Source organism: Neodiprion pinetum, chromosome 2 (assembly GCF_021155775.2).
Source record: "Neodiprion pinetum isolate iyNeoPine1 chromosome 2, iyNeoPine1.2, whole genome shotgun sequence".
Taxonomy (NCBI): Eukaryota; Metazoa; Arthropoda; class Insecta; order Hymenoptera; family Diprionidae; genus Neodiprion; species Neodiprion pinetum.
The window spans coordinates 21,777,482-21,921,660 of NC_060233.1; the positions used below are offsets into that span (position 1 = coordinate 21,777,482).

The 144,179-nt window shown below is 40.0% G+C and overlaps 7 protein-coding genes across 8 annotated transcripts; 3 read left to right on the forward strand and 4 right to left on the reverse strand.

Annotated features, from left to right (window-relative positions):
- The first annotated feature begins 37,608 nt into the window (after positions 1-37,608).
- On the forward strand, positions 37,609-40,320 carry LOC138190380 (uncharacterized). Its single transcript, XM_069133162.1, has 2 exons — positions 37,609-37,637; positions 38,006-40,320. The coding sequence occupies exon 2, from the start codon at positions 38,158-38,160 to the stop codon at positions 40,318-40,320; it is 2,163 nt and encodes a 720-aa protein (XP_068989263.1). The 5' UTR covers positions 37,609-37,637; positions 38,006-38,157.
- A 55-nt stretch (positions 40,321-40,375) lies between these two features.
- LOC124212086 (uncharacterized) lies at positions 40,376-45,946 on the forward strand. 2 transcript variants are annotated; one of them, XM_046611827.2, is made up of 8 exons: positions 40,376-40,742; positions 41,848-42,070; positions 42,503-43,116; positions 43,176-43,429; positions 44,478-44,637; positions 44,733-44,841; positions 44,980-45,087; positions 45,837-45,946. In XM_046611827.2, coding segments are annotated over exons 3-8 (981 nt in total). In that variant the 5' UTR covers positions 40,376-40,742; positions 41,848-42,070; positions 42,503-42,767; the 3' UTR covers positions 45,838-45,946. The 2 variants fall into 2 exon arrangements, with proteins under 2 accessions (XP_046467783.2, XP_068989501.1); XM_069133400.1 differs by having other exon boundaries at positions 41,897-42,070.
- A 6,761-nt stretch (positions 45,947-52,707) lies between these two features.
- Positions 52,708-53,193, reverse strand: LOC138190381 (octapeptide-repeat protein T2-like). The gene has a single exon (XM_069133163.1). It carries the CDS (start codon positions 53,191-53,193, stop codon positions 52,708-52,710), a length of 486 nt encoding a protein of 161 aa, XP_068989264.1.
- A 1,049-nt stretch (positions 53,194-54,242) lies between these two features.
- On the reverse strand, positions 54,243-58,359 carry LOC124212254 (jerky protein homolog-like). The gene is made up of 5 exons (XM_046612137.1): positions 57,855-58,359; positions 56,469-57,398; positions 55,133-55,247; positions 54,419-54,660; positions 54,243-54,307 (listed from the first exon to the last, which is right to left on the reverse strand). Exons 1-5 carry the CDS (start codon positions 58,357-58,359, stop codon positions 54,243-54,245), a joined length of 1,857 nt encoding a protein of 618 aa, XP_046468093.1.
- A 9,228-nt stretch (positions 58,360-67,587) lies between these two features.
- Positions 67,588-68,613, reverse strand: LOC138190382 (uncharacterized). Its single transcript, XM_069133164.1, has one exon. It carries the CDS (start codon positions 68,611-68,613, stop codon positions 67,588-67,590), a length of 1,026 nt encoding a protein of 341 aa, XP_068989265.1.
- Positions 68,614-83,263: 14,650 nt separating this feature from the next.
- On the forward strand, positions 83,264-84,699 carry LOC124212255 (uncharacterized; the record flags this gene model as incomplete). The annotated part of the gene is made up of 3 exons (XM_046612139.2): positions 83,264-83,434; positions 83,510-83,569; positions 84,076-84,699. Coding segments are annotated over 3 exons (540 nt in total), but the record flags the coding sequence as incomplete, so codon positions are not given.
- Positions 84,700-123,815: 39,116 nt separating this feature from the next.
- On the reverse strand, positions 123,816-124,913 carry LOC138190383 (uncharacterized). Its single transcript, XM_069133165.1, has one exon. It carries the CDS (start codon positions 124,911-124,913, stop codon positions 123,816-123,818), a length of 1,098 nt encoding a protein of 365 aa, XP_068989266.1.
- Between the last annotated feature and the right edge of the window lie 19,266 nt (positions 124,914-144,179).

Genomic DNA, 144,179 nt, shown 5'->3' on the forward strand with positions numbered 1-144,179 from the left:
GTCAAATTTAGTGATTTTGCAGCTTCTTTGCATTTGAATATAAATTTGTCCGTCGGCGTGGATCGTTATACATATAAACTGAAACGCTTTATGAATTGTTACTTTCGGCTTTTATGTCATTATCACCATTCATTGTTATTAGACATTTCAATTACCAAATCATACAGAATATACTTCATCTTCTACCAGTTAAATCATATCAAACCATTTACTTTGAACGACCTTTTTCCCATTTTCATTATTATAAAATTGCCTCAACAATTTAGACAAACCTCACAGACCTGTACAGGACTATAGCAACACGATCCTACAAATTAACGGCTTATCGAAAGGTAGGTCTTTTCTTAGTTTTAATATTTATTCATTGTCGTTACGTGGGAGCTTTATTATTCAATTAATCATTAACTACCACCGCTCAGTACACTTTCACCCCCACGTAACACGCCCATGGAAACCTCTGAAATTACCCTTAATAAAATTAGATAGTTGCTACCCCACATCAAACTGGCCGATAAACCGAAAATCTAGCTACTCAACTACATTGCCAAGGATCTGGCCATATCTATGAGTTTTCGTTCTTGGAGAACGTACGTGTATCTGATGCTCCTGTCAACGACGCGACATGTGCGGGCGCTCAAGACATCGACACAGTTGGAGAAGCCAAGATATGTCGTTCCGGGATTCCAAACTGCAAGAAGAAACGATCCCCAGAAAAATGCCAGTGAACTTGATCATTGTCGAATCAGAGATGTAAAATTCTTTCTCAACTCGCAGTGTTATTACCACAGAAATTTGAATCTTGATACATCCGATGATCAGTACGCCATTCTTTACGATATGTATGTTCAATTTCGAACGGTCTACCACAACAAAGAGGCCGAACCTTCGTTATTGAAGCGTCAATTTATGAACCAAGCTACCCTCATCGTTATCGATTGCTTGAAACAGAATTAATCGTTAAAAACCGGACCGGTGAATATTCGACTGAAATTTGAAGTGAGCGTGGAATTACCCGCAAACACCGCAGCCTATTGCATGATCTCGCACCATAGTAGTGTCAAGCACAACCTGATTAGCGGCACGGTCAAGAAATTGGTATAAGTCAATTTTGGGTTGGGATGTTCAATTATTATTATTATTGTGTGATTAATGAAAATATGTATAAGGTTATTTGCTCAATTTAAAATACGATGATCTATCACTATTATTATGTATAAGCTGTAAACAGAATGTAATTCCTCATATATAAAAAATATCTATTTAAAGCATTCAACCGTTATCATCTGAAAAGTTCACTTACCCACCCACATGATAAATAAAAAAAGTTTTCATCTTGCGACGAGCATTGGAAACATCGCGCAGAGTCGCTCGATGGAATATCGATCGACCGATGATGCGGTGGAGGGGGCGCCACATACGACAAAGCTGCGGCAACTCACCCGGTAACCCCAAACCGCCGGTAAGTTCAGGGATAACAATTTTCTTGGTCAAATGTTCACCATCTGAAAATAAAAAAAATTTGAAATGCCTGCTTATCAGACGGTGAAAAAATTTAATGGCTGCTTATCCGACCAAGCAAAAAATCTCATTATCAAACTGTCTGACGATAAAAAAATCACAACGGCTGCTCATCCGACTAAGCAAAAATCATAACGGCTGCTTATCAGACTAAGCAAAAATCAAAATGGCTGCTCGTCTGACGGCAAAATCGAGCGAAAATACCGGTAATACCATGTATGTCAACAGCAGGTAATGATATCATGGGTAAGGGCGAAAATATAGGTGGCGCCATGTATGTTAACAGCCGGTTACAATATCACGGATAAGGCTTACCATTCTGGTGATAACTCACGGACTGTCGGTAAGGAAGGGAAGAGTCGGTACGTCATGGGTAAGGCTCACCCTCGGAGTGGTAACATATTGACTGTCAGTGAGGAATGGAGGAGTCGGTATGCCGTTATTTTTTGGCTTAGAACTGTCATATCCATACAACTTCTCTTCATGTTCACAAATGCACCCGGTAGAAGTGTTTTCAATAGAGTCCAAAGGAAGATGGCTCCACTCAGCAGAGAATTATAAGAGTTATTTTGCCACATGATTCATTCGGGACTCACCTCGATGACAGGGGATGAACCATAGATACAGATCTAGAGAAGAAGAACTTTCGAAAAGCTGGAGAAGTACTAGCCGGAATATGGAGCAACGTTGTAATTGACGAAAACGATGTTATTGCTAAGTACGTTGAGCCGTACTCCTGTAACGAGCGTTTTTCACCGACGATGCCCTCGTCAGAATGGTGCCATAAGTATCTCCGACAGAGTCAATATTTACTCCGGGTTATTCATACTTTGAATATTCACCATTTTCGCTCAAACACTCATTCCTTTCATGCAAAGTTGGACTGTTCGTATTTGGTTGTATGTTTGGCTTACATTATAACGAAAAATGGTATCAACAACCATTTTATTTTTCTATTTTTCATGATAACAGATAGTTAAGTGCAACGACAGAACGTGCTGTGAAGAAACTCGAAGCTCACTGCGAGTTGTTCTTCCGGACGGCTTCCTACCCATTCCGTTTCCTATTATACAGAGCCTCAACGGTCTGAGTAATCCGAAGCCAGAAGAACACGACGGCAAGAATTTCACGTCCTTTTTATTGAGGCAGTCTTTGAGCCTGACCCCTTTACACGATCACGTCCACGAATAATCGTACGATATATATTGTCCAAGTCTAAGATCTAAACCTGAATTACTTACAGGCAGAACGTGCAAAGAATGTGGCTTGTACTTTTGCTCTAAAAAAGCTGTCACTGTTCATAAAACTTCTATACACAAGAAAAACAAAAAAACGCGCTTTGACCAAGATCGTAGCGAAAGAGTGAGTGAAAAAACCAAGCCAAATAATATACAGGATATCGACATTGATCAGCTTGAAAGCGATTGCCTTGAAGCTGAAAACAGTACAGCTTTTGTCAGCGTGGAAAAAAGTAATGAGAATCTCTGGATTAATGACGACTGGTGACAAAACGATAAAGGCGTTCCTAGAATGCTGGCTATTTTTATTTCGTTTTATGACCATTATCATTTCTACATATTACATATTATGTATTTTTATTACATAAATTATACATATAGGTTCTATGGAAAGTTATTTCGTTCCTAAATAAAAACTGTTATCACCGAAATTTTTGTTACCAATTGCAGTATCTCTAACCATCCAATTTACATTTCCCGATTATATATTCATCAGTATTACCGTGGTTGAGAAAAATCGCGTGATAACGGGCAAGGCTGGAAGGGGGGGGGGGGGGGTGGGCGGGGTTCACCAAAACCTCATGTGTGATCGCAGAGGGGGAGGGGGCGGGTCTAAAATTGATTATGAAGGCATCACGTGAATAACGGATGCCCCCATATTAGCGTGCGCCGGAGCGCGAAATACAGAATATACAGAGAAAGAATGAGTCAAGAGTAGGTATTGGCTATTTTCTATCGAGTTCGGTTGGAGTACCCCGCTGAGGACGAGTTTTCTAGAGATAAGCGACGGTTGTGTGCCCTTGTGATAGGCGATTCTAAAGCACCCCGTTAAAACGCCACCCCCCTCCCCCCCCCTGGGGGAGACCGAGCAGGTCTTCTACCTAGGTTGAGTCACGAAGGCTCTTGTTGTCTCGATAATGAAGGCGCTGACCCGTAGACTGATGTATAAGTCGTCTTTTTGTTCATTTACAACACTTGCCAAAAGAATAATCCGAGATTACGTAAAGACACGGTAGAAACGGAAAACGCGTAAGCTTCAGTAGTTTTTGAGGTGATAATAGTGTGTGCTAGTTCATAACGTGAAAGAAAAGTACGGTAAAAGATCACGCAAAATGCGAGTCAGGTAACTTGGTCTTATGCCTCCGAGCGATGGTTGTCAGTTTTTGTTTTTGTTACGGGAGTTTTTGCCCTTATTTCAGTTATTGACGGTTTTGCGAGAAATCAGTTGATATCAAGGGTGGTTTTAAGTGATTACGAGACGATATGAATAAGAGTAAACGTTAACGGAATAAGTCAGAATCGGAGTTTTTCACGGTAGGTTGAATCGGTACGAAGGAGGTTAAATTTCCACGACAGCTCGGAACGGTAGAATTGAAGTGAAGTTTTGACGACAGCTTGAAACGGTGAAAACAAAGTGACCTTTTTGATGATAAATTAAACGGTGGGAATAAGGTGAAATTTTGACAATGGTTCGAACGGTGGAGGTAGAGTGGAATTTTTTGATACTGTTAGGTCCTCCGAACTTCTTATTCCTTTCCCACAGTCTGAGTTACCTTACGCTCTGTGGTCTACTCTTATCTTCCGCGAGTCAGCAGATTCTTCTGTAACTCGCGGCTAGCTTGCCTTCTACATCCCGCTGAACTGGGCAGATGAATCCTAGCGCTCAAGCGAGACACCTATCCCTCTAAACCAAGACCATACCTTTTTCCCTCGACCGACTTCGTTGCATTGACTACTAATAAACAATCATATACTTGAAATCGTTTACCTTCCCTTGATACCGATCCCGTTCTATTCCATTCACTTCCTGCATTGGGAGTAGTAGCACGCGAGTGTATAGTCGATGTGAACGGACCCTGTAATAGCCAAATAACACCTTGGCTGGGCATGGAGTGAGCTCCGATAACTGCTCATCGGAGCCTACGCAATCAACCCCGTAACATTTTGGTGGCAGCGGTTTTGCCAGTCCACCTATCCGTCAGTGCAGTGCTGCATGTTTTCTACGAAACTGTTCAGTGCTCAAAATTTCTAACGCCGCACCAATCAGTGATAGCCGTGATACGAACAAACTCTGGCCCACAAAGTACTGTGACAGGCATGCAGAACCTATTCAATTCGCCACGGAAACAGGCTCTGCAAAGAGTCCCCAATTTCAATGACTCCGTCACATTTTGGTACTATTGAAATTCATCGATACGCACGACGTCGAATAACTGTGTAGCGAGTGGAAATTCAGTGCTATAGCCAAGTTAGGCTGCACACCGCATCTGAACACATCGCCTTCCGAACCGACAAATATTGAATGGACCCCTCCCGCTCGTTCGGACTCCTGCAACCCTGTTAAGACGAGAATCTGGACCTAAAAGTGGCATCGCCCGCAGACCTGGATTGCCAGACTTATTCATCAGCACGCCACGGAGTACCTCATCCATACCCTCCTCGTGCCGACGCATGACGTGTATCGCCTCTTTAAGTTTCACCTGCGTCCAGCTGCCTACAACCATGCTGTTCTCTGTTTTTGCGTTTACCTTCGCCCTGTAAGTCTATTCTAAGTCTTAATGTTGAGTTGATATTTTTATTCCTGTACTTGCAATACCCTGCTAAAATCAGCATGGCACCAACTAACGAAACCGTTTCAAATTTTTGGTCAGTAAAATATGTCTTGCCGACAATCCCCCCTTTCGACGGCCACAACATGCCCTTTGACTCGTTTGTAGAACAATTACATCACGTAGAGACTCTTAGAAAAGCTTCGGATAAAATGACTTTCGCCAAATTTGCGCAATCAAAGGTTACAGGTCCCGCTTCTCAATATTTGATAGGCATTAACTGTAATGACGTCGAGGACCTCATAACTGCTCTCAGCCGAGCATACCGCCCGGATATCTCCATACGCCAGTTATCTGCTCAATTAGATAGAATGACACAACTACCATATGAGCGCATCATAGATTACTCGTGCAGAATAAGAGCAATAACAGAAGAAATAAGCACAGCGATCATAGCCAAGCACCCACCATACTTAAAAACGCTTCTACTGAATGATCTAAAGAAGGATACCTCTAGATCGTTTATTGGAGGGCTTCGGCCAGAATTGGAGTGGAGAATTGCTACTATCAGACCATTACTGACCTTCGAAACTGCCGTCACCATCGCCAAAGGGGAAGAAGCCGAGCTAATTAACCGTCAGATGCAATTCTCTGCACGATATTTTACCCCCGCTACACCCATGTGCCTGCCGTTGCCCCCCATACTGCTCCTCCGTCTCAGGTGCCCGCCGCAGCCTCCTTTATCCTCCCCCCGTCCCCCCCCCCCCCCTGATGTCATTGCCCACACCTGGTTACGCTCATCAACCAGCGCCTCGTACCGAGCCTAGACCTTACGCCCAAGCACTCGATCCGAACACCTGTTCTGCTGGCAACGTTAATGCTCTGCCCAGCAGTTGTCAATTTTGTAACCACCTGGGTCGCTTCATCACGGAATGTCGATGTCGGCAAAGTCCAAGACATTGTACCAAATGTCACAGAATGGGCCACTTCCACAATGAATGCAACATAAACCAAGAACTACACTGCGACAATTGTAATCGCGGAGGCCACACAGTAGACCGATATAGATCCTCTTCGCGTAATAATCAAGGCAATGACGGCTCAAATAAACATTTAAACGGAAACATCCCCCACGGGGAAAACGCGCCCGCGAGCAATGCAAACAACTAGCGTTCCGATCTTCAAGTCATATCCTCATAACAGCTTCAGCTGACCCTCCACTAATTTCGATCGACACTCCCGAGCTGATAAAAATATCTACATTTATTATTGACACCGGTGCAGACGTCAACTTGGTCGAAGAAAGTTCCGTTAGGCCCCTTGTACGACGAACAACCGACTAACGTTTGACGCTGACTGGTATAACAGACAAAAAGACGCAAACTATCGCAAGAACGGAAATACGTTTGATCAATGAATCCCATACCTTTCACTTGGTCCCTGACTCGTTTCCGATTCCGCACGACGGCATCTCAGGCCAGCTCGTCTTACGAAAAGAGAAAGCAACTATTTCTTTCAACTCAAACTCGGTGATGCTTGGATCCTCAATGCCAATCCACTTCAATAAATTCGATGAACCCTCGTCCGCACCCGAAAAAACGCGCCCAATTACAATACAGGCCCGTACCGTGAAAGCCATCCCACTAATAGTTGCGAACCCAGACACTGAAGAAGTTACCTTAAACGCATCGATTTAGGCAACAATGTTCTATATGGTGAAGCGTTAGTTGATAACCAGAACGGCATCGCTTACTCGCACGCGTTCAATTGTAACGAATCTGCCGTAGAGATAAGACTCCCAACAGTAACCCTAGACGACTTCGACGAGCCACTGAGTACAGTCATGCCCAACGCTACGCCCACTGCACCGAGTAAGCACCACAGCGATGCCTGCGCCAAAACCCTCGTTTCGCACCCAGGCCCTCTCCTCAGCAACTCAATAATTCTTTCTGCCGCCAAGCGTAGATCGCGACCGACCAATAATTCGCCCCTCCTGCCCCATCCAGTCCACTGACCTCGCACAACTGCAATCCGATCCTCCTATCGCTGACGACAGTACACCCTGTCCCGGTGCCGCAACAGTGCTCTTGACTGACAGTAGGTCAGAAAGATTTGACGTCCTGAAAAGCAGCTTACATCTTGACCATTAGAATGACACCGAAAAACAATCTTTATTTAACCTCGTAACAGAATTTAACTATCTCTTTCATCTTCCAGGTGATAAATTAGGCCACACCAATTTATCTCATCACACTATCCCCACGACGGACAATACGGCTATTTATACCAAACAATACCGTTCTCCCAAGATTCACAAAGACGAAATCGGAACCCAAGTTGATAAACTACTCAAGCAAAATCTTATTAAAGATTCCTCATCTCCGTATAATTCCCCGGTGTGGATCGTTCCAAAAAAAACCGGATAGTGACGGCGATAAACGATGGCGTATGGTAATCGACTACAGAAAACTTAACGAAGAAACAGTCGGTGACGCATACCCCATGCCCGATATCACGGAAATCCTTGACCAGCTTGGCTCAGCTAAATACATTTCCACATTCGACCTTGCTTTCTGGTTCCACCGAATTCCCAGGCATCCGGACCACAGTACGAAAACCGCATTTTCGACACCTAGAGGCCATTATGAATTCTCTCGTATGCCCTTCGGACTAAAGAACGCCCCCGCCACGTTTCAAAGGCTTATGGACCAAGTCCTCCTAGGCCTACAAGGCAACGAGATGTTCGTATATTTAGATGACATAGGTATTTACGCTTGAAACTTGCAAGAACATGAAATTAAATTTCGGAAATCAATGAAGCGACTAACCGCTGCTGGTTTAACTCTACAGCCAGACAAGTGCGGATTCGTCCGCAAGGAAGTCGTTTACCTCGGACACCTCAAAACTGAGTCAGGAGTAAAACCTGACCCTGGTACATCAATAGCTGTGAAAGAGTATCCTGACCCCAAAAGTCCCAAAAATGTTAGACAGTTTCTTGGCCTTTTAGGTTACTACCGAAGATTTGTTCCAAATTTTGGAAGAATTGCTAAATGCTTTAACAATTTAACGAAGAAGGATACCCCTTTCGTCTGGACGTCCGAACACAAGTCTGCCTTCGAAACCTTACGCGATTGTTTATGCAAAGAACCAATTTTACAACACCTAGACTTCAACAAACCATTTGCGCACACTACAGACGCGTCAAAATTTGCGATAGGTGCAGTTCTCAGTCAAGATAAAGACGGTGCCGACCTACCCGTAGCATACGCATCCCGAGCCCTCAAGCCCGCTGAATTGAACTACTCGGTACCTGATAGAGAATTCTTAGCCGCCTACTGGATTCTGAATCACTTCCGCCCCTACATCTATGGTCAGAAGTTCACTTTAATAACAGACCACGAGCCACTCAAATGGGTAAAACGCGTCAAGAAGCCTAATTCCCGTCTATTACGATGAAGCTTGGAACTGGCAGAGTACGACTTCGATGCGAAATACAAGTCCGAAAAATCTAATACCAACGCTGATGCTCTATCCAGGAACGCGGCGCCCGACACCGCTCAAATTCTTCCTATAGATGCAAAACGCCCCTGTCCAACGACTGAAGCCTCTAGCGATAAACCAAAAAAACGCACTAAAAAGACTCATCAGTACCCCAGACGCCCTCGACAGACGACAGACGAGTCCACCAACCCAGCTCCGCTGAAACACCCTAAAATCTCACAACCCTGTAAGATGATACAGTCCTCTGATTCCTCTGATTCCTCTGATCTCTCCGACGATGAGTTCAGCGAGACAGAAGCTCCGTTGCTCAAACCCCCCCTCGTTATCCCGGCATCGATCACAATACATCGCCAACCTAAACGCCATCGCGAAACAAATTCTTCAACAAATCCTGGGCCTCATAAAAGGCCATACCTGAGCTATTTTTCAGATTCTTCCCTTAGCTCGGATTACTTACAGACCCCAGAAACTGAATCAGGAACCGATGACTTTTGTCCAGCCACCGATTTACCGGGCCCTTCTTATAGCGATTTTCTCATAGAAAGCGAAACTTTTCCTCTCATGCGTCATAGACGTATCAAAGAAATAAAAGCTGACCTATTTCTGCAAAAGGATAACTTGGCTCATTGCATATCGGCTGACTGCCAAATGTCAAAAGAAATCGCTTTAGAACTGACAGAACGTAGATTCATAAAGCGCGAACAACTTAGAGAATTCGACCCGACTGTGACTGACCTTATTTCTGTGGTACATGGAAACCGAAAAATCTACAACGTAGTTACAAAGCCCAAATACAGTGACAAACCTTTGCCCCACGTTTTTTTTGACACCTTGGTTAACTTTAGGAAAACCTTGCAAGAAGATGGCGTAACATCCGTCTTGATACTATTGATAGGTTGCGGACTCGACAAATTAGAATGGAGCGCGGTACGCAGAATGATCCATTATGTTTTTAAAAATTCGAAAATAAGTATCACCGTTTGCCGCCTCGACCCTCTGCTTCCTGCCACTGCGCGCCCCCGCATTACACCCTCACCCCTTTATACTAACCCCCCTGACCCCGTCCCTTTCACATCTGGATTACCCCCTCAACGCCATCTGCGAAAGAAATCGGAACGTCCAACTAAACCTGCAGCACCTCGTCTGATTCCATCTCCGCCCCCATCCACTGACGTCATCATGCCCCCCCCCCCCCCCCCCCCCCGTGTCGGGCCTCCGCGTCGCGCTAGGAGATACCGCCCTGCTACTTCCAGGCCGACGAACCCTTCTTTACACTCTTGCTCTCCGCCCCCCTCGCCTCTCCCGCCCACCTCTGATAACGACGACAGTTCTGACTTGCTCACAGACACTGAAAACTATACGTGCAGTCAACAATTCGACTCCCATACGGAAATTACTGACCATAACCAGGACCATGAGTGCTCTCATCACTAACGATGATCAAATTAATGACCCTCATGGTTTCGCATATTTTATTGACAACTTGGACGACATAGCAGTATCAGACAATGTCAAAGATACCAATGATGGACTTTTGATGCTCAAAACCAACTTCGCGCACTTCATATCGACAGACTGCGCTTGGATCAAGGGTATACCAGCCCAACTTGCCGGCGAGAATATGGTTGACCCAAAAATAGTAATGAGGCCTCGTCCGCGAAAATTTGATATCATTGAATCTCAGCACAATAGTCCACGTATACACCCTAGTATTGAAAACAAAAAGCTCAAATAAAAGCAACCTATACGATATCTTCAAGCTATTGTCCAAACTCGAAACGGCTTCAGCCGATCCAAACCTGAAGTCTCTTGCCCTCCCGATAACCGATGATAGTTTAGACGCTCTCGATCCCCGCGTTTTGCGAAAACTTCCATCCTATATTTTCGCAGACTTCGAAATTCAAATCATGCTTTGTCGGAACACCACTGTCATCCTAACGAATGTTCACGAAAAGAAATAATCAAAGAATGCCACGAATCGTCAGTCGGCGGTCATCAACGTGTCACTAAAATATATAACCGCATTAGACAAAAGTATTTTTGGCCCCGTATGAAAGAACAAATCCAAGATTCCATAAGAACTTGCGAGAGTTGCCGAAGAAAAAAATTGATCACAGTAAAAACCGAATTGCCAATGATGATAACGGACACGCCTGCCGATGCATTCGACAAAGTGGCATGAGATATTATTGGACCTCTACCCCTTACTCAATTGAACAACAAATATCTCTTGACGATACAATGCAATTTGACAAAATTCCTGGACGCTATCCCTTTACCTGATGCCACCGCCAAAACGATAGGCGCAGCATTCGCAAAAGAATACATTACACGTTACGGTGCTCCTCGAGCAACACTTACAGACCAAGGACAGAATTTTATGAGCACAGGGATCAAACAACTTTGTAAACTTTCCAAAATTAAGCAAATACGAATCACAGCTTCCCGCCCACAGTCTAACGGATCGCTAGAACGCAGTTACCTTGTGCTCACTGAGCACATCAAACACTACACTGATGCTGGTCAAGACTGGGACGATTACATCCGCTTTGCAAATTTTTGTTATAACACCGCGAAGCACGAAGGTACTAACTTCACCCCCCACCAACTAATTTTTGGCTCTCAAGCCAGACTCCCAACAGATGCGAACCCTGCCAGCGCGTTTACTCGTTCCTACGATTCCTTCCTTCTAGACTTAATCGCTAATCTATCCAGCATAAGAAAACACGCCGCGTCCAACCTACAACAAGCAAAGCATCGTTCCAAGACGTATTACGACCGTAATGTCAACAGCCAAAATTTCGGAGCAGGTCAAAAGGTCTACCTACTGAATGAAACCCGATCCAAATTCGACGACCACCATAAAGAAGTGTATACGATTAAACGTATAATTGACAATATTAACGCTGAAATTTGGATTACCCCCCGAAAAACTAAAATCGTCCATTTCAATAAATTGAAATTGGCACACTAAACCGACTAATTGACCTGGATCGACGCTTGAACGAATACGAACTTGACCTGACCAGCTTAGTAGACGCTATCCCCTTCGGGCAAAAAGGTATCGTCTATCCTAAAATTCTATCATCAGAATAAATTATTTCCAGCCTCAAACATATCCCTCACCCGCGATATACAAAACCCTCAATTCCTACGCGCCATGCCATCCACCACCCACACCTAGAAATAATACCATTTCCTGATGACCCGCCTGCTCGCTCTTCGTCGCTGTTCCGGACCCAATCGGAAATTGAAATGGCGGAACTAGGCATACCCAAGCCGCGTAAATTGCTCCCCGAGCAAAGCCTCAACGATAGCTCCGAACCACTCGAAGTCTGGCGCTAAGCCCTCCGCTATTAACAATCATATTCTTTCATTGCCTTATTCTGCCCGTAATAATCTGCAGCCATATTATAATCATCAGCATGTTGCATAAGTTTCGTTTATAATATACACAATATCTATCATGTGTACCACTACATTTATAAGACATCATTCAGAGAAACTTTGTTCAAATGTATACTAACCCACTTAAACGCGCACTAACATCTAGGCACTATATTTTAAGACTGTTCTCTGTAATATTCTGTAAGTGAGTCACTACGTTTCATGGCATTTCACTTGTTTCTGAACATTCTATTCCGTACCCTCACCGAATGTTCTTCCCCAAGGGGGGGGGCATGTCACGTCCTCCAGACTTCTTATTCCTTTTCCACACTCTTAGTTACCTTACACTCTGTGGTCCACTCTTATCGTCCGTGAGTCAGCAGATTCTTCTGTAACTCGCGGCTAGCTTGCCTGCTACATCCCGCAAAACCAGGCAGATCCATCCCAGCGCTCAAGCAAGACGCCTGTCCCTCTAAACCAAGACCATACCTTTTTCTCTTGACCGACTACGTTGCATTGACCACTAATAAACAATCATATACTTCAAATCGTTTACCTTCCCTTAATACCGATTCTTTTCTATTCCATTCCCTTCCTGCATTGGGAGTAGTAGCACGCGAGTGCATAGTCGACGTGTACGGACCCTACAATAGCCAAATAACACCTTGGCTGGGCGTGGAGTAAGCTCCGATTACCGCTCATCGGAGCCTACGCAATCTACATCGTAACAATACCTTGGAATGGCGGGAATGAAGTAAGATTTTTACCGTTGATCAACGGTAGCTGAAGACGGTAGTGAATTCAAGTTTTCACGATAGATGGACGAAGTTAAATTTTTGCGATAGATGAACGATAGCTAAAAACGGTAGTGAAGTCGAGTTTTTGATATGTTAAACGGTAGCTAAAAACGGTAGTAAATTTACATGATGTTAAAGGAATTGAAAGTCGAAATAGAATTTTGAATAAGGTAGGCTAAAATATAGTTTGGAAAATTTTTTCATGACATTAGAGCTTTTAGTTAGTATCTAGTTAGAGCTCAGGTCTGTGGGTCCGTGCGCTTGCGGCGGTGGCATGGACCGGCCGGGAAATTATTGTTCACTTTGCGGGGCCCGACGTGGTGACGCTCGAGAAAATCTAGTGCCCATCCGGCGCGGTACCTGGGGCATTCGGCCTTGGTGTAGCCAGGCTGCTTACACCCGAAGCAAAACTTCCTCCTGAGTGTATCGCATTGCTTCGCGAGATACCTCACTTCGTCGCAATTGCAGCATGCCATGGGGTAGCGTCTAGCTAGTTCCTGCGTTGGCGCCGGTGTTTGCGGTGCAGGTCGTTGCGCGGCGGTCGCCCTTCGGTCTGACGGGCCGGCCTTTGCGACGAACGAGAAGTCCGGTGAAATTGATCGAAGTGGTACCGGCCTTGGGGTACGTTCACTCGTCACCATCGGTTCGTGGAACGTGACCGTGCGCCGTGGTTCCCTTTTGGTCCCTGTGTGTTTGGGGGAGGAAGTCCCCCGCAGGGTCTCGTCTAACAGACTCTCGTCCAGATCGTCAATGACCTTGATCGAGGATATTAAGGAGGATGTCGAGGAGTCCAGGAGCGGGGTAGGTTTGAGAGGAAGGGTAGAATCGGGAGAGGATAAGACGGTAGCGAAGGTGGAGAGGGGCGAGACCAGTGGGATGGTCACGGTGGACTCTGGGTCGGTAGAAGTGCCTTGGCAGCAACAGCAGCACAGCAGACACTTGGAAGGGGTCTCAGCTAGTGTCTCGACCACCGGAGTTGAAGACGGCGGGATCTGCGGGGCCCGTTCATGTGACTCGGGTATTTCCTTCATCGTCCCGCGCGCCGCCTGGACCGATTAGAAGGCACAATAATCTTCTCCGGCCTCTATGTGAGCGAGACGTATCTCGTTGGCGAGGTCCTGATAGATTGCTGGTAGTAGCTGAATTAATCCAGCGAATCGCTCCAGCCGGCGCCAACCACGTCGGACATAGGCGTGGGGTGGCACTTCCTCTCCCATGATCTAGTATGTTAAATTACAATGCCTGAGATTGATAGAGCTTTGGGTCTTTCACATGCACCTTTCCCACTACGTTGTTCCCGTCTACTTGTTGCAGTTCAACCACCACCGTGGAGAGAAAACGAGAGAACTGGTAGGGTCCACTGAATCTTGGTGCCAATTTAGCAGCAACATGTTGAGTAGCAGATGACAGTGTGTTTGTCGTTTTAACACTAGTTCGTCTGTAGCGAAAGTTTGGTCTCGTAGTCAGAGGTCATAATATCGCGCCTGTCTACTAAAGGCGTCGTCGAGGTTTTCCGTGACCCAGTCCCGAAGTAGTTGAATATGTGTCATTTGTTCTGCCCATAATTTTGGGGGTGTAGATTGGAAAACTTTCGAAAACGAAGAAATAGTTAGTCAATTTTTAATTTTTTCGAAAGCTAAAGATTGCGATTCAGTCCAAGTCCACAATTGAGTTTTTCGCAAAAGTCGCGTCAGTGGTTTGATTATCGAAGCAAGGTTCGGAATAAACTTCCGGTACCAAGAAGCCATTCCTAAAAATTGACGTAATTGTTTTACTGTACGCGGGACTGGATAATTCATAGCGTGAGCTATTTTATATGGATCTATTTGTAATCCATATTCGTTAACCAGAAATCCAAGATATTTAACTTGAGAGCAGCAAAATTCGCATTTCTCGGGGTTGACCGTGAGGTTCGCGTGTCGGATAATTCGTACAACGCGTTGTAGCCACTCGAGGTGTTCGTCAAATATTTTTGCGGCGATGATAATATCATCCAAATAGATGAAAGCGTATGGATCCATATCTGGTCCAATTGAGCGATCTGACAACCTTTGGAATGTAGCCGATGCTCCATTTAATCCGTACGGTATCCGCGTGAAATGAAAAAGTCTTTCACCGGGAACAATGAAGGCGGTTTCTTCGCGACTCGCCTGAATTAGAGGAATCTGGAAATACGCCTGACTTAGGTCGATAGTTGAAATATATCGGGCGGATCGGAGTTCATCCAGAATACTGTCCATTCGTGGTAGCGGATGCGCATCCTTTTTGAACGCCTGATTCTTTTGCCGGAAGTCAATACAAACTGGTAGGAGCCATTTGGTTTTTTAACCATTGCAATCGGTCTTGCCGATTTCAGTAGCGAGCATTTTGTCAACTTCCTCATCGATAGCTTCTTGTATTTTTGGCGATACTCGATATACCCGTTGCCTAATCGTGGGATGGTCACCTACGTCCATGCGGTGGGTGTCCAAATTAGTCGTACCTATTTTGTCGGACGCTGAGGCTACCTCTGATTTTAGTAAGTTCCGTAATTTGACGTTTTGCTCGTCGCTCAATGCTACAATTGCGTTACATTGTGCCTCGGGAGTAAATCGGGAGTACGTTTGAAATTCAAAAGTTACAAGAGAATTATCTTCGAATGACCAGTTACGTTCGGTAAAATTTACTATTATATTGTAACGTTCTATGACGTTGCAAAAATAAATGAGGATTCGTGAGCTTATTTAATGCGACAAATCAAAGGCGTAAATGAAATGTTGGGAGAAAGCTTCAATAGAAGGGAACGTGTTTCTAGTTTAAAGTCTGAAAAAAGACTGTTATTACAAATAATGACGCAGCAAGCTTGTTCTTTTTGAAGACATAGGAGGTTTATGAACTTCTTTTATATATGATGACTACTAGTTCATTGAAAGGGGCGAAACGGGTGATCTTACCCTTTGTAACACTACTACACCCCCCCCCCCGAGCAAACGAGTCGTCTCGACTCGGGATAGACAAAACAATTGTAAAAGTAATCTAGTAGTCAATGCTCGAAGGTGAGTTGGAGCTGTGGCTCTAAAAAATTAGAAGACTTCCTTTTTACTATCTGGCATTTACCCACAGTCTCAAGGTGAACCACAAAAAACCTTGAGCAAATAGTTAAGCATCAAATAGAATTTCCAAAATTTCATGTGCCTTGTTTCATAAAGGTAAGTGTTTTTTAGTGTTACGTATCTTAATGAATTTGAAGACATCAAAATCATCCGGATCGACGTCGAAAAGGAAACCCATTCCTCCTTAAGGAAGATAGATCGGTCGAAACAGACACGGACGAGTACGTCGAGGCGGGAAACCGTAACCGAGAAAACTCTGGGACCAGGCAAGGTGAAGGCTGATTCCTTTTGAGAATTGGCACAGAAGATAGGAAAAGAATGGGTGACTGGATCCAAGATATCGTCCAGAAACAGCACACCCTACAGTTTGGGAGGACAAATGTGAGAGGTGGCAGATCAATCCAAATTTGCTAAGCGAATTTGGGAAAAGCATGAATAAGTTGAATTAAATATTCATTTCAGAAAGGAAAGTAACGATCTTATCTGAATCATTTTCATGTGGTTCTTGAAAACCAAGGCCACCAATCATCCTCAGGAATCGAGAAAGGTCGGAAGGAAAAGGCTGTGTGTCAAATAACCTAAAAAAGTGCTCACAAAAACTGACACTTGGGGTTAGTAAAATGTGAAAATCAAGCAATCGCTCATCGACCTCGACAAATAATCGTGGCTCCATTCACATTATAAAAGAAACCAAAGCCTATCCGACACACAATGGGATTAAAAAAAAGAAAACTTCTAGAAGGAAATAGGGAAGAAAACAAATTTCGAATTGATTAGCAACTCGGGAATAACAAAACTATTGTAAGAAAAATTTCATCGAAGAAAGCTATACGTTTGAAAAGATGCCTATTGTAAATACACCTTCAGCTTCCGATTTAATAAACGGGGGTATAATAATCTCCAAATGTTTGTGGGAGAAACCCAAGCAAATGACTAAGCAAGAATTTAAACATCATTTTGAAGAACAATGGAAAAATCTGAAATGTGGCCGTAGTGAGACCATTCGAGAAAAGCATAAAATGGGACAATTATGTATCAATTGTTTGGTTACCCGGTAAGTTTTTTATTTGAAAATTGAAAAATTCTTTCTTTCTTTGTAATCGAATTCTATTTGTGAAAATTCTTAACCTCACCATCTCTTTTCTCTTTATTCGAGTTCTTGTATTTAAGATAAATTTAAATTCTCTGTGTCTCATATGTTTTACCGCTGACATGGATGATTGTTTTAAAAATAAAAAAAACACATTCAACATTCGCGGGAGAAGGTCCAGCATGTCACAAATGCAAGAAACCCTTATTTATAACAAGAACCACCAAAGTATTCAAAGAGTGCGAGAAACTAGAGAAGGCCTTCAAAATTATTGCAGAGAAAATTTTTAAAACATAACTTTTATATTATCTTATGTTTCTCTGTTTATGATGTTCCAATGAAGAGAATTAATTTCACTTTTTGTTTTTTTTTCGCTTAATTAAGTTTATTCCTTATGAAACCAAGTATAGGTTATCCTGCGCACGTCGAGGAAGTGCAAAAATCTCGAAAAACTTGATCGGCTGTGGATTCTGCTTTAATAACCAAGACGGGGGCTGATAATGAAGAAAAGGTTTGTTTCATCAACCAATCTTCATGAACATCATGAATAGTTCTGAGTAACTCTAAAGAAATATTTGATTCTTTCTCACGAGAACGGGAACAGACCCGGGCGAAACAAGTCTCTGGCGAAACTCGCAGATAATTAAATCTACTCTGAACTCAGACGAGCGAATGAGAAGAGAGAATTTTTCCAATAATCAATGAGATTCAAAGTCGCGAAAGTTTTCCGATCTTCGGCGAGCTCCTATGAAACAATTGCTACTAAATATTGATCTCTCCATTACCTTTACAGGTAACGAAGTTGTCTGAAGATGCCTGTCTAACATAACCATTTGAGCGTAATGCTGAAAATGAAAGCAATACCGGTCAGGCTCCTGATACATTAAATCTAAAAGATTAATACCTGCGACGTCTGGATATTCTTCAAGAGGTTCTAGAAGTGTGAAGACCTGGCGGTCGGCTACAAACCTTTTAGTAAATGTTGATTTTCCGTAACCGATATTCCTTTCAATAATAATTGTAACTGGTCGAGTTTCATTCAATTGAATTCCATAAGAAAAATTCTTCTTCCAGTCAATGACCGACTGTAAAGAAGGTTAAGTCGATCATAGTTGACAAGAGTGTACTTCTGAAGATGTAACCTCGGAAGATGTTCCAGGTCTTGGGGAGTTTGTTTCGGGTTGATCTTCTTCAAATGGAGCAAGACGGTCCAGGTGTACTACTTTTGCCTTGGAGTAAAGGTTTTTTTGGATCCTGCAAACGACATCATTGATCCGGTTAACCACTAAGTAAGGGCCTTCCCAGGTTCTTTGTAGTTTCGGACATCGTCCCTTCTGTCTTCAAGGATGAAAGAGCCGGACAGAATCTCCGGAATTAAATTTCCAATTCCTGGCTCGAATATCATAACGAGTTTTTAATTTATCCTGAACCATAGAAATTCTATTTCTAGCAAAGCTGTGAATATCTTCTAAGCGTTGTTCTGAAAGAGAGGCATAATATGTTTGGTGCTGTTTTTGCACAGGAACAAGGCTTTTTTCTGAATCTGACGGAAGTCGAATATTTCTTCCTGTGAGCATGAGGGCTGGCGTCTGTTTTGTCGTCTCATGAATCGCAGGCCTGTAGGATGAGAGGAAAAACGGGATTCAGGAGTACCGGTCTTCTTGATTCTGCTCTACGATGGACGACAAATATTGTAGTAAGGTTAGATTCAGACGCTTTATCATGCCGTCAGATTGAGGATTCAAAGGAGTCGTACGAGTCTTTCTAACCCCTAAGATCAGGGTAACCTCTTTCATTAAGGTTGACTCAAAATTTCGGCCCTGATCAGTATGCAGTTCTAGAGGAACTCCGTGTCTACAGGTGAACCCTCTAACGAACACTTGAGCTACAGTACAGGCTTCTTGATTGGCAAGTAAAACCACTTCGGGCCACTTGGTAAAATAATCGGCAATAACCAGAGCATATTTATTTCCTGAATAGGTTGTTGGAAAAGGTTCGAGAATGTCCATTGCTATTCTCTCAAAAGGAGCTCCTACGTTGTAAACTTGAAGAGAGCTATGTCCTTCAGCTCGAGGCCCTTTCGTTTCCGTGCCGATTCGACATCTTCGGTACCAATTTTCAACGTCCGTGCGGCAACGCGGCCTAAAGTAGAAGTTGCGTATCCTACCTCGAGTTTTGTTCGAGGCGAAGTGTCCGCCTGTAGGAGAATTATGGTGAAGAGCAAGAATCTCTGAAATTCGAGTCCCAGGAACCAAAAGTTGTCACCTGATTTCCTTCAAGTCTGCAGATTCCCATTGACGGTATAGAATTCCGTCAAATAAAAGGATAGAGTCCCATTGAGCCCAAAAAATTTTCAAGTCTGGCTTAGCCGAAGATATATCTTGCCAGTCCGGGCGGATCTCTGTTTTCTGATAGGACTTAATTCGAGTTAGTGTGTTGTCCTCTTGTTGAGATTTTCTTCATTTCTCTAGGTCTTTTACGAGAGAAACCTTCCGTAATGAAGGAGGGGGGTTTCGATTCTTCTCTAGACGTGCACATTGTTTACATTCTGGCATTTCTTTGCAGGTTCTTCGGGAGAGAGCATCAGCGTTTCCGTGTTTTATTCCTGCTCGATGACGAATATCAAAGTCGTACTGTCCGAGCCTCTCTAACCATCTAGCTACCTGAACTTCGGGGGATTTGAACGCAAGTAACCACCTAAGGGAAGCATGATCCGTTCGTATCAAAAATCTCCTGCCGTACAGATAATGATGAAAATAGACCGTCATCTTTACAACAGCTAATAGTTCACTACGAGTGACACAATAATTTCTCTCGGTTTCACTCAGGATCCTATTGAAATAACTAATCACTCTTTCCCGACCTCCCTGAAATTGTGACAGAACCCCACCTATTCCCGAAAGAGAGGCATCTGTATCCAAAATAAATGGAAGTTTGACCTCTGGATAAGCTAAAACCGTCGAAAAAATAAGATTATTCTCTAATTTCTTAAAAACTTCTTCGCATCCCGGGGTACGGTCGAAAGGAATCTTGATTACAGTTAAGTAGTGGAGAGGTTTGGCTATGCTAGCGAAACCTTTCACAAATCTTATGTAATGAGTACATAGACATAAAAGCTTTGTACTTGCTCTTTATTTTTAGGTGTCGGCCAAGAAGAAACCTTCTCGATTCCAGACGGTTCGGTCTTCACACCTTGAGCTGAGACGATGTGTCTAAGGGAGTCTACTTCTCTTTGGAATAAACGGCATTTTTTCAGCCTCATTTTTAGGCCTGCTTGCTTCAGCCTGGTATAAACTTGTTTGAGATTAGGAACTTCTTCCTGAAAGTTCTTGCCAAAGACGATTATATTGTCTAAATAAACTAAGCATATTTTGCCAGTGAGCCCATGAAGAACAGCCTCCATCATTTGTTCAAAGGTAGCCGGGGCATTACTTTAACCAAACGGCATAACCTTGAACTGCCACAATCCTCCTAATCCCGTGACTAAAGCTGTTTTTTCTTTATCTAGAATATCCATTTCGCCCTGCCAGTATCCACTCTGTAGATCTATGGTACTGAACCAAGTGGCTCCAACTATCGGGTCGAGTGTCTCGTCTATTCTGGGTAGAGGGTAAGAATCTTTCTTTGTTATGTCATTCAACTTCCTGTAATCGATACAAAATCGTTTGAATCCGTCTTTCTTGTTAACAAGGACGATTGGTGAGGCCCAGGGGCTAGACCATGGTTCGATTACGTCATTCGCCAGCATGTCTTCCACGAGCTTCTTTACCTCTTCCCGAGCGTTGAGAGCGAGTCGCCGAGAAGCCTGTTTTATTGGTGAATTTTTTCCAACGTCGATCTTTTGCTTGACGGAAGTACATCGGCCTTTATCACCACTATTTTTGGCAAGAGAATCTATGAACTCTAGCAAAAGAGATCTGAACGATTCAATCTGAGCTAGTTTCAACGAAATCGAAGATTTCTCAACAAAGCTCTATAAATGTAAGGGAAAATGGTGTTGAAAATCGCCTTCAGAAAGTTATACTTCTCGATTTCTAGGAGGAGTCCAATAAATTCCATTCCTATTCGCACAAAGAGTGATTTCGCGATTGTTTGAAGTTAGTGAATTTCTTTTGGTCGAGATAACACAGTTATGAGCTGTAAGAAAGTACATTCCCAAAATACCTTCATCCTCTATATCTGCTATGAAAACCTTATGTGGAGAGTCGATACAACCAAAAATGTTAATTTGAACAGTCACCTGTCTTAAAACTGGGAACATCTCTCCAGTGGCTGTTCGCCGGGATAAAGAGGGAACAATCTGGTCATCGGATTCAAAGAGATCCGATCGAACCACGGTCACTTCCGCGCCGGTGTCTATTACTCAGAGACAATCGACGCCATTCACGGTACCGCGAGGGTAAAGACCAGACTGTCTTAGATTTCTAATTGAAGACTGTTTACTCAGTTGGCTTTCACTTTTGACAATTCGCGATGATTTTCGCCCTGGAAAATCATCCGAAACTAATTTTTTGTACCAGTTTCAGCTGAAGAGCTAGATTGAGGATTTCCTTCCCTAATTTCTATTTCTCTCCTCCGCCAATTTTGGGAATTCAAATTCGAGTTCTGTATCATTTCTCTATTATTCTGTTTAGGTAAAAACCATGATTGGCATCATGTCCAATTTTATTACAAAACAAACAAATCCAGACAGTTTGATCTGTCGTAACCGCGCTTTTAATTTCGCGTTCGGTATTTCGATTTTGAAAAGAACCACAATTTTAACGTTTATAGTTATTATTATTATTCTTATTTCTAAAATTCTGAAGCTCAGTCTTTTCCGAGCGCTCATGTTCTCGTCTTTTTGAGGTGTCTTTAGTTACCTTAATCTGACGGAGTTTGCCTGACCGGAAATATTGTTTCGTATGGCCTCCACCTTGAGGGCTTTGGCCGTTGCCTCTCGTAGAGAAGTTAGACCTGATGTTCCAACAGCCATTTAAGTTTCAGGATCACTAATAGCTTTAAGAAAAGCCCGACTCGCTAATAAATTACGGGACGGTTCGTGATCTGGTAAAGCTACTCGAGAAAGTCGTTCAATATCTTGACCAAGTGACGCAAGGTCCTCGACTCGTCCTTGTCTCCTTGTCTGCAATTGAGCTGTATATAATTTTGTCCAATGGTCATTACTGTATCTCAATTTAAGCGCAGAGCTGAGTTTATCATAATCGGAAATTTCTTCCTCTGCCAATGCTGTCAAAACATTTAAAGCAGGAGTCCAAAGACAAGAGGCAAGGCTGTGGGCCTTCTTGGCGGGGTCCCACTGATTATGATTTGCAGTGGTATTAAATTGTCTTCCATACTTATCCCATGAAATTGTCCCATCAAAAACGGGTGGTTTTAGAGAACAAATAGCTTTCTCGAATATTTGAGAAGAAACCCCAGGAATTCTTGAATTATTCAATTGACTCTAAGGAGAATAACGTGGCTGAACGTGAGACGGAGGCTCGGAAAAGCCTACCTCATTTTCTACCCTTGTTCTACAAATTGGGAAATTGTCTATTTATCTAATAAAAGGAACAGATCTTGTGTTGTGAATATCTCGGGAACGTCCTGGATATTGGACTTCCTAAACAGCTGGAAAAGGAACAGGAGAAGGATGCAGAGTAGCAACTTCAGAAACTCGAGGAGTGACGGCCGTTTCTCCAGAGCCGCTCGTCTGTTGAACCGACTGAAGAGCCACAACATTTGTCCGGAACAGTTCATGTAGGCTGGTCCCCGAACGTTCTTGAGCCTCTCTGTCCAGTCTCCGCTGTTCGTGTTGGTCTTTAAGTAGTTGAACCAGTTGTTGTTGGTGACGTTCGGCGGCTTCTTGTTGCTGGTTCATAATTCTTAGTAGGTCAATCTGAGTAAGAGAGACCGCCGAAGGTACTGGAAGAGGGTCCACTGAAGATGCTGATACTGCTTCACGGACTCGCGGATTTTCCGTGATAATAGGGTTATCTCTGCAACTCTTCCTCCGCCGAGAGCGTGTCAAATGACCATTGCTCATGATTAATTCACGCATTGAATTGACTCAAGAAAAACTCAAGATCCCACTTCTGACAGCAGTGCACCGTTCTATTACGTTGCAAAAATAAATAAGGTTTCGCGAGCTTATTTAATGAGACAAATTAACGGCGTAAATAAAATGTTGTGAAAAAGCTTTAATAGCAGGGAACGTGTTCCTAGTTTAAAGTCTGAAATAAGACTGTTTTTACAATAATGTTGGTTGATGCAGCAACCTTATTCTTTTCAAAGACATAAGAGGTTTACAAGCTTCTTTTATCTATGATGACTACTAGATCATTGAAAGGGGCAAGACGGGTGATTTCAATCTTTGTAACAATATCAAATTTGTGAAGAAAATCTGGACCTATTATGCAATCGAAGCTGAGGAAGGGTATAACGCGAGCTTGGATATCACAGATAGTCCGTTCTAGTTCTATCGGCACGATTATTTTACCAGTGACGTCAGCCTTTCGGCCGGCGGCCGTTACGACTACTCCTAAATGAGATTTGTGAATAAGGAAGCCTCGCGGTTCGATCAATACCGAAGTTTTTGAATTCACAAAGGTTCGGGATGAACCGCAGTCAAATAAAGCCGATACCCTTAAGTCACGTATTTTGAGAGCCAAGAATAATAGTGGTTTCCGTGAAGTGGGTAAACCGGACTACAGAATTCAGTTTGCTCGGTAGGTGAAACGGTAGTAGTATTAATTTCTGTAGTACCAATAAGTTCAGTAGTAGTAATAATTTCGGTAGTATTAATAATTTCGGTAGTATTATTCATTTCGGTAGTATTATTAATTTCGGTGGTATTATCAATTTCAGTAGTATTATTAATTTCGGTATATTATTAATTTCGGTAGTATTATTAATTGCGGTAGTATCATTAATTTCGGTAGTATTATTGGTTTCGATAGTATTAATATTTTAGGTAGCTAAAGAACAAGGTCTGACAATCTGTTCGAGCGAAGTATCGGGCTTTATTGTGGGTGTGTGTTCCGAGGTTGCCCTTGCGCGCGGTTTCCCTGATAGTTTTCCGCACACCAGGTACATGTAGCTTTAGTGTACCCTGTCAGCACGCACGTGAAGCTATTCTTTGTACGGGGCGCGGTGCACTGTCGGTGATAATGTCCGTAGCCCAGTCGAATTAGGATTTGACATCTGGAAAATTGCCAGTATCAATTTTCCTTCGGAAATCGTTGGGGCGGGAGGGGTCTCTGGCAGTCTACATTTTGGTTTTCGGGGTCCGCAAGGTGTTGCATTTTCCGCCATCTTGAATTTAAGGGTGAATTTTGTTTCTTGAATAACTTGTTTATTTTCACTTTTACACGAAAAATGTTCGTAACCAAAGTTAATTTGAATAAAATTTCCTACAATTTTGGTCCTCATCAACCTTTTCGTAGGGTCGATATTTTGTTATTTAGACCCAAAAAGAAGAGGTGAAACTTTGTTATTCAATTACCACCTTTATTTTCCATTTTACACGAAAAAAGGTTATTACCAAAGTTGTTTGGAATAAGATTTCCTACAATTTTGGTATTCATCAATTTTTTTGTAGGATCGATATTTTTCTATTCATACCCGAAAAGAGGTGCAAGTGAAATTGTATTATAGACTGATTCATCGGTTTTTCCAGTAATAAAACATCTGCGTGCTAAGAGTTAATAAATTCTTTTCCGATTTAGGATTAAAACCTTGAAGCCCCTTTGAAAATACCCCCTTTGAAATTGCAATAATGCAATTTCACCCGCACTTCTTTTCGGGTCTGAATCGAAAATTATCGATCCTACGAAAAAATGGATAGGGACCAAAATTGTAAGAAATATTATTCCGAACAACTTTGTTAATAACCATTTTTCGGGTAAAATTGAAAATAAAGGTGATAATTAAATAACAGAATTTCACCTCCTCTTTTCGGGTCTGAATGAAAAAATATCGACCCTACGAAAAAATTGATAAGGACCAAAATTGTAGGAAATTTTATTCAAATCAACTTTGGAAATTTTATTCAAATCAACTCCAATAAATCTATTGGTATATTTATTATATAGAAATACGTTAGGATAATATTCGAATATTCGGGACAACACCTGACATTCGTGGCGCTTTGTCTGCGATCTTGTTTTTGACTCAGTGTACAGAAAAAACAACACTCTTGCTTCTCACACACTCACTCGGTATTAGAATACATACGTGTAGGTCAGATTCGGTTTCCTCAATGTCAGTATACATTACAGAGTGTAGATATATGTGTGTACAATATAAATGTATAGTACATACATCAACACGCCTCCTTACATTTGTATTGTACACTTGATCATTTTCATTTTAACTTATACGATATTCATCATTATTCTAAACCTTTCAAATTTTTCCCTACATAAAGCCTTTGTGAATATATCCGCTATGTTTTTATTAGAATCGATCTTACATACTTCGATCAGTCCTTCTTTTACGCTCTCGTGTACATAATGGTAATGAATTTCTATGTACTTCGAATTTTTTGTAAAGTTCCCATAATTTGCAATATTTATCGCGCCAGTGTTATCCTCAAAAATCTTTATCGCTTCAGACATTTTAACATTAAAGAAATTTAACAATTCTTTGACAAACTTTATCTCGCTCACCGCCTCTGAAAGAGCTATATACTCAGCATATGTTGACGCTTTCGTTACACCTTTTTGCTTTCTCGATTTCCAGTCGATCACATTTCCAAACAGTCTAATAACATACCCGGAAGTGGACTTTCTGTCAATAATATCCCCAGCCCAATCCGCATCTACGAAGCAATCAATTATTTCACTATTCTTATTTCTATTATAGTTCAGTTTTAGGTTTTTAGTCAGGTACAAGTATTTCAGTACACGCATTGCATACTTCCAATGTGTTTCGTTATATTCATTCTGATACCTGCTTAAATAATTTACACTGTGTTCAGCATCGGGTCTTGTTTTCGTACTTATGTGAGACAACTCACCTATTAAATTTCTATATTTGATGTGTGGTTCACAATCATTAGCCTTTTCTAATTTCAAATTGGTTTCCATAGGAGTGCTGTATAGTCTGCTGCCTTCTAGCTGATATTTACATGCCAATGACTCAATATACTTTTCCTGACTTAGTTTCATATCACCTCTTTTATAATCGTACACTATGTTTATACCAAGATACTCTTTGACTTCTCCCAAATCCTTCATTTTAAATCTTTCTGACAGCAATACTTTTGTTTTTTTTCAATTTACTCTCGGTTTTACAACAAATCAGTAAATCATCAACATAAACTAACACATACATAATATTTTCACCCACTCCATGACTGTACAAGCAATCATCAATTTCACTCCTTTTAAAGTTTAACTTTGTCAAATACTCATCCAGGCATTCGTACCAAGCTCTTGGACTTTCACGTAGTCCATACAGTGCTTTAATCAGTTTACATATTCTTTTTGTACCATCGTCATAACCTCTAGGTTGACGTACATATATCTCTGAGCTTACTAAGCCGTTAAGGAAAGCAGCAGCTACATCTAATTGTTCAATTATTGATCCATATTGGCAACAAAAGGAAAATAAAATCTTCATAGTTGAGCTTTCGCTACAGGTGCATATATATCGTCAATTACATTTGTTTGTTGATATCCTAATACAACCAATCTTGCTTCATACGAACCATTAGATTTCCTCGTATAAACCCATTTTACATCTAAAATTTTCATATCCTTTTTTTTCGTTTACCAGGACCCATGTTCCATTTTCATCTAGACTTTCTATCTCTTTGTTCATAGCTTCAACCCACGACTCCTTTTCTTCACTATTAACCGCCTCCTCAAATGTGTGAGGTATATCGACTCTACAAGAATTTGCTTGAATGCTATGTGCACTATTTAAAGGATATCTTACCGGAATCTTTCTTCCACGCGCAGGTCTAAGTGGAAGTTGTAATTCTAGCAAGTTATCCTTTTCTGGGCTTTCCACTTTAGTTTTATTCAACTCATTTTCATCCTTTAACATGTCATCATCTGAGTTCTCACCCTCGTTAGTATCATACTTATTATTCAGATCACTATCATCATAGTCAATTCCTATACATTTTACATCCTTTTCAATTACATCGACATTTCTAGCAACTATTATTCTGTTATTGAGTAGGACTCGATAGCCAACATCACTGTAACCTAATAATACACCCATTTCGGCCTTCTTATCAAATTTTGAATCCCTACATTGTTCAGGCCTTTTCACAAAAACTTTACTCCCGTATACCCTCAAGTTCTCTATATTTGGTTTTTTTTTAAAGAATATTTCATACGGTGTTTTTCTTTCGACTGTGTTTGTCAAGGTACGATTTTTTAAGTACGTTGCTGCCATAATGATTTCAGGCCAAAATCTTTTATGTACATTTGCTTCTGTTAACAGACAACGTGCCATATTCATTATTGTCCTGTTAAATCTCTCAGCCGTACCGATTAGTTCATGCACGTACGGTGGGCAATTATTTAGTGTTATTCCCTTTTCTCTTGCATAGCTATAAAATCTGTTATTTAGGTATTCTTTGCCATTATCGCATCTCAAAATTTTTACTCTCTTTCCTGTTATGTTCTCGACTTCATTAATGTATTGAACTAGACAATCAAACACTTCACTCTTGGTTTTAATGCAATACACTTTAGCTACTTTACTGTAGTCATCAATGAAGGAAACAAAATATTTTTCTCCGTACAAACCCGCTGTTTTGAAACTACCACAAACATCAGTGTGGATAATTTCTAATACGTCTTTAGCCTTAGTTCTATTGTTATCAAAAGGTAAACAGTGCATTTTACTCTCAATACAGGTTTTGCATTTCATGTATTCGGATTCCAACTCACAAGGGATACCTGTTACCAATTGTTCTTTACTTAATGTGTTCAGATACCCAAAATTAACATGGCCTAACCTCCTGTGCCATTTCTCTTTTAAACTCATTTTATATGTATTATTGCATTCGATATTGTTAACATTACCCATTTTATTTTTTAATGTACCTTTTAGTTTCAGAATTTTATTCTCTTTGAACCCTACTGCAATTACTTTATTATTACTATCAATAATCTCCGACGTATCACCCTTTGAGACAATTACGTTTTTTTCCATTATTTTTCCATAGCTAATTAAATTTCCATGCATTTTTTCCGCGAGAAATACATTTTTCATATTCACTTCATTTTTTGTTCCATACGCATTAAAATAACACACTACGTTCCCTATCTTCGTTGCTTTTATTGATCTATTATCCCCCAAGAAGATATCAATCGGTTTCTTTAGTTTTATACTCTTTTCAAAATATTTCTCATCGTTGACAATGTGATCGCTACATCCGCTATCTAGTAGCCACAAAATTTCATTGTTACATAACTTTGCGCCCTGCGCCGCATGCGCCGTCGCTACCCATGCGCTTGCGCCCGAATCGTTGCTGTGATGTTGTTGTTGACCTATGTTGGCTCCCTGCCGATGAGAGTTTCCGTGCCCTCTGCCATAGCTTCCTCTTCCTGCTCTGCCTCTGGTCCGACCACGTAGCGAGCCTCTCCAACTGCCGTTGCTTCGTCCAGAGCTGACGCCATATTGTCCCGCATAGCAATCGCGTGCGAAATGCCCAAATTTTCCGCACTTGAAACAACCTTCCCTTTTTTCCTTTTTGGCGGCAAATACATTCGATTTTTTTTCTCCTAGATCATTTTTATTCTTCATTTCTGCTATTTGAATTTTATTCTTCACATAAGCTGCTGTCTGATCTTCTTTCAGTGCATCGATCAAGTCACCGATGTAACTGTACTGACTTGGTAGCGTATTCAACATGTAATTCAATTTTTCTCTTTCATTTACGTTTGCGCCCGCACTTTTCAATTCGTTCATGCATTTTTCAAATTCACTAAAAAATGTCGCCGAGTCTTCATATTGCTCAAGTTTCATTTTTTCTAGTTTATTTCTATAAGCAATTTGTAGCGCCGTAGATTCTTTCAAGTATATTTCATCAAACTTTTTTATAATTCCGTGAGCCGACGTCTCGTCGCACACGAACTCCAACTGCTTGTTTGAAATTGCACTGTAAATATAGTTGAACGCTTTTAGATCGTTTTCGTCCCATTCTTCTTTATCTGTACTTGTTTTTTTTCTTTTTATCACCTCATAACACTTTTTCATTCTTAGGAACACCATTACTCTTTTCTTCCACATGTTATAGTCTTCCCCGTCAAACACTGGTATGGTGGTCCTTTTTTCCTCCATCTTGGATCTTCTCCAACGTTCTCGAATGTTCCTTCGTGTTCGAATTTTCTGCGTTTCACATACGCGCACTTTCTCGTTTTACTTTACTTCAGGCCAAGAAGGAACCAGGCTCTGCTACCATGTTAGAATGGTTGGGAAAAAACGAGACTCCAATAAATCTATTGGTATATTTATTATATAGAAATACGTTAGGTTAATATTCGATTTCCTCAATGTCAGTATACATTACAGAGTGTAGATATATGTGTGTACAATATAAATGTATAGTACATACATCAACACGCCTCCTTACATTTGTATTGTACACTTGATCATTTTCATTTTAACTTATACGATATTCATCATTATTCTAAACCTTTCAAAGTTACAATCATTTTTCGTGTAAAATTGAAAATAAACAAGTTATTCAAGAAACAAAAATTCACCCTCAAATTCAAGATGGCGGAAAATGCAACACCTTGCGGACCCCGAAAACCAAAATGTAGACTGCCAGTGACCCCCTCCCCGGCCCAACGATTTCCGAAGGAAAATTGCTACCGGCAATTTTCAAGATGTCGACCCCTTATTTGATCCAATTCGACTGGGCTACGGGTTGCTGGCAATTGTAACATACAAATCTAGGAGATGTGCGTGCAGTTGTTCACTCGGGAGTCGGTATAAATGGATTGGAATCGGTAGATGGGGCGGTAGAAGTTACGGGAGAGTTAATGTTACTCGGATTTTCACTCTGACTATAATTATTCCAGTTGCCGGTATTATTCCTAGGCGATAATTGGTTATTACGGAAGTCGGGTCTAGAATCAGAATGCTTTCTATTAGCGTTAGGATTCGAGCAATTTTCTTGGCCAGACGTTTGATACGCAGCATTAACGTTATCTGTTGGCTCATCCTCTAGACATAGATTGGCTAACGCGGGTCGCGGTTGACGGAAGTTAGAGCATCGTCCGCGATATGCTAGTTCCGGTAGCAGTGAGTTTTCGCGACTCTGTGGCGCTTGGTATTTGCTATTTGCCGCAAAACTTATCTCCAATCGTCGGGCGATATCCTCTAAATCGTCAAGATCTTCAAGATCTTCCCGTCTTATCAGCACTTGAAAACGCGGTAGCCGGTTTCGATAGCCATAGTCCATCTCCTCATCATGGGAGAGTCCGGGGCTTAGCCGAATGGAAAAAGCACGCATATACGTGAGGTAATCGGCGCCTGTGTAGAAATTGAAACATGGTACAGGTCGGGTTCTCGATAGCTCGCCAGATTACAAATCGGGCCCAGATCCGGCTGAACTGTGGCAGCCCGTTAGGGTCCTGGCTAAATATTCCCGTTTTAGGTACTGTGCCCGATCGAGGACCAATTAGGCTAGCTACTATCGTACCCTACTTGCGTCACAATTTCTGCCAGGACCATGCCCGAAATGCCTATATTCTGTAAGTCGGGGTGTTTTGGATATACATACACACAATTAAAATATTCCATTTTTAGAAACTGGAGTTATTTATTACTTAACAATATCAATATTATCACAATATATATAGAAAATTAACAAGTATCACTTTTTTTTAATATCAAAATACATTATTTCTAAAATCTTTCATAAACTAAAAATCAAAAGAAATAATAAGGTTCGTAAGTATTAGGCTGGTTCTTATTTGGATCATGTCACGCTCACCTCCAAAAAGTAACCACGTTATATACAAAATAAAATCAAGCTAAATACAAAAAAATTTGCGATAAGTTTAACACACCCCACCAAGCAATCGAACTTTTGTAAGAAAAAATTTATTAATTTGAAATTTTTCCAGAAAACGGTTTATCACTTTGAAACTATATATTAGAGAAAAAATTTCATCCGGCTATTTTATAGTAAGGCTTTCGTGAATCTAATATTTATTACGTTATCAGCGATCATTTTTTCCGTGACAAATATTCGATTTATTAAAATTCTACACAAGATCTGTTTGAGAGAGGATTCAACTTCTTGAAAAATAGTGACTAGAAATATTTCGATGATATATAGTTTCGAAGTAATAAACAATTAGCTAAAAAAAATTGCAAATGCATGCATTTTTCCATATACAAATTTTACTGCTTGGCGAGGCGTCTTAGAGTCATCTGAAAATTTTTTGGATTGAACCTGACTTTTTTCCATATAAAATGATTACTTTTTGGCGGTGAGCGCGAAGACATTCAAAAATAACCCGAATGAGAATCAAATCCGCCCAAAAATTATTATACGACTAACAGAGATCGAAAACTAATTTGACTCAATATAAAGGACTAGAAAAATATCAACTATTATAATAACTATGTATTTATTATTTGAACAAATATAAACAGATTTATAAGATAGGTATACTTACGGCACGTCACCATGACGTTACTGTATTTTTCGGCAAAATTATTTTATTTTAATTGTAATTATTTTGCTTTTGTTATATGAAAAGTGCTGTATATGTATATTAATTTTGAGTAAGAATTTCTTCTCTGTATGCACGATGTAAGGAGACTGTAGTGTGTAGATGTTTATGTTTATCATTTTCAATCCTTTGCTTCCGATGAGAAGCCCGTAAGACGGCAATGCCGTCTAATAAATGAGATGCGGGTGTGCAAATCATTAATCTACGAGAGAATTTTGTTGAGAATATGTAAATTTGAACAACTGGTGAATTTGAAAAATTAACGACGGAGCCAGGAATCGAACCTGGAATCTAGCGATGCTTTACCGGAGACTTACTCCACTAGACCACCTAGCCGCCCTGACTCTGTTGTCATTAATTTCTCTCATAACCAGTGAGTTCAAATTTGTTTTCATGTGCCCGATTTGTATGAGTAAGAATTTCTTCTCTGCATGCACGCTAGATTCCAGGTTCGATTCCTGGCTCCGTCGTTAATTTTTCAAATTCACCAGTTGTTCAAATTTACATATTCTCAACAAAATTCTCTCGTAGATTAATGATTTGCACACCCGCATCTCATTTATTAGACGGCATTGCCGTCTTACGGGCTTCTCATCGGAAGCAAAGGATTGAAAAGGGTAAACATAAACATCTACACACTACAGTCTCCTTACATCGTGCATGCAGAGAAGAAATTCTTACTCATACAAATCGGGCACATAAAAACAAATTTGAACTCACTGGTTATGAGAGAAATTAATGACAACAGAGTCAGGGCGGCTAGGTGGTCTAGTGGAGTAAGTCTCCGGTAAAGCATCGCTAGATTTCAGGTTCGATTCCTGGCTCCGTCGTTAATTTTTCAAATTCACCAGTTGTTCAAATTTACATATTGTATATTAATTTTATTGTAATATACAGACTTTCAAAGACCTATAAAATAGATTCGTATAAAAAATTTTCTAAACGAATAGTGTCTTCTTCTGTCTATCAATAGAGGTACTCTCGAAAGGTACTATTTTTCTAATTGTATTATAGTGGGTGATTTTGAAAAATATATTATGAAAATTATGAAATGACCATATACAACACTTTACATGTTTCTTATAATTACAGAGAAATTCTCAGGAAAAAACGCCAGAAGACACTAAAGATATCTGTATACAATCCAGTGAATGCCAGTTACAACCTATACCTAAACCAAAGCCTAGCCAGAGCGCTTCTAGCAATAAAATAGTAGTTTTAGAATCTGAGTTCAATAGCTTGTTGTAAGCGCGCGATACTGGTATAGCTACAGTTGGAGCAATAAAAATAATAGCAACTTTGAGGAAAGAAATTCAGCAGTATATCAAAACAGCCTTGCTCCATGTTCATCATTTCTCATGATCTTGTATATCTATATCACTCATGGGCCATTCCTTCTCGGATCTTTTCCTCCCTCCTGGCTGTTTTTTTTTTCACTCTTTCTATTCGAGCTCCATCCCAGTCGTTAGAATTGGCAATTGCTTGACCCAAGCAATAGAAATAGTACATTACGATACTATTTTTCCTATTAAGTTGCGCAAAGTTCGACCACTACAATTATTTTGAATAATTGAAACGTATAGAACGGTGGCGTTGGGGCGCTGGGATAGGGGGTTCGGGGGGGTGAAGCCCCCCGCCCAAAAAAACAAATTATAGAACTATTATAAATTTCTTAAATTAAGAAAAATCTGATTCATTTATTATTTTCAATTATTATTAATATTTATCGTAACGTGACAATTTACAAAATGACACGGTATATTTTTTCCTTCGCTGCAGCGAGCATTTCAGCTGGCACATCATTAGACACATGCTCACCCTCGCTTTCCGTATCACTTTGTACATTATTCATAGTTATTCAGTCTCACTTTATTTGTTCTTTCTAAAGAGCGGATGCGAAACGACTGATACTTTGACGTTTGTTGTCCGTATTAAAAAAACGGCAAAATACAAAACACAGAACGCACGTTTTGACAGGTCCATTCCAGACGACGAAGATGTAAACAAACCGGCGCGCTCAACTTACATCTTTCAAACGTGCGTTCTGTGTTTTTTATTCTGCCGTTTTCTTAATACGGACAACGAACGTCAAAGTATCGCTCGCAGGTATTCATGCGAAGAGAGTGCCGCAGAGATGGCGCGCGCGTATATTCCTTGGAATCGCTCGTATACTCTTATACATTCCCGCACGCTCACCACAATCCCGCACGCTCGGCTACATCCCGGTTCGCTCAGTTGCATTCCCGCACGCTCTCGTCAACGTGTGGGAAAGTGGTACTGTGCGAACGCAAATGCATGCGCAAAATCGAACTTTGCGCACGATAATAGGAAAAAATATTTTTCCGAAATCTGCTTTCCTTGATTGTCCGTATGATGATCCGCAATAACGTCTGTGAGAATACGATCAAATTTTTCAGATATCTATGTGTTGTATTGTGAATTGTGCTAAAAAGTGGTTCCTTAAGGTATATTTTGTGAACATACCAAACATCACATTAGAAAATTTGGTATCTTTAAAAACCTCTTTCGTCCCTATCTGTTTACAGCTGTAAAATGCATGCAGACGTTTTGATGAGGATGTGGATCAATACAGGTTAAATGATAAGATAATATTTGTGATTAATTATTATATTGTAATAGTAGTCATAAATTACATTAGAAAGTATACGCGTCTACACACTGGGCAGTGCCTTACTCGACTGACCCACTCATACAGTACAATGTATAGTTACGCGCTGAGTCCATGTATATTTTGTGGCGCTTGAAGCTTTGCACTTTCTCACTAACTCTTACATATATTCAACACATTTCGACCAATATATTCTTAAAATATTGTTGTTACACTCTTTGTGACGTGATTTTCACGATTAATGTAGAATAGTAACAAAGCAGCCTGGAAAAATAAACGCTTATTGTAAAGCAGTAATATTTTTTTTTTTTTTTACTTATCAAGAAAATTTACTATTATACAACAACTACTGTGCAAGAGACTTGAAATATATTACAGTATATCTTTTTATCAATGAGAATTTTCAATAGAATTTACACAGTGCTGTCTATACTCAGGATCCTTCAGTTTATTGTCAAAATTTTTGAAATCTTCAAGCGTTTTAAAAGGCAATTCAAAATCAATCCCTGAGAATGCTTTTGGCTTGAAGCTGGTGTCAACAGTAGCTTTACCGTTATTAATTGCTGCACACAAGTTATTGATGGCATTGGTATTTCCATCAAGGTCGGTGCTAAGTCCTCTCAAGGTGGACAATATCAAAAAAGTATCTAAAATTAACAGCCATTGTTTTAGAAGCAGTTGGTGACTGAATTATTTTTGAATACCTTCGGTATAGTTCTTCTTTCCTGTCTTTAGCAGTGTATCAGAAATTTTCGAAAGACTTTGCTCAAAGCTCAAAGACCTGAGTAAGCCATGGACTGCCTTTTCTGGATTTTTGTTTTCAGGAAGCTCTGCAAATTAGGGATACATAGAATTATGGATGGTTTTATCAATCAGTAAAAAATATTTTCCGAACCATGTTCGTTAGCGGAACTGGAAATTCGATTGGTTAATGTGGCTTCAATTGAAAGTAGACTCATACATACTCTGCGTGTTATGAAAGGAACCTGAACCATTCTTCGTCGAGCTTTGCTGTTTATCCAGTTGTAAGTCAATTTCGAGATCTCCTGATTCTTAAAAAATGACCCAAAATCTATTGAATAGGCAATGTGCTCTAATCTGAAGATATAAAAAAAAAAAACTAATCAAAACTCCTTAAATACCTTGTACGATGTAAGCGCCTTCAAGGAATTTTTTTTCGATAGCTGCTGCGTTGTGTACAACAAGATCTGAAGCATCAAATGAGGCTGTGGAAAAACTTGCAAGTTGCATCACAGGTTCTTGTGATTCTTTTGCAGCTGCCATTTATAATGACTTGCATGCTAAAATTGAAAATTATTTATCATTTTAAAGCAATTACCAGAATAATACAAAGAATTGAAACATTGCGATCACAACTGAAATATTTGTATAATCTAAGTCACTTCTGTTTTTGTCAGATTTTAAAGAACCAGAATCTATATCTTTGGATTTGAAAACTTTCTTTTTTTCTTTTTCTTCCTTCTGAAACTGCGTCACAGGTTTTTGTGATTCTTTTGCAGCCGCCATCTTTAATGACTTTGATACTAAAATTTAAAATTATGTATCATTCGAACGCAATTATTAGAATAATACAAAGGATTCAAACAGTGCGATCATAACTGAAATATTTGTATAATCTAAGTTATCTCTGTTTTTGTCTGATCTTGAAGAACCCAAATCCGCACTTTTAGACTTCAAGTTGTTCTTTTGTATAGATGTTCTATTCTTGTTCAAAGTTTTTTTTTTTTTTTCTTGAGTGATCGCCTTGTTCGGCATTCTTCGCTGCTCGAACCACTGTTTTGGTGACTAATTGAATAATCCGCTACAAATATGAAAACAATAGTGTCGAGGTAACACATAAAATAAACATCGCAAACTAAAATACTCACATTCAACTGAATCCTCATACTCAATTTCAAGTACTTCCATTATTTTTCGTAAGCTCTGCTTTTTCAGTTCTTCTGCAATTTTTAAAACTTTTTTCTCTAGTACGGTATCAGATTCTCATGTGTGCGCATAAAGTTGTATTTCCAATGTTTCTAACCTTGTAATAGCATCCTTATATGTATCCCAGACGGGAAAATCGATGTTATTTCCATCCAGTGGTAAAAATTTTTCTAAGGTTTAATTTAACGAATGATCAAGTACATACCGGCATGTCCAACCAATTCTACTGGGTATTCTGGCCAACTTAGCAATGCACTGCTTTCGGTTTTTATTAGTTCTTCCAGTAAAACCTGTTGACGTTTAGACGTATATTGTGGTGTGGAAACTTTGTTAATATTTGGCCCTTGTCAACATCATATCTGACCCAGTGACGTGGAACACGATCAATGTTCAAGAGAGGGGCATCATTTTTTGGGTCTCCAATGAATTTCAGTAATTGCCCACATAACACAGGACGTCCACGGGATATCCCAAACATATCCCAAATGTCCTTAAGATATCCCGGATATCCTCAGGAGGTCCCGAATATTCCGGGAATGTCTTGGACGTCCTCTGGAGCTCCCAGGGATATCTCACAAGATTTCATGAGTTGGTTAGTTTTTTGACACAAATAGGACATCCTTAGAATATCCTGATGATATCTTCTGACGATATCTTTGTAGTGAATTATGTTGCATCAGACTACTACGAGAAAATAATGTGGGAGTATCTCATTTATAAAGCCGGAAAAACTTTGAAAATTATCGACCGCAATGGTATTTTGGTTGAGGCACATCACATGTTGCGCGCTTTGCTGTCTCGTAATATTAAATGTATACAGGATGCGCCGAATATGTGCGCAACACCGTTGTAGCAGATCCGACCTAACCTATATTCCGTTTTCACATCAGTCTTTACGTGCAACTAATAATTTGATCGCATAACATCAAAGATCTATAAATTACATATAATATATAATATATAATATAATATATAACAATAAACAGCAGTAACATCAATAGTAATAGTGACAATAATATAATAACGATAATATAAAGTATAAAAAAAAATTCAAGGTGAATTTAAGTTCTGAAATTCTCAGACAAATTTCGTGTTTCTCTCAAACAAAAAATTTACTATCATATTAAATTTTTCTAAACTCCCTACTTACTGCTGAAATTTCATTCCAGCATTTATATAGCTGTGGTTTGGTATGTTTTTTTTCCAAATAATATAAAAAATTCTCAGATCTCAAAATTTTTCATGTGCTTCAAGTTCTGAATTTGATCGAAAATGTCTACAGGCTTTCATATTATAATATGATTAGTTGTTCAACAAAAGTTCCCCAAATTTGAATTTGATTATAACAACCAATCCTTAATGTTGCTATATTCGAGGTTCCATTTGTGGGAACTTTTCCACGGAAAAACCGGGAATCTCACAGCATAGAAGGCACAGAACAGTTTACGTTGACATGAAATTTCAGAACTTCAGGCACATAAGTTTTCCGAATTCTCGAAGAGAATTTAAAAAAAAATATCAAAATCTTCAACAAATTTCATATAATAACGTTTACCAGTAAAGTGAATAGTGATCCAGAATTTGAAATAAAAACTTGAACTTCATGAATAGCGGTTACGTGTTCCGTTACACTAACAATTTGAGAAAAGATTGGCATAATCGTCGCGAATTTTGTGCTCCGTTTCCAGTCGATACAATATCTCTAAAAACATGCCCAAAGAAAAAACTTTGAAGCCTGTCCGGAAAATATCTGAGCGTCAACTCCGGCGGCAGGTCAATGAGGAAAGTTCACTAGAGTACCTAAACATTTTCCAACGTAATGATGCGAATATGGATGAAATGCGACTGATATCTTCTTCTGATAATAATGCTTCCGTGTTGTCAGAAACATCAGATTTTGCAAGCTGCGCTGAGAAGAATATATTCAGTGAAAATGTAAGAGAATCTTGTTATATCTCTGATAAAAATCATGAAAACGCCACACATCCAGATGAATCCATTGTGGCTGAAGAGCCATATAACGAACCAGAAGTTTGGTATTCATCTGACTCATCGGAGAGCAGCGAGTTAGCTACTGCTGACAATGAGTCAGTATATGTTGAAAAGCCTCCTGTACCTACGTCTGAGGATTACAACCTGCAATCTTTTCTTGCTCAGTGGGCGGTATGCAACAGAATTCCACATGTGGCTATATCGTCGTTATTGAAGAAGCTAAGGCAGCATCCATGTCATTCGCACTTACCATCTGATCCCAGAACTCTACTAAAAACACCAAGGTCTACGATTACAACGGATGTTCACCCAGGAAAATATATTCATCTAGGCCTTGCTCGTGGATTGAATCAATTACTTGTCAAGTATTCAAGTGAAATAGATACCGATATTGAGTTAGCCATTGGTATTGATGGTTTCCCCATATCAAAGTCGTCCAGGGGTTCTCTATGGCCGATTCTGGGATCAATCGTTGGGTTTAATGATGTATTTATGATTGGAGCATATTATGGCAATGAAAAGCCTGGTGTCGCCGGCGACTTCATGCGAGATTTTATACAAGAAGCTAAAGACCTATGTGAAAATGGATTATCGTTTCAGGATACGTTGTACACGTGCAGTATAAAATTCTTTGTATGCGATGCTCCAGCGAAGTCGTTTGTTTTGAATGTCAAAGGATGTACTGGGTATTCTAGTTGCACAAAATGTACAATTAAAGGTACCTATGCCAATGGACGCATCTGCTTTCCAGAATTAACTGCACGGGAAAGAACCGATACAGATTTTAGAAACAAAACGGACGATGATTATCATGCAGGAGATTGTTGCCTTGAAGAAATTCCACGTTTTGACATCATCAAAAATGTACCATTGGACTATATGCATCTAGTCTGCTTGGGAGTTGTGCGAAAGCTTCTTTACTTGTGGTTATTTGGGGACCTAAAATACCGTTTGCCACATCGCAATGTTTTTTCAATTTCAAATGCTTTAGAAAAACTCAAGGGGTTTATCCCTTTAGAATTTGCACGGAAGCCACGGTATCTTGATTTTGTGAAACAGTGGAAAGCCACAGAATATAGACAGCTCTTGTTATATACTGGTCCAATTGTTCTGAAAGATGTATTGCCATATGATGTTTACATGAATTTTTTGACACTTCACGTTGCAATAAGAATTTTGTGCAGCACCAATACAACTTCACTTTTCAACTATGCTCACGACCTACTCAAACATTTCGTTACATCATTTATGATACTTTATGGAAGGCACAGCGCAAGTCACAATATTCACGGCCTCATCCACATTGTACAAGATGTTAAGAATTTGGGTATTTTGGATAGCTTCAGTGCCTTCAAGTTTGAGAATTATATGCAAACTTTAAAGAGACTACTAAGGAAAAGTGATAAACCGTTGCAACAAATTTTTAGGCGCTATGTTGAAATAGAAAACAGCTCAGAAAGTACCACATCAAAAAAACGAAGTTGTAAATTCGAAGTACTCACACAGTCTTCTCATTACGATGGGCCATTGCCAGACGGCTGTGAGAATCCACAATATAAGATTGTTAACTATTCAGACTTTAAATTAAAAGTGGACAGCTTGGCGGACAACTGTTGCGGTTTAGTGAATGGGGAAATAATTTTGGTGAAAAATATTGTGTATGACTCACGTAAAGGCATACTTGTTTTAACAGGAAATGAGTATGAGGAAAAAAACAATTTTTACACTGAACCATGCGACTCTTCATCACTTGATATGGTCAGTTGGAAAACTGTCAGAGTTGAAAACATGGCCTTTAGAAGATGTTCGCCAAAAGTACGTGAGATTGCCATATGGATCCAACAACTTCGCGGTTTTTCCGATGCTACATGTAGAACTTAATTAATTTGAGAACAAAAAATAATGATAATAATGATAATGATAATGATAATGATAATCAAAAGAAGAAAAAGAAGAAGAATTAGAAGAAGGAAATCATCAATCAATATGTTAATAATGAATAATAAAATAAAATGGAATATAAAATGGATGTACCCACGTTAGGTACATACCTGCGCTGAGGGACCTTGTACACATTATCATCGCATACGGCCCTAGCGCGTCATCGTGAGCGCAACACGGCCCCCCCTCATATGCGCAAAAATCATGCGTGGCAGTTAGCCGGCCGGTATTAACCTGTAACTGGTGCAAGAGCTAACGAAACTCGGCACGTGCTCGGCACGTTGTAACAGTCACGGTGTTGACGAGCGATTCAAACTGTTTTGTGAACGAGAAGACACGTGGGCTGTTTCTACCTATGCAGGGTAAGTGCAATAACATTCTAACTCCTATTTTTCTTCTTGTAAGCTACACGATTTGTGCGACATTCTTGATATACACAGAAAAATCACATTAACGAAAATGGAATATGGCGACGCATCAGTGCAAAACATCTAGATGTCTCATATTTCGGGCTATTAAGACGATTCCGTAACCATATTTGGCTAACATAAACGGGCAGGTAGCCGAGGTAGAATCACGCTAAATCTCACGTGAAAATTTACGAGGTATTACGGTCATAGCCATAGTTTGGCTCATTAAGAGTAAGTAACACCGATAGCGTGGTTTCTACTTCGCGCACGCGTGAGTGCCAAGTCACGGGAAATTTTTGCGTAACTCGAATAGAGTGTCGAACCGTGTGAATAGTAGTTTTGTTTCGAAGAATTGAAGTACCTATACGAAAAAAACTTGATACGAGGTGTTGCGAATTGTGTTCCGCATTATTCTGTGTCTTTTTGACCCCTCGAGGGCACACCTTCGTAGAATTACATAAAGTGCACACGAGATCAAAATAACTCCAAGCAATTTTCAAATTCATATACCTCAAAAAGTATGCATTCTTTCGGGTAAAACGTAGAGACACTTCTTGAAGCTAAAAAGTCATGTTTTAACCCAGTTTTATTACTTTTTATGAAAAAAATTATTATTTTTTCTCAATTCATAGTCATTTCAGAGGTTTCGAGATTTTATAATGTTCTACAGATTGTTGTGTTGCCTGTTTCTCTTCTTAAAGTTCTTTGTTCACTGGTTTGTATAGTATTCGCGTAGATAAATTTGAGAACTTGTGAGAACTCCCATTTCAGACTCAAGCATTGCTAGCAGAACGAAGTATCATTTTTTATTTCCAGTTATTGGCAAAGTAGCAAACCACTTGCAGAATTTAAAATCGAAAAGCTTTATTGAATGTGTATATTCAGCATTGAAGACGTATGCACGTTTCAATACACCCATATTAGTATAGTTGTGTAGGTGGTTCTATATTTGTTACAAAAATCATGATCAGGATTTGCTTACAGTGCTGAAATTATCTTGTTGAAAAACTGTAACTATTATTTGAAAATGTTGATTACCTAGAGTATTTCTTTACAGTGTAATTTAAGCAAAGTCATGGCGCAATCCAAAAATTATGTCATTGTAGAGTTTGAGGATGGAATTCAATTGATAGCGAGTAATTGGCTAATTGAACAGACCATGGAAGCTTACTGGCCTAATTTTACAACGATGAATCGATATTACAAGGCTGTGCAAGTATTGGAACCGATTAAAGATTCGTGGAAGTTGTTCAAAGTAAAACGTATACTGGCCAAAACTTGTAAGTTAATTTTTCTTTACACCCGTGGTATAGGCTCAACTATGTACTACGATGACCAGAATTAGTATTCAGTCTACCATCGTTTTCTTTTTGAACGAGTTGGGTACAGATAAAACATTATAGTTTGTCCGTTCGGTTTAGGTGGACATTAACCAATAAGGTTACGAGAAATTAGGAGTAATCTGAAATCCTCAATATCATATTATAAACATTTGTTTGACCGCTTTCGTTACTAGACTGCTATTCTAGACATTAATATTTTGAGCTTTGGATCCATTTCTGATATGACGTCACTTTCTCTCACGTAGCCATCTTCCTTAACTGAATGAACAAGCTGTATTTAAGTCGTGTATTGTGAAAAAGAATTGTAATGTAATTCAGTAATTGCCAATGATGAATTTTTTTACCTCAAATATATTTACAAAATTTTAGATAACTATGAGAAAGGAACAAAAATTTTAAAAGATGCGGAAATATTTTCCGATCTCAATTCGGATGTTGATGATACATGTCTAAAATTGAGACGAAGAACACATGCTCGCTTAGTATATTCTGATAGCGATGATGAGGAGTCGGGTATGGAAAATAACAGTCGATCCAAAATTCCTCCTCTTCCTAAGCCCTATGTGAGTGAACCATTCATTCCACCGCAAAACCGATAAAAAACAGCAAAGCATCAGCTGTTACTTCAAGGAAAATGGGATGTCACGAGCCATTGAACAATAACAACTCAGATTTCGAGGATGCGGAAATCCATTGCCCCAAGCAGACTGGCAAATATCTTAATATCCAAGAGCAATCAGAAGACGATGCTGAATCAGAATGTTCACTTGCTACAAACACACTTGCAACGGCAACTCTTCCACATACTAACAATACAGCGTCAATCAATCCTAAACAACATAACAGTAATCCACAAGTTACACACGCACATAGGGAAATGCCAGCCAAGAAAGTAATACAACCCAAAAATGTTGATCCAGATTTGGAAAGCTGTATGCGGAAGACAAATATGAATGAACCTACTATATCTCTTGACAATGAAGGTAAAAAATGAAATACGTTAAGTAATTCCATATCTTGAGACATCAACTTTTTTTTCCAGATTTCAGAACTTATCAACGCTTTGTCATACGCTCTTTCACTATGCTGAAAGCCAAAATCAATAATGTTATTGATGTTGTGGAGGTGATGAGTAAGAAGCTAGATGGTATAAAATGTACTGATAATATTCCGGATGCGAATCAAGAAGCTGATAACCCCGAACTTGAAGTCATGAATCTTTTCCCAATTTGCCATGTAAAAATGTTGCAAAGAGTAGAAAAAGAATTAACGAACAATGCGATGAAACAAAAATTGGTGAGTATATAGTTTTTTATTCCAAATATACCAAAATAGATTTTCCTTCTGGCATTCAACAATTTACAACTATTGTAATGGCGTTTGCTATAGAAAGCAATTGAAATTTGAAAGAAATTGCTTGTTTTGTTGGTAATATGGTAAAAAAAAGCAATTTTTTTGGCAGATTTTCATGAATTCATACAGCAAGCACCATTCTGTAACAACCAAGGTGTTAGATGGTAAATAAAAATTCTATTTTATTGCTCTATTCAAGAGTAACCCAATAACCTGCAGTAATAGTAATTTAATCAAGCATAGCATTGCCTTAACCAGATGATCTGAAATTTATACACATATTGACTTCAGAAGTTCCACACAAGTAGTCAAAGATGAAATATTTACGCAAGAATATTGTAAAAAAGATTAATATTGACATTAAGTGAGGTCTCCCCTTACTATATCTGTTTCATACATGTCCCGAAGTATAACAGGTGAAGCACAAAGGCACCTCCGATGTAAACTATTAGCTGAGGAGGTTCGTTTGAGCATTTCTGTAGAGGACACTTCGTTAGTATTTACACTATTGAGCACAGAATTTTCTAAAGTGGAATCAAGTTTCATGCACAAGCGATGGAGTAGTTCAATCATTTTGAAATAGACCTTTCACAATCAATTCCAAAGGATATGATTATGTACATTTAAAGCTGCTAAATAATCTTTTGCAGTTCAAAGAATTTCGAGATACCAAAATAACCGTTCAAATACCTTTTTCTGAAATGACAACTTGCAGGTTATTGCTTTCTGATCACTTTCTCTTTGTTGACTTCTCAGCTCTTCTGTTTCCTTTTTAGTAACATTACGTTTACACTCACATTCTTCTCGAGTCTACTCATTTTTCTCATTTGTTATTGAAAAATCAGTTATACCAGATCCCTATAACAGTAAAGACAAATGACTTGTGACTGAAAACGTTAATTCAAAAATATTGTGAATTGTGAGTTTTGATTTAGTGGAAAATTTGGTATTATTCATTTTAATTTGATCAATTGTATTGAACATTTTCCAGATGACAGCATTACTAAAAATCGGTGGAAGTGATTACAAAAACACTACCACTAGATTGATGGAACGGCTTTTCAGCAATTATGTAGCTGAGAAATTTAGCTGGGTCGGGTCAAAAGGAAAAAGAATTTTTTCAACACTTCATTTGTGTCGTGTTATTCTAGGTAAACTGATTCATACCATATTAAATTAATTGTAACATTTATCATGCACGTTGGTAAAATGTCCATAACTTATTTACATTCTAACGTTATTGTAGATGTTGTCGGGAAAGCATCGACCACAAATTTGGTCACAGAAGATATGATTGCGAAAGTCATTAAAGATTGGTTACGGCACGCGAAGGAACGATTGTCACGAGAGAAACCGTGAATATTAGATTTATTTAGTCATGTTTGTTCCTATCAATATGAAACAAACAAATAATTGCATTATGTCGAGCAGAATGTTCTCAGAAATATCTGTTCCAAATTGAATTGTAAATCTCATAATGTATACACTTTCAGGCCCCTATCTTTGCACACAGATGCAGAAGAAAACTCCGCCAGAGAACCAGATGCCGAAGTAGAACTTAACGTTCCTGGAGTAGCTGAAGGGACTGATTATTCCAACTAGTACGTTTTCTTGTTCTTACTACAAAATTATTATTTTCTCAAAACTTGCCTATAGTGAGATGTTTTAGTAGGGAATGATTCAGATATTAATCAGAGTCCTTGTGTTGTCTTAGCTTCTCTTACCAGCTTGAGAATCAACAACGGACCCGTTTATACAAAAGTTCGGTTGTTCAGAAGGGGAACGTTAACGTAGGTTATTCGTCTTTTATTTTAAAACATTGGATTTCGTACTTTCAGTAACTAGGACATTATTGCAATGTGTGCTAATAAGAAACACGTACTTCGGACCTACCGATAAGATACCACGTATTTCTTATCCTTTTACGCAGATGATACGTGTTCTTTTATCCTAATGCATGAGATAATTGTTTCTTATTAGAAGCCATTGATTTGGATAAACCCATTTTAAAGAATCAATCTAGTCCTAAGTCCTATACACATATTGGCTCTACCAAGCAGCGCTTTTGACTATGTATCGTTCTACGCTCAATGTATACATTGTTCACCCTTATAATCTTATCACATTATAAATGTATTGTACAGCTACATCATTACACAGTACTTCTAAATGAGAAAAAATCTTTCAAATCTTTCATATTTCAAAAATTTTGAACCAATCGGTACTAAGAATTGAATAGAATCTATCTGTTGAAAAAATTAAATAGGCGGCAACATTTTTTTTTTTTTTAGCGACTTCATGTATAGCATAATACAATTATAACGATAATGCATCACTATATTTTTTTCAGAAATACACGCACATACCAAATGACTGCCTAAATTGGCATTACATGATGAAAATATCTGATGCTTCTGCGACTGTGATTATAAAATTAAGTGGCACATTTCTATCCGTCTGCTGGTTGGATGGAAATAAAGCTAATGCCTTTTAAGTATTATCATCCTTTAAGTTCGACAGCGCTTTAAACAGCGGTTCAAATACTATATTATTCATTGCAATACATTGCAAGCAAAGCAAGTTTTATGTTTCAAATAATACTATGAGATAATGACTGACTCTACGTACTACATGATGTAGCCAAACTAATCGTAAGTATATTATTGAAGTTCCTTATGGACGATTCCGTACTATTTCCCATATTTTTGTGTTGATTAAACAAGATAGTATGTTTTTATTTTGGTAATGTGTTAGTATTTTTTTGGTATAGTTATTAGGTATTGGCTGCATTCTCATTATGTTACTAGTATTCAATTTTGTTTCACTATTTATCGTTGAAAGTAGGTTGGAAATGCTCTGTGCACTACATTCCACCGTGCTTTGATTATTAGATTAATGATCGTTCTACAATGATATTGTTAACCGTATCATTCGTAGCTTTTTATTTATTATCGTACGTTTTTATATATTCCGATGTCCTATGTAGTATTTCTATTGCTTCATTCCACTTAAATCCTATCGGGTGTAGCAATATTGCATTGTAAAAGTCGATGTAAAAAGTCAGATTTGATGTGAAGCATTACAAATTAATGAATTAATTTGAAAATTAATTTTACTGGTATTGAAATGAAAGGCATGGAAGGTACAATGCAAGAACCTGTGCAATGATGTCTATCAACTGGAATGTAGTATCAATAGGTTAGACCGAGAATACATTGAATGTCGCTCATAGTTTGCTTACGTCTCTTATATGACTATTGGTAATTTATTTTGAATTACTTTCCAGCGGGCGATGATCTGACAAATGAGAACATCTTTGGTTGATGTTAAAAGAAGACCCTTCTTAAACTTGATTATCAACAGCTAAAAATTAATTTTATCTCTAAAAAGTACATATCCATTATACATAATGTCCACGACTATATTTTTAGGGATCGATTTCGAGATTCGATACTTTTTGGTAATGAAATTAATTTTTTTGCCATTTTCAACCAAGTTTCAGCAGAGTCTTCTTTTAAGGAGGTTCATGGCGTCATCGATTTCATATTTTTACCGTAATTACAACTATTTATAGCTGGAGTTTTATAAAAAAAATGAATTGACATTTTTATAAAATGTTTCAAATTCCAAATATCGTGTCATAAAAAAAGATTATGATCAAAATAGTTTAATGAAGTCATTTGCTGTACTTCATCTTGTTACAAAAAGGATCTATATGGAATCACATTTGTCAAATTTATGCAACTTGACTGAATATATGTATATTTATGCACCTACCACGTGAAGTTTGTTTGCTCTTAAACCAATTGCCAATTAATTTTAATGACAGTAGCAATTAGTGATTCATATGTGCAATAAATGCTTCAGTACAGAACTCTTATTAGGCTGTTTGAATAAATAGTAAATATAATTACATTTATATAATTAACTTGTCTTTCATTTCACATAAAATACTCACCCTGAAAAATTATCATTGTTTGCGAAAACAATTCGAATAAGAAGCCTGGCTTCTCAACCAATTCAAAATAAGTATTCACGCGTTTACCGCAAAATGCTATAATATTTGAAACATTGCATGTGTCGAAAAACCCATGACGTCAAAAATTGACTTGACGAAGGCCCAAAATTGGAAAGTCTGATCAAATTTTTCCGTGAAGACATTGTTATATGTGATACCGAAAATGTGCTGATATTCGTTTTGTGTGAAACTGCCACAATAATCGAAATTATACTTCAGTACATGTAGTTACGTCTCGGCCCTGAAGGGTGCTCTGAAAGCTGAAATTGTTATCTATTGGTTTCAGCAAGAATAACAGTGATACATGCGAAAAATAATACATTTATTACATGATCGTATTCTGTTATTTTTGCTGAAACCAATGAATCATAATTTTAGCTATCCTCGTCCCTATATATTAACAAGAGACCGCTTCTGGGTCGAAACATAATTTCTACCAGAGCTTAATTTCATTGCTTTTTTACATGGCTTTTTTACACCAGAAAGATACCAGTGAAAAAAGGATGTAACAATTATTACCGAAAATATCAAATCAAACCAATCCCAGATGCTCCGTGAAGGTCATTAAAAGGATATCCCTATGACGTCCTATAGATATTGTCAGGAGGTCGTGAGTTATCCACCGTGGACATCCTGAAGATATTGTGGGATCGGACATTTTTATATCCCTAGGACATCCACGGGATATTGTGGGATATCGTGGGATGATCCCTGGATATCCAGAATATCCCAGTCTGATGTCCACGAGATATCCTAAGGATGTACTTGTGCTATGTGGGTGATATATCCGTATTATATTTTTCCGTTCTGACACCTGAATCGTAAATTATAATACACTTTACGTAATCTAGAATACACGCAAAATCCAAACATAGCGGCTAACGAACCTTTTGTTTAGGTTATTTTACAAACATATCTGAATTGCATAAGATTCCATGTGTTTTTTAAGTGTATGTATGTAATATTTATTGCTCCCCTTGGGGTTACAAGGACTTCCCTTTTCCTCTTCCTTTACAATATTTTACATGTTTTCTTAACCTATTCTTACCCTATTCTTACTTCCTACCTTATCCTTACTTAATTTCTAATTGCCTGTGCCTTGTGCCATTGCCTTGCCATTTCCTTACTTTCCCTCCTATCCTTTTCTTATTTTTTATCCTTATCTTTACTTAACCTTATCCTATTTTACCTTATTCTATTCCCTAAATCGTCCTTATCCTAATCGACTTCCATTTCCCATTCATCTCTCAATCTTTCATTCTCTTGTACATCCCTGATCCTTTCTAATTCTCTCATCCAGACTTCTCCCACCCCCTCCTCACCTCACATCTCCCTCACCACCTCCTGCCAGCTTTCCTCCCTTCTATCCCAGCCTATGCACCTTTCCCATACGTGCTCCCATGTTTCATCCTCCCCCCCGCACACCCTACACCTTCTCTTTTCCTCTTCTTCCCAGTACCTTGCCTCCTTCATCTCGCTTCCTAATCTAAATCTTGCCACCCTTATCCACCTGCTTTCTCCCCATCCCTTTCCCAGATATCCTGGTATCCCTTCTCCTTTCACTAGCCTGTACCATCTGTTGTACCTCGATTCCCTTATTTTCTCCCACCTCTCTTTTCTCTGTTCTTCCCTCTCTCTTTCCTCTATTTCCCTAAACTCCATCTCGCCCCTCTCCCTTCTCGCGACTACCTCTCTACTCTCTGCTCCCCTTTCCGCAAAGAAACTTTCCCTTTCTCTTTCCCACCTCGATCCCTGCCTCCCAGCTTCTGCCTTGTCCCTTATCTCTTCCCAGCATCTCCTAGCTAACTCGCTACCCTCCCCTCTCTCCAGCTTCCTGTCAAAATTCCATGCCCTTCTCCCTGCCCTAATCCTTAGCTTCTCCCTCTGTAGTTCCTCCCTTACTAGATATCCCGGTGTTCTCCCATCCACTACTAATGTCCATCTCAAAAATCTATCCTGTACCGCCTCAACCGCCCTCCACTCCCTCCACCATCATATCTCCGATGCATACTCTATTACCGTCCATACTAGCCTGTCAAATAACCAAATCCTTTTTTCCCAATCCCTACCAAACCTTCTTTTTCCTATTCCCCATATCTGCCTCATTACTACCCCTGCCTTCCGTACTCTCTCTTTCACCTGTGATTCCTGTCCCCCATTGCACTTTACTCTATACCCTAGATAGCTGAACTCTTTCACCTCCTCTATCCTTTTCCCTTTCCATCTCCAATCTATGTTTTTCCTTCTACCGCCTCCTTTCCTAAATCTCATAATCTTTGATTTCCCTACATTTACCGTCAGCCTTTCCTATCCATATACCTTTCTAACTTCCTAATCACTACCTCCATTTCCTCTTCACTTTCCGCTAGTAATACTATATCATCCGCATAAGCTAACGTGCATACCCTGCCACCGGCTAACTCCACCCCCAACCCTTCTCCCTCTCCCCATTTCCTCTTTTAAGTCCGCCAGCAGCAGGTTGAACACATGCGGACTGAGCGGACATCCCTGCCTTACCCCCCTCGCTGTCCAGAACGCCTCTCCTACCTTTCCCCCGCTCCTCACTCGACTCTTTGTTTCCTTGTAAATTTCCTCTATCCTTACCCTTAGCCCTTCCCTCACCCCTCTCCTTTCCATAGTCTCCCACAGCACCTTCCTGTTCACTGAATCGAAAGCCGCTTTCAGGTCCACAAAGAACGCCACCATCTTTCCCTTATCCTTTCCCACCTGCCTATTGCTTGAATAATTAAGTACATATATATTGTCAATTGTACCCATGCCTTTTCTAAAACCCGTTTGGTTTTGCGGTATCAAGCCCTTTTCCTCTACCTCTCTTTCTAACCTCTACGCTAATGCCATCGCATACACCTTATATAGAGTTGGCATCAAAGTCACCCCCCTATACTCTTCTTCCCTTTTCCCCTCCCCCTTCTCAACTATCGGCGCTATCAATCCCTTCCTCCAATCCTCTGGCCAGCCCTCCCCCACCCAAACTCTGTTACATGTTTTCCATATCCACTGCTTCATTTCTTCCCCCCCATACCTCCATACCTTGCTAACTATTCCATCCCCCCCTGGTGCCTTTCCATCCCTCAGCTTTCCTATCACCTTTTTAATCTCTTCCCTCTGCAGCTCCCCTTCCTATTTACCGTCTCCCCGCCTTCTGTTACCTTGCTTTCTACCCCGCCTAATATTCCCATGAAATACTCCCTCCACTCCTGATCTCCTATTTCTTTATTCACCCTCTTCCACTTCTTTCTTTCCCTATTAACTATCTCCCATACCTTGCTTTCTGTCCTTGCTTCCGCTGCTTCTTTTATGAATCCCTCATTTTCTTTCTTTTTCCTCTCCTTGCATAGCCTATTATACTCCCTTCTTTCCTTTCTATACGCATCCCCTTCCCCCTCCCCCTTTCGCCATTTCCTTAGACTCTGCCTAACTTCCGCTTTTTTTCGCCTACATTCCTCATCCCACCATCCCTTTTTCGCTTTCCTCCCCCTCCCTCCTACATCTAAGACTCGTCTAAACTCCCTCATTCTTTTCTCTATCTCTTTACCTACATCCACTTCTCCTATCCCCTCCCATTTGACTTCTGTTCTAAACCTCATCCTACCCTCCTCCGTCCAGTCTCCTCTACTAGTTCCCCCTACTCTTTTTCCCTTCCTTGTCCTAGCCACTGCCCCCCTCAACCACACTATTATCGGGTGATGATCCGAGTCAACCCTATCCCCAATCTCTATCCTTCTGACCCTATCCCTTACCTCGATGTCTCCTATAGCATAGTCTATCACCGTCACCCCCGCCCCTCCTACATACGTAAATTCCCCCTCCTCATCCCCCTCTATGTTCCCGTTCATTATTGCCCATCCTGTCTCATCTAAAAATTGCACCAGCTGCCTACCTTCCGAGTTTATTTTCCTGTCCTTTGATTTCCTACTCCTACTCTCCTCCTCCTCTTCTCCCCAGCATCCTCCCCCCTCCTGCCCTGTCCTGGCATTAAAATCACCCCCCACTAGCACTTTAACCCCTCCCTTTATATCTTCTGCCCGCTCCTTCAATTCCCCCATCTTTTCTTTTAGATCCCCATTTATGTATATTCCTACTACTACCCATTTTTCCCCCCCTACACTTATTTTCCTTGTTATCATGCCCTCTTTTACCTCTTCCCTCCCTCCCTCCCACTTACTATCTCCCTTCTTACCCCTGACAGCATTCCGCCTATTGCTCTTCCCTTCCTATTTTTTCGAACCGCATACTGCACTTCCCATTTATACCCTACTGGCAACTTATATCTAATCCTTTCCTACCCTTTCTTTTCTATCCATGTCTCCATTAGAAATATTACATCCCACTCCCCTAGCCCCCTCCAGAAATCTTCATCCTTTCTCGCGAGCCCCGCCACATTCCAAAACGCTACTTTCCACCCCTCCCTTTCTGTCTCGCCTACTTCCCTCTCTCTCCTCCTTATCTCCCCCCCCACCTGCCTCTGTCCCCCGCCACTACCCATTCCCCCGACTGCCTTTCCCTACGTACCCTTCCCTGTGCTTCTATACTTCCCTCTTGTCTTTCCTCGCTTGCTGACCTTTCCCCATCGCTTTCCCCTCCCCTCCCTTTGCCCCTCTTCCCTCGCTCTCCCTGTACCGTCCCCAAGCACCGCTCCTATCTCATCCCACTTCCACATTTTCCCTTCTATCCAGATCTTTGCATACCCTATTCTTACTCTGTTTTCCCTTCTCTCCTCAATAGCTGCTATCTCCCTCAACTTCCATTTCATTCTCCTCTCTGCCCAGGTGAGATCCTCGTCTATTCTCTCCTCCCTTCCTTTGAAGAGGCTTTTTCTTTCCATTACCTGCCTCTTTTGCTCCCTATTTCCTAGTCTTGCTATCCATATCCCCTTTTCTCCGCCTTTTTTCGCGCCTACCTCCCACATATCCTTTACCTCGACCTCTACCCCTATCAGCTGCAAAATCTTTTTCAACCCTTCCTTTTCTCTTCCCTTCTCTAGTCTCGCTCCTCTCACTACTATATTTCCCCTTATTTCTTCCCTCTCTATGGCCCACTCTATCTCTTTCAGCCTATCTATTGATACCTGCGCCACTTCCGCGTTCCCCTGTCCCTGCCTTTCCCCCCCGCCTTCTACACACTTCTTTTCTAATTCTGCCAGCCTTTCCTCTACCCTTTCCCTCTCACTCCCTCTCCTCTCTTATACCTCTTCTAGTCTTTTACCTAGATCCCTTATCATTTCCTTCATCTCCCCCCTCTCTATTTCCCACTGCTCTTCCCTTCTAGTCACTTCGCCTTTCATCTTTTCCATTTCTTCCCTGATCCCCCTTCCCTGCCCTTTGACCTCCTCCAGACCTATCTTTAGCTCTTCCCTAATCAACCTTAGCATATCCTGTATACCCCCTCCCTCTGCCTTCCCTTCCTCCCCTGTCTTACCCTCCGGCGACCGATGCACTTTCCTGCTTTTCCCAAATACTCTTTCTCTTTCCTGCATCTCGTCTACATCCTCCTCCCCTTTTTCCCCTTTCTCCTCCCGCTTTCTCTTCCATAAGTCTAGCACCGTCGCCGTCGATCCCAGGCTATGCCTCCTATCCCTCCCTAACGCTGCTACTGCCCCCGGCCTACCTTTCTTTTTCTCCTCCTCTTCCCTGTTCGCCCCTTCTTTTTGGCCACCCGCGTTACTCATATTCTTTCTTTCCGTCACCGCTCCCTACCTTATCTATCCGCAGTCTACCTGTCTCTACTCTATCCCCCTTCTCACTCCCTAGATGTCACCGCCTCTTCTTATCTTATCCGAATCGTTGCCATCCGCCGGCTCTTTCTGCCTAACCTCAAAACTCTCCCCCTTCTTTCTTTTTTAACTGCCCTTTCCTCCTATTCCTGCCTCCCTATTCCCTTCACCCGACCTCCCGTGTATGTCTTCCCCGCTCCTTCTCTGTCCTATTTCCTTTTCTCCTCACCTTTGCTATCCTGCTAAATTCTCGCCTTTTCACTCACACTTTTTCGCACACCTACCACTCACATTCAAAACGGAAACGGAAGTCCCGTGTTTTTCAAGTGATTTTGGATTTCCAGCTTGTTTTTATCCGTTAATTTCAAATGAAATTGTTGAAATCCACTTACTTCTACGAAAACCGACTTTTTTTGGTTGGTCTTCTCTCCCAATATTCAACACGTGGCGCGTGGTGTCGAGTCGCCGGTAACAACACGTTTCGCACCTGACCGCGTTTTCCAACAGACTAACTCAACCTCCAAACTGGGTTGCGATCGATGATCGGGCGCGAAATTAAGTGATGATAAATATATGATTATAAAATACATGACAATTCACTAAAGACAAAATAAACAATAGTTTCTGATTTATGACAACTATTCTTAGTTTCAAGATGTAGTATATCTGAAATTTAGCCGAAAATGGTGAGGTATTAAAAAACAGAAGGAGCAAGGAAACTTACCATCGATGTAGAAGTGACAGCGCATACACTCTTTTTACACCATTTGGTTGAAGGGATAGCGACAATTTCATCATTTTGGCGACTATAGAATTCAGATGATAAGTTCCCATTACTGACGACGTCTTACTGTGCAGCTCCCACGCTCTTATGTGTTTCGAATCGCTAGGATATGTATACAGAGGATTCTTTTTTTCCATTCCTTGCCTTCGATTTGAATCAGGATTTCTTGATACAACAATCATTCTATTGATTTGCACAATCGTTGAATCTTCGAGAAGAATTACATGTCAATTGGAGGATCTATATCCAATAAGAGACCGATTCCATCATGGTGGTTTGCATCATCTAAGTTCCGAAAAGATTTGTTTGTTCTGAGTGGCCTATCAACCTCAGGATAGACTGCACAGAAGCCTCTGGTTTCTCGAACACGCTTTCCATGAACGGTACATTTCTCACATGCACTGTAGCCCCCGTGGCATTTAACATTCTTCAGTAGTACTCGAGCTCGACCATTGCAAATAAAATATTTTATGGTCACTTTGTATGTCTTTCCATTTATGATAATCCCACGTCTCTGGAGTTTATTGATTTCATCAATGAAGTCTTGGAAATAATTTGACATGTCATGAGGTTTAGCATCTCCGCAGTAACATGCTACGACAAATGGTTGGTAGATATCATACTGTGGGCGGTGCACTCTGCAGAGTATGGGCCAGAATTGTTTCGTACTTGATTGAAAAACTGGTATTCCATCGACATTAAATTGTAGAAAAATTTCACTTTCGGAATGCAATACTTCAACTACACAAGCCTGAAGCCCATTTTCTAGGCCAAAATAAACAAATTGAACATTTTGTGTGTCATTTACGATATAGGGGCAAGAATCCGTTTTCGAAAAAGTTTTGGCCGATTTTGGTAAATTAGGTAGTAGTCTTCTGCGTAAGATGGCTAGCAATTTGTCTATGTTTTTTTTGTGCAACATTGGATTCGATAGTCCACTGCCTCAGTTCATCATACTCATTTGCTTCTTTCTCTTCCTCCGCAGACTCACTATCGCCAGATCCTCTCTGCTCTTGCTCCTCTGCAGCCTCCGATTCATTACTTGTGTCCTCTTGTTCATCTGCATTTGATTCAGCTGTTATATCAGCTTCTCTTTCCTCTTCATTTTACTCTGTTAAATCTTCATTCGAATTATCACTGTCTTCTTCCACGTGTGCTTTAAGATCGTTTCTTTCTTGTTGCACGCCTACAACTGGGCATTCTGGAACTGGTGGTTTAGGACCATCTGCCATTATGATAAAATATTTATATTGATTTGATGAAGATTTTCAGTTGATTATAAATTAAGGGGGGACTCCGGTGAAATTTCGATAATAACGAGTTTTTCATCTTTAAAACGACTAAAACAGATGTTCAAAAACTCTCTAACAAAATTAAGGTTACGGTAGTATGTGTACTGAAAAAAAATTTCAACTTTCTGCGATGAAAGTATATGCGCAAAGAACTTTTGGCAGAAGATATCCAGCGCATTGCTACTAAAAGTTCCTTGCGCATACACTTCTATTGCAGAAAAATGAAATTTTTTTGCAGTACACATATATATATATAACCTAAATTTCGTTGAAAAGAATTTTTGATCATATTTGTTTTTCTCATTTGAAAAATAAAAAACTTCATATTACCGAAATTGCACTGGAATCCTTCCTTGACCCATTAAAGCCCAGGAAAAAACTGAACCAGATAGCATCTAACTAACTATTCCATTCGTAGCAAAATAAAAAAATTAATTACACGTATTTTTTGTTATATAACTATTGCAATTATTAATAAAAAAAATTGTTCAAATATTTTAAATACAGTCCGACCTCCAAATAAGAAACCCGGCAATAAGAAACTTTCCCCAGTTCCTTACTCGAGCGCTTCCCCCACTCCGACTTGAACTCCGAGCTCGAGATTTTTGTGCGCGAAACCTCTGGTTAAGAAACCAGCCCGAAAGGGAATATTTTGGCGAAATAGAGTGAACGCTGTGGTGTCAATTGATGTGTGGATGCGTACGTGAGTATGTGTGTATGCGTGTGTGAATGTAACACAAAATTTAAAAGTTTATTTGAAACTTTTTGTATTTGTTTCACAGATATATGTGGGCGTTGACAAGATTTCATGGAACATAAAAACAGAGAGTAGGGCATTTAAAGATTTTCGTATAAAACAGCAAAAGATTCCGAGACGTAATGAAAATCGTTTTCGTCTTGTTGAGTATCATTTTGTTCCACAACGCACTCAGCTGACGGTCGAATATTTTCGAGGCAATCGAACTCTGCCATCGAAGATGAATCCTCAGAAATATCGACTGTTTCTTCTTTTAGATTAATGGGATAAAATAATATGGACATAAAATTAAACGTTTATACTCACTAGACGATGGCATAACGAGCATAGCTCATGGCCAATTTTAAAGTAGAAACAAAAAAAAATAATACGTCACGTTTTTCGGTTTTTTGAATACAATTTAATACCGTTGTTGCGTCTACCTCTTCATATCCGTCGACTTTTTTCATGAGATTCAATAGCTCGGTTACGTCTCGATCGTCTGCAGTTAGTGATTTAAAGGTGACGTCAGTGCCCACAGACATATCGAGATTATCGATAATAAAAGAGTCCTCGTCCGTTTGAGTCGACGCATCTCTGATTTCTTTGGGCCATAAGTTTTTCCAGCATTTCTGGATCGTTGTGGGTTTGATCTTTTTCCATGCATCAGCAATCCAGAAAATCACTTTGTGCACGTCAATTGTCTTCAAAAACTCGATCAGCGTCACGTTTTCATTTTGAGCCTCAACGATTGCATTTACGAGGTTAATCTCGTAATGTAATTTGACGGTTTGGATAATGCCTTGGTCCATAGGTTGAATCAGAGAGGTGACATTTGGCGGAAAAAAATTTACTTCGATGTCGTTAATTTTTACGTATCGATGAGATTGACAATTGTCGACGAGAAGTACTACCGTCTTTGGTAAGTTCTTGGAGTTGAGAAAACTTTCAACTTTTGGAACAAAAACATCTGTGAACCATTCCTCAAAAATCTCTTTATTTATCCACGCGTTTGTCGGACTGCGGTACCAAACTGGCAATTCATCCTTATTCACGTTCCTCAGACAGCGTGGGTGCTTTGATTTTCCAATCAAGATTAGAGGCAACATGAAAGAGCCATCGGCATTAGAACACGTGGCTATAGTAACCCGTTCCAACTGTTTTTTCCCACCAGCAGCTTGTGCCTGATCAGCTGCAACAAATGTCCTCTTGGGGGTACTTTTATACATTAGCCCACTCTCGTCCATATTGAAAACTTGGGACCTTTCAAGTTTTTTTGTAGCCACCATTTCAGCAAATTCTGCTTTATACACATTAGCTGCTTCCACATCGGCTGATAGTTTCTCCCCTTAAAAGTCCATAAGACAAATATCATCATTTATTGGACAATTTTATTTAACTATTTACTAGTTTTTTTAATCATTTATTTAAAAAATAATTCTATTATTGTTTACAATGGAAAGCGGAGCAAAGAGAGTAAAAAAAAGTTCAGAATCAAGTAAAAAGCTAAATTAAGTAAAAAATAGAATAATGAAAATTCCATTTTGAATAACCCGAAAAACAATCATAAAATGAAACATATAAACCTCACAAAGGCCAGGTTTCTAATCTAAATACAAGAGTCGCAATTTTTCGCAATACATTTCGAGTAAAACACAAAGATATTCCTTAATTACGAGGAAAAAGGAGGAAATAAGGTAAAAGAGTGTTTTTACTAACACAAAACTATACATATTTTGTTAGGTGCTCCGATCTTTTTCCTCCCCTATATTTCCAATCCCCTGTGACCTGTGATAATACTTACCGGTGATTTTTAAATTTTTAATGTGGGTTCGTCTCTTCCATTTCTCTAGCCACCCGTGGCTTGCTTTGAAATTTTCTGGTCCGCCGATTCGAGAGTTTATCACGAGAGCTTGTCGGCATAGCATTGGTCCAGAAACTGCAATGCCTTTGCAACGACAATCAGAAAGCCACGTGAATAATTCGGCGTCACGTTCATTTGTTTCTGAAACTTTTTTCAATGTTTTCGAATGGCTCGTTTTGGCGGCATTCTTTACTTTCTCCTGATTGGATCTCCATTTTCTGAGAACACTTTTATTCAAGCCGTATTTCGCACAGAGTTCTCGAGAGTTCGGGGTTTTACACTCTTCCAAAATTTTCTTCTTTTCTTCAAACGTATATCGATTACGTTTGGTCACAGCAACCTCTTTGTTTAAATTAATATCACTTTGTGGCGGAGATTCCGTAACATTCTCTTCGACTTGTACACTGCAGTCTGATCTCTTACGCTTTTTCAACGTTTCGGTCATTTTAAGACAGTTATACGATCGAAATTCAGACGTGAAACAAAGATTCGCTAGATAAATGTCCACGCGCAGTCAAAAAAATGTTTGCACGAGCGATGGGAATAACAAGTAGGAACTTGTTCGAGCGTGTTTCCTATTGAGAGGATCGCATGCGGAAAAGAGTGAGAGAGACGGACAGTGTCACTGAGCGCGGAGCGCGCGCCAGGTGGGGGTATGCGATATATACGAAAAACTCTTCCCCTTGGGGGCTTTTGGTTTCTTATTGGGAGGTTGGACTATAATTTGTTTTAAACAACTGAAAATGTCATAAGAAAAAAAAGGAACATTTTTTTTTTCCATATTACTATGAATGGAAATTGTTAAAGTTTCATGCTATATCTGACCCACTTTTTTCCTGGGGTTTAATGAGCTGACCATTAATATCAACGATTATCACGATTGAAAATGAGTTTCCAAATCCAAAACAATTGTTTTTTTCAGATGCCGCTTACGTGATGATTCTGTGTCTAGATCATGGGTCTTAATTTCACGTGCCATTGCCCTCGCAATTTTGCGTTGCCTTCGCCTTCTCTTGTTAATTTTATCCTTCTCCGCTGTTCGTTTATCACCACTAAAGTGTCTATCACACATTTTAAGAAGAATAGGGTACCGCAAGTAATAATTACTGGTCACTGGTATCTTAGAGTACAAACTTTATTGCGTCACGATGAATCACAATTGTTTTTTTCAGATGCCGCTTACGTGATGATTCTGTGTCTAGATCATGGGTCTTAATTTCACGTGCCATTGCCCTCGCAATTTTGCGTTGCCTTCGCCTTCTCTTGTTAATTTTATCCTTCTCCGCTGTTCGTTTATCACCACTAAAGTGTCTATCACACATTTTAAGAAGAATAGGGTACCGCAAGTAATAATTACTGGTCACTGGTATCTTAGAGTACAAACTTTATTGCGTCACGATGAATCACTCGGAAACGACCGACTCAGCACGGGGAGTTCGGACTGACTGACTTTAAATTTTTGAAAAACTTCGGTTATATTCGATGGGTGACAGTTGGACTGGGAGCTAAGGCTTAAAAGTAGGAGAAGGAAGTGATTCCTGATTGGTGCAAGGGTTCCGAATTTTAGGATTAGTGGAAAAATGAAGAAATAGCGTAGTTAGTGGGAAAAGGATCAGGTATGTCTTATAATTAAACAATGCATGACCCTTGGTCACCTACGCGTACCTGCTCTCCAGGCAGTAGAGTGTCCACACCTGGCCGCAAACTAATTGTGAGTACTGTTAATGAGGGAAAATCCGCGCTGAAGTCCTGTACGACCCTCCGATGCTTAAGTAATTGTTTGGTATTATTTTATTGCTTTATAGTTGTAGTTCCTTCAGCGCGGTATTAATCCTGCCAGATGTAGGACTCTTACCTCTTCTGGACAGCTTAACGTGGCTTGGGGTAGTTTTCGTGTCTGGATTAACTGTATGCGTACTTGGAATCTAATGAACTATTGACTATAGGATGTATTGTACAAAGAATAAAAAAAATAATATTGAAAGAATTTTGCTGGTAGCGAATGATCGCCATAGCTAGAAACAATAAAGTTGCTGGTAATGAAGCATCCCATATATCAAGCAAAGTGAAGATACTCGGTAGTTCGGGCAGTAACACCACGGAGCCACTTTAGAGCCCGGACAGCGGTGCAAGTTTGGCAGCCACAACCAATACGAGACAAAGCCATATCAATTTTGATTGTCTTAAATCGAATTCTCAGTAGTTCAAAATTCGAATTCGGTTCTAAAATTATCTTTTGAGAAGATTTTCCATTGATAAAAGTGCATACGTCAATCATAATCGAGTATTTCGCAAATTGTGGCAAGCCACGAATATGCCCGATGTGGTCCATTTCAGTGATGTGGCATGCCTTAACAAATTTCTGCACGGGCGACTGGCTCGTTTTCACCCTGCGTACGTTTATGGATCTCTCCACGCAAAGCGAACTGCAAATTTGGATCACCGAATCTGTAACGCCGAGCGTGTTCGAATTCGGGGAAACTACGCGATTGGGATCTTTTGCTTCGGAACCAGTACAGAGTTACTCCAGAAAAAAAAAAAACGGAAGACTGTTCAGAATATCGTTATCGCGCGAATCAAATAAAGTTCTACCCCGAATGCTTCCGAATCTTCGTTACGTGTTCCTGAAAATTTCAAATTCCACTTCCGGATAACCTCGTATGCGGCAAGTGCATTTGGAGTGTTATTATTGAAACGCAGCGGTTGAGCTGTCAGGAATGAGTCGAAGGTTGTCGCGGCGTGTTATGATGGAACGAGGGGGCTTCGCGACGCGAAAAGAAGCTAGACGGTCTCGGGAGGTGTCCGTGCGCAGTTTTTACATTTTGCGTCCGGTTTTCCAGAGGACCTCTGATGTCGATAGCCGGAGCGTTGTTTGGGTTTGATGATAGATCATGCGTATTATCGGGAGGAGTATTATTTAGCGACATATTATTTTCCGCGCTTATTTCGATTTCATGTGTCAATTGCGGGCTTTGTCTTTCGTCCGCCGGTATTTGTAAAGATGATGTGCCGGCTTCGGCAACAAGCGTCGTTTTATCAGGAGTAGCGGGATTAGTCATTTCTCCGCGAGAAATTCGGTAGAATCGTATTAAACGGTCGCGTAAAGACGGTAGATTTCCTTCTGATGATAATGCATGCTATCTTAGCTCGTAACGTAATTCCGCTGCAGTTAATAATGAAACAAAACAGTTTTCTTTTTGCCGAAAAGTTTCACCCGACGCGGTTGGGTCAGAGATATCGGGGCTGATGAGACGAAACTCAATCCTTTTTAATTTTAAAGAATAAATAATTAAACTGGGCGCCAACTGGTTTCTTTAAAACCAGTAAATCATATTTCTTTTGATAATCATTGCCCGGATTGGCGGAATCCGCTCAAGGTCGTGGACGCTGGATGACCCAGTATACTTTTTATAAATTTAACGACAGTATTTAAAGGCAGAGAAAGAAAGATAGAGACACCACTGTATTAAGAAAAGTAATTTATATTAATCTTACTTGGTCGATAGCGGTTAGATATATGTATATATTCCCCTTGACGGGTTCTCACTCGACCGGCCACAACCGAAAGGTTGGCGGGGTATTTTCCACCCTCACACATGTATTGTATTACACCTACTTAACAATTCTACGGACGTTCTAACGTCGATTTTATACAAGAGCGGATACAGATTTTATTCAAAACAGATTCCTGCACGGTAGGGCCGACAGACACAGAGTGTCGTCTCTCACCCCGCGAACCCACATCGCCCTCGTGACGCGGGCCCCATTGGCCATCTTCGTCGATAATCGATAAGACAATCGATTCCCGTATTAATATATATATTTTGATTCCTGGGTGACTTAGCTTACCGTATGCCTCTGTGTCGGTTTACCCGCCTACACTCAATTTCAAGAACATTATGTACAATTTATTTTTTACTACTCGCTCTGTATCTGCATTTGCCTCAAGGATCTATCCAAGGCATAAATAAAGTAATCAGTCAATCACTCAATCTCTTATTCTCTCTCAAGTTTTTAACCAAATTTATAACTGACATTTACTGTAGCTAGCCTTTTGTAGCCCCGCGTTGGACGCAAATTTGTAACGATAAATTCTGTTACCTTCAGATGAGGACTTACCGTTGACACTTTAGCGCGATTCTCCACTTATTCTGAACATTAAACTATAACAAAATGAATTACGTTCAAACAATAATACGAACCACGAAAAATAATACGAGACCATACGAAAAATAACTAGAGAACCCGTTGTATGGCTGGCTAGGATCAGGTACTCACACGAACTGGTAGAGTGGCTGTATTCAAGACAGCTAACGATCATTACAGAATTGAAGAAAATAATGAAATAAAGAATAGACTCAAGTCAGGGTAAAATGAACAGGTCAATCAGTCATATATTGTGGAGTAGGTTACAGAGTTAAGACAGGCAAATGAAATGGTATCGATAGCGGTAGTTAATAAAATAGGCAATAATTGTTCACAAAACTTTCGGTAGAATAGAATTAAACGGTAGCTTTAAAACGAGAGACGGTAGTTAACAGAGCAAAATGAGCGTAAGTCGGGAGAAGCGATATAATGCAAGAATTTACTTGAAACTACACGTCACTGGGCGACGTGATCTTACCAAAGTTGCAAGTGATGATACGAAAATTATTATTCTGTTAATTAAAAATCGAAAGTGAGAAATTTCTTGTAATCGGTAGAAAACAAAGTAACGATAGCTCGGTAGATAATAACGGGAGAATACGACGAATTCACCATAGATTTTAACCAGTACGAAAGATTGACATTCACTAATAATTTACAAAATCGGTAGCGTAAACGATCGACTAGATTTACGGTCAAGTACGATGGATAATTTTCGGGAGAGTTATTTCTAAACGACAGAATCCATAACTTACAATAGTTACGGATCCAAAGAATTATACAATGAATTTTTAAACATAACTTTCGAGAGAATACAAAATTACGAGAGAATACAAAATCATGAGAGAGTGAGAAATTCGGAGAGTTCGCAAAATAAAGAAATACACTAAATACACCGCAGTACAAAAGAATCAAGAATAATATGCAAAACTTAAATTAACACGGAAATGCGATACTGCAGAAAGATACAGAGAAAAGAATAACAAGCAAAAATAATATAGGATTGGCAGCGCCGGATTTACCTATAGTCCCGAGAGGCCCGGGCCTAGAGCAGCATTTTCTAGGGGCGGCAAAAATGGGCGCTGGAAATTCAATTTTTTTGGTAAATCAAAATCATATGCAACTTGTAGAATGGATTTTATGAAGTGAAACTTCTATCGCGGGGTTGGAGAATTTTGGATGAGAGGGAATTCATGAGTCGCCTTTAAACCGCAACATCAGTTTAGGGGGAAGTACCCCAGTACCGGTCACCTAAGGTTATTCGTTAATAAAATCATCATTTAAGTGAAAGAATAATTATTTTTATTCTTGTTATAATCTTTGGAGTATGTTTGACAATATAGGAACTTTTGGAATTAGTATATACCGTTTAACCAAGAATAAAATACTATTTTATTCATTAACGAAAACTAGGGTGTCAGAGAAGTGCGGAATATTTCTTTACTCTCCAGCAACCAATTGTTCCGGCGAACGTTCCTTTTCAACTTTCAAAAGAGTAAAATCTTATTTACGTGCATCCCTTTCTTAAGAGCGACTTAATGCTCTTGCACTTTTGTCCATTGAAAAAAAATCTTCTTAGAGATATGGACTGTGAGGAAATTGTAAATGACTTCGCGGCACAACAAGCAAGGAAAAAATATTTGCATTAAAGAAGTGAGAATATGTTGGGATTATTGTTAGTTAGGTGGTGATTCTAATGAGTGTCAATGAATCTTTTGTTCAGGTGAACATGCTTGAATGCCTTTTTAGTTAACTTTTAGGTCTTTACCCTATCAAGAGCGTTGAACGACTGAGAGGACGCCTTCGTCCTCGGTAGAAAAACAAGTTGTTTTTCTACACTGTCGATGTGTGAAGGACTCTCTCACACATATTAACCTATACAAACATATGAAAAGAAATGACTCATAGAAAGCGAAGAAATAATAAACAATAACATAACATAATGTCATAGGAATTGATTCAGGATCAATTTGCATATTCCAACAGAATATTTTTAGACATTGCTAGTCACTCACCGAATGTACTGTACTGTACTATAATTATTGCATAACAGAATTATTATTATTATATGTGTAAGTTTGTGGCCTGTTTACCCAAACTTATCCATGAAAAACAATAAACACGCTGAACGGGTTACGGAAAGGAGAACTAAGAGTAAACACCGCGGAGCCATCGCCTCGGGAGAAACGGGAGTGATTGACAGGCGCTCGAGACATCCACTAGCGTCATAGTGAATGCTCCGCAAAATATATTGTTTATTATAAATTATTCTTTGTCATTACTATTAACTAAGCCTGCATTCCCGATCGTGAAAACCGACATTGTTGTTGATTTAGGTGACCATAAGTGTTATAATTATTTTTGTTATTATTTATGTAATTATTTGTGATCGGTGTTAATATAATGTTCTAGTATCGTTTCTACATCAACCCAAGTCGTTGAGACTCAGGAATTATTATTTCCGCAACCCTTTTAAGTTATAAGAGTCACGCTTATAACTTAAATATGTATGCAGCTACATCAAAAAATATTTAATAAAATGACTGCTTATTAGCATGTGTGATACAAATTATCAAATATTGATTGATCCTGATTGAAAGAATCTCATTAGTGAACAGATCACTAGGTAGGGGGGGGGGGCAAATAAGTTCGGGACTACAGGTTGCTCCAAGTTCCAAGTTGCTCCGGTAGTATTTGGAGGCTAATTCTATGCTCAGTTATACTCCAAGGAACTCGATATATGATAAAATAGGCAGGAAATAAATAAAAATATAATAAGCAATAACAGAAATGAAACATAAGGCACACTACAATTACAAAAAATTATGAAACGGAAGATAAAGCCGACAGGGCTCAAAATACAATACAAACTACAGAAGCAGACTAATAGAAATTCATAAATAATCAGAAGATTCATAAATGCAAAAGAATTAAATATTCGGCAGTTACGAGGTCGCTCAGACACGAAGATTATTAGTCACTGAAATCATGCAGTCACACGGCGGCTTACCGCAACTCTAAGCCGTGGACCATGATTCACACAAAATCGGGATCACACGATACAATCAAGAAACGATAAATACAATAAGAAAAAGAACAGAAATTATGAGCAACTTCGTAACGATACAATACGAAGGCAGAATCCTTACCTTAATAGATGTTCTCAGGCACACAACACTGAGTCTAATTTAAATGAAACTCAAAGAAATAGCGAGAGAAAACTAGAGGGACAAGATGTAATTTACGGAAAAAAGGATGAAGCTAACGGTACTGCAACGATAGAGGGTGCGAACAAACGGTCGATAAGGTAACGATAGAACGAGAGGAAAAGGATCGGTAGCTTGAAACGGAAGAATAATCAAAAGAATACGAATAACTCTCAGTTGTCGCTCAGCGGGTCAAGCGTAGAATAGACGGGGGTCGGAGTTCGGCTCACCAATCTCGCCGCTGTCGTGAGGTGAATCTTCTTACCTTTGATTAGTTGGTTCACCCCCACCGCAAATAGGCCATCGCCTCTTGGCGAATATTGGTTACGGCGTGGTCATGCGTTGTCAAAAATTACCGCTAGATGAGGCGTAATGTGCTGCTCGTAATTTCGTCGTTGACACCAACTTGTGCGATTTATTATGTATGTATGTGATATTTATTGCTCTCCTTGGGGTTACAAGGACTTCCCTTTTCCTCTTCCTTTACAATATTTTTTACATGTTTTCTTAACCTATTCTTACCGTATTCTTACTTCCTACTTTATCCTTACTTAATTTCTAATTGCCTGTGCCCTGTGCCATTGCCTTGCCATTCCCTTACTTTCCCTCTTATCCTTTTCTTATTTTTTATCCTTATCTTCACTTAACCTTATCCTATTTTACCTTATTCTATTTCCTAAATCGTCCTTATCCTAATCGACTTCCATTTCCCATTCATCTCTCAATCTTTCATTCTCTTGTACATCCCTGATCCTTTCCAGTTCTCTCATCCAGACTTCTCCCACCCCCTCCTCACCTAACATCTCCCTCACCACCTCCTGCCAGCTTTCCTCCCTTCTATCCCAGCCTACGCACCTTTCCCATACGTGCTCCCATGTTTCCTCCTCCCCCCCGCACACCCTACACCTTCTCTTTTCCTCTTCTTCCCAGTACCTTGCCTCCTTCATCTCGCTTCCTAATCTAAATCTTGCCACCCTTATCCACCTGCTTTCTCCCCATCCCTTTCCCATATATCCTGGTATCCCTTCTCCTTTCACTAGCCTGTACCATCTGTTGTACCTCGATTCCCTTATTTTCTCCCACCTCTCTTTTCTCTGTTCTTCCCTCTCTCTCTCCTCTATTTCCCTAAGCTCCATCTCGCCCCTCTCCCTTCTCGCGACTACCTCTCTACTCTCTGCTCCCCTTTCCGCAAAGAAACTTTCCCTTTCTCTTTCCCACCTCGATCCCTGCCTCCCAGCTTCTGCCTTGTCCATTATCTCTTCCCAGCATCTCCTAGCTAACTCGCTACCCTCCCCTCTCTCCAGCTTCCTTTCAAAATTCCATGCCCTTCTCCCTGCCCTAATCCTTAGCTTCTCCCTCTGTAGTACCTCCCTTACTAGATATCCCGGTGTTCTCCCATCCACTCCTAATGTCCATCTCAAAAATCTATCCTGTATCGCCTCGACCGCCCTCCACTCCCTCCACCCCCATATCTCCGATGCCTACTCTATTACCGTCCATACCAGCCTGCCAAATAACCAAATCCTTTTTTCCCAATCCCTCCCAAACCTTCTTTTTCCTATTCCCCATACCTGCCTCATTACTGCCCCTGCCTTCCGTACTCTCTCTTTCACCTGTGCTTCCTGTCCCCCATTGCACTTTACTCTATACCCTAGATAGCTGAACTCTTTCACCTCCTCTATCTTTTTCCCTTTTCATCTCCAATCTATGTTTTTCCTTCTACCGCCTCCTTTCCTAAATCTCATAATCTTTGATTTCCCTACATTTACCGTCAGCCTTTTTCTATCCATATACCTTTCTAACTTCCCAATCATGACCTCCATTTCCTCTTCACTTTCCGCTAGTAATACTATATCATCCGCATAAACTAACGTGCATACCCTGCCGCCGGCTAACTCCACCTCCCCAACCCTTCTCCCTCTCCCCATTTCCTCTTCTAAGTCCGCCAGCAGCAGGTTGAACACATGCGGACTGAACGGACATCCCTGCCTTGGCCCCCTCGCTGTCCAGAACACCTCTCCTACCTTTCCTCCGCTCCTCACTCGACTCTTTGTTTCCTTGTAAATTTCCTCTATCCTTACCCTTAGCCCTTCCCTCACCCCTCTCCTTTCCATAGTCTCCCACAGCACCTTCCTGTTCACTAAATCGAAAGCCGCTTTCAGGTCCACAAAGAACGCCACCATCTTTCCCTTATCCTTTCCCACCTGCCTATTGATTGAATGATTAAGTACATATATATTGTCAATTGTACCCATGCCTTTTCTAAAACCCGTTTGGTTTTGCGGTATCAAGCCCTTTTCCTCTACCTCTCTTTCTAACCTCTACGCTAATGCCATCGCAAACACCTTATATAGAGTTGGCATCAAAGTCACCCCCCTATACTCTTCTTCCCTTTTCCCCTTACCCTTCTTAACTATCGGCGCTATCAATCCCTCCCTCCAATCCTTTGGCCAGCCCTCCCCCACCCAAACTCTGTTACATGTTTTCCATATCCACTGCTTCATTTCTTCCCCCCCATACCTCCATACCTCGCTAACTATTCCATCCCCCCCTGGTGCATTTCCATCCCTCAGCTTTCCTATCACCTTTTTAATCTCTTCCCTCTGCAGCTCCCCTTCCCCGTCCCCCTTCCTATTTACCGTCGCCCCGCCCTCTGTTACCTTGCTTTCTACCCCGCCTAATAATCCCATGAAATACTCCCTCCACTCCTGATCTCCTATTTCTTTATTCACCCTCTTCCACTTCCTTCTTTCCCTATTAACTATCTCCCATCCCTTGCTTTCTGTCCTTGCTTCCGCTGCTACTTTTATGAATCCCTCATTTTCTTTCTTTTTCCTCCCCTCGCATAGCCTATTATACTCCCTTCTTTTCTTTCTATACGCGTCCCCTTCCCCCTCCCCCTTTCTCCATTTCCTTAGGCTCTGCCTAACTTCCGCTTTTTTTCGCCTACATTCCTCATCCCACCATCCCTTTTTCGCTTCCCTCCCCCTCCCTCCTACATCTAAGGCTCGTCTAAACCCCCTCATTCTTTTCTCTATCTCTTTACCTACATCCACTTCTCCTATCCCCTCCCATTTGACTTCTGTTCTGAACCTCGACCTACCCTTCTCCGTCCAGTCTCCTCTACTAGTTCCCCCTACTCTTTTTCCCTTCCTTGTCCTAGCCATTGCCCCCCTCAACCACACTATTACCGGGTGATGATCCGAGTCAACCCTATCCCCAATCTCTATCCTTTTGACCCTATCCCTTACCTCGATGTCTCCTATAGCATAGTCTATCACCGTCACCCCCGCCCCTCCTACATACGTAAATTCCCCCTCCTTATCCCCCTCTATGTTCCCGTTCATTATTGCCCATCCTGTCTCATCTAAAAATTGCACCAGCTGCCTACCTTCCGAGTTTATTTTCCTGTCCTTTGATTTCCTACTCCTACTCTCCTCCTCCTCTTCTCCCCAGCATCCTTCCCCTCCTGCCCTGTCCTGGCATTAAAATCACCCCCCACTAGCACTTTTACCCCTCCCTCTATCTCTTCTGCCCGCTCCTTCAATTCCCCTATCTTCTCTTTCAGATCCCCATTCATGTATATTCCTACTACTACCCATTTTTCCCCCCCTACACTTATTTTCCTTGTTATCATGCTCTCTTTTACCTCTTCCCTCCCTCCCTCCCCACTCACTATCACCCTTCTTACCCCTGACAGCATTCCGCCTATTGCTCTTCCCTTCCTATTTTTTCGAACCGCATACTGCACTTCCCATTTATACCCTACTGGCAACTTATTTCTAATCCTTTCCCACCCCTTCTTTTCTATCCATGTCTCCATTAGAAATATTACATCCCACTCCCCTAGCTTCCTCCAGAAATCTTCATCCTTTCTCGCAAGCCCAGCGGGGCACTAGCTGAGGCTATATTTACCGTCCACCAATCGATATCTTGTTCTAATTTCTCCGGAATGACCATGGTCATGTCATAATTATTATTATTTGCTTCGAGCGCTAATACCTGACTTTTTCGAATTGTCTCATATGTATCATGCCATATTTCATTGCTGGACAGCACGAGCCGAGAGTACCGATCCAAGATGCGAACTCACGAATCGAACACTTTTTCATTTTCCTAAATTTCTTCAATAGATCAAGAGATCTTTTGGTTTTTTCCTCTGGCAACTCGATTGTCATTTTTTCCGAGTCGAAAATAAGCCCTAGATATTTGCATCGTTTTTTGGGAATCTTAGAACATTTTTTCTGATTCATTATGATCCCGAGTTCTTCTAAAATAGCCGTCGTAGCTTGAAAGTTTTTCGCACACTCTTTGTATGATTTCCCGATAAGCAAAATATTATCTAAATAGAAAACGGATCCTTGTTTTCTTAAATATGCTGCCACTGGTTTGAGTATTTTCGTAAATACGAAAGGTGCGACGTTTAAGCCGAACGGTAAGCAATTAAATTCGTCATATACACCGCTGTATTGGAAACGTAAAAACTTTCGAGAACTCTTGGCGATTGATACGAGGTAATACGCGTTCTTTATATCGATTGATGCCGTAAAACAATTAGGCTCAATTAGCGACTTCGTCACGCGCCAATCTTCTCTCTTAAAATGTTCCGCCTTTATGAATTCATTAAGTTTTTTCAAGTTTAAAATGAATCGTTGCGTACCGTCGGATTTTGGCACCAGAAAAACATTTGATAAAAACTGGTCGGATGACGGAGTAACCGTCTGTATTGCGCCCTTTTCTAATAACTTTTTGATTTCGCTCTCGATTGCCAATTTCTCGTTATTTGACCAATTTGTTTTTTCCCCGATTCGGCCCTGCACAGGAAACGATGTGAAGGGTATTTTTAACCCTCTAATCCATTCATTAATCTCGCGATCAGCCGATACTTTTGCCCATGCTCGATGAAAAAACCGTAATCGACCTGCAGCTTTACGTACGTTGGGAATTAACGGCGTCTGTCCGGGAACCGCGTCTTTCGAGGATATGTTTTCTTCGGTCTCGAGCCGAACTTGTCGTTCGTCGGTTTGTTTGGCCCGCTCGACGTCCAATTTCTCTTGCGCATTAACTGTCGCTTCGCCGGCGGATCCCTCTGGTTTTTTGAATCCTTGAATTTTGATGGTTTTTCCCGTTGGATAAGGTCCTTTGATGCACGCTCAATCGTTTTGCAGTCTCTATTTTTTCTTCCAGATTTTTTCCGAACAGGAAAGCGTCGACTGTCGAGCCCGTCAAGATTTCTGTGACGGATGAATTGAGATTCGCGAGGATTAAACTCTTGCGAATTTCTGATTCCTCCCTCTGGAGAAAAGCCAGAAGTCTTCCTATGTCGCTCTCAATTTCGAGCCGTTCGAGTTTATCTGGACTGTCCGATTTTGAAGTAATCGAGATAGCTTTTCCGTTGGCTGCCATGCAGGCAGCGATGCGCTCTTATTTTTCCGTAATACACTTGTCTCTTGTTTTGACATTCTCCTGTATTGCAGCAATAACCTCCGAATTTAGCACTGGGGCAGCTATGAATCCGCAATTTTCGGGAATATTATATTTTTCCACTAGGTTCTTGTTTTCCTCGTTAGAAATCCCTTTTTTAAAGATCTCTTTCCAACGAATGACAATATCCTTGTGCAATGCAGAGGCCTTTTTCTGGTCCGGTTCCAAACGCAGTCCAATAACGTTTAATACGTCCTCTCCAAGGTCAACTTCATGATCAGGCTGGTTTTCATTGTCCGTTGCGGTCACGCTCGCGTGTTGTTCCCTGTCGACCGGGCCTGTTGTTTCGGCCCCCAGTGCGCCCGCTGGCAACTGCTCGGTATCGATTTCCACCTCGTCATTTTCCTGAGTCCGTATCGGAAATTCCTCTCACTCTTCCTCCGACTCCTGCGGAAGTTGTTGTGAGCCCTGGCCAATTTCACGCGAGTGACTCCGCTCTGAACGACGGGAATGACCCGAGCGACTACGCCGTGAGCGACTCCGCTCTGAGCGACTTCGCTCTGAGCGACGAGAATGACCCGAGCGACGAGAATGACCCGAGCGCCGAGAATGTTTGAGCGACTACGCTCTGAGCGAGGAGAATTACCTGAGCGGCTACGCTCTGAGCGACGAGTGTGACGCGAAGATCTTCTCGAACGTCGTGATCGACTGATGTCGTATCGTGAGCGATTTTCAGGAGATCGGCCGCGACGATCTGACCTTCGTCTGCGTTCACCCTTTCTCCTGTGACGGGTTCGAGAGCGATCCCGACGATGTGGCGAACTCGATCTATAACCTGAAAGGTAAACGGGCAAATTGCCAATACTTGCCTTACATCGTCTTTAAATTGTTCAATTTTTCATTAAAAGGAAAAATTTCACTTCCGAGGGTCAGACCCAGGAAACTGAACAATGCATGTTGCATTCCTTCGTCAGACCGAAGGCACGCGGCCGAGCAATCAAATCGCTGGCATAGCAACAAGGTGTCGAGACCAACAAATCTTTGTCAGTAATTGATCTTTCAGAAAGAGTCAATTTTCGTGGTGGTCATTTTCGCCCCGTAAGCACAGATTAGGTTCTTCTCCACTCACGTTTTTTATTTTTCCGGTTAATATTTGTCACCATTCCTCTTAGTCTCTCAGCGAAGACCTTCTTTTTCTTTTCCCTTGACGGTGAATGGTCGTGATTCCTCTTCTTTCTCATTTCTTTTTGACTTTTTGCGTTTTTATTAATATTTCGCGTGTGACGACGTTGACACAAAGCGAAAGAATGAGAATAAACAACGGAGCAGGATATGGGTTGCATAGCAACCCAGGAAAAAAGCTTGCTTTGAAACTTGTGGCGACAAATGAGGCAAGTGAGGGGTACTACAATTTGATCTCTGAAGGAAGAGACGCAAAATACAATTAAAAATCAAACGAACTTACCTGTACGTGAAGTTTGATTGGAATTATATGAGAGTCTCGTTCGAGATGATTACAATGGTAGTACCGCTACTTTCCGCTAGTTTGAGTCACATATTTACAGAATAACCGAAAAAAATGGTAAGCGGCCCTCTCCCGGTGTCCGCCATGTTGCCATCTTTCATAATTTAGAGCTAAGTAATAAAATAAAAATTAACTGGTGAACTGGGTTGGGAATTATGGGTGAGTTGTAATCATCTCGAACGAGACTCTCATATAATTCCAATCGAACAGGTAAGTTTGTTTGATTTTTAATTATATTTCAAATCTCGTTCTTCGAGATTACAATGGTAGATGTTTAACCTGTCTGTTTAATAGAATAATGACCGATTCTCATTTTTTCTGTTAATTTTTTTTTTTTTATTTCATTATTCATGTTTACACTGGTCTTATATCATAGCAGGTCTCCATTACAGGTTACATAAGACCGTGGCGAGGAAGGTTCCTCTCTCCGGTTCGATCGGACGCTTATAAAATCTTGCGAAAACCTTCGAGTTTTTTGACCACCCTGCCGTGGTCTTGATTACATTTATATGAATACCCTTAATGTCAGCCAGCGATGTTGCAGCCTGTCTTGTGCTATGTGCCAAAAATTCTTTATCTATCCCGGAGTGTACTAAACACGTTTTTATCCATCTTGCGATAGTTTGTGTTGTTGCCCTATGATAGGTCTTTTTCAAAGTGATAAACAAATTCTTTGTTTCGTTTCTAACTGACTCTGTCTTTGATAGGTAAAACAGTAACGTTCTTGCTACGCATACCTCTTTCCTTTCTTGAAAGAACGGGAGAAAGAAGAGAGGTTGGGAAAACCCGACTTTTGACATTTTGATTTCAGCTGTGATATTGATTTGAACGTCATCTGATGAAGGAACGATATCATCGATCATTATAACCGATAAAGTTTGAACTCTATGTGCGGTTCCCAGCGCTAAGAGGATAACTGATTTGTATGTCAATTGTGTTAGATCTAAAGACTCTAGTAGTTACAGTGTAGCTGCCCACTTTAATAGTTTTTCCGTATTCCAGATTGACGTATATTCAGGTTTCATTGGATGTAACTTAAATATTCCCTTGAAGAAACGATGAAGTATCGAATCTTTCGAGAAATCGCTTAGGCTAATCAGAGATATTGCCAATCTTTCCGAATTTAGAGTGCCATATGAAGCGCCTGTTTCGAAGCGATTGGATGGAAACTTCATTATTATATCTGGATTTACTTGGAAAGGGTCGTGATCAAGTTTTTCACAAAAAATACACCAGTTTTTCAAGCCCGAGTTATACTGACGAACAGTGGAATTTGTCAAGGAAGCAATGAGGATTGTGATTGCTGCCTCCGATAGTTCTTTTCTTTGGTAGACTATCTGCAGAGCCTCGCGGCAACCAGGGTAAGTTGTTTTGCGAGCGGGTGAGTCAGTGATCTGCATGGTGATAATAATAGTTTAGACGCGAGGTTGAACATCTCCACCGTACCGATACTCATAGACTTGAATACGGGGAACCACGGTTGTGTGGGCCAGTAAGGAACAACTACGATACCCTTGGCTTTGTTAGCCCTGATTTTTTGTGAAACTCTAAGGATTAAAGCGGAAGGTGGGAACGCGTAGAAAACGAGCTCTTCCCAGTCTATCGTGAATGCATCAATAGCCAAGGCTTCGGGGTCTCTCTTCCATGAACAAAATTCCTTTGTTTTTGTATTGGCTCTTGGCCTATTTTCGGTCTAACGAACTTTCTGATTATTCTTTAGAAGGCGAATCCTGCAAGTTCCTACCCGGTGTCTAGATTAATTTTTCTGGATTCCCGATCCGCGATAAAATTTTCGACGGACGGAATGCAAGCTGCAAATACCCAGATTCTTCTTGATTCGCACCATTGCCACAGATCTCTAGCTAATTTGTTCAGTTTCGGATATTGTATACCCCCCATCCTATTAACGTACGATATTGCTGTCGTATTATCTATTCTGAGTAAGATTTCGCAATCGCGTTGGTCTGTGGCAAAGCATTTTAAAGCAAAAAAAGGTGCAATCGACTCCAGGTGGTTAATACGTAGTTTTTGTTCAGACTGTCCAGAAACCGTAAGCGTTTTCATGATGACAATGACCGCCCCAACCTGTTAATGAAGCCTCAGAAAAGATTTCTTTCCAAAAATTAAAGCGGGTTATAGGTTTCCTTGCATGAGGGGTGACCTCCCGCCACCATTGTAATTCCATACGAGAAGCGTTACAAATACACATGTCTCTATCATAGTTTGGTCATGTAAGATCAATGCCAGGAATTTATCGCGTTCCAAAAGTTTACAGTACAGAATTTCGTATTGTACACCTGGGAATGTGGTGACTAAGGAGCCAATTAGGTGAGCGAAATCTCTGATTTTGCAATTGATTTTCTGATCATATTTTTGTATTAGTTTCAGGAGGTATATTTTCTTTTTAGGTGTTAATTCGACAGCGATGTTTTGGGAGTCTATTATGAATCCCAAGTATTTACATCCCATATTCAGAATGCACATGCTCTTTTGTTCTTTTATAATGAAGCCTAGCGCGATTAGTATATTTCTGGTCACCTGTACGTTAAGAAAACTCATTTCCTGTGTATTACCCAAGCATAGTATGTCGTCTAAATATATTGTTGACATTAAACCTTGTTCTCTCAATTTGTTTGTAACTGGCTTCATAATTTTGGTAAAAACGAATGGGCTGGTACCCAACCGAAAGGGAGACATGTAAATTCATATGTATTATTCTGAAATGCAAATCGCAAAAGTTTTCGACTTGCAGATTCTACTGGTACCAGAAAATACGCATCCTTTAAATCAATGCTGCACACGAAAGCTTTCTGTGTAATTAGCGGCGTAGCTATTCTCAGATCCTCTAATTTGAAATGTGAAGTTTCAATAAACTCGTTTAGGAGGTTGAGATTTAAAATAAATCGTTGCGTGCCACCTGGTTTGAGTTTTAAAAAATAAGGCGAGAGAAACTGGCCCTCAACCGGTGTACATCGTACAGCAGCCCCAGTATCTAATAACTTTTCAATTGTAAATTCGAGGTCTCTAATTTCTGTTTATGAGAAAACTCTTATTGAACGATTTCTGGGCTCTACAATTGGACTGATTAGGGGTATCTTATAGCCTTGAATGCATTCTAGAACAAATTTATCTGTGGTGATCTTTTTCCACTCCTTTAAGAAATTTTTTAGGCGCCCCGCTGAACAGCTTACCTCTGTACTGGCTAATTCTTTGCTCCCCGGAGTAAATGGCCTCTGTTCTGGTTGTAGAAATTGTTCTGTATTGGATTGTGAGTGTATTTTCCCCTGGGGACAAAAGGCTGTTTGTACTGGCCCCTCTTGTGGCTCTGATACGAGGTGCCCCGCCTCGTAAAAGAGCTTCTTCAGTCTAAAAACCGGGACGCACCCTGGGCAGCGGGCTTTGCTGTGTTTCTGGAGGTTGTGGGAGTTAAATGCTATTGTTTCAACTCTTTCCCCATCTTCCCCATAGATTTTGCTGTTCTTATAATCTTGCCCAAATTGTCGCCATAGAGGAGTGTGGTCGGCCTGGTTTTGGTAAGTAATTCTTTCGTCTGCTTGGACAAAATGGGAGCGATACAGGCTTTTCTGGCTGTCGAGATCTGGAAATGAAGTTGAGCGATCAACTTTCCTGCATCTGCGAGGTTTTGTAACAGACTCAGTCTGTCCACAGGCTCTACGTCATCATTAATGATCATCGTGATCGCTTCGCCTAGAGCCGACATTGCAGACCCAGCCCAGTTTTGTTCCTGAGTGAAGAGCGAATCTCTCTTGGACCCAGCCTCATTCAGAATTACTGCAATTTCTGGGTTTAGTTCTGGAGCTTCAAGATAAAAATTCCCTTTTCTAGGATATTTATCTATGATTTCTTCTTTGATTTCTTTGGGTAGTCCTGAAGAAAACCGATCTGACCATAATGATTTTATATTTCCGTGTAGGGATAATTCGTTCATTTTTGTAGACGCTGGGTCCTCTCCAAGGGCTCTCCGAGTGTCCTCGTCTAATAGTACAGGCGAATAAGGCATGTAATCAACCGACTCCTATTCTTTTCGAGAACAGGTTCGCCAATTTTTTCGTAGGTAGACTTGACCTCAACCAACGAGCCCTTGATTTTGCGGCCATATCAATTCAACAGCTGATTGTTTATAAAAATGTGGGGAAAAAAATCGAATTTTTGTTTTTAATTTTTTTTCTATCGGTGTTACTTCCTCCAGACTTCATATTCCTTTCCCACACTCTTACTTACCTTGCGCTCTGTAGTCTACTCTTATCGTCGGCGAGTCAGCAAATTCTTCTGTAACTCGCGGCTAGCTTGCCTTCTACATCCCGCCAAACTCGGCAGATCCATCCTAGCGCTCAAGCAAGACACCTATCCCTCTAAACCAAAACCATACCTTTTTCCCTCGGCCGACTGCGTTACATTGACTACTAATAAACAATCATATACTTCAAATCGTTTACCCTCCCTTGATACCGATCCCGTTCTATTCCATTCACTTCCTGCATTGGGAGTAGTAGCACGCGAGTGCATACTCGACGTGAACGGACACTATAATAGCCAAATAACACCTTGGCTGGGTATGGAGTGAGCTCCGATAACCGCTCATCGGAGCCTACGCATTCTACCCCGTAACATCGGCGTGTGGAAAAAATGTTTGAGATAAAAGTAGTAGGTCTCAACCTCGTGTATAAAAAAAACAATTTTTCGATTTTCGAGAAAACTTTGTGTACCAATAGGATCCAACATTTTGGGGTTACAGCGAAAAAAAATTTTTTCCTTCGACAAAGGTAGAAAAAAAATGAAAGAAAATTTTTCTTACTCAACAAATAGGATTATTGCTGAAATTATTGACTAACGAAAAACATTTTTTAATATTGTTATTTCTGTTTTTGAGACAAAAAATTCAAACAAAAAAAAACCTCTTCATCTTTATTAGAACCGGAGTTACAATTGTTTTACTTACTTGCGATTTATCATCAATGTTATTAATATTAAGATTTGGAAAAAATACTATATCTCGTCCATAGCTCAAGGGTCAACCATAAATTTCTTCATTCCGATTTGAGCTCTATTTTCATCAAAATTAATTAGTGAATCGAGGCAAACGCGAGGCGTTGCATCCCAGCAGCGCGGTGACGCGGTCGGGGGCATGCGAGAGCGGGCGGTCGAACGGTAGTTGTTCAATGAATATCTCCGGTAAAAATTATCGTAGAAGATATTTTTTTTTCACTTTTTTTTCTTTTACATCGCAATATCTCCGGTAAAAATTGTCGTAGGTTTTTTTAAAAAAAAAAAATAAAAAAACATTCATCAAAATAAGAAACTAATGACATATTCCGATTGCTGTGTTACAGGGTGGAATGCGTAGGCTCCTATGAGCGGTAATCGGAGTTTACTCCACGCCCAGTCAAGGTGTTATTTGGCTATTATAGGGTCCGTTTACGTCGACTATGTACTCGCGGGCTACTACTCCCAATGCAGAACGTGAATGGAATAGAACGGGATCGTTGAAGATATAAATTTGATAAACTGGTAAATTCAAAACATTAACGGCGGAGCCAGAAATCGAACCTGGTATCTAGAGATACTTGACCGGAGCCTTACTCCACTAGACCACATAGCCGTCCTGACTCTGATGTCGTTAATTCCTCTCATCACCAGTTAGTTCAAATTTGTTTTCTTGTGCTTTTGTATTTGGAATCTTACGCTTCTGATGGGAAGCCCGTAAATTTATGTCTTCAACAACGAATTTTCTCGTAATTAATGATAATGCATATCCGCATATCAATTATTAGACGGTCTTTGACTGTCTTACAGGCTTCCCATCAGAAGCGTAAGATTCCAAATTGTAAACATTCCTTACATACATTCTTACATCTGTTGCTTAAGAGGAAGAACACTTTCTATTCATAGAACGGGACGGTTATTAAGGGAAGGTAAACGATTTGAAGTATATGATTGTTTATTAGTGGTCAATGCAACGGAGTCGGTCGAGGGAAAAAGGTATGATTTTGGTTTAGAGGGATAGGTGTTTTGCTTAAGCGCTAGGATGGATCTGCGGAGTTTTGCGGGATGTAGAAGGCAAGGTAGCCGCGAGTTACAGAAAAATCTGCTGACTCGCGGACGATAAGAATAGACTACAGAGCGTAAGGTAACTAAGAGTGTGGGAAAGGAATATGAAGTCTGGAGGACGTACACTGTAAAAAATTTGCGGTTTAAACAAGCTCGGAGTTGATGTTTAGGAATTTTGGTGTCACAAACAACACCAATAAAGTGTATGAAAGACGCCGGCGATGTTGTTGAAATTAAAAATGGTGTTATCTTAACTAAATCAACACCATCTGCAGTGTTTGACTCACACTGACACCTTTTGGTGCAATTTGAATGACTAAGGTGTTAATTCAGCCTCTTCAGAAATTAGCAAACAAGCTCGGTGTTATTGGCTGAGAATTTCGGTGTCACTAATAACACCAATAAAGTTTATGAAATACTCCGGCAATGTTGTTGGGATTAAAAATGATGTCATCTTACGTGAATCAACACCATCTGCAGTTTTTTACTCGAACAGACACCTTTCGGTGCAATTTGAATGATCGAGGTGTTGATTTACCCTCTGCAGAAGTTAGTATATCTTCAAAATAAAAATTTCCATAGTCACAATGATGCATACCACAGACAAGGCGTCTGTGTTTTGAGGTATATTCACTGTCTAGATATCGGAAATGTTCGTACATAACTTGAGAATTATATTCAGTGATTATATTTCACCGTGCGCGAGATTACACGGGAAAAAAATAGTCCGCTATAACACGATAAAATTATATGAAAACAAACAAATGACAATTCGAATTTGATCCAATAAGATTATATCAGATTATACGCATGTATGTATGAATTAGTATATATTATATGGGCAACATTTATTCGTTAATTCAAAATTTAGCACTATATGGTGTCGAAAATGACGAGTTGTATGTGTTTAACAAGGGCTTTAGGCTGACCGTGAGCCAGCCCTCGATCTTCCCGTTTTCACACTGCAGGTTCCAAGTTTACGGAATAAGAAAATATTAATATCCGATTCGAATTTCGAACTACAAATTCAGATTCGTGACTGATGTTTCAAAAGCCCTTGTATACCATATTACATGAAGATATTATGATTTTTTTTATTTTGAACCACTATAATGGATCCACCATTATAAATTTGGGAATTCGCCATTTTAGATTTTGCAAATCTGATCCCATATTCGTGATCAGCGATCCCAGAAACCTCATGATACCAGTTTTCATTTAAATCTATTGATACATTCTCAAGATATTTTTATTTTATTTTTTGGAGATTTGTTGTTCGAATAATTCAAAAAGTACTGAACCGATCAAAGGAAAAATCTAATCAGTTCTAAGTTTTGAAAAGCCGCGTCGATTGAGACCAAAATTATTGAAATCCAGTGACTCGTTTTTGAGACAACGTCGGACAAAAAAATTAATCACATACATATATACATACATACAAACACCCAGACGTCCATCCGAAAGCGGTCGGAGATGATTCTCTAGATCTTGAAACGTCGAGATCTAGTGAAAACTTAACTTTACATTTTCGGGGTGATTACAATCATTTCCTTTTTTCTCCGAAAACGGAGAACCGGGAAGTTAAAAAGCACCAAATAGTGTTACTTCCAAACCGAAATGCAGTCTATAGAACTTCACACCGTCGATTGTTCACAATGTGTTGGTTTGACGGCGACGGTGTCAACCTCAAAAGCCAAGTCTGTCACAGAATTACGTCTACACCGATACAGTGTTGCTTTGACACCGATGTAATGTTGAATTGACACCGATGGTGTCAAGCTGGTGTCGAAACCTCTTGCGCGTACAAGTTTGAACATGCCACACGTCCTTAGCCCGCGGTCAGAAGAGCTCGGTTTCCTCCACGCGCGCTTGCAGGCAGTCGCGTCGCATTTCAGGTAAAACGTGTTGTCTGTCTTGTAAAAAATTATGTCGGAATCGGATTTTGTTAATGTTTTCACCGCGAATTTGCTTGATATGGATGGCATGGAACATCTGTTAATTAATAATGCACAGCAAGCAGCAAATGTGCTGGAGGCACCGGATGGTGATATTGTTACCGGAACATTTTTCCATTTGCGAAAGGGACGATACAACGGGGAGACAAAATGGATAAAAGTGCTCACTCCCAATGGCAAGCCCTTGGAATATAATGATTTCATTATTGCAGGTAAGTGTTAATAAATAATATTTTCCGATAAATCGTTAAATGCTATTTTCTGTTCATCTAACACTATTTGGTGTTCTTTGAATAGTATCTAGGGTTTTTTCAACGCTGTCTGGTGTTCTTTTAACGCTATATGGTGTTATTTTAAACTATTTGGTATTGACTTGTGTAATTACGCACCAACCAAGTATTATCATTTCATTCTGCGTACTGAATTACCACACGCTCACAATCAGTGTACACTAATCTACCTCCATTTGGTAAATTTATTGGAAATAAACTATTAAATTGGAATAAAATTCTGCCACATTCTAGTCGGTTTTAGCTTTGATAAAAAACCGGTAGATGGTTTTAAATCGGCCCCAATTAGTGTTCAGCTTACACCATAATGAAGTCTTTATAAAAATCCACTCAATCCACGCCACATTTGTTTAAATCATCATTCGATTTACACAAGTTTTGTGAGAGCATTAGTTAATCGTTTTTGTAAATAATTGTATCCTAATTTCGGTTGCATTTTGCTTATTATTATTGAGGCGCGTACCTCGGATGCGTGTGATCAACGCAATGTGGGTACCTATATTGCTGTAAAACAATCTACCGCTTTGCATACATGTACTTCGGTACCCTTGTGTTGTGAATTCTTATAAATACAGACTTTGAATAGTGCTAAAGAGAAAGATACATTTTCACTTGAGCCCCCTACGAAATGTCGAGTCTTCTGTGAGACTGCAACAATTTAATTGAACTGATACACTTGCTGATGAATAATAGACTTCTATTTTTCTTTGGAATAACCACTTGAATTTGATGCCGGTTCTCAAACTGCTTGCAGCTAAAGCAGCATTTGGGCTTGAAAACAACTACGAGGTAATAATACGCGATGAAGACGCCGCTGTTATTGAACCATCTATATTTCCTCTGTTTCCGACAACAGTTTTTCATTTAACACCAACATCTCACGTACCGATTGCACGTACAGGTAAAATATATCATTACCTGTATCGAAATCTTCAACGACCAGATTGCATGTAGCAGCTATTCATTGATTTAGCATAATTCACCTTATAGTTTGTTAACTAACTGCTTTGGTATGGGAGAATTCAGAACTTATATAGTTGATATATGTTGGTGTAAAATACTTACATTAGACTGGGCCAAAAAAATTGACTATTTTTTTTTTTGAAAAATATATTGAGAATATCATTCAGTATAGCAAAAAAAAAAATTCATGAAATTTTAAGCCCTTAATATTAACTTTAAGAGGTCTATCATCGCTATTTTTGATTTTTAGTAATAATTTGATATTTTACGTCAGAACTGTCGAAATATTGAAGTGAAAATCGAGAATTAATCGAGAAGAATTAATCGAGAATTAATCGAGAATTAATCGAGAAATTATATCAATTTATTAAGCTTAATTACTCGGAAACGGCTTGTCTGACAAAAATCTATAATCAGACCTTTTTTGTAGGGAATTTAATTTTATAAAGGGATAAGTGAACGTAAATTTTTTCACTTCAATATTTCGACAGTTCTGACGTAAAATATCAAATTATTACTAAAAATCAAAAATAGCGATGATAGACCTCTTAAAGTTAATATTAAGGGCTTAAAATTTCATGAAATTTTTTTTTTGCCATACTGAATGATATTCTCAATATATTTTTCAAAAAAAAAATAGTCAATTTTTTTGGCCCAGTCTAACTTACATAGCCTGAATTCAACTCTATTTAGGGTTATTCTGTATACTTATATTGGTGTCGAATTTTTAAATCAACTACGATTTTTGATTGTATCAGTGATGATTGTTAAGCGTTTCATACTAATTATAGAATCAACTGCAGACACAGTTTCCATTTCGGAGATTTCATTGTCCAGTGCTACAAGTTGTGCTACAAGTTCTGTAAGTAACGGTTCACCAGCCAGAAAGAAGCAAAAGCTTGCAGATTTGGTAACTAGTTCCTGTTAACATCATATTAATAATCCCAGTGATTTGAATTTTATATACTATAAGCACAGATTCAGTTTTGTCACAGATACCAGTAAATGATGTTCGAAATTATCTATGTTCACCCAGTAATACTTATAGGGATTAGATTATTTGTATTGATTAAAGTAATGGTTAGTATAATCTGGCTCAAAAATAATTATACAAACACTTCTCTTATATGAGTCTTATATAAACCAGGATTTGAAAGAAAAAATTAGAACTTCACCCGGTGGCACTGAAATTTTGAACGAATACGAGAAAAATGGTGGTCTCACAGGCCATACTCGACGAAAACTCGTTAATTTAGTTGTGAATCTGATGATAACCGACGTAGGCCCGCATCCCAAAAAAGATGAAAAAACTCATTATGCGAAGGAAATCGTATCTGCATTTCCCTTACTGAAGGATCCAGGCACGAAGGACGGTTATGTAAGTATGCCGTAAAAAATCGACGCTCTTGACTTATTGGCGGTAAATTTTGATGTGAGAGCAACATTGTTTGGTGCTAATTCAATACCATTTAACGGATTCTGACATCATCTGGTGCTAAATTTTGAATTAACCACCATATGTTATCTATGTAGAACTAAAACTTTAGCCCGATATTTTTTACAGAATCATATACAGTAGCGAATATTTTATGTGTTAATAAAACTGTTTAACATTTACTGATTTAAATTTCAGGAAATATTCTATGACCCTGAAGGCCGGTCAGGTTACATCTCCTGGAGATTGCGCACCCTCAATAGACGTCGGCAGGTGCCAGGTAAAGAAATTAAAATTGAACAGAAAGAAAACGTTCAGCCCCCAAAAATTGTGTACCCTCACAATGAGGAACGTGCGCAAGGACAGTTGATCTTCCTCCGCAATGCCTGTCCTAAGACACAAAAAAAAGAAATTTTATTGGCACTGGAAGATACGTTTAACATAAGAAGATCCGCACCTGAAAGGATTTTTGAGGATTTTCCTAGATTTTTGGATACGCCATACCTGGTATGCTACCTTGTTCTACTGATATAAAAGCCACACATAAAATAATGATATTGAATAAATTGATTCATGTTTCAGATTAACGCTGACTTTCGTCTTATGCATCCCAATATAAAGGTCACAAATTTTTCAGCAGATGTAATTCTACAAGTGTACGAGAAATATTCTGCCAAGGCTAATAATAACACGAAAAGTTTCGATGATGAGGAACCAGGTATACTTCTATAATATTTTTTAATCGAGAATTGTTATTTATGAATTAATTTTTTCTATATGAAAATTTTATACAAATATGTAGAGATTATTTCGAATTATTATTTTGGATTGTGCATTTTATGGAAAACTTCTATTTCGAAATTAGTTGTGAGTTATGATATTAACTGTTCCAATAACCTGTTCCTTGTTGTTGCACTTTCTTCAATATAGATTGGGATAAGATGACCACGGCTCACATTACCTTGTTGAAATTACTGCCTCCGACGGCGAAGGGAAAAAAAAATCCGAACGCGACGGAGTTGTATCTGCCATGGACAGGCTGATTCTGTTTCACAAGGTTATACGATTAACGCGTATACACATTATGTTATTATTTCTTCTGACGTGCTTGGGGGTGTAACAAGTATTATGAGATCATCTAATTGCAGACTGGGACTCCATTGGACAACGCTCCGATAAAAACTGCACAGCCGTGCTTACTTGCTGTGGGACCAAACAAGGCAGCAATATCATCGTACTTCATTGCTGTTGAGAAAAAGGTGCTTCCCATAGATGCAACGGATTCATCAGCTGCGTTCGACACATTGTTTAAGTGCCACTTCGTATTTAATACAAACTTCGATACCAACTTAAGTATGTATTACAATTTCCTGCAAGAATTTTATTACAAAATGGAAAGCAATGTTCGTTTTACGGCACGAATGCGCGAAGTTCGTGCCTGGCTCACTCAAATTTGAACCATACGTGACTTTCTGTTCGTGATTGCTAGCTGCTATGGCAGCTCCTAGTCTTGTATCTTCAGTGCTTTATTCTTCTAATTTAGTTACTGCAGGTGCCTATTTAATAATTCGTTTTGAAGTGATTTCTAATTAGAAATTATTTTTTTGGTTTTTGTTACTTCCTGTGATAACAATATTCATATCAGTTTTAAATGCTAATTTTAAGTGTGATTTGAAAGATTTTTCATAACTGCGCCCAATTTCTCTTCTTTACTTTCCTTATTTTTCCTTTTTTTTAATACTTGTATCATTTTGGGTTGAATGGTAAAGTTGAATGGTAAACATAACCCCGGTTAACCCTTAATTGGCACCGTGGGTCCAGTGGACCCGAGCGATTTTTCGAGCTCGATTTATTTGTACTAAATTTTGAAAAATGAACCAAGTGTCGATATCTATCGTTAATTGACATCACTAACTGTAACTTAAGTCGGTTAGTACAGCGTGGCAAGCGTCAGTGTGAGTTCAGCAGTCGCTCAAAGTTGACCTCTCGAAAATCCCGGGTCCAGCAGACCCAGTGTGTCATTAACGCGTGAAAAACGGTTTTTTACAAAAATTTTTTTATACTGTATTTCAGTTTTTTTCATCAATCTATAAGGTAAGTGTATCATATTTGATGAAATAATTTTTTTTTTGATGTTATGACTTACATTTTTTTCATATAGATGCCGTACAATTTACGGCAACGTTTCTTGCGAGACGAATTAGTAGAAACACAGTATGACGAAGATAATATTGGTGGTGAAAACAGTGAAACTGAAAGTTGTGATGGTTCTGATTACGAGCATGAAGGAGATACTGATTCTACGGATGCAGAAGAAGAAGATGAACTCGAGGAGGAATTAGAAAATGCACCTCCAACAAAGCAAATGCGTTTGAGAGAAGAAGAGGAAGATGCGCTCGATTCTACACCTCTTGCTGAAAGATTACAAAATCGCCAACGCAAATCTCGTGGAAGACCACAATCGAAATTGTAGAGAAAAAAAGAGAAGATGCGGTTTCTGCTCAGAAAAAAAAAGATCGCAAAACTAGCCTCGCTTGTGCCGTTTGCCATGTGGCCATGTGCAACGATCACCGATCGCCTTTGTGCCGCAAATGTAAATTTGATGAATGAATTTCGTGCCTAACTTTTTGTTAAGTTCAATTTTATATATTCATAAGTTACTTTGTGTGTATTTTTTTATAAATAATTGAATAAAATTAAATAAATTAGCTTCAAACATTGGAAATTGTGTACTTAATAAATACCTAAAAAAATCGATATTCAATGTTCCAAATAAATACCTTTTTTTAAAGTTCGGCTACAATACTAATTTTTTTCTTAAAGCCTAGTATCTCAAGAGTATTACCCTAAATTTTTAGCTCTTAATATTAAAATTTACATGACTTATGAATTTTTAAGTGAAAAAACCCATTTTTTTCTTTTTTTTTTTCAAGATTTTTTTTAACATATTTAAAAGTAGTTAATCGTTACAAAACCAATGACATCTTAAAAAGGATATCAAAAAGTAGTACAGAAAAAATTTTCAAGTAAAAATATCAAATACAGGCTGAGGAATGTACGTTTAAACACGCTCGGGTCCAGCAGACCCACTGTGCCAATTACGTTCGAGCGCGGAAGAGTGCCAATTAAGGGTTAACATCACTCTGGGTTACGCGGATATAATAATTTTTGTTCATTTGCGCTCTCAACCATCATGGATTTCCAATGCTTTCTTTGCTATCAAAGTTTTGCGACGATTCCTGAAATGACTAGACACCTTCGAATTGACCATGCCTTACTTCCTGGATTCAAATTAATCTTAAAATGTTGCTGTCCGCCGTGTTCAATTTTATTTCAAACGTACAGTGGTCTGAGGAAACATTTACTAAAGCATAAGCAGGAGTCAGTCACTGCAAACGAATGCGGTATACAGTCCAATGTAGTTGATAATCCCGAATCAGATTTAGAGTTTCAAATACACAACAATCCTTCGGACTCCTCTGCAGATCATTCATTCACAAATCTCGAAGACATGCAGATTTTCTTAGACGATTCTAGTTCTAGTAGTAGTTCGGATCACAAAGATGAAATTCATTTACCTACCCAAAATAATCCATTGGCCACTAATTATTTATTGAAATTGGATGCAACCGGGATACCAAAGTCGTCACTGCAAAGTGTTATTGAAAGTAGTAAAGAATTAGTAAATAATGTGATCGACAACGTTTTGAATTTTCTGGATTCAACTGACTTAGGTCATAGCGAACCTTTCAGACAATATTTAGGTGATCAAAAAAAATTGTTCAATGGCATTGACACGAATTATAAAATTGGAAAGTATTATTCCCGCTTGGATGATTTTGTCAAACCTGTAGAGTTATCCATCGGGACTCGTTTTGATCAAATATTTGATTCTTCCACGAACACATACAAAACCGTCGCTATACCGTGCACCTTTATGTATGTACCAATTCTAGATAATCTAAGATTTATTCTGGCCAATCCCTCTGCAAGGAAAATAATATTTCATAAATCTAAGCAAATTACTCGAAATGGTAATAAACAAAAGAATAACACCTTACAGGACATCAATGATGGTTCGTATTTTGCCTCACATCCACTTTTCGCTCACTCAAATTACGCACTACAACTACAGATATATTATGATGACTTTGAAACTACAAATCCACTTGGGAGTAAGACCGGTGTTCACAAATTAGGAGGAATCTATTTTACATTAAGAAATTTTCCCCCGTACGTTAACTCAAGCTTGGAGAATATTCATTTGCTGGCTCTATTTCACGCTGCTGATTATAAAACTTTCGGATTTGATGAAATTTTGGAACCAATTATCAAAGATATAAAAATATTAGAATCGGAAGGCCTTGACCTTGGAAAAAAGAAAGTTAAAGGTTCAATCATTGCTCTTAGTTTCGACAATTTGGGGGGAAACTGTTTACTCGGTTTGTTAGAATCATTTTCTGCAACATATTTTTGTAGATTGTGTACCGCTACTAAAGAACAAACTCGAGTTATGGTCTCCGAGAATGAACACTTATTAAGATCACACGATAATTACAAGGAAATATGTCAGCAATTAAACGCAAATACTCCACATTCACTCGGAATAAAGCGCAGAAGTATATTAAATGACTTACGGTACTTTAAAACATTCGATTGCGTCACTGCGGATGTTGCGCATGACATATTGCAGGGCACTGTACAATCGGAAATAAAATTATTCCTTAATTTCATTGTGAATGATATAAAAATTATAACTCTTCGTGAAATAAATGAAAGAATCAAATCATTTCATTATGGAGTCATTGAAATGGCAGATAAACCAAGTCCGATAATGTTAGACAAGTCGGGCGTATTGATAGGTCAGCGAGCTGCACAAACATGGTGCCTTGTTAGGTATTTGCCACTGATACTAGGAGACATGGTTGATCCTTCGCATCCTCAGTACCATCTTATAATTCCCAAGTGGCGCGTTTTGACATTACTTTTGAGTTGAATGTCCATAATTTTCTCGCCGGCAATCAGCATTGGAATGATAGAGCAGTTAAAGTGGCTAATACAAGAACATCATTTGGAATTCCTGTCGGAATTCAAAACTCATCTATCGCCTAAACATCATTTCATGCTGCATTATCCTAGAATAATTTCACAAATGGGACCTATTGTACATTTATGGACTTTGCGGTATGAAGGAAAACATGCTTATTTCAAAGATTTGGCAAATAAATACCATAACTTTAAAAATATCTGCAAAACATTAGCCAAACAACATCAACGCTTCATGTATTACCACTGGAAGACATGCAACAAAGATTTGAATGTCAGTATCAGCTGCACAGGCGGAGGCAAATTTGATATGTATGGCAATTTTATATCTGAATTTTTGTTAGCGAGAAGCGATTTTCAATTTAATCCATCCGATAGAATATTCGTGGTAAAAAAAGTAGTTTTTGGATTTCTTTATAAAGTCGGATTTTTAATTGTAACCCATATTGATGAACTGACGGATCTACCCGTATTTCAGGTTATCACTCATATCTTTGTACACCACAATGTACCATTCGTTATTTGTACCGAGTGTGAAACAAAATATTTTAGTGACGAGTACCATGCTTTTGTAGTCGAACCCAAAATTATAAAGACCTATAGTTTAATAGATCTCAATCTGTTGAATCATAAGTATGCCTATGAATTTCATCAAAGTTATCACAAAACTACTTCGTTCGTAGTGCCGAAATGTCATATTTTTTAAACGTACCTATATGCTACTATTTTCATCATTATCATAATTATAATCTATATATTGTACTATTAGTTTTTACGCTTTTTCATGTCACTCAATTTACATGTTTATATAAATGCATACGGTATTGGAAAGTTCCTATCCCGCAGAACGGAAAGTACAAACAATAATAATTAATTATTATTTAGCTAATCTATTGTTGAAGAGAAAATAAGTTTTGTACTCATGATATCAAATATATAATATGTAAGATTATTCTAAGGTTCGTGTGATTATATATATGTATAAGCAAAAATAGGTTTATATATGTATATATTTGAAAGCACATGTATAGTGTTTATCTCTATAACAGAAATTATACATTGACTTGGATTATCTTATGAATCACTGTAATTTATTTTTAAACCCTACCTCATGTGTCATATATGCATATATCTATATTCATATAAGAAAAAATAGTCGGTTCGCCAATTCTCTGGTGTTATTACCATGGTGTCAACTTTTTGGGGTTGTTCTCAGGGTGTAAGTTCTATGGTCTTATATTGCGGATGTCAATATTCTGATGTTATCAACTGGGTGTTAGTTTTTTGGTGTTATTGCCAGGGTGTTAATCCGCTGGTGTTCGTTCGCAAGGTGCTAATTCAGTGGTGTGGATTCTTATGGTGTCCATTTCAATGTTGTTATTTCGCAGTGTGCAAATTCGTTGGTGCTGATTTTTATGGTGTCATAATTGTCTGGGCGTCAATACTCTGGTGTTATTCTGAAGGTGTCAGGTTTCGGGTGTTACTGCAATCGGTGTTACTTCGGAACACCGAACTTTTAACACCGTCTGTTAACACCAAGTATGCACACCAACGGAGTGGACTTTTCGGGACTACGCGTGGTGTTAAAATGGTGTTGATTTTGACACCAAATTGTTTACAGTGTAACAGCTGAAAAAAAAGTAATTAGATTTTTAAAAAAACGTATAGAAATCCTTCTACGACAATTTTTACCGGAGGTATTGCGATATAAGAAAAAAAAAGATCAAAATAAAAATCGAATTGAGTATTCCGAAAACAGAGAAAAAAATAATTTATTTGAAATAAAAAAATTCTTCTACGATAATTTTTACCGGAGATATTCACATCTACCGTTCGACCGCCCGCTCTCGTATGCCCCCCACCGCGTCACCGCGACGCCGTATCACGTTGCCGCGCTGCTAGGATGCGACGCCTCGCGTTTGCCTCAATTCACTAATCAATTTTGATAGAAATAGAGCTCAAATCAGAGTGAAGAAATTCATGGTTGACCCTTGAGGTATGGAGGAGATATAGTATTTTTTTTAAATCTTAATATTAATAACATTGATAATAAATCGCAAATAAGTAAAACAAGAGTAACTCCGGTTCTAATAAAGATGAGGTTTTTTTTCTAATTTTTCGTCTCAAAAACAGAAATAACAATGTTAAAAAATGTTTTCCGTAAGTCAATAATTTTAAGTAAGAAAAATCTCCTTTTTTTTCGATCTTTGTCGATGGAAAAAATTTTTTTTTCAACCGCATCAGTAATCTCCATATCTAAGACTATATTGAGAGGCACCATTTTTTCGAACAGCCCTGGTAGCAACTTCCATACGCAATGCTTATTCTTCTGTTTGCCTCTCGTGGCGATTTTCTTTGTTAGTCTCGAGAATGTCTTTATCTAAGAGGGAAAGGAAAGAAAAATATTTATTGTTCTTTAATTTTCTCTTTCATCCTTTTTTTTAAAGTACTAATGGTTACTGCCTCCTACGTGCAAAATTTATCAGCCTGTATGCACGAACGAGACTCATTCATTCGAGATCACGCCATCGATATTTCTCCGAGCACTAATTTAGCTTACCTGAATGACGAGATACACTTTCATCTTTGTTTCTCGATGCGTCTCTGACCGTCGACTGGTCTCTGTTTCTCGGTGCGTTCTTGGTTTCCGATGGGCGTCTTGTTTGAAGCTCTTTCTCTAACCTCTTTATTTCACGTCACAGTTCTGACGATAATTCTCTCTCGTGAGAGCATTTCTTTGACTTTCCCATGTTGAAAAAAAATGCACCCTACTACTGTGGTATATTTATTACGATTTTTCACGCCGAACGATACTTTATGCTACAGGAAGCACTAAATATTCACTCTGACGTGTGACTCGCCCCTGCACAAAAAAATGTATAAAATATGGCAAGATGGCGGACATCGGGAGTGGGCCGCTTACCATTTTTTTCGGTTATTCTTTGAATATGTGACTCAAACTAGCGGAAAGTCGCGGTACTACCATTGTAATCTCGAATATCGAGACTCGAAATATAATCAGTAAATACTTGTATGAAGTTATAAGATTTAAATCACTCACTTTTGTAAATTTGTATTACACATACTTGATACAGTTCCCATTATGATTTTTGGGGTCATACGACCGGCCGCGCACGATGCTTGCTGTTCGAATCTCGACACTCATACGTATGCACACATTTGTATATAAAAAAAAGAGACGAAGCGAGAGATAGAAAGTCGCATGGAGAGGGCATACCTCCCAATCGCGCACAATGCTTGTCTGTTCAAGCAGAAAGCGAGAGAGAGAGAGAACGCTAGCGTCACGCATTTTTCGTGACGGATGTCCATTTCTACGACACAACTCCCACCGTAAGCTGCGTAAAGAAACTTCGTTCCAAAAAATAATAATGGGAGTTGAAAATAAGAATAAAAATAAATGAACAAATAAATAATACAAGTAGATGACGGTAAAGAGTACAATGGTAGGTGGACACAAGGGGTGAGATGAGACAGAATTGAAAAACGAAGAACGAACAAGTGAGGTTACATTAAGAAACGTACAAGAAAATGAAAATAAAAGTGAGAAAAGCAATTGTCAATTCAACAATTCAATCAGTCCCGTGAAAATTCAGTCTCCAAAAGGTGCTTTCGGAATGCTGCTTTGAAAGTGGAGTTGAGGCGGAGTTCTCTTAACGATGTAGGAAGAGAAAACCAGAAATATAGACCGGCGACAGAGAATGACTTCCTGAAGGCCTCAGTAGTAAAACGGGGAACGACAAAATCGCTCCTTGCAAGCCGAGTCAAGCCCACGGTAGGCACATTACAAGAGATTAATAAGTCTCTCAAGTAGGAGGGGGTTCCAAAGCGAAAAACCGAAAAAGCAAGCATTCGAGAAAGAATAACCTGCGATCCCGAGCTGAGAGCCAGCCCGACGCTCGACGGTGAGGGGTGACATGCTCATCTTTCGCAATGCCAAGGACAAAACGTACACAGAAGTTTAGTAGACGCTGAAGCCTCTTGTTTTGCTCACCCGAAACATCGTTATACACCACGCAACAATAGTCACAGATCGGAAAAACTAGCGTCACAATGAACGTTTTGCATAGTGAAAAAATAAGCACACGCCGCGAAGCAGAGAACTGCCGGAGAATGCAGTGAATCTGATTCGAGATAGAGTCAATCTGTGCTGTCCACGTGAGTTTTGAGTCGAGAAGAAGTCCGAGGTCGCCGACAGAGATGGAAAAAGGGATGATATCACCATGCAGGGCAATACTCGGAAGGACCGCAATTTGAAGCCTGGTGATGATAGAACCGCGTTCCGATCACTAACCAGGCAAAGATCCATAGCGTGCACTCGACAGAAGGCTTGTACGTTTTCCGCGTCATAGGAGATTCCCAGCTGATTGGCATTGAAATCACCAAGGGTGACAGTCAGGTAATAATTGCTGCGGTGCAGGTCAAAATCCGCATCAAAGAGTGCTAGGTTGGCCGTATTTGGAGGCCGATAGATGACAGACACGACATAAGCTGGTGCATTAAGTTGCCTTATTTCCGAAATTAAGTACTCTGGTTTGGCAGAGTACTGAGACAGAGAAGTAGCCAGAATTTTGCCACGTAGGTTGTCTTGTATACATAGCGCGACGCTACCGTCGGTTATCCCAATATCATCGTTACGAAAAAGCGCATATCCTGGAAGCGAGACTATGGTGTCATCCACGAAGGGATGGAGCCAGGTCTCGATCACCGCGGTGACTTGATAGAAGTGAGCAGAGAAATGAAGCCTAACGTAGTCCATGTGCCGGGCCCACAGAGTGCAATCGCGTTGAAATAGCAGATGGTCATATCGGAGAACGCCGGGGTAGAAAATCGAGGCAGGCCAGGCAGAGGAAAACGGCTGCGAAAGGAAGGAGCAGCGCAAAGTTAGGAGTTGAGACCCTCCAGATCAGCGGAAGTGCGGACGCATTGCACCGAGGCCCCATCTTTTTTTCTCAAAAAGATGATACCCTGCTTGTGCCAGACTTATTTGTAGCCAGCGTCAAAACCGCAGATTTGGTCACAATGAGGAGCTTGTACACATCGGATAGAAGAGACTCATTGATGTTAATGCTGGTGACCGTACCTAGAGAAACCGGGTCTAGGGCTGGTATTCATTGTCAGTGCTTAAGACCGGCTTGAATAAGACAGTCTTATACGAGGCCTTAAGATGGCGTTTGGTTTTATAGACGTCAAACAAGACGGTCTCAAGACGCGGCAAATAAGATGATCTTCATCAAATCGATCTTATTCGAAGCGTAGCTTACAAGGTTGCATAGTCCAGTCTTATTTGAAATAAGCATTGTCTTGAGCACGCAACATTTCAAAGTCAATGAACGCAGTCTTATTAACGTATCTTGATCGAATCGAGTTCGGATTGCACTTTAGCAAATGCTCGTTACCTAAATATTACTCAATTATACTGATGCGTACGAAATTGATAATTACCAATTATTCGGAAAATATTATATTCCAACAATATAAATTAATAGAAACACATTGTGAAGGAATGTTTGGGAATGTGCAGGTGGGACGGGATTATTTACTGTGAAAGGATAGCAGCGGAAATTTGCAATTAAAATAGAGGTTATGAGAGCTATCGCTTTGAAAAATTTGTGAAGTGAAATGAATAGTGAAATTCTATTGACATGGCGAATATGCAAGATATGTTTAATTTCTACGATCAGATCGAAGAAATGAATAATATGATTGAAGTGGTTGTAATGGTCAACCTTGGGCTGAATGACGAAGACGAGGGTGAAGTGCAGCGAGCTCCGAAAAGATACATCAGAGATGGTGAAAACCCGTTCGGGTTTTATTCCGAGCAGGAGTTCAAACGGCGATTCCGATATTCAAAGGATAACATTATGTACGGAATACTACCAAGAATTAAAGCTGCCTTAGTCAGAGCCAATAATCGTGGTCTACCAATTCCACCTGTCATGCAATTATTAATATGTGTACGATTTTATGCTGCCGCTAGCTTTCAAGTGAGGATCATTGTGATTATAATTCCTGACCTTCTACTAAAAATATAAAGTGATTTCATTGTTTCCTGTGATCATGGAATAAATGATTCATAATACATTTTGTACTGTACAGCTCGTCAACGGAGATCTGATGAATATATCGCAGTGTGCAGTATCGACGATAATACACAGAGTAAAATTTCACTGAATTGCATCATGGATTCACGCAGTTATCAAAATTCCTAGTATGAAAGCTGCTATGATCGCAAACAGAGATCTATGTAGACAACTTGGCGCACGCGGGGAGGGTATCGGTTTACCTGGCGTTGATGGCGCTATCGACTGCACTCACATTCGATTACCTCATACGAAATTTGCAGACCTGCAGGAGGTTTATAGGAATCGAAGGGACATTTTTTCCTCAATGTAAAGGTATGTCGCGTTGGCGATAACCGTTTACAAATACCATAAGTTGCAAATAATTTTATCTGGGATATAAATAAAAAATACTATTCTATGAAAATCGGTACTTTTAATTTAAATGATACCAAAAGCAGTCGTCGGACCCAACATGGAATGCTTGGATGTGGTTCTAGAATGGCCTGAAAGTAACTATGACAGCCGAATATTCCAAAACTCACGAATTTACATGCGATATCGTAAGAGACAACTTACTGGAACCCTGGTTGGAGATGCCGGCTATCCGTGCTTGCCATTTCTGTTGACTACACTGACAAATCCAATTACAGATGCTCAACAACGGTAAGATAAAGATTATCGGAATACTTTCGATTTCGATAAGTAGTCATAAAATTAACAAAGTATATATGTGTAAATTGATCAAGTCGGTATCTTGATAGGTATAACAACGTACAAAGCAAAACAAGGCAAATTGTTGAAAGAACATTTGTAGTTTGGAAGCGACGTTTTCCTTGCCTATCCAAAGGTTTGGGAACAAAATTGTTGTGCTCTACCACAATTATTGTAGCATGTGCCGTATTACACAATTTATCACTAACAGTGGATGATGCTCTTCCGGAAAATAATCGCATCGCTGAGGAAGAAGCGGTCGAATTGCCACCTAAAGCACCGCATTGGCAGCATGGAGAGGGTTTTGCAATATGCGAAGCTCTAATCGAACGGTTATTCATTTGATCTAAATATATACTGCAACGTTCTTAGACATTACGGAAATATATATGGATTCGTGAGTTTGATTATCAAGCCAAAATCAAAGGCGTGAATAAATGTCTCGAAAAAGCTTTAATTGCAAGATATGTGTTTCTCGTTTTAAGTCTTGGACAAGACTGTTTTTACAATAATGTTGGTTGACGCAGCAACCTTATTCTTTTGAAAGACATAAGAGGTTTATAAACGTCTTTTATCTATGATGACTACTAAATCATTAAAAAGGGGGCAAAACGGGTGATTTCACCCTTTGTAACAATACATTGCATGAAGTTAATTTGATTGTAAACTAATTGATTTCAGAATGAAAATACTCCACACATTTACTAAAATTGAATTCAATTTGTACAAACAGTTAACATTAGAATACATATTTTACTCATAACTTACCATTGGTTCTCATTTTATTTTTAGACCCCTCACTTACTCATAAAAACACTGATATGTACGTAATTGTACTAAGCGTCAGTCCTATAGTTACGATAATACTTATGAAAATTTGTTTACCTAAAAATATTCAACACATTATAAATACAGCTAGTGAATAGAACTAAAGTTGCTCTTTTGAACTTTGAAGATCAAAGGTTGTCCCTTTCACGCGCAAGTTTGAATTCAGCCAACTTCGCTTCTGCTGTGGCTTTCCTGATTTCAAATTCTTGGATTCGTAAAAGGTGTTGAACTTTCAGCAGATGAATATCGTTTTCGTTACCTTCCATCAATCTTGATATTCTTTGCTCATGGTATTTCTTCATCTCAAAGAGCTCTCTGTCCTCAGCTGAGAGAGCGTCTAGTCTCTGACAATGATGATTCGCTCGATGATTCTGACCGAGTTCGCTTTGCCGCCACACGCATTTTTTTGCAAGTCTGCACCGGTATTCCTTTTAACATATCAATACAACTTATTTATCAATAACCGGCATAGAGGTTAACATAATGATATATGTTAAAATATGTGAGATTTTTACCTGATGATCAGCTTGGAGTAGGCTCTGTCGGTGATCTATCAATTGACGCATCTAATAAGTATTCGACATCTTGAAATTCAAAAAGTGAATTATCGTCATTCTCCGGAACGCTACCTGGAATATGGAAAAGATTGTTGAAATATAGTTTTTTCCAAAAAGCAATTTTGTATTAATATGATAGATAATTTGGTAATATAATAAAAGTTGTAATCACCCATGGCTATTGCTTGCTCCTCCGGAATAATATTGGAACTGAACTCGGTCGGGGCAAGAGTCATTAAATGCGGCACAATTGCTGCAATGTCAGGATCTACCTGTGCACCTGGAATCTCCGGACCACCTCTAGTAGCCGAAGCCCATTTTTGGCACTCGTTACCCCAATCAATCGTTAATGCGAGCTCCTTACCTATATTTAAATCACTCCTTTTTCCGCATCTATTCGCCAGTGAATCTCCCCGTCTCGATCAATAAGTTTTCTGTGCTCAGACTTTTTCTCACACTATCATTTATCTAATCGTTGCTGATTCTGTACTTGCTCTACTATTGATATGGTAAATATTGAATGTCTGATACTGTGGAATTATGTAATTCATTTCGCCGTTTCATTATCTTTCTCTTAGTATTTTGATGTTGATTTAGGTTAAGTGCTTATTACATGTAATGTTTAATCATCGTTATCAAACTGCAAATATATGTATTTATGTAACTTTATTTAAATTTGCCCCATAGTAATACCAGGGCATTAATAAATCATAATCAATAGCCATACGTGCTTGCTTTTCCTGGGTCAAAGCATCCCGCTGACTCTGTTTCATGTTAGAACACAGCTTTTTGAGTTGTGGCACTGTTCTCTAAAAAAAAATGAACAGAAAATATAAGAAAATTCTGTAGACTTTAATAAAGCGTCGAGAAATTTATTATCATATTTGAGTGATCAAACGTACAAAAAATATGGCCCATAAGTGAACTAAATAACTTACCATCTCAGTGATTAGCAGTACACGATTGAATTTATCAGCATTTTCATTCCATGGTGAATCTTTCTTACATAGAGATGCTCCGTCACTCTTTTTTTGCTCAACTATTTCTTTATATTTTCTCAAAATATCTAGAAATATTTTTTTATCAACCGCAGTTTAATGCTTGCCGCTTTTGCCTTTCGGAGCCATGAAATATTATGAACCTCAAACTCCACACACTGTAAGCTTCAAGTTTTTGAAATAAAATTAAAAATGGATACGGATACGTTAAACATCGGTAATACTGTTGAAGACGTTGTTGTGTTCATAAACTATGAAAATTCTCGAGAGCTGCATGCCTATACGAATATCTTGCACAGGCTGAGAAATAAAATCCAAGCATCTTATTGGGGGATACATCAGAATTATTCTGAACATAAGTGAACTTGGGCTAAGACCGTCTCAAGCTCAGTCTTCGCTGAGACGGCCTTAAATGAAATGAGGTAGCGCTTGAGACCAAATTCTTGGCGAAGACCGTCTTGTCTTCCGACTATGAATACATAGCATCTGAAGACAATCTTGAACGAACAAGACGATCTTCGCGAAGACAGTCGCAAGCGTCGCCTTCAGACCTGACTATGATAGTCTAGTCTACAAGTTCAAAATGGTCTAAAATAGAGATACTGCTAGTAGTATAGATACGACAGTGCTAGACCTGAAAAAATGGCGGCGTACCGGCTTCCTCCCACCACCCTCCCGGGCAGCCGGCATGTTACCCCCACTATAGCAAGCCTTTCCCAATGACGTCACCAGTATAATCGCCATTTTGATTTTTGCTTAGCCGGATGAGCAGCCATTTCGATTTTTATCGTTGGACAGGTTGATAATGTGATTTTCGCTATGACGCCACCAGTATAATCGACCGATTTTGCCGTCTGACGAGCAGACATTCTAATAGCAGCCATTTTGATTTTTTCTTAGCCGGATGAGCGGCCATTTTGATTTTTGCTTAACCGGATGAGTAGCCATTTTGATTTTTGCTTAGTCGAATGAGCAGCCATTTTGATTTTTTATCGTCAAACAGTTTGATATTGTGATTTATTTCTTGGCCGGATAAGTGGACATTTTGATTTTTTCACCGTCACCTGTAAACTTTCACGCTAATAGTTTGCCCCCAGGGCGAAGAATAATGTTTCACACATACTTCGAATACATTCTTTTGTGCTAATTGACCGGATGGCGACACCGCAGTTCGATAAGCTGGGGATGTTGATAATGATTCGTATACTTTCACTCTCAAGAATTTATTAGGGGGGAGAGTGTGGTTGGTTGGTATATAAATCGCGAGCTCATTCAACACGTTATATTGTTCTCAAAGTTTTCCTATTGTGAACTTCAGTATCCATAGTACGTCAAATTTATAAAATCTACATCGAACGTGATGGATCTAAATAAAATCAACCTCGTCTGTCACCTGGAAACGCTACCCACCAAGAGAATGTCAGATCTGGAGGTTGGGGAGGAGTATAACCTGACGGGGGTAAGACGTGTAAATACTAAGTACGGCACGAGTATTCTTCTCGCGCTGAATGAGCAATTCAAAATATTTTTACCCCCCCGAATCGGAAGTCTCATGAAAAATGATGCGGTGCAATGCAACGGAATGCAGAAGACGATAATCGAGAGCATTCTACGAATGAAATATCAAGGGGGCGAATACAACAAATTTGAATTTTTGTGTGACAGATGAGAAATTTGAGCGTAACAAAAAGCACTGTTCCAACTTGCAATATGGAGATGATCATGGACATTCAAAGTTTCGTTGGCCCCAATGATAGATTTGTACCCAAGGAACTTTGCATCATAAACATGAACTCCTCGGGTTTGAGCCGCATTCTCTTTAAACCGCCGTACGCTTGGGCGGATCTACCAGCTGAACACAAAGCTACTAACGCTTGGCCAACACGCAATTTTCACGGAATATCCTGAAATGCGGGAAGCGAACCTTATGCTGAGAAACAGAAAATTGTAACAAAGGCTGTTAAATATGCATGCTATGTATATGTCAAAGGTGAGGAGAAGAAACGGTGGCTGACGAAGATCCTTGATGGGGCAAAACCAGTAATAAACATGAAAGATTTACAGATTTCACCACCATCACTGGAAAAATTGAAACATATGGAAGAGGCGGGTTGGTGCTGTGATTATCATAGAAACGCTTCAACGGGATACAACTGCGCCTTCGAAAGTGTTCAGCATTTGAAGAAGTGGTATGCTAAGGAGTGCACGAGGTCTCTCGCGGAATCGTTCGACAAAACAGAAAAAATGTGAATATCATGCGTACAGAAAAATATCAATAGAATTTATTGTAGTTATATATATACACATTTGGAATTACAGTTACATCTAATTTTAAGTAATATAATTTATTCAAATGAATGTAAAATGAATTATGAATAACAATGAATTAACAATATATATATATATATATATATTGTGACGTGGATTTTTCCCGCTCCTCGGTCACTCGGAGAAAATGACCGAGAACTTACCGCGTGCACAATAATTTGGCGTCCACGATGTACCCTGGATCTAAAACAATATCGCAAAGTTTTTGTTGGGCGCCTGGCGTGATTAACACGCCTCGAAATCATTAATACGCTATTCCTCGGGCATATGCCCGATAGCTCAGTACCGCGGAGAGGGGAGGGGTAATTTTTGGAGAGAGAGAGACACACTCGAAATACACACGCTATTTAACAAAAGTAAAATAAAATCTTATATTTCACAATAGCGGTGATACAAAACAAAAAAAAATATAATCCAAAAATCGCTCATCGCGAGTCTAAAACTAAACAGAAAATTACACGTAACCTACTCTATTTCTTACTCTAATGAGCTCGCGGCTCCCTAACTAAAACGTCACTCAACGATCACAAAATCCTCATACGCAATTCTTAATTTGCAAATTCGCCATTTGTTCTCCATGGCGATTATTGCTCGAAACGAAACTAAAACTAATTATTCGACGGTGCGCCGTCGGGCTACCGAACAGACGGCGTCCTCAATCTCACTCGAAATCTCACCCGACTCGGAGCTTCGACGCTACCGCGAGCTGTCCTAAATCTAAACGAATCCGTAAACGCTACTATATTTCAAACGCAACTGAAACTCAATGCTCAAACTTCTCGTCTCAACTGCTGCTCAACGCAACGGCAATTTCGACTATACATCACCTAACCTCGACTAAACACTACCTTAACTAAACGTAAACTTAACTAAGTGCAAACACCACTACATTTAACTTTAACTAAACACAAGCTCAGACTAACGCAACTCAATCTACATTATCTTAACTAACGGGTACGGAACTCAATGCAGGCGCAACTAAACGTAACCTAAACTATACGCAATCGCAACGCATCCGAACTTAATTCTTTTCAAAATCCCCCAAAACGTTACCCGCTAACCCGAGCACTCCAATTTGGTACTTCCCGACCTACTCGAGAGGTGACACAAAAAAAAAAACGATAACGCGGCTCGACCCGGTACGGCGAAATTCGGCTATACTTGGTTTCACTAACGAGAAAGATTCAACTAAAACCCGTGACTCTACTCAACTTTTTCAGAAACTCAAAATTTACTTTACTCTAACCCGCGTACTCAGGCTACGGTCATCAAGCAAAAGAATCGGCAAAAGAATTTCGAGTACTTCTCTACAACGCAAATCCAAAACGGCTATCCGTTACTCGGCAAGCCTTTTCGCAATTATGCTCGAAATTCAATCGCGGGGATAGAAGCAGCGCTTACCTTCTACATCCTTGCAACCCCCTTTTCATTCCCCTCGCGATTTTTGGGCGACTCCATTGCTTCGCGAAACTCCCCCAAAACGTGACTACTAATCACGACCGCCAGAACAAGAGTGGTTTCAAAAACCTACTACCTGCCGCAACACGGATCTCGATACGCCATCCCACACGTGACGTCATACCCACAAGAATACGCAATAATCGATCCGTCATCGATTTCGTCGATCGCGCAACTCGACGCGCACCTTCGATCGCATCGCTGCGCAGAACTTAAAGCTAGCTCGCAATCTCGTCCTCCGCGCAGCTCCATGACGTCTTGGCGGTGAGCGTGGTGCTCCCTCGTCGCTAGTCGGTCCGTCGCAAGTCCGCTGGTCAATTGTTGGCGGGGTGAAGGGGAAGAGGCTGCGGCGCGCCGGCTGCCAGCGGGAATCGCGTCCACCTTGGATTCCCGCGATGCGGGGATCTGCGTCGGCTCCCCCTCCGCAGCCTCGACATCCTTCCTTCGCAATTGTCGCTAGTCCGCCACTTCGCAATTTCCTCGAATTCGGTGTCGACTTCTTGCCTGATGCCGTTGTAGCTCGAAAAATAAAAAAACAAAAAAAAACCTGAAATATCTTACGCTGGTCGCTAAGGTGTCCCCTCTCGTAGTTTCGGATGCGTGACTCTAGTCCTGGCGCTCTTTTCCAAAAACTTCGCGACTCAATTTCGGAAATTCCTAAATTTTTGGTTCCACCCAGGGTTCAAGGAGCCCCTTGTAACGGGCATCAAAAATGCCACGTTACAACATATATATACAGGGTGACCACGATAAGGTGGCCACCCCCCTCCAAAATCTAGCCGTGTGATAATTTGAGAAATTTTTTGCATAATTTTTAAAGGATTTGCGACGATCTCTCCGATAGTGAAGTCAAAATTTTTTTAGAAACAACCGTTTTTGCTCGCGAAAAAAAAATTTTCGATTTCGAGACCAAAAATAGGGTTTAATTTTTTTTTCTGAAAATACGCAAAATCCTGAGCGCGGATATCAAAAATTTTCCGGGATTCGTCAAACCAATCACCCAGAAATAAATCTCAAAATTCGAACTTTTTGTCGAAAATTCGGTACTAACTGGCGGAACAGGTGGAATTGAAATATCTGGCAAAATCGACCAGCGCCAACTTCACCCGAGTCCAGGTAGCGGTATACGATATGTCATTGACGATTCTGCGCGATGAGTTTCGTTGGACTGACTTTCTCTGTTTGCAGCTAGGCGAGCAGCAAGATTAGTAGTTTGAAAATATCTGCATTGAGAGAAGCGTGACAAAAACGTCTGCATTTAAAATTATCAATGATAATTACACGAAAGCAGCATAACGGGAGGTTAACAAGCATTTTGTTATCATCGGTTGCCAGTGACAACCGTTGTAGCACGGAGGTTAGCGAACGCTCGCGCGTGGCCGATCCGGCCGATCAAGATCCCGCTATTACCGTTTGCCGACGCGGCGACGTCGAGATGATGTAGCGCAAAAATTGAAATTCTTTCGAAAATGATCATCGAATCATCCCGATTCCGTCAAAGTGCAGCATTATTGACAAAGGCTTATCACTCTTATTTTACACAAAAATGATTTGAAGAAACGAACAGAATCCACCCGAATTTTGACAGTGTATTGCTTGTTCGTCGCAAAATTCTAGGTCAGTTTATTTATATTCTGGAGAACGATGCGCGAAAATTGGTTAATTCTGACACCGTGTATTTACTTTCGTACGTCGAATATTTCCGCGGCAACAAAGCACATGGGTGGCCGACTTTTCTGTGATTCTAGTAGTAACAATGAGCGCAATATTGCCACGACCCAGCGTTATTTTCACGCAATGATCAAACCGGGGACAGTAAACCACGGTTCGAAATTATTTTCGATGAAAATATGCCGTTGCATTCTGGAATTTCGTTAATTGTCCGACAAATTGATACGTAATGCGTAAGAACGAAATGACTCGCATTTGTTTAGAACGAAACCCTTCCATTGCTCTTTACTTCAATACGAAAATCGTACTATTCTTATCCAGATGACATAAGTATGTACGAAGCACGACAGGCTGAGGTATCGTTAAAGTACGGCGAAAGTATGGCCGATGTTATGACAGAAGTAGAAGCATGAAGGAATAATCGTCAGGTTATGATTCATCTACCTTTTACCTGTGATTTTTCCATTTCGTGGGCGACAAAGACAGTATTTTTTCGTAAATGCGATCGCTACGCTTCACTTTCCATTTCAATTCAATGACAGTTCGTCAATGACAATAATTAGCAAACTAATATTGAGTTTGTAAACCGATGCAGAGATTTGATACTTAATTCTATACAATTCCTTACAGATATGGTAATACAAATGTTTGATTGGTTTTTACATGTGCAATGAAATATTTTGTTTCATACAAAATATGTACAATGCGTAAATTCGGGAATCCGTTATTTTTTCGGATCGCGCATAGTATTGCACAACAGAATTATGCACCTTCGATACTCCTCTTATGTTAATCCGTCCTCCTCGCTGAAAATTTTTTCAACGAATGCTGAAATTTACAGGGACGCGGGCATAATATTTGCAATGTTGCCCGCTACATTTCATACATTGAATAATGCGTAATTACTTTTCACTGCGTAATAAATATTCTCCGGCATTGCTTCGTGTTTGCCTTTCCCGGTTGGACTCATCTCTGTCAAACTATCGTTGTCTAAGATAATTTTGAAGAGTGCTCGGTTCGTTTCTTTCCGACTCTTGTACATAATCTCTGTGACGGCGGCCATTTGCACATTGTCAACCCACACGTCGTACCCTATGCTTAACCGTACTTGATGACAATTTAAAAATGATAATTATCTTATCAAAATTAGTGACCATTTAGTGTAAAAGTATTACCAACAGATCGTTTTCCGCTACTCGGTGCTGTTACTTTCAGGACAATTTGAAAAGTGTTCCATGAATTCGTTTGATTAACGCATTTATTCGTTTCTTTGTTTTAATTGCGACTGTAGTCGCAGTTTCATAATGTAGCTACACAACATTTTGTTGGAGACATTGAATTGATGCATTATTTACTGAAAATTTAATGCATTATGAAACGGACGCAGCATTATTGTAAATGGTGTATTTTTTCACAGATCACGAGTGCACCACCTCGACATACAAGTTTGAATTTCTGAATCGACGTGATCTGAGATACTGTATTCGTGCGTGTACATATAATTATTTTTAATTATTTAATTTATTTATTTATTTATTGATTCATTCATTCATTCATTGATTTAATTATTCATTGATTCATTCATTTATTTATTCATTGATTCATTCATTGATGCATTCATTGATTCATTCATTTATTTATTCATTCATTTACTTATTTATTTATTTTTTTTTTTTTTTCTTTGCGTATGGCCAAATCGGTGGGGAAATCCTTTATGGACCGCCCTAGGTAGGGTACCGTCACTCCCAGGAGTGTGGGACTCGCCTTACAGAATACCCACTAAAACCACCACCAAAAACCGTTCCTTGCTGTCGTCCACACCCCACGGAACTGTCGTCGTACCTGTTTTTGAGAATCAAATATCACGATTAGAACAATACGAGGCAAATATTTTGATAAAATTAAATCTAACAAACGGATGTGAACTAGACTTTTCACCATTTTCGTGACACCATTCTCGCGTTACAGAAACGCTGAAACTCAGGTTTATTTGCAATAAGATTCATTAGAGTTCAGTAGTATTCAATACGAGCCTGTAGTAAAAAGAAACTTGTCTTGCATTTCATTTCTCGTCTCGTTCTGTGTTATCGTCCGCCAAAAGCCATTCCTAGCTGTCGTCCACACCACACGGAACTGTCGTCGCATCTGTTTTTGAGAATCAAATATGAGGATTAGAAAAATACGAGGCACATATTTTGATAAAATTAGATTTGACATTTTTGAAACTACAGATGCAGTTTAACGTGCATCAAAAACAAGCGAATGTACACTCGACTTTTTACGATTTTCGTGACACTATTCTCGCGTTACAGAAACGCTGAAGCTCAAATTTCTTCGCAATAAGAATCAATCATTAGAGTTTTGTAGTGTTTAATACGAGCGTTTAATGGAAAGAAACTTGTCTTGCATTTCATTTCTCGTCTCGTTCTGTGTTATCGTCCGCCAAAAGCCATTCCTAGCTGTCGTCCACACCACACGGAACTGTCGTCGCATCTGTTTTTGAGAATCAAATATGAGGATTAGAAAAATACGAGGCACATATTTTGATAAAATTAGATTTGACATTTTTGAAACTACAGATGCAGTTTAACGTGCATCAAAAACAAACGAATGTGCACTCGACTTTTTACGATTTTCGTGACACCATTCTCGCATTACAGAAACGCTGAAGCTCAAATTTCTTCGCAATAAGAATCAATCATTACAGTTTTGTAGTGTTTAATACGAGCGTTTAATAAAAAGAAACTTGTCTTGCGTTTCACGTCTGATTTTGCCAGCTCTTCGTGTCCGCCGACAGCCGTACCTTGCTTATCCTCGAGATCCCACGGGACTATCGTCTAACCTATTTTCAACATTAAACAGCACAATAAGAAAAATACGAGGTGCCTTTTTGATGATAACGATTCCTATGTTATTTAAACATCATATACAGTTTTGTGTGCGGTAGAAAACAAAGAGAGTTTTGACGTCCCACCACTTCTGTTATACTATTTTCACACATCTGAGGATTTTTTTTTCAACCCTCTGAATAACAATAATAATAATTCATGACAGTTTCGCGTTGTCAATCATTGAAGATTTGTAAAAAGAATCATATCTCACATTTCATTCCTGGTTCCGTTGCCTGAGGAGATGCTCGATGTGCCCTCCGTTCTGCTGGACAGTGAGTGCGAGCCGTTTCCGGATAGACCCTCGCACCCGTTGCATCTCCCTAACAGGAATAGCGGCACACGCTTCGGCGATGCGGTGGCGCATGTCGTGTTTTGTTGTGGGGGCCCGTTCGTAGACGATTTCCTTGACTCTACTCCAGAACCAGAAATCACAGACGGTGAGATCTGGTGAGCGCGCTGGCCACCTAACCGGACCTCTCGTACCGATCCAGCGCTCCGGGAACATGGCGTCCAGGATTGCCTTGTTCGCGTTACTGTTGTGGGCAGGGGCCCCGTCCTGCTGCCACCAAACCTGGTCCATACGGATGGGGTTTCCGTCCATCAGGCGGGGGAGTTCCTCGGTGAGTACGGTCGTGTACTTGGCTGACGTGAGATTTCCGTCGAGGAAAATGGGCCCGAGGATCCTGTCCTGTAATACTCCAACCCAGACGTGGAGCTTCCAACGGTGCTGGTTGTCCTGTTCGACGATCCAGTGTGGGTTTTCCGGAGCCCACCAACGACAGTTCTGCTTGTTGACGAGTTCGAGGTTCGTGAACAGCGCTTCGTCCGTGAAGCACACGTTCCTGAAGAAATCGGGATCCTCCTGCAGACGCTCCAGTCCCCAGCGACAGTACGTCAGTCTTCGTTCGGCATCACCTGGGCACAGCTTTTGCACCGGCTGGTACTTGAACGGACGGTTCAGCTCGCGTGCGATTTTTCTCACAGATTCTCGAGGAACCTCTGTAGGGAATTAATTACTCCTTTTAGAAAGCACGAAGAGACAATTATCGCATTGACCCCTAAATATACGTTGAATTTGTGTCCAGGATTGTCTCGTCTCTAATAAATCTCACCCAACAGAACGAGGTATGACTTGGTAATAAAATTTCGCATCAAACCGACGGGGAAATATCTCGCCGAACTGACGAGTCAATGGATTTTCGGCTTAATTACAATTCACCTGGATGAATGTAGAATAACTTGATTAATGAGAATTAACTGAATCACTAAATATAACTGAAATGTTTAGAATTAACTGAGACACAACTGAATTACGGAAAATTAAATCAAGTATATGGGCTATTCCGCGTCAACCGGATCAGTCATCTCTCAGATATTTTTTTAATTCGGCATGTGGATTGTGTGGGAGAAGTTAGATTCTTGTGCCAAAGCGCGAATCTCATAATGCAAAATTCGATTTTTTATTAACAATAACAAATTAGACTCCCATTTTTTTCAAAAATTCATAACCTTGGCAAAGAATTAGATACAATATATTTTTTTTTCAAATTACGCGGAAAGCTCCATAGAATTTTAAAAAAATACGAAACGGTAAAAAAAAGTTGTTATCAATTGTTTATTTAACAATTAATTTTTCAAAGATTTTTAAAACAGTGACTGACACGATCAAAAAATTTTTTTTAAATTCCGACATATTCCTTGAACTGTACTACAACCTGTGAATTAATTCCAGAGAGGTGTTTTTTTTCGTTTTCGAGTTAAAAATCATTAAAGGTGTCGATGCGCATGAAATTGCGGCGCGCCGAGTCTCTACGTAATGGCGGGCGGCCGGTTGCCGTCCACCGCTACACCGCGGTGGCGTCGCAGGGTTATTTCAGTCATTTTCACGATGTAGGACACGATTGGAGAATCTGAAAAAAATACTGTACCTTCACAAGGCCTGCTCAAAGCGATAAGTGAAGTTTCAAGAATGTGTTTTTATTTTAAAATAAGTAGCAAGTTATGTAATTATTATCATTTATGTGCCCTTTCATGGTGTGTAACCGTTATTTTGAATCTCTGTAATAAAAAAACGGTGAAAAACACATTCCTGAAACTTCACTTATCGCTTTGAGCAGGCCTTGTGAAGCTACAGTATTTTTTTCAGATTCTGCAATCATGTCCTACATTGTGAAAATGACTCTAAAATAACGCTACGAGGCCACCGCGGGGTAGCGGTGGACGGCAACCGGCCGCCCGCCAATACGTAGAGACTCGGCGCGCCGCAATTTCATGCGCATCGACACCTTTAATGATTTTTTACTCGAAAACGAAGAAAAACTAAAGTCTGGAATTGATTCACAGGTTGTAGTACAGTTCAAGGAACATGTCAGGATTATAAAAAAATTTTTTGATCGTGTCAGTCACTGTTTTAAAAATCTTTGAAAAATTAATTGTCAAATAAACAATTGATAACAACTTTTTTTTACCGTTTCGTATTTTTTTTTAAATTCTATGGAGCTTTCCGCGTAATTTGAAAAAAAAATATATTGTATCTAATTTTTTGCCAAAGTTATGAATTTTTGAAAAAAATGGGAGTCTAATTTGTTATTGTTAATAAAAAATCGAATTTTGCATTATGAGATTCGCGCTTTCGCACAAAAATCTAACTTCTCCCACATAATCCACATGTCAAATTAAAAAATATCTCAGACATGAGTGATTCGGTTGACGCGGAATAGCCCATATTCAAATAACTTTGGGTTCATGCCAGAATTATATGTTTACAGAGAGTAAAAATTAAATAAAAATGTGAAATGAAGTAGAGTTAAGAAAAATAATTTGAATTAATTGGAAATGCGATAGAACGAATTCAAAACTTTTCAACCTCACTTGAATTAGCGTGAATTATCAAGAATTGAAATTTATGAATTGAAACGAATCAAGTTGAATCATATGAATCTACCTCACTTAAAAGAATTGATTTCAAATAAGAAAATTAAGTTAAATCACATTAATTTATTCAGATTAATTCAACTCAAACAATTACCGTGTTACTCAAATCTCGAATTATTTCCCCCTCGCATGAAACGAACAGTTCAGGTTGCCCGCGCACCATTGATTTTAATTCGAATAACTAAAATACGGTTAATTCTGGTCAGTTGGAAATTTCTGGAAACGCCGGAAGCAATATTTAAAAAATCATCTAATCACGGGGTCGATCTGAAATTGATGAAAACACGAAATTGAATTTTTTAGCGTTCTCACAGATCCTGGAAAAGGTTTGGATATTCTTCACCCCGAAGCGGATACACGGAAAAATGTTGCACGGCAATTGGTAGTTTTATAGACACTATTGCGTCAAAAAAATTCAAGAAAACCAATAATAGAGAGTGTTGAAATTAGCGAATTTGGCACGGAATGCCCCATACGTACATCTGAGAATAAATTAAATTGAGAAAAAATATAACGAAGAAAAAATGAACGTACGCAGTGTCCTCGCGAGGCGTCTGAGGCTCTGTCTTCCGTTTTCCTGGACGGCGTGTTCCACCGCTGCTCGGACTGGGCCATCCCGCACCGGCTTGATGCGCTGCTCTCGTGCCCGCTTCAGCACGCCGTGCTCCTGCTCCGTTGCCGCCAGCCTAGAGATGAAGTTTCGCATACTCGAATCATACATTGTTGCAAAGTTTCACAAGCATCGGCTTCTTGCAGGAAAAAAATCGACGTAGCCGACAGTTATGTCGCATAAATGTTTAAAATATATTATTCAGGGCAATGCGCGCCAGCTGCATAGAGTTCTAGTGCAAATTAACACGATTATGCAATTCTGAAAATTATTTCATTGCGAACATCGTACCTTCGAAAAGACTGCCTCGACGGTGGCTGCCCGTCCTCCGGGAATCGCTCTCGGTACATCCTCGCCGATCCTGTAAAATTGTTCCCGGTCTCCGCCAGTATCCGATGCATCCTGGTCGTCCGCACGTCCCTGTCCATCTTAATCTCTAATTTTCTAGTACAATTATTCTAACAATACAGCTACAGTAAATCAACGTTGGTAAGATTATTGGTAAAATAAAAATATTCTTTAACAGCTAACTACGCTACAGTTAAACGTGTAAAATTAACAATTATCACAACACTTCACGGTAACTTAACGATTATAAACGTAATGAGAATATTTAAACGATTGAAACTACGGGTAATGCAACGAATAAACGTGGCGATAATCTCGATTTTTTTTAAGTTTTGGTTGAAACTCGGATATTGGCTGGTGACGCTTCGAGCGAATCTTGGCGTCTGTTTGCTGAAATTAGCTCGAAACAATGCCAGATCTTCGATTGTCATTTACTACGCCTGACGCGCCGAGCTGCGTCTGTTGGTTATTTCACGAACTGTCGGACAGCAGCGTGTAATAACAAATGAATACATTCGGGATCGTACGATATCCTAATTATTGTAACCAACGGACGCAGCTCGACGCGTCAGGCGTATTAAATGACAATCGAAGATCTGGCATTGTTTCGCGCTAATTTCAGCAAACAGACGCTAAGATTCGCTCGAAGCATCACCAACCGAAATCATAGTTTTACCCAAAACTTTCACAAAATCAAGATTATTGCCACGTTCATTCGTAGCATTACACGTATTTTTAATCGTTTAAATACAGGATGTCCCTAAATTGGTGGACACGGACCAGCCAGCGTGATACCTGACTCAAATCCAACCGAGAATTTCTTTGCCGCAAGCTCGTCCGACGCATAGTTTTTTAATTATAAACGATAGCGTTAGGCTAATCAGAGTGCACCATTTCATCTGGATTTGCCGCCACGGAAATTGCTGTTTTCTTCGTCTGGGTGAATTATTATTTTTCGGTTACAAAGTAAATATCGGCACCCCCCCTCTCTCCGTGTTGTACCCCTTCTCGAGCGCTGACCTCGGTATTGTTGCCGCGGCACACGCTGCCGGCCGCACACCCACGGACGCACACTCGTGTGTGTGAAACATAAGCGAATGCCCAGCTACACAATACTACGAAACACACATCTACGAGTGAAAATAAAAATAAATCTCCAAATAAATCAGCGGATTTAAGATTTAATGTTACAAAACACTTCCAATCATCGATGTATGCATAAAACTAGAGATTTTAGACGGTTGATATGCCGTTAGGGTTCATAATTAGTCATTCAATCAATCTGAATTATGCTTTCCGAACATTTTTTGTGTCTTTGCAACATAATTTTTCCACTAGTTTGAAATTCATCATTGACATCCGATTTTTCAATAATGCGAGGGAAAAATAACTCGCTGAATTGACGTGTCAATAGGTTTGTAAATCAGTTACGATTCACCTGAGTTGACACAAAATAACTGAATAAATGAGAATTCACTGAATCACTAAAAATGATAACCGAAATCATCAGAATTATTTGAGATATAACTGAATTAGGAAGAGTTGTAATAAGTCAAGTTACTTTGAATAACTTTAGATTCGTGCCAAAATTTTATGTTTAGAGAGAAAAATAATTAAATTCAAATAAAAAAGTAATTTTAAATCAGGAAGAAGAAAATTTCCAAATACCTGAATTCAAATGAAGCAATTTGAATTTAATAAATCTATCCGAATTTGAGGAAAAATAATAATTATTATTTGGAATAGAAAAATGAAGTCGAATTACATGAATAAATTCAATTAATTCAACTAAAAAAAATATGGTGTCATTCAAATTCCCAGTTATTTCCTCGTCGATTCATTGTGGGTCTGGAGTGGTAAGTAACGTTGAAATTGTTGAGATCAATGCTAGTGATGGCCACTTATCTGAGAATAATCGATGTATCGATTAATCGATTTAAACAAAATAATCGGACACGGTTCCATTGAATTGGTAAAAATTGATCAATTTGGTACATTTCTGCGTGCAGTCTTAATATCAGAAGAGATACACTCAGCAAAAGAATTAAAGGAACAGTAGGATTTCTAACTTTTTTCAGTGATTTTTGAAGAGCTGTAACTTGGTGAAAAATAGTCGAATCGTAAAAAACCAAGAAGCATTTCGAAGCTTGAAACGTCTAGTTTGAAATCCTCATCACTTATTTTTTTCTTAAACATCACGCTAAGTGTGACCCTCAGAAATAGCGCAAGGCGAAATTCCTCACAATTTCTGTCTTTTTCAAAAGCGTGCACGAGCTCAAAAAAATTTTTCACCGCTTTGTCAATATTGGATTCATCTAGCCTGATTCTTCAGCTTCAAAACGATCGGTTTTGAACCTCTGTACGACCATTTGTCGTTGAGATATTGGCGTATGAACAAAAAAGGAGCTCTTTTCGTTGATCATCAATATCTCATGAACTAATGATCCCGCAGCAAGCTGAACCTGAGTTCCGTGAACGGTAAGAAACGCTCTCAAAGTACGTTCGATAACTTGGTGCAAGATATTTTTTTTTCTAATCTCATTGTTCATCTGAAAAGGTACAAACAAATCGGTTTCTTCTTTAGTTTGGAAAATCCACGTCAACTTTACAAATATTGCGAAAATGACTCATGTTTCCAGGTTTTTTTTTAGTTCAATACATGCCTAAAAACCCCTCGAAATTTAAAATTGATCGGCTGAACCGTAATTGTTGACCGAACCGTCAAAGTTTTATTAAAAATTGAAGGAACATTTTTGTTTTTCCTTAGATGGCAAATAATGATGATTAAAGTGGAAAAATGACTATTCCGTTATTTTTCTTCACAATTTCCCAACAAGTACGCTTTAAATCTTGGACAAAGAGAGAAATTTGAAATTTTATTTTTCTTTAGTTTTTCAAAATTCTAAATCTTTTTTTTTCAGATTTCAACAAAAATTGTGTTCTTTTGCTTCCAATTATTCATGAACGATGTTTCAAATACTCGAACTTTTTTTAAATTGTCAAGAAAATCGTTTTCACGCAATTTTCCACCGCCAGCATTAGCATTACCCAAAGCGTGCCGCGCGGAGGTTGCATGGTCGGATTTACGCTTCTCGTCTGTCTGTCTGTACGTCTGTACGTCTGTATGTCTTTATGCGGATAGACGGACAGACAGACGAGAAGCGTAAATCCGACCATGCAACCTCCGCGCGGCACGCTTTGGGTAATGCTAATGCTGGCGGTGGAAAATTGCGTGAAAACGATTTTCTTGACAATTTAAAAAAAGTTCGAGTATTTGAAACATCGTTCATGAATAATTGGAAGCAAAAGAACACAATTTTTGTTGAAATCTGAAAAAAAAAGATTTAGAATTTTGAAAAACTAAAGAAAAATAAAATTTCAAATTTCTCTCTTTGTCCAAGATTTAAAGCGTACTTGTTGGGAAATTGTGAAGAAAAATAACGGAATAGTCATTTTTCCACTTTAATCATCATTATTTGCCATCTAAGGAAAAACAAAAATGTTCCTTCAATTTTTAATAAAACTTTGACGGTTCGGTCAACAATTACGGTTCAGCCGATCAATTTTAAATTTCGAGGGGTTTTTAGGCATGTATTGAACTAAAAAAAAACCTGGAAACATGAGTCATTTTCGCAATATTTGTAAAGTTGACGTGGATTTTCCAAACTAAAGAAGAAACCGATTTGTTTGTACCTTTTCAGATGAACAATGAGATTAGAAAAAAAAATATCTTGCACCAAGTTATCGAACGTACTTTGAGAGCGTTTCTTACCGTTCACGGAACTCAGGTTCAGCTTGCTGCGGGATCATTAGTTCATGAGATATTGATGATCAACGAAAAGAGCTCCTTTTTTGTTCATACGCCAATATCTCAACGACAAATGGTCGTACAGAGGTTCAAAACCGATCGTTTTGAAGCTGAAGAATCAGGCTAGATGAATCCAATATTGACAAAGCGGTGAAAAATTTTTTTGAGCTCGTGCACGCTTTTGAAAAAGACAGAAATTGTGAGGAATTTCGCCTTGCGCTATTTCTGAGGGTCACACTTAGCGTGATGTTTAAGAAAAAAATAAGTGATGAGGATTTCAAACTAGACGTTTCAAGCTTCGAAATGCTTCTTGGTTTTTTACGATTCGACTATTTTTCACCAAGTTACAGCTCTTCAAAAATCACTGAAAAAAGTTAGAAATCCTACTGTTCCTTTAATTCTTTTGCTGAGTGTATCTCTTCTGATATTAAGACTGCACGCAGAAATGTACCAAATTGATCAATTTTTACCAATTCAATGGAACCGTGTCCGATTATTTTGTTTAAATCGATTAATCGATACATCGATTATTCTCAGATAAGTGGCCATCACTAGCATTGATCTCAACAATTTCAACGTTACTTACCACTCCAGACCCACAATGAATCGACGAGGAAATAACTGGGAATTTGAATGACACCATATTTTTTTTAGTTGAATTAATTGAATTTATTCATGTAATTCGACTTCATTTTTCTATTCCAAATAATAATTATTATTTTTCCTCAAATTCGGATAGATTTATTAAATTCAAATTGCTTCATTTGAATTCAGGTATTTGGAAATTTTCTTCTTCCTGATTTAAAATTACTTTTTTATTTGAATTTAATTATTTTTCTCTCTAAACATAAAATTTTGGCACGAATCTAAAGTTATTCAAAGTAACTTGACTTATTACAACTCTTCCTAATTCAGTTATATCTCAAATAATTCTGATGATTTCGGTTATCATTTTTAGTGATTCAGTGAATTCTCATTTATTCAGTTATTTTGTGTCAACTCAGGTGAATCGTAACTGATTTACAAACCTATTGACACGTCAATTCAGCGAGTTATTTTTCCCTCGCATTATTGAAAAATCGGATGTCAATGATGAATTTCAAACTAGTGGAAAAATTATGTTGCAAAGACACAAAAAATGTTCGGAAAGCATAATTCAGATTGATTGAATGACTAATTATGAACCCTAACGGCATATCAACCGTCTAAAATCTCTAGTTTTATGCATACATCGATGATTGGAAGTGTTTTGTAACATTAAATCTTAAATCCGCTGATTTATTTGGAGATTTATTTTTATTTTCACTCGTAGATGTGTGTTTCGTAGTATTGTGTAGCTGGGCATTCGCTTATGTTTCACACACACGAGTGTGCGTCCGTGGGTGTGCGGCCGGCAGCGTGTGCCGCGGCAACAATACCGAGGTCAGCGCTCGAGAAGGGGTACAACACGGAGAGAGGGGGGGTGCCGATATTTACTTTGTAACCGAAAAATAATAATTCACCCAGACGAAGAAAACAGCAATTTCCGTGGCGGCAAATCCAGATGAAATGGTGCACTCTGATTAGCCTAACGCTATCGTTTATAATTAAAAAACTATGCGTCGGACGAGCTTGCGGCAAAGAAATTCTCGGTTGGATTTGAGTCAGGTATCACGCTGGCTGGTCCGTGTCCACCAATTTAGGGACATCCTGTATTTAAACGATTAAAAATACGTGTAATGCTACGAATGAACGTGGCAATAATCTTGATTTTGTGAAAGTTTTGGGTAAAACTATGATTTCGGTTGGTGATGCTTCGAGCGAATCTTAGCGTCTGTTTGCTGAAATTAGCGCGAAACAATGCCAGATCTTCGATTGTCATTTAATACGCCTGACGCGTCGAGCTGCGTCCGTTGGTTACAATAATTAGGATATCGTACGATCCCGAATGTATTCATTTGTTATTACACGCTGCTGTCCGACAGTTCGTGAAATAACCAACAGACGCAGCTCGGCGCGTCAGGCGTAGTAAATGACAATCGAAGATCTGGCATTGTTTCGAGCTAATTTCAGCAAACAGACGCCAAGATTCGCTCGAAGCGTCACCAGCCAATATCCGAGTTTCAACCAAAACTTAAAAAAAATCGAGATTATCGCCACGTTTATTCGTTGCATTACCCGTAGTTTCAATCGTTTAAATATTCTCATTACGTTTATAATCGTTAAGTTACCGTGAAGTGTTGTGATAATTGTTAATTTTACACGTTTAACTGTAGCGTAGTTAGCTGTTAAAGAATATTTTTATTTTACCAATAATCTTACCAACGTTGATTTACTGTAGCTGTATTGTTAGAATAATTGTACTAGAAAATTAGAGATTAAGATGGACAGGGACGTGCGGACGACCAGGATGCATCGGATACTGGCGGAGACCGGGAACAATTTTACAGGATCGGCGAGGATGTACCGAGAGCGATTCCCGGAGGACGGGCAGCCACCGTCGAGGCAGTCTTTTCGAAGGTACGATGTTCGCAATGAAATAATTTTCAGAATTGCATAATCGTGTTAATTTGCACTAGAACTCTATGCAGCTGGCGCGCATTGCCCTGAATAATATATTTTAAACATTTATGCGACATAACTGTCGGCTACGTCGATTTTTTTCCTGCAAGAAGCCGATGCTTGTGAAACTTTGCAACAATGTATGATTCGAGTATGCGAAACTTCATCTCTAGGCTGGCGGCAACGGAGCAGGAGCACGGCGTGCTGAAGCGGGCACGAGAGCAGCGCATCAAGCCGGTGCGGGATGGCCCAGTCCGAGCAGCGGTGGAACACGCCGTCCAGGAAAACGGAAGACAGAGCCTCAGACGCCTCGCGAGGACACTGCGTACGTTCATTTTTTCTTCGTTATATTTTTTCTCAATTTAATTTATTCTCAGATGTACGTATGGGGCATTCCGTGCCAAATTCGCTAATTTCAACACTCTCTATTATTGGTTTTCTTGAATTTTTTTGACGCAATAGTGTCTATAAAACTACCAATTGCCGTGCAACATTTTTCCGTGTATCCGCTTCGGGGTGAAGAATATCCAAACCTTTTCCAGGATCTGTGAGAACGCTAAAAAATTCAATTTCGTGTTTTCATCAATTTCAGATCGACCCCGTGATTAGATGATTTTTTAAATATTGCTTCCGGCGTTTCCAGAAATTTCCAACTGACCAGAATTAACCGTATTTTAGTTATTCGAATTAAAATCAATGGTGCGCGGGCAACCTGAACTGTTCGTTTCATGCGAGGGGGAAATAATTCGAGATTTGAGTAACACGGTAATTGTTTGAGTTGAATTAATCTGAATAAATTAATGTGATTTAACTTAATTTTCTTATTTGAAATCAATTCTTTTAAGTGAGGTAGATTCATATGATTCAACTTGATTCGTTTCAATTCATAAATTTCAATTCTTGATAATTCACGCTAATTCAAGTGAGGTTGAAAAGTTTTGAATTCGTTCTATCGCATTTCCAATTAATTCAAATTATTTTTCTTAACTCTACTTCATTTCACATTTTTATTTAATTTTTACTCTCTGTAAACATATAATTCTGGCATGAACCCAAAGTTATTTGAATATGGGCTATTCCGCGTCAACCGAATCACTCATGTCTGAGATATTTTTTAATTTGACATGTGGATTATGTGGGAGAAGTTAGATTTTTGTGCGAAAGCGCGAATCTCATAATGCAAAATTCGATTTTTTATTAACAATAACAAATTAGACTCCCATTTTTTTCAAAAATTCATAACTTTGGCAAAAAATTAGATACAATATATTTTTTTTTCAAATTACGCGGAAAGCTCCATAGAATTTAAAAAAAAATACGAAACGGTAAAAAAAAGTTGTTATCAATTGTTTATTTGACAATTAATTTTTCAAAGATTTTTAAAACAGTGACTGACACGATCAAAAAATTTTTTTATAATCCTGACATGTTCCTTGAACTGTACTACAACCTGTGAATCAATTCCAGACTTTAGTTTTTCTTCGTTTTCGAGTAAAAAATCATTAAAGGTGTCGATGCGCATGAAATTGCGGCGCGCCGAGTCTCTACGTATTGGCGGGCGGCCGGTTGCCGTCCACCGCTACCCCGCGGTGGCCTCGTAGCGTTATTTTAGAGTCATTTTCACAATGTAGGACATGATTGCAGAATCTGAAAAAAATACTGTAGCTTCACAAGGCCTGCTCAAAGCGATAAGTGAAGTTTCAGGAATGTGTTTTTCACCGTTTTTTTATTACAGAGATTCAAAATAACGGTTACACACCATGAAAGGGCACATAAATGATAATAATTACATAACTTGCTACTTATTTTAAAATAAAAACACATTCTTGAAACTTCACTTATCGCTTTGAGCAGGCCTTGTGAAGGTACAGTATTTTTTTCAGATTCTCCAATCGTGTCCTACATCGTGAAAATGACTGAAATAACCCTGCGACGCCACCGCGGTGTAGCGGTGGACGGCAACCGGCCGCCCGCCATTACGTAGAGACTCGGCGCGCCGCAATTTCATGCGCATCGACACCTTTAATGATTTTTAACTCGAAAACGAAAAAAAACACCTCTCTGGAATTAATTCACAGGTTGTAGTACAGTTCAAGGAATATGTCGGAATTTAAAAAAAATTTTTTGATCGTGTCAGTCACTGTTTTAAAAATCTTTGAAAAATTAATTGTTAAATAAACAATTGATAACAACTTTTTTTTACCGTTTCGTATTTTTTTAAAATTCTATGGAGCTTTCCGCGTAATTTGAAAAAAAAATATATTGTATCTAATTCTTTGCCAAGGTTATGAATTTTTGAAAAAAATGGGAGTCTAATTTGTTATTGTTAATAAAAAATCGAATTTTGCATTATGAGATTCGCGCTTTGGCACAAGAATCTAACTTCTCCCACACAATCCACATGCCGAATTAAAAAAATATCTGAGAGATGACTGATCCGGTTGACGCGGAATAGCCCATATACTTGATTTAATTTTCCGTAATTCAGTTGTGTCTCAGTTAATTCTAAACATTTCAGTTATATTTAGTGATTCAGTTAATTCTCATTAATCAAGTTATTCTACATTCATCCAGGTGAATTGTAATTAAGCCGAAAATCCATTGACTCGTCAGTTCGGCGAGATATTTCCCCGTCGGTTTGATGCGAAATTTTATTACCAAGTCATACCTCGTTCTGTTGGGTGAGATTTATTAGAGACGAGACAATCCTGGACACAAATTCAACGTATATTTAGGGGTCAATGCGATAATTGTCTCTTCGTGCTTTCTAAAAGGAGTAATTAATTCCCTACAGAGGTTCCTCGAGAATCTGTGAGAAAAATCGCACGCGAGCTGAACCGTCCGTTCAAGTACCAGCCGGTGCAAAAGCTGTGCCCAGGTGATGCCGAACGAAGACTGACGTACTGTCGCTGGGGACTGGAGCGTCTGCAGGAGGATCCCGATTTCTTCAGGAACGTGTGCTTCACGGACGAAGCGCTGTTCACGAACCTCGAACTCGTCAACAAGCAGAACTGTCGTTGGTGGGCTCCGGAAAACCCACACTGGATCGTCGAACAGGACAACCAGCACCGTTGGAAGCTCCACGTCTGGGTTGGAGTATTACAGGACAGGATCCTCGGGCCCATTTTCCTCGACGGAAATCTCACGTCAGCCAAGTACACGACCGTACTCACCGAGGAACTCCCCCGCCTGATGGACGGAAACCCCATCCGTATGGACCAGGTTTGGTGGCAGCAGGACGGGGCCCCTGCCCACAACAGTAACGCGAACAAGGCAATCCTGGACGCCATGTTCCCGGAGCGCTGGATCGGTACGAGAGGTCCGGTTAGGTGGCCAGCGCGCTCACCAGATCTCACCGTCTGTGATTTCTGGTTCTGGAGTAGAGTCAAGGAAATCGTCTACGAACGGGCCCCCACAACAAAACACGACATGCGCCACCGCATCGCCGAAGCGTGTGCCGCTATTCCTGTTAGGGAGATGCAACGGGTGCGAGGGTCTATCCGGAAACGGCTCGCACTCACTGTCCAGCAGAACGGAGGGCACATCGAGCATCTCCTCAGGCAACGGAACCAGGAATGAAATGTGAGATATGATTCTTTTTACAAATCTTCAATGATTGACAACGCGAAACTGTCATGAATTATTATTATTGTTATTCAGAGGGTTGAAAAAAAAATCCTCAGATGTGTGAAAATAGTATAACAGAAGTGGTGGGACGTCAAAACTCTCTTTGTTTTCTACCGCACACAAAACTGTATATGATGTTTAAATAACATAGGAATCGTTATCATCAAAAAGGCACCTCGTATTTTTCTTATTGTGCTGTTTAATGTTGAAAATAGGTTAGACGATAGTCCCGTGGGATCTCGAGGATAAGCAAGGTACGGCTGTCGGCGGACACGAAGAGCTGGCAAAATCAGACGTGAAACGCAAGACAAGTTTCTTTTTATTAAACGCTCGTATTAAACACTACAAAACTGTAATGATTGATTCTTATTGCGAAGAAATTTGAGCTTCAGCGTTTCTGTAATGCGAGAATGGTGTCACGAAAATCGTAAAAAGTCGAGTGCACATTCGTTTGTTTTTGATGCACGTTAAACTGCATCTGTAGTTTCAAAAATGTCAAATCTAATTTTATCAAAATATGTGCCTCGTATTTTTCTAATCCTCATATTTGATTCTCAAAAACAGATGCGACGACAGTTCCGTGTGGTGTGGACGACAGCTAGGAATGGCTTTTGGCGGACGATAACACAGAACGAGACGAGAAATGAAATGCAAGACAAGTTTCTTTCCATTAAACGCTCGTATTAAACACTACAAAACTCTAATGATTGATTCTTATTGCGAAGAAATTTGAGCTTCAGCGTTTCTGTAACGCGAGAATAGTGTCACGAAAATCGTAAAAAGTCGAGTGTACATTCGCTTGTTTTTGATGCACGTTAAACTGCATCTGTAGTTTCAAAAATGTCAAATCTAATTTTATCAAAATATGTGCCTCGTATTTTTCTAATCCTCATATTTGATTCTCAAAAACAGATGCGACGACAGTTCCGTGTGGTGTGGACGACAGCTAGGAATGGCTTTTGGCGGACGATAACACAGAACGAGACGAGAAATGAAATGCAAGACAAGTTTCTTTTTACTACAGGCTCGTATTGAATACTACTGAACTCTAATGAATCTTATTGCAAATAAACCTGAGTTTCAGCGTTTCTGTAACGCGAGAATGGTGTCACGAAAATGGTGAAAAGTCTAGTTCACATCCGTTTGTTAGATTTAATTTTATCAAAATATTTGCCTCGTATTGTTCTAATCGTGATATTTGATTCTCAAAAACAGGTACGACGACAGTTCCGTGGGGTGTGGACGACAGCAAGGAACGGTTTTTGGTGGTGGTTTTAGTGGGTATTCTGTAAGGCGAGTCCCACACTCCTGGGAGTGACGGTACCCTACCTAGGGCGGTCCATAAAGGATTTCCCCACCGATTTGGCCATACGCAAAGAAAAAAAAAAATAAATAAATAAATAAGTAAATGAATGAATAAATAAATGAATGAATCAATGAATGCATCAATGAATGAATCAATGAATAAATAAATGAATGAATCAATGAATAATTAAATCAATGAATGAATGAATGAATCAATAAATAAATAAATAAATTAAATAATTAAAAATAATTATATGTACACGCACGAATACAGTATCTCAGATCACGTCGATTCAGAAATTCAAACTTGTATGTCGAGGTGGTGCACTCGTGATCTGTGAAAAAATACACCATTTACAATAATGCTGCGTCCGTTTCATAATGCATTAAATTTTCAGTAAATAATGCATCAATTCAATGTCTCCAACAAAATGTTGTGTAGCTACATTATGAAACTGCGACTACAGTCGCAATTAAAACAAAGAAACGAATAAATGCGTTAATCAAACGAATTCATGGAACACTTTTCAAATTGTCCTGAAAGTAACAGCACCGAGTAGCGGAAAACGATCTGTTGGTAATACTTTTACACTAAATGGTCACTAATTTTGATAAGATAATTATCATTTTTAAATTGTCATCAAGTACGGTTAAGCATAGGGTACGACGTGTGGGTTGACAATGTGCAAATGGCCGCCGTCACAGAGATTATGTACAAGAGTCGGAAAGAAACGAACCGAGCACTCTTCAAAATTATCTTAGACAACGATAGTTTGACAGAGATGAGTCCAACCGGGAAAGGCAAACACGAAGCAATGCCGGAGAATATTTATTACGCAGTGAAAAGTAATTACGCATTATTCAATGTATGAAATGTAGCGGGCAACATTGCAAATATTATGCCCGCGTCCCTGTAAATTTCAGCATTCATTGAAAAAATTTTCAGCGAGGAGGACGGATTAACATAAGAGGAGTATCGAAGGTGCATAATTCTGTTGTGCAATACTATGCGCGATCCGAAAAAATAACGGATTCCCGAATTTACGCATTGTACATATTTTGTATGAAACAAAATATTTCATTGCACATGTAAAAACCAATCAAACATTTGTATTACCATATCTGTAAGGAATTGTATAGAATTAAGTATCAAATCTCTGCATCGGTTTACAAACTCAATATTAGTTTGCTAATTATTGTCATTGACGAACTGTCATTGAATTGAAATGGAAAGTGAAGCGTAGCGATCGCATTTACGAAAAAATACTGTCTTTGTCGCCCACGAAATGGAAAAATCACAGGTAAAAGGTAGATGAATCATAACCTGACGATTATTCCTTCATGCTTCTACTTCTGTCATAACATCGGCCATACTTTCGCTGTACTTTAACGATACCTCAGCCTGTCGTGCTTCGTACATACTTATGTCATCTGGATAAGAATAGTACGATTTTCGTATTGAAGTAAAGAGCAATGGAAGGGTTTCGTTCTAAACAAATGCGAGTCATTTCGTTCTTACGCATTACGTATCAATTTGTCGGACAATTAACGAAATTCCAGAATGCAACGGCATATTTTCATCGAAAATAATTTCGAACCGTGGTTTACTGTCCCCGGTTTGATCATTGCGTGAAAATAACGCTGGGTCGTGGCAATATTGCGCTCATTGTTACTACTAGAATCACAGAAAAGTCGGCCACCCATGTGCTTTGTTGCCGCGGAAATATTCGACGTACGAAAGTAAATACACGGTGTCAGAATTAACCAATTTTCGCGCATCGTTCTCCAGAATATAAATAAACTGACCTAGAATTTTGCGACGAACAAGCAATACACTGTCAAAATTCGGGTGGATTCTGTTCGTTTCTTCAAATCATTTTTGTGTAAAATAAGAGTGATAAGCCTTTGTCAATAATGCTGCACTTTGACGGAATCGGGATGATTCGATGATCATTTTCGAAAGAATTTCAATTTTTGCGCTACATCATCTCGACGTCGCCGCGTCGGCAAACGGTAATAGCGGGATCTTGATCGGCCGGATCGGCCACGCGCGAGCGTTCGCTAACCTCCGTGCTACAACGGTTGTCACTGGCAACCGATGATAACAAAATGCTTGTTAACCTCCCGTTATGCTGCTTTCGTGTAATTATCATTGATAATTTTAAATGCAGACGTTTTTGTCACGCTTCTCTCAATGCAGATATTTTCAAACTACTAATCTTGCTGCTCGCCTAGCTGCAAACAGAGAAAGTCAGTCCAACGAAACTCATCGCGCAGAATCGTCAATGACATATCGTATACCGCTACCTGGACTCGGGTGAAGTTGGCGCTGGTCGATTTTGCCAGATATTTCAATTCCACCTGTTCCGCCAGTTAGTACCGAATTTTCGACAAAAAGTTCGAATTTTGAGATTTATTTCTGGGTGATTGGTTTGACGAATCCCGGAAAATTTTTGATATCCGCGCTCAGGATTTTGCGTATTTTCAGAAAAAAAAATTAAACCCTATTTTTGGTCTCGAAATCGAAAATTTTTTTTTCGCGAGCAAAAACGGTTGTTTCTAAAAAAATTTTGACTTCACTATCGGAGAGATCGTCGCAAATCCTTTAAAAATTATGCAAAAAATTTCTCAAATTATCACACGGCTAGATTTTGGAGGGGGGTGGCCACCTTATCGTGGTCACCCTGTATATATATATATATATATATATATATATATATGTATTGGTGGAGGCAGCATCTGTTAAAAGAAATGAAAATACTTATTGATCACAGTTTATAGATGGCATAATTAGCATTATTTCATACCTTTGTCATGTGGTACACCATAACCCGGAAGTTAAATCCCCAAATAATTTGAAGAAAGGAATATTCCATTGATAGGTTGAAATTTTCTATTATTTTATTTATCATATAGGTGGGGGTGGGTGAACTTTTCAAATCATAGCGTTTGGATGCTTTGAATAGATGTTTTTTATTTATCAACAATTACATTCTGTTTTCAGCTTACACATAATAATGGTTTGACTCATACCAATTTTTTTACAGTATCACTAATCGGATAATATTCAACAATGCGATCATGCAAGATTATGCAGTAGGCAAAAGTGTGTGGGGGGAACGCAATGCTAGAGTCAAATTCCAATCAAATGTCCACAGGTCCAGTTTTCAATGTTTCGTTCTGCTTGGAGCAATCGATGGAGATAAGGGGGGCTCGGTTTATGAATTCACGCTTCGATAGCAAAGGCTCAGCTTCTTCTTTGTAGCAGGTCATTTGAAACCGAACATACATATCATAGAGAATGGCGTATTGATTATTGTATAGATCAAGATTCATATTTCCGTAAGGATAGCACTGTGAGTTGAGGAAGAGTTTTACATCTCTGATCCGAAAATGATCAAATACGCCGGCATTTTTCAGCGGCTCGTTTCTCCTTGCAGTTTGAAATCCTAGAACGACATATCTCGGCTTCTTAAGCTGCGTCGTTGTCTTGACTGACCATATGTGCCGCGTCGTTGATGGGAGCATCGGATACACGTACGTTTCCCGACAACGAAAACTCATGGATATGGCCGGATCCTTGGCGATGTAGTTAAGTAGCTGGATTTTCGGTTTATCCGTCAGTTTGATGTAGGACAACAACCACTCAATTTTATTCAGGGTGATTTTAAAGTTTTCCGTGATCGAGGCCTGAATCACGGCATTCAAATCAGTGTTGGAACGTGTGAGAATTAACTTATGTTTAGCATTAACAAAAACTCGGCAATAATCCTCGGCGAAGCCTAGCACATGATTTAACGGTAAAACAGCATCGAAATTTCCAGCGGCATCGGTTAGTTCGTTATCCCCACTCAACCCCCCGGTATTTTCCAGACTATACTGCTGGCCTGGACTCAAGGATACGTAACCCTTCATAGTGCTGGTGATTCCAACATTTTTATTCCGATCAATCTCTACACCGTTCAACTCATAGCGAACTTCCTCAAACAAATGGCAAACGGCCATATTGATCAATTTCGTAACCGTCACCGCAGCCACGCCATCATCCTTTGTGATTTTTTCATGAATGTGTAGAGAGCTCTTACTGGGCAGTAGACACAAGTCTTGATGCTGGACAACAATATGGATTTCATCATTGTTCTGGAAGGTGGATGATGCAAACGGCTGATGAGCATGAATCTCAGAGTGAGCAATCGATTCATCGAATACCACAGGTTTCTGTATTCCTATTAATTCTTCCATGGTAACACACACGCGGGATACAGCGGGCACGAATCAATATTTTCCAAAATTTTCACGTCATCGAAGACCCAGGCTCTGGAGGAACCGAACGTTCAGCGGTGTCAGTCTCGTGGGCGGTGTGAACGTTGTCAGAGGTGTCGGGTGACTGATGATTTGTGCCCATGACGTCTGACTTTTATAACTCCTACTCAACTTTCTCGTCTCAAACACGATCCACATTATTTCAGTGTTTTCACGTGTAAACGCACAGTAATCGTTTCACCGCGAAAATTAATCAGCTCGTCGTCTTGATCAACTATTCTCAGCTGTAAATGCTGTATCGATAGTACGGCGATTGGTAGGTAAATGATACTGGCAGGCACTTCGACAATCTTATATCCTGATGGAACGGTTGGGAAAAATTCATGAATCGTGTGAACTCGACGCTCGTTTATGTACGCCCCAGCGGTTATGTTACACTCAACGCGTGAAATATTAACCTTCAGTATAGCCACTGGTAATTCAGATTCATGAGTAACGTCTCGTGCTAGCTCAACCGCTTTGAATCCCAACAATCTGCCGATGGAATCTTCGGGCTTGAAGTCTACCACATGATTGCACGTGACTTCACTGTTCAGCTCGTTGTCGTTAGCTCTCAGACTGAGGGTGATGTCGGAGGGTAGCTCCTTACGCAGAAATTTTTCAGTATCCTCAATTTCATGGTTTCCCGTGGGTATCGCGATGCTCTCTCTGCTGTTGTCCGCCCGTTTCAGGTAAAATTTATGACACGTCTCATAAATGTTGGGTATTGAATTGAATGTGAGGAACTCGACGAGTCCGATAACATAGTTTTTCTCCGGTGATAACTAGATTGGGGGGAAATATTGAGCCTCTAGCATGGAGGATGTGCCTGACAGTGTTAACGTCAACGATTCCGACATGACTGATCCTTGCTCCTGCGGCACTTGTCTTTTTATAACTGTTTGCTGAGAAATTTGAGGCATAAGTGCCCGCAAATCACAGTATCATATTCCTGATACCTCTTATGATTGTATTCAACGCTACCAACGCCGAGATACCTCATCAGCACCTGGCTTCAGTTTCAAATTACCCAAACTATCGAAATACGCAACATGGCTACCATTTTTCCTGTACGCAACCTAATGTGTCCCTGGGCCGTTTTTATTGTCAAGATTGATGATTGCGGATTCTCGCATTTTTGCCCCCGATTTAGGCAGATCATTCCGCATAAAAAGACCGCGAAAATACGAAATTTTCATATTCTTAGCATATTTGACTAAATCAGTGTTGGTGAGAGCTCAGTGTGGTAGCTTTATCAGTTTTTGTCGGACGTAAGTACAGGCCCATTCCGCTGCGGTAGGGTCGCAGGTGTAATCCCTTGCCCAAAGCAATCGCCCCTATTGTTGTAGTGTGCCGTTTGGTCTCGTTCAACCGATGTTTGTTGGCACTAGCTTCGTTGACAGCTTTAGCTATACCCACAGCACCACCCGCAAGAGCTCTAGTAGCGCTGAGACCGACCAGAATTGGAATGAGAAACGGCAGGAAGCCGCCAATTTTCTCAGGCACAGGTATAACGCGAGGCATACGAGCATTCTTCCCAATCCCATGCGCAGGCGCACGAGCACCCGCCAACGCCGACTCAACGGCTTTATAACCCGATTCACGAGTTTCTGAAAAATCTTACTCCGAATTGGGTTTTAGATATGAATGTAACGTTCAATAGGATTATGGATACAGAAATGACTCCAAACAACTGGTCCTGTATAGTAACTAAAATGCTGTATAAAAACAAGGGAGCAATTAGGGATCCAAATAATTAGAGGCCAATTGCGCTTGTAAATACAATTGTCAAATGCTTCACGTTTATTCTGAATAAAAGGGTTGATGCCTGGTGCGACATCAATAATATTCTCCCCGAATGGAAGGCAGGCTTCCGGAAATAAAGAAGCTGCTCAGATAATATATTCTCACTTAATTCAATAATTCAATTTCACATACAGACGACAAGAGGCAAATTATATGCGGTTTTTGTTGATCTGAAAGGCGCAATCCCGTCTGTAGATAACTCCATGCTCTGGGGTCAACTGCAAAGAAAAGGGCTTGGCTCAAAAGTTATAAAAATTCTTCAAAGCCTGTACTCGTTGGCAAATATCAGAATTGAAAATTCAGACGGGATTTCAGACCCTATTTATATTACAAAAGGTGTATTGCAGGGTAAGATACTTTCCCCAATCCTCTTTTCAATTTTTATTGCTGATATAGAAGATTTTCTGTTAAAAAAAAAGTATATTAGAGGAGTATCAATTACTCATTTAGTAGAAATTTTGTTACTAGCATATGCCGACGACATTGTCATTTTGGCCGAAAGCTATGAAGAGAATAATCGAAGCATTATATGAGTACTGTGTAGTAAATAAGTTATCTGTAAATACCAAAAAAACGAAAGTAATTATTTTTCGAAAAGGCGGTTTTAGACATAAACAGGAAGAAAAAAAATTCATGTTCGGGGATAGCTCTGTTGAAATAGTCAAAGAATACGTTTATCTAGGGGTGAACTTTTCTCAAACGGGGTCATATGAATCTCATACAAAAAAAGTAGTTTCCAAAGCCAAAGCAGCGTGCTCTTCTACATGAGCGGTAATACATAGATTACATGCGAATTCTTGGAAAGTATACGACAATTTATATGGGGCGCTTGTACAATCAATATTATTATACGGTACAGAGGTATATTCATTGAGGCATCTAGATAGTGTGGAAAAGATACAATTAGATTTTTTCAAAAAACTCATGAATTTACCTCAGTGCACACCGAGTTACGCGGTAAAAAGAGAAGTGGGACTTAGTCAGTATTCGTTCTTAGTCTTCAAGCAAGTCATAAAATGGATTGATAAGATGTTGAGAATGGAAGATGATCGATACCCGAAAATTTGTTTTCTTAGACAACTAAAATTAAGTCAGTACAAAGGCGCCCAGGACAATATGAAATATAATTGGGTGGTATTAGTGAAGAAAATGTTCTTTGAACCAATTGTCAGGCTAGACCTTTGGAATGAAACGTCGCCAGGCGAAATAATGCTGCAAGAACCTGAACTATTAGAGAAGTATGAGGAATACTTGAGCGATATGGATCGTGAAAAAGTAGCACAATCCCCCTCACTTATCATGTACAATTGGTTGCAGCCTGAGAAGAAGGCCCAAGAATATCTGAAAGCGTCAATACCTCTGAAAATATTAAAAGTCATTTGTCAATACAGGCTAGCAAACTCCCACTACACAAAATTAATAGTCGACTCTAGGCGTTACAAAATATCTGAAGGAAGATACTGTAACTATTGAAGCGAAGTTATAGATTTAGGTCACTTGACTGTTTCATGTAGACAGCTATACTATGAAAGAGTCGGACTAAAACTACCTCTCTTAGAAAACGGATCACTTGATATACATATGATTTTCTCTCTCCCAATAGATGGTAAAATATTGAGAAAGTTTTATGCTTTTATAAGTTTTGCACTTGCTCATTATTCAGTGTACTATAGCCGATAAGCGAATTTTAGTATAAAAAATAAATTGGAACTCTGTTGTATATATATGTCGGCGCAAGAAGCCGGCAGCCTCACCGCTTGACGCTCGTAACTGTCGTACCGCTTTTGTTTTGATTTAGACCACATGAGTATTGTTATTAAGTTCCGATCTTCGTAATGTAGCAGGGATGGGTAAGGTACCCAACTCGAATCCTAAAGTTTACCTTGGGGAAGTCGAGAGACGAGAGAGCAGTGATAGTCAGAGGCTCGAGCGTGAAGGACCGAGAGCGTCTCGAAATCACCACACACCTACCCGCTGCTACATTAGTGTTAGTTATTGAAGAAGAATAAAGGGAGAGAGAAAAATCAGAAATTATGAGTGACTCTCCCGATCACCTCTATCCCCCATTAATAACTCCGACATATATATTGTAAAATCTCGTAAAGAATAATACAACAAACTAACTAACTACCTACCCACAGCACCACCCGCAAGAGCTCCAGTAGCGCTGAGACCGACCAGAATTGGAATGAGAAACGGCAGGAAGCCGCCAATTTTATCAGGCACAGGTATAACGCAAGGCATACGAGCATTTTTCCCAATCCTACACGCAGCCGCACGAGCACCCGCCAACGCCGACTCAACGGCTTTATAACCCGGTCGCATGGTGACCTTTGCTGCTGTGATGATGGATTTAAGATTCTCCGTTCTCTTCCGATGTTTATTCTTCCCACCTGTTCTAGATTTCTTCTTCGCAGCCACTCCAAGTTTCGACAGCTTCGCAGCTGAGTCCATTCCGAGTTTAGATTTAGCTTTCATGGTGTTGGTAACTCCCCAGGCTACCGCCTTTTTGCCCACACTAGCATCCTTGGCCAAGACGCGATTCCACGCCTTCTCAGCGAGCGCTTTGTCGGCAAGATTTCTCGCTGCAATATCGCGATTCTTTGCATATGCAATGTCGTGGTCTTTGCACGCAGCATCCAGCGGATTGATCCCTTAATCGCCACGAGCCAACCTCTTGGCTGATTTCGTTCCAGGTCCGCAGTACTGATACCCTAGTTCGTGCAATTCAACTGGGAAATGATTGATGATTTGATTTCACAAACCACCAACGCGTTTCTTCCGTGTGCACGTCCTCATAGTCGGAAAACAACTAACGTGACTTCTGTAAAAAGGGGGAATTCATATACCGTCATTTTAGTTCACGTTGTCATGCTCACGAAGCATCATGAGATTTCAAGATCAGCCCAATAAACTATCTATCGCGAATTTCGATAAAATGGTACGACGCGGAAAGGGGAAGATGGAAAAACGACATGGAAAATTGCTATCAAATACCGCGATAGCAATTTTTTGCGGGCCATTGAATTGTGGTGAAACTAACGCTTTTCTCTCACTCATCACGCACGGCAATGGATTGCGATTCGAAAATGTCTACGTCTATTTGAAATCTCTCATCCAGTCAAAGTATCAATTTTTGCGAAAGTTACTAGAACCCGTGCAGGAAGTGGGTTATTTCCCGTTTCGTGAGAACGACAATGTTGTCAAACCTGAAGATGCTAGCCCCAACTCTGTTATGATTTTTGACGATGTGGCCTGTGAAAAGCAAGATAATATCAGAGCATACTTCAGCATGGGCAGGCGTCGCGATATCGATAGCTTTTATCTAAGTCAAACGTATGCGCGCATTCCAAAACACCTAGTGCGTGACAATGCGAACTTATTGGTGCTATTTCGACAGGATGATATGAATCTATAACACATGTACAACGATCATGTAAACACAGACATGACGTATCAGCAATTTAAAGACTTGTGCTCGGCATGCTGGAATGATGACAAATATAGTGTTACCGTAATTGACAAGGATAGCGAAATCCATGGGGGACGATATAGGAAGGGGTTTGACTGCTTTGTAAGTATAAACTAACATAAACCTGCACAGTTTCACTGCAACAATCAAGCTGGGAACATGGAGAGTGCCAAGATTCGTAAGCATAGCGATACATTGAGTGAAATATCGAAAGCATACAATGTCATACGTTGGAAGCAAAAGATGCTCAAGTTGAACAACGACACGACCGAACAAGTTGTGGGAGAGGTATTCAAACCTTTGATAACGCCGTTGCAAGAATTCGTGGATACTTCAAAGCTGCAGCAGCTGCAGCAGCAGCATATTGAACAAGAAATTAAAACGGAACTACCGGATGTTACAATGAACGCAGAAGAAAAAGAAAAAGATGGCGAGAGTACTGGGGATGATGATGATGATGAGGAGGAGGATGAGGATATGGATGATGGGAATTTCATGGATGCAAATGATAAAACACTGTAGTTTGGTGAAATTTCTACTACAAGTACGCCGGTGAAGAAAACAACGGATTCCATGGCGCGATATTTTAAAATGTTCAGCACAAGCAAAAAGAGGGATTTGGATACCACATACGGTGTTCGAAAGTTGACAAACGGTATGATGATTGGTGATACGCTGAACAATTTCATTGATAATCTGGTCAATGTGCGAGATGAAAGTTATGAGAGAACACGAGGATTACTTGAATTATTATTCAAAAAATTGCCCGATGCATCGGTTGTAAATGACGCGGACAAGAATAATCACATAAAAATTGTAACGACGACAAACGCGCATCGAAACGTTTCCAAGCCGATTTAAGCCTTGGAGATGATTGAAAAAGCGCAAAGTATAGAAATTTCATTGCAAAACACGTAGGCTCTCCGAAAAAATCGGGTAAAGGCTGACCCGACTATAAGATTGCGTAAGAGGATGGCCAAGATGTTTATTACGTCTACTAGGATCAACTGAATGACATTGTAGATCGTCTCCGGCTGCTTATGGCGTCACAGGCTGCAGGCAATACCAGCCATTCCAACGAAATAGTCTCCATTATTGAGGAGTTGCGCGAGGCTTAAATCGTTTATTAGCGGCGAATGAACATAGAATCATCATTTGTTCAGTGACCGTCCAGTGATGAGTATAGACATATCTGAACGACACTCGGAGCGTGGTGGGGGTAAGAAATTGATTCGAGGGCCTTCGTGTGTTGGATTCAAAACCATTGCCCATAACCAATACGATATAGACAGCAAACGATTGTGTAATATCGCCGATCCGCAGATGAAAAACGATGCCGCTTCTATGAGAGTACTCAACCAAAGTGTACAGCGAGCGAATGATGGGCTCCAGAACGATATCAAGGGGGCAATTCATATCATTGAGGTAAAGATTGCAAATAATGCCGAAGAAATTCGTGAGGTTATAAGATCCATGCTTGAAAGCATCGAAAGTTCAAGGAGCGATTTGAATTTGTTGCGGAAAACCGTTAAAGGCATGGCATGGTCGATAATTAAACTAAATGAAAAAGTCCCAGCCATTTCAACGAAATAGTCGCCATTGTTGAAGAGTTGCGCAAGGCTGAATTCGTTTCTTAGCGGCGTGTAAACATAGAATCATCATTTGTTTAGTGACCGTCCAGTGATGAGCATAGACATATTCGGGCGACACTCGGAGCGTGGTAGAAGTAAAACACTTATTCGAGGGCCTCCGGGTGTTGGATTCAAAACCACCAACGACAATCAGTATGATTTGGACGATAAACTATTGTGTAACATAGCTGATCCGCAGCACTCCACCGATGCTGTTTCCTTAAAAGTTCTCAATACTGCTTCACAGTCTATGGCTGTGGATATTGTGAATACTTTTCAATTAAATTTTGAAAGCTTTGCGCATAATGACAACGAGGAGTTGAAACAGCTACGCATAAATAACAAAATCGTAGAAACCACGTTGAGTCGCATCAAACATATTGGGGATCAAGCAACACCGGTGCTGGAACAAGCCCGCGGGGACTTAGTATCGATTGAGGAACCAGAGTGGTTGAGCGCCAATTCGAAAAATCGAAAGGTGAAGAGTGGGGAACAATGAAGGCTGTAATAGCTGCCGAACTCCACTGACAGGCTCGACGCAACTATCCGCGTCGATTCGTAGATGTACGCGGACTGGATGAGACCTGGCAAGGTGATCTCGTCGATGTGACCGCATACAGCTCGTGCAACAGAGGATACGAATACCTACCAACAATCATCGATATATTTTCCAAGTACGCGTGGGCAGTACCAATAAAGTCCAAGAGTAGAAAAGATGTTACTGCTGCCATGAAATCTGTACTGACCCAGAGCCGTATACCTACAAATCTACACGTTGATTAGGGAAAAGAATTTTACAACAGCGAATTCAAAGCCCTCGTGGAGCAACACAATATCAACTGTAACGTGGCGTTTCAGAGTCGCCCGTCACAAGGGCACACAACCGTTATTATTTCTAGTTTACGCGTCCTCAGCAGCGTACTCCAACCGAACTCGATACAAAATAGGCAATAACTACTTTTAACTGATTCTTTTTTGTAAATTCTTTATTTCGCGCTTCGGCGCAAGCTAATAAGGTACTTGGACGACAACGATCCCGACCAACGAGGGACCACTAGCTACCGTTTCCAGCTCTCGACGACTTCGTCTACCGACGGTCTAATCAGACTATACTGGCTACCTTGGTGCACCTTTATATACACCTGGGGTAGCATCCACCCGAACCTTCCGTATCGCCTCGACTGCCGGTGAACAGGGAGATAAAAATCCTCCCGGCGGCCGAGGGCACCGTTTCTCGAAGAGGAACCAGCCGCCCGCTTTATCGGATGCCGTAAGGATGGCGTGAAGGGCAGACCGTAGCCTGCCATCTTCCGACTTACCAGCCTGGTGCCGGACCGACCCCAAACCACTACGTCCAGGTTGATAAAGCCATCGTTCCGAGGATCGACGCTGCCTTCCTATCGGCAAGGACTAATTGTGTGGGTCGTGGTCCACGGTTTGGCCAACCGTCTGACTGCACGACCTCAGGTACAGGCAGCTAGCTACTGTCTGTGCAAAAAACCGGTGGAGGTGAACAATGAGGCGTCACTCTCCACCCGGTAACTTTGGCCGAGAGGCACCCTGTGTATGCCTCTGTCAAAGAAGTCCCCGATGATAGGCAGCCTGGACCGTGAACCGAAGCAGCTACAAAATCGTACGAGTTAGTGTCAACGACGAAATCGCGAGCAGCACATTACGCCACATCTAGCGGTAATTTTGGAAAACGTATGACCACGCAGTAACCAATATTTGCCACAGGGGGATGGCCTATTTGCGGTGGGGGTCAACCAACCAATCAAAGAAGAAGAATCACCTCACGACAACCGCGAGATCGGCGAGCCGAACTACGACCTCCTTCTATTCTACGCTTGACCTGCTGAGCGACAGCTTTGTTTTCCGCATCCTCCCGATTATTCTCTCGATTTAAGCTACCGATCCTTCTTCCTCTCATTCTACCGTTATTGTATCTACCGTTTTTCCATACCCTCTATCGTTGCACTATCGTTAACTTCTTCCTGTGAATTCAAGTCCTTTCCTTCCTTTCTACTTTCGTTTTATTATTCTAAGTTTGATTTAAATTAGAGTCAGTTTGTGTGCCTGAAGTCACCAGCCAAGGTAAGGCTTCTGCCTCTGTATTGTATCGTTACGAAGTTGCTCATAATTTCTATTCTTTCTTATGGTATTGATCGACTTTGTGTGAAACATGGTCCACGGCTTAAAGTTGCAGTAAGCCGCCGTGTGGCTGCATGATTTCGGTCATTACTATTATATTTATTGTTTCTTGGTTGCATCGTGTGATGCCAGGTCCGTGTGAATCATGGTCCACGGCCTAGAGTTGCAGTAAGCCACCGTGTGACTGCATGATTTCAGTAATTTATTATTTTCGTATCTGAGCGACCTCGTAACTGCCGAATAATTATTTCTTCTGTATTTATGATTTTTCTGATTATTCGTGAATCTCTATTAGCCTGCTTCTGTACTTTCTATCGTATTTTGAGCCCTATTGGCTTTATATTTCATTTCATACTCTTTTGTAATAGTAGTGTGCTTCATATTTTATTTCTGTTATTGCTTATTATATTTTTATTTATTTTTGTGCCTAATGGATCATATATCGAGTTCCTTGGAGTACAACCGAGCGTAGAATCAGCCCCTAGATATTACCGCACCTTTTCTTTATTGCTATTGGCAATTTTATATTATTTTTGCCTGTTATTCTTTTCTCTGTATTTTGTTCAATTAAGTTCTGCGAATTATTCTTTTGTACTGCGGTGTATTCAGTGTATTTCTTTATTTTGTAAACTCTCCGAAATTCTCGCTCTCTCATAATTTTGTATTTTGTATTCTCTCAAAAGTTGTGTTTAGGAATTCATTATTTAATTCCTCAAGTCCGTAATAATTATAAACTATCGAATCTACCGTTCATGAATAATTCCACCGAAGGCTATCTAGTCGATCGTTTGCCGACTTTGTAAATTGTTAATGAATGTCAATCTCTCATACTGGTTATACTTTATGGTAAATTCGTCGTATTATCTACCGAACTATCGTTACGTTGTTTTCTACCGATCGCAGTAAAGTTCTCTCGTTTCTAATTGACAGAATAATAATTTTCGTAGCGTCATTTGCAACTTGGGTAAGATCACGTCGCCCAGTGACGTGTAGTTTTAAGTAAATTCTTGCATTATATCGCATCTCCCGACCTACGTTCATTTTTCTCTGTCAACTACCGTCTCTTGTTTTAAAGCTACCGTTTACTGCTATTCTACCGAAATTATTGTGAACAACGATTGTTTATTTTATTTACTACCGCTGTCGATACCATTTTATTTGCCTGTCTCAACCATGTAAACTTCTCGACAATATATGATCGATTGACCTGTTCATTTTCCTTTTGACTTGAGTTTATTCTTTATTTTGTTATTTTCTTTAATTCTGTAATTACTGTTAGCTGCCTTGAATACCGCCACTCTACCGGGATGTACGCGTACGTACCTGAGCCTAGCCAGCCATACAACGGGTTCTCTATTTATCTTTTTTGTACGGTTTTGTGTTATTTTTATTGATTTGTATTATTGTTTGAAAATCGACGCTAACGCGTCTAGCGCCCAACATAATTGATTTTGTTATAGTTTGATATTGTGAATAAGTAGAGAATCGCGCCAAAGTGTCAACGGTAAGTCCTCATCCGAGGGTAACAGAATTTAGCGTTACACAACATGTATTCGACATTTCGCAACTGGAAGACGTCGATATACGATCGTTTTAATCGAACATTGAAAAATAAAATGTGGAAGCGGTTCACTCTACAAGAATCGTACGAGTGGAATAATATTTTGGATGATTCAATGAAGTCCTACAACAACACCAGACATCGCACGATTCGAATGAAACCGGTGGATGTTAGCACGCAGAATGAAAAACAGCTGTATCGTAACGTGTACAAGCCTCAACAAATCAAACCAAGTGATCGGGCTCGGAAATTTAGTGTAGGCGATCTAGTTCGAATCAGTAAGTAAAAGAATGAATTAGAGAAAGGCTATACGCCCAATTGGACGACTGAAATATTCACCGTGACTGAGGTGAAAAATACCAATCCACCGACGTAAAAACTTACCGATTATTAAGATCATCCCATCGACGGGGGCTTTTACGAGGAGGAGCTCGGCAAAGTGAAATACACCGACGGCTATCTTGTGGAGAAAGTATTACGCAAACGGGAGAATCGGGTCTATGTGACGCGGTTGGGTTTTGATAGTTCGCATAATAGCTGGATAAATAAAACAGACATGTAACATAATTTGTATGTATTTTCCGAATTACAATAAAACATTTGAATATATAAATATTTCCACACTTATCTCCTTTGCATGCACATGTGCCATTCTCGGTACTATGAAAATAATAATAATAATAATAATAATCTGCAATTTTTTCATACGATTATTACATATTTCATTTTTTGGAAAACTTTTTTTCATTTTCAGAAAACTTATTTTCATTTTCTGAAAACTTTTTTTCGTTTTCTGAAAACTTTTCTCGAGGTAAACGAATAAAAATGAATAATTCCTCAATATATTAATAATAAATAAATAAATAAATAAATAAATAAATGTCAGGTATATGAATTCACATTTTCAAATGCAGTCAATATCGTTCCCGCATAACGGCCGATCGCCCGAGACGTCGAACGTGAATATTCACAATAATTCTACGTCTACAGTTTTATCCTATAGCTATTGGGGGGCTGGGGCAAACCCGCAAGGAAGGGTGTCGGTCTGTCGAGGTATCAATTGCGGCTTGTCATCCTGCCAACTGAGAGCCTATTTTTGTTGTACGATCGTGCTTACTTCATGTTTCTTACTTCGTATCAAACACTGGGGGAGGGTCAACTCTTGATAAGTCATCAGACAGCGCTTATAATCATTAAACGTAATGCTATTTATCGAAGAATTTTTCATACCTTTGGCACGCTTACTCACTTTTTCCCCGTCCCCGCCCATCGTAGTGAAAGTGTACAGCTTTGCTGGGAGTCCCACAAACTCTGTCATAATTTTACCATTATTTTTATCCTTCATTAGCCCTAGTCGTTTCTTGTTTTAAAGCGAAATGCCATACACATTGTAGGGCGGATAGTCGGAGGTATCAAACATTGTATCCACATCACGTTTGACGATATCGTAGATGTTCGATACATGAAACTGATAAATAAGGCTGTCCGTGTCGGTATTCAACAATTTGACCTCGCTGTTCGAGAAGTTGGATTTCTTATAATTATAGTGGAAATCGTAAAGAATGATTTTTGACAGATCTAGAATCGAAGCACCGACGTCAATAGGTTGAGCGAAGCGAACTTTGACACGATTCATTTCAATGATGACCATATCAGCGCCAAATACGGTGCAGCTGTGAAAGTGTGCCCGGGCAATAAGCGCTCTCGCACCACCTCTTCTCTCCTATTTTGTGAACAATTTCACATCTTTATGATTTCGCACATTCTCCATAGTCTTGCCGAACACCGCGTTATCCATGAGTTTGTGGAAGTTTTTCTCAAATTCATTCCTAGACCGTTTGCGCATGTCCGTGTTGAGCGTGATGTAACGCTCGAGCCATGGAGATTGTGCAAACTTTAAACTCTGTGCACTTCCGTTACTTTCAATCCTGAACTCAAACACTGCTTCAAATCTCTAGAGTGCAATATGTACTATGTTTTGGGGTGGAGGGTGGTCGCGAGTTTGGCGTTTTTACTACCTGGAGGAGTAAAATGCTCGGGAAAAAGAGGCAAGTCTTTGTGATTCTCGTGGAGTTCTACAGGATAGTCCAAATCTACCTCCAGAAAGTAAAAGATCGGCGAATCGTCCAGAGGGTTTGTTATATCGATGTACTGATACTCCAATCGAACGAACCGATTGGTAAATGTACGCTCTAGCTGCTCCGTACAGGTTATTCACGTCAAAATACGTGAGATACGATTCCGCTTTGTTTGAATCAAAATCTGTTCCCATGAATCTATTATCGGCCCGAGCGGGTCGATTCGAACATTGCGCTACGCCGCCTCGAATGATTCTTTCAATAAATAACACCATTACAGGGTTGTCTGTAAGTTGCAGAGTTACATTAGTATGCTTGAGCATCGCGTCAAAAGCAAGTCCCGGTGCAGTGTAGTAGTGCAAGGGATCTAAATCATATGATTTGACGCAGCTAGCGCGGAAATTTTTGAAAATATCGGCAAGCAAAAGAACATCGATCTTCAAATATAAATCTGAATAGCCGCCCAATGACACTAAATGAAATTCCCCCCAAACATTTTTAGCGTGCTCGTAATCGGTGTCTGAAATATTTGCATCGCAGAGGTGCGAGTAGAAATGCTTTTTCGCAGGTAATCGCGGTTTATCGAGTTTCCCCCAACAATCGACGTATTCGTAGGGAGAAACGCCTTTGCGGGTCATCAAACTGAACTCAGTAGGATTATTATAAAATTCACGTGTTATGGGCTTGTTTGCATCATTCAAATATTTGGAAATTTTATCGATGCTGCTAGCCCTCAATCGAAACGAATCGATGAATCTCAAGTGCATCATCGTCCCATCAACGCGTTTCGTAAAGGATATATATTTTTCCTTATTTATGGGTAGCAGGGTAATTTCACTGGGAAAAGTTGACGCGAGGGATTTTATCAGAAAGTGAGAATCGTAACCGGACAAATTGTGAAAAAATATTGGAATTGTGTGCGTCTCTCTGAATTTCAAATTACACTGATTATGAGCAGGACCACGATATTTACCCGTAAAGTGACAGTGGTCGTGACACTTTTTCTCCTCAGGGGTAAACGGCTTTTCGCAAATGTAGTAATTCTTTGCGCGCATGTGGCGATCGTGTTGCACTTGGGTTAGAGACTCCATCGGAATTATGTTTTTGACGCGTGACTTTACTTTAATCGATAAATTTTTGAGCTGCTGCATGAACCAATGTATGCGATCAACGCCACGTTTACTATGGAACTCCGATAAAGTCTCATCGTACGCTCAATGCACATAGTACGCTACACAGTGCGGGATATGCTTTTGAAATTCACGTCTTTTACGGGTTGAAACATGATTTTGGAATTCGTCAATCGGTATAGACTCTAATATGAATTCGAGATCGGCGTAAACGACAAACGGGACGGTACCCTTGTTCAGAAAATTTGAAAATACTAAATATTCAGATTCGGGAAATTCCATGCGTACTTTACTTAGCATAATACAATCTTGCCAATGATTGTCGTAGGGATGTTTTACCCTTAAGAGACACAAACATCTGTCGCATAAAAACAGTTGACCATCATGATTAGACAATTGTTTGCTCATTAATCGCAAAGGATCTTTAATCCAAGCAAAGTGGAATCTTGGTGTTAACTCGCAAGCCATATCATTTTCTGGGCTACTCTCAACCATCAGAAGATGAATCGTGTCAAAGTTCGCGGTACCCAAATGATCGCTCAGATAAATTGGCACGATGACGCTTTTCTTCGATTTTGCATGATCCGAAAAAGTTTGAGATTCTATCCCATATACATTGATTCAGAAATTATTCAATCTCTCGAGCTTTTCCACATCATGTAGAGTAGCAGGGAATTTGATACCTGTACAGTCCAACTTGGAGATAAAGCACCAATAATGGAGAGTCCTACCGGTGTTGGTGTTAACCGGGTGGCGGGCTGCAGTGATAGACCAGAGAAGAAATCTTTCATCTTTATTCTTCACGTTGACCACCGCTTTCTTCCGCTGAATGTCCTTGGGCAGCTCAACGAATGTCGAAAGCCCCGCAGCGAGAGGCTGGTACCGGTTGATATTTACGGCAGTATTGAGGATCTCGATCATGCTCCACCCAGAATCGCGTTGTTTAAAATCCTCAACCTTCACAAGTAGATCGGCCCTTGCGCGTGTAAACCAACCGTTGATATCGCTCGAGGGGAGGATCGCGATGTTGGCAGTGTTGAAGCTTTCAACTTCTTCCGCAATCCCCTCGTGCTTCATGTTTTCAAATTTGTACGATAATGTGAGGTTAACCTTCACATTACCCTCCAGGCGCAGTAACAGCCTCAATCGCTCAACGATGAACCGTTGCGCGTCGCCGGAAAAGGCATCCAAATTCTTATGCCCGATATTTGTCACGACTCCCGTTCGGATCCGGGTGGCGAAAGCACTTTCGACTTCGTCCCACTGCACGCTCGCAGGACTGCCGATGTCAGCACTCATCACCACGGCGTGCTGCTGCTGCTGCTGTCGCTGCCTCAGCTGTTGCCGAATCTTTGCTATCCAGGATTGTACAAGCGTGATTGTATGCTGAATTTGCAGTTTCGTACCTATGCTCGTTCTCGGTCGCTTGGAAGCATCACGCAGCAATCGGAGATTTTTCATTCCAACGTCAATCCAGTGCTGAAAGATGTCGTCATTTTACTGCTGGGGATGCAGCTCGCCCAACAAATCGTGCGCGTTCTCCTTCGTTTTGACGATATATGAGTATGTTTCAGCGGCCATGACTTTAAGGCTGATATTTGCAGAAGTTTGATGAACTTTTGACTCGCACGTATTGTGTACGACTGATGAGTCTGCATCGGATGCGTTGAGTTAATATATGTAGATAGTCCGTAAGAACTTGGGGGAGTGGTGGTGAAAGGTCCAAGCTTGGTACCCCCACTCGCCATCCGGTCGATTAGCACAAAAGAATGTATTTGAAGTATGACGAAGATATTGTTTTTGCCTTGAGGGTAAACACTGCTGCAGTCGTTGAACGTTTTCCTGCGCACAATCATACGTCGGGATGTATCTTATTCCTCGTTGATCTGATGAGACTGGATCCAATCGGCTTCGCGTTCATCGTCATCTTGTTCGATGTCCGAAAAGATTGCGATCACCGCATTTTCCCATTTTTGAAAAATCAGGATTAACGTTTTGTCCTGAAAATGTATTCTGTGTAGTCTGTGCGGTTGCACACGAGCTCTCCAGACACATTCAACGAGCCGTCGAAGATCTTGTAGCGAAAACTCTGAAGTCGCGTTGCTGAATCCGATAATTATTTCTTCGCCGGTAAATTGGTTATTATCTATCATTATGATTTTAATGATTTCGTCTCACAATAATAGTAGTCTTACTGATGTGCAAGTTTCACGTGCTGACCCATTTTATACAGACGGTGGAAGTTTACGGGTAATGGTGAAAAATCAAAATGGTATGTGGAAAATATTATTTTTCCGCCCTGGGGGTAAACTATTAGCGTCAAAGTTCACGGATCGTCATCTACATTCCCGGCCGATCTAATTGTGGTGAACATCCCCAGCCTATCTAATTTCGGTGTCGCCATCCGGTCAATTAACACAAAAGAATGTATTTGACGTACGTGTAAAATATTATTTTTTGCTCTGGGAGTAAACTATTAGCGTGAAAGTTTACGGATCGTCATCAACATTCCCCGGCCTATCTAATTGTGGTAACATCCCCAGCCTATCTAATTGCGGTGTCGCCATCCGGTCAATTAACACAAAAGAATGTATTTGAAGTACGTGTGAAATATTATTTTTCACTCTGGGAGTAAACTGTTAGCATGGAAGTATACGGATCGTCATCAACATTCCCCGACCTATGTAATTGTGGTGAACATCCACAGCTCATCTAATTGCGGTGTCAAAAGCAAGTACGACACATTGATTGATTTCTTCAAGGTATGGAATATGTTCTTCAAACTTAAAAAAAATTATGATGTATTTTGAACACTTCAAAAACTTTATCCCCGTTGGCAATTTCACTTAAAGTTGATTTTTCAACAAGTTAAACGGTTGTTGACGAACAAAGTTTTCTCGAACTTCCGTCTTCAATGTGAGTGAAAAAAGAAGTTCAAATAAATGTCGTAAAGATATTTCGCTTCATGAAGCCTTTCTTATACATATACATACTCAACAAGATCACGCCATAAAAGTTGAAAAAATATTCATACTTTGTTTATGTTAATTTTTGAACTTCAACAAAAACTGAAAAATCCAAGTAATTGGTACGGGATAGAGTGTGTAGACTCCGATGAGCGGTAATCGGAGCTTACTCCACGCCCAGCCAAGGTGTTATTTGGCTATTATAGGGTCCGTTAACGTCGACTATGCACTCGCGTGCTACTACTCCCAATGCGGGAAGTTAATGGAGTAGAAAGGCATCGGTTTTGAAGGAAGGAAAACAATTTAAAGTACACGATTGTTTATTATCATCCAGTAGTTGTTGGTGTATGCGGTCGGCGCAAAGGAGTCGGTCGAGGGAAAGGGTATGGTTTTGCTATAGAGGGATATGTGTTTTGCTTGGGTGCTAGGATGGATCTGCAGAGTTTAGCGGGATGTGAGAGGCAAGCTAGACGCGAGTTAGAGAAGAATCTGCTGACTCACCGACGATAAGGACAAACTACAGAGCGTAAGGTAACTAGGAGTGTGGGCAAGAAATATAAAGTCTGGAGGACGTAACAGGCTCCCCCTTGGGGAAGAACATCCAGTCAGGGTACGAAATAGGATGTTTGGAAGGTAGTGGGATGCTATGAAACGTATTGACTCACTCACAGAATATTACGAAGAAAAATCTCAAAATCTAGCGCCTAGATATTAGTGCGCATTCAAGTGGCAGATCATTACGGGCAGAATACGGCAATGAAAGAATATGATTGCTAATAGGAAAGATCATAGCGCCAGACTTCAAATGATTCGGAGCTATCGTTAAGGCTCCGCTCCGGGAGCAATTTACGCGGCTTGAATATGCTCAGTTCCGTCATTTCAATTTCCGATTAGGTCCGGAGCAGCGACGAAGAGCGAGGAGGCAGGTCATCGGGGAATGGTATTATTTCTAGGTGCGGGTGGTGGATGGCATGGTGCGAAGGAATTTGGGGTTTTGTTCGACGCGGGTGAGGGATATGTCGTGTCCTTCCCAATTTGCAGCAAGAGTACAGCCTTGAGATTTTGCTGAATAACGAGATTTTGTAACAGAAGAAAGCTACTGAGAAGGACGTGAGGCCGATGCTGCTAGAACCAAGGCTGGTAGTAAGGCGGTGACGGCAAGATCGTAGGGGTTAATATGCAATGGTTCGCGGAAAGAGGGATGGCAACAAGCGATAATTCGGTGGAAATATCGAAATCAAGAGTAGTATAGCTATGAGAGTTCTGAGTACAGACACCTTCTTTACCGACCGACCCGCCCCGCGCATCCCAAACACAATTCCTTGAAGGTTACTCCCACTCTCGTCAGATAAAACATGCTCTACCGTACCGACTCAAAGTCAAAAACGTGCAACCTTACCGACAGTTGTATCGGTCGACGGTAAAAATCGCACTGCCTTACCGACAATTCCTATCGGTAGAAGGTCAAAATCGTGCTGTCTCACCGACCGAAGGTCAGAGACTCTATGTGGTGCTCGCCTGCCAACGGTAGAGGGCGCAGCAGGGGCGTGAACTTTTTTACTGACCTGGATATCGGTTACTCGTCCCGCATTCTCTTCCCACGATAGGACTGTTGAAGTGTAACACCAACCACCCTACATTCCTTTCCCACGTTATCAACCACGTGACATTCCAAATTAATGGTTCTGAGAATTGGTTTTCACTTACTCAGATTCCGGTTTGATATCAACCACCCGACATTCTTTTTGGCTTGTGACTGTCATGTGAACTCGACGATGAATTTTGAACGGGTTCAGTCAAGACCAGAGTGCAAGGTCGACCGATAGCCGCGGTACATTCAGAGCCATGGGTCTGCGGTGTTGGGTTACTATCGCTCTAAGAATGCTTAAAAGTGCGTGCGCATAAACAAATATACATTCAGCTGTCCTATAAAAGGGACGCTCATCAATGCAAACGATCATTAAGTCTCAACTTGTTAAGTATACGTGACGAAAAAGCTCAAGATGGAATCCGCGAAGTGTTTGAGATCGATCGATATTATGGAATCGGCGTATAAGATCTTGGACAAATCATCATCAACGACAGAAATTCAAAAATGGATAAAATTCAGAAGTCAAAATATTCGCCTTCTGAACAAAATTTTGCGGAAGGCTTCATCGATTGGAGAAAATACGAGAATTATCACAACGATTGGACTCTTGAAAGCGCTCGTATTCCAACGTCTTCAGAAAACAGGTGAAGGTACGCGAAAAGTAAGAAGAAGCGATCGAGTTCACTGGGAAGATTTGGAATCAACTTTCGAGGGGAGAATTCGGACTGGATCTATCGTCAATTTGAAGCGTAAAGATGTGGAGACATTTCTAGAAGACGCAAAGGTACTAGCTGTGACAAGACTAAAAAACGCTTTGAAG

Excerpts from the sequence above, each read along its gene's own strand:
- LOC138190380 (XM_069133162.1), top strand. The coding sequence starts at position 38,158 with ATGCCCAAAGAAAAAACTTTGAAGCCTGTCCGGAAAATATCTGAGCGT.
- LOC124212086 (XM_046611827.2), top strand. The coding sequence starts at position 42,768 with ATGGGATGTCACGAGCCATTGAACAATAACAACTCAGATTTCGAGGAT. Across the intron at positions 43,117-43,175 it reads TATATCTCTTGACAATGAAG|ATTTCAGAACTTATCAACGC; the intron begins GTAAAAAATGAA and ends TTTTTTTTCCAG. Across the intron at positions 44,842-44,979 it reads CGATTGTCACGAGAGAAACC|GCCCCTATCTTTGCACACAG; the intron begins GTGAATATTAGA and ends ATACACTTTCAG.
- LOC138190381 (XM_069133163.1), bottom strand. The coding sequence starts at position 53,193 with ATGAGTAACGCGGGTGGCCAAAAAGAAGGGGCGAACAGGGAAGAGGAG.
- LOC124212254 (XM_046612137.1), bottom strand. The coding sequence starts at position 58,359 with ATGACCGAAACGTTGAAAAAGCGTAAGAGATCAGACTGCAGTGTACAA. Across the intron at positions 55,248-56,468 it reads CGCAACAACGGTATTAAATT|ATGGTCCTAAACCACCAGTT; the intron begins GTATTCAAAAAA and ends TCATAATGGCAG. Across the intron at positions 54,308-54,418 it reads CCACGGGGGCTACAGTGCAT|ATGATGCAAACCACCATGAT; the intron begins GTGAGAAATGTA and ends TTCGGAACTTAG.
- LOC138190382 (XM_069133164.1), bottom strand. The coding sequence starts at position 68,613 with ATGAACGGGAACATAGAGGGGGATAAGGAGGGGGAATTTACGTATGTA.
- LOC138190383 (XM_069133165.1), bottom strand. The coding sequence starts at position 124,913 with ATGGAAGAATTAATAGGAATACAGAAACCTGTGGTATTCGATGAATCG.